At 41.3% G+C, this 133991-nt stretch overlaps 1 protein-coding gene and 3 pseudogenes across 5 annotated transcripts; 2 read left to right on the top strand and 2 right to left on the bottom strand.

Moving 5' to 3' along the window:
- Vmn1r-ps84 (vomeronasal 1 receptor, pseudogene 84) lies at positions 9251 to 10173 on the top strand (annotated as a pseudogene).
- On the top strand, positions 48392 to 48969 carry Gm18306 (predicted gene, 18306; annotated as a pseudogene).
- Positions 49453 to 50251, bottom strand: Gm18598 (predicted gene, 18598; annotated as a pseudogene).
- On the bottom strand, positions 54625 to 110659 carry Nlrp5 (NLR family, pyrin domain containing 5). Of its 5 annotated transcripts, NM_011860.3 has the most exons (16): positions 110593 to 110659; positions 92369 to 92446; positions 91685 to 91762; positions 89010 to 89087; positions 88338 to 88418; positions 86533 to 86610; positions 83196 to 83243; positions 77687 to 79262; positions 75006 to 75176; positions 72485 to 72652; positions 69849 to 70019; positions 66349 to 66519; positions 62756 to 62926; positions 60631 to 60801; positions 58489 to 58659; positions 54625 to 54867 (listed from the first exon to the last, which is right to left on the bottom strand). In NM_011860.3, exons 2-16 carry the CDS (start codon positions 92436 to 92438, stop codon positions 54735 to 54737), a joined length of 3336 nt encoding a protein of 1111 aa, NP_035990.1. In that variant the 5' UTR covers positions 92439 to 92446; positions 110593 to 110659; the 3' UTR covers positions 54625 to 54734. The 5 variants fall into 5 exon arrangements, 3 of the variants coding, with proteins under 3 accessions (NP_035990.1, NP_001034232.1, NP_001292786.1); NR_131241.1 differs by lacking the exon at positions 110593 to 110659 and having other exon boundaries at positions 60713 to 60801; NM_001039143.2 differs by lacking the exon at positions 83196 to 83243.
- Between the last annotated feature and the right edge of the window lie 23332 nt (positions 110660 to 133991).

Here is a 133991-nt window from a genome sequence, read left to right as displayed (position 1 = left end):
ACACCCATAGAAGGAGTTACAGAGACAAAATTTGGAGCTGTGACGAAAGGATGGACCATCTAGTGATTGCCATATGCAGGGATCCATCCCATAATCATCTTCCAAATGCTGACACCAATGCATACACTAGCAAGATTTTGCTGAAAGGACCCAGATATAGCTCTCTCTTGTGAGACTATGCCGGGGCCTAGCAAACACAGAAGTGGATGATCACAGTCAGCTATTGGATGGGTCACACGGCCCCTAATGGAGGAGCTAGAGAAATTACCCAAGGAGCTAAAGGGAACTGCAATCCTATAGGTGGAACAACAATATGAACTAACCAGTACCCGGGAGCTCTTGTCTTTAGCTGCATATGTATCAAAAGATGGCCTAGTCGGCCATCACTGCAAAGAGAGGCCCATTGGACATGCAAAATTTATATGCCCCAGTACAGGGGAACGCCAGGGCCAAAAAGGGGCAGTGGGTGGGTAGGAGATTGGGGGGTGGGTATGGGGGACCTTTGGGATAGCATTGAAAATGTAAATGAGGAAAATACCTAATTAAAAAAAAAAAGAAAAAAAATGGGGCTCAGAACTGAACAAAGAATTCTCACCTGAGGAATACCGAATGGCAGAGAAGCACCTGAAAAAATGTTCAACATCCTTAATCATCAGGGAAATGCAAATCAAAACAACCCTGAGATTCCACCTCACACCAGTCAGAATGGCTAAGATCAAAAATTCAGGTGACAGCAGATGCTGGCGTGGATGTGGAGAGAGAGGAACACTCCTCCATTGTTGGTGGGATTGCAGGCTTGTACAACCACTCTGGAAATCAGTCTGGCGGTTCCTCAGAAAACTGGACATAGTACTACCGGAGGATCCAGCAATACCTCTCCTGGGCATATATCCAGAAGATGCCCCAACTGGTAAGAAGGACACATGCTCCACTATGTTCATAGCAGCCTTATTTATAATAGCCAGAATCTGGAAAGAACCCAGATGCCCCTCAACAGAGGAATGGATACAGAAAATGTGGTACATCTACACAATGGAGTACTACTCAGCTATTAAAAAGAATGAATTTATGAAATTCCTAGCCAAATGGATGGACCTGGAGGGCATCATCCTGAGTGAGGTAACACATTCACAAAGAAACTCACACAATATGTACTCACTGATAAGTGGATATTAGCCCCAAATCTAGGATACCCAAGATATAAGATATAATTTGCTAAACACAGGAAACTCAAGAAGAATGAAGACTGAAGTGTGGACACTATGCCCCTCCTTAGATTTGGGAACAAAACACCCATGGAAGGAGTTACAGAGCCAAAGTTTGGAGCTGAGATGAAAGGATGGACCATGTAGAGACTGCCATATCCAGGGATCCACCCCATAATCAGCATCCAAACGCGGACACCATTGCATACACTAGCAAGATTTTATTGAAAGGACCCAGATGTAGCTGTCTTTTGTGAGACTATGCTGGGGCCTAGCAAACACAGAAGTGGATGCTCACAGTCAGCTAATGGATGGATCATAGGACTCCCAATGGAGGAGCTAGAGAAAGTAGCCAAGGAGCTAAAGGGATCTGCAACCCTATAGGTGGAACAACATTATGAACTAACCAGTACCCCGGAGCTCTTGACTCTAGCTGCATATATATCAAAAGATGGCCTAGTCGGCCATCACTGGAAAGAGAGGCCCATTGGACTTGCAAACTTTATATGCCCCAGTACAGGGGAACACCAGGGCCAAAAAGGGGGAGTGGGTGGGCAGGGGAGTGGGGGTGGGTGGATATGGGGGACTTTTGGTATAGCATTGGAAATGTAAATGAGCTAAATACCTAATAAAAAATGGAAAAAAATAATATATTATGCTGCATTTTGTGTCTTATTTACATATATTAATCCCAAATGTTGTCATGTTACTTAGGAAAAAAATACTATACAATGAAATTTGCCTCTCATGCATACAGGTTCATTTACTTTACCAAAGAAAGTCTTTTTTCTTTTCCCATGAAGGTTTGATTTTTATCACTGAAAATCAAAACTAAGTCCTAGTTTTCATTTTCTTTCTCCTTTTTTCTATTAACTAATATATTTACTCAGTTTGCATCACAATGCTGCCTCACCCTACCTAGTCTCCTCTCTTATAGTCCAACCCACTATCCCATTTCCCTTCTCCTTTGAGATGTTGAAGGCCTTTCCTCAGTATCTCCCAAACCAGGCATATTAAGTCTCTGATGGGCTTGGTGCATACTTTCCCAAAAATGTTATGTCCCAACTATGGAAACAGGATCCACTGGCAGGCAACATATTTGGGAACTGTTTCTGTTCCAGTTGTTGGGAGGATCTGTATGAAGGCCACGTTTTACATCTGCTATCTATGTGTGTGAGGGGCCTAGATTCAATCCCAATATCCTCTTTGGATAGTGTTTCATTCTTCAAGAAACCCCAACTATCCAAGTTATGTGACTGTGTCAGTGTTCCTGTTCCTGTGGAGTTCCTTTCCCTTTCAGGAGCCTCAATACTTTCCCCAACTCTTCCATGAGACTCCTCATGCTCAGAACAATCTTTGGCTGTGGGGCTCTGAATCTGTTTCAGTCAGCTGCTTGGAGGATCCTCTCAGAAGACAGTTATGTTAAACTCCTGTCTGTAAGCATAACAAAGAATCATCAATATTGTGAGATACTGGTACATGCCAATGGGATATGTCTCAAGTTGAGCCAGTTATTGGATGCCCAATCTCTTCATTTTTAGTCCATCTTTGTCCCTGCATTTCTCCTATACAGGAAAAATTTCATATACTAAGTTTTTGTGGGTACATCTGTGTCTGTATTTCTTCACTGTGTGTCTGACCTGGCTACAGGAAATGGCTATTTCAGAATCTATATCCCCACCACTAGGAGTACCAGCTAGAGATGAAAGGATGGACCATGTAGAGACTGCCATATCCAGGGATCCACCCCATAATCAGCATCCAAACGCGGACACCATTGCATACACTAGCAAGATTTTATCGAAAGGACCCAGATGTAGCTGTCTCTTGTGAGACTATGCCGGGGCCTAGCAAACACAGAAGTGGATGCTCACAGTCAGCTAATGGGATCACAGGGCTCCCAATGGAGGAGCTAGAGAAAGTACCCAAGGAGCTAAAGGGATCTGCAACCCTATAGGTGGAACAACATTATGAACTAACCAGTACCCCGGAGCTCTTGACTCTAGCTGCATATGTATCAAAAGATGGCCTAGTAGGCCATCACTGGAAAGAGAGGCCCATTGGACACGCAAACTTTACATGCCCCAGTACAGGGGAATACCAGGGCCAAAAAGGGGGAGTGGGTGGGTAGGGGAGTGGGGGTGGGTGGGTATGGGGGACTTTTGGTATAGCATTGGAAATGTAAATGAGCTAAATACCTAATAAAAAATGGAAAAAAAAAGGAGTACCAGCTAAAGTCAAACCCATAGACTCTTAGGAGCCTTCCTAAACCTAGGTCTCTGGAACCTACTAAAGATGTGCCCCAAGCCCTATCCCATTTCAAAAGCTGATTTCCATTCATTATCCCAGCCTTCTGGCCCTCATTTCTGTCACTTTCTGTGTGCCTAAGGACCAGAAGTTTTCCAGGGAGACCTCTATCCAGGAGTGGTGGGAAGGCCCCAGAAAGGGAAGTAAGTGCAGGCAGGGAGACAGAGGAAGCCTCTGCCATGCCTTCTGAGTCACTTGGTAATTCCAAACCTGGGTTGGGGAAAAGCCAGTGAGGAAGGCAGTGGGCATTCAAGAGTGATGTCTTCCCAAGTGTGACAGCTCTTGGAACAAAAGGGTCAGACAAAGGAATAGTTCTCCAATTCCTTTAATTCCCTGCATGGCTCTCCTATATAAAGTTCTGGCAGTGATTTAGAGTTTGACAGCAAACCCCTCTCATTGGCTTTGGCTGAGACTTTGGGGGAAACCTTATTTGCATGTGAGAGGGTTTAGTGCTGTTCCTAAGTGGCTGATATCCATGCCTCTCCTGTGGGGGTGGGAATTCCAACAGGAGCCAGGGTCCAGGAGACATGAGAGAATTCCTTCCATCCCATGTAAGTGAATTATCACTACCAGGTCCCGGGGGTCAAGATCTAGCCTCGACTGGAACCAAGGCTGTCTGCATGTAGCCCATTGCCCCACAACTTTCCATACCTAGTTCTGAACATCCCTAACTACCCACCCCCTTTTCCCTCCCATCATGTTCCCTTCCTCCACCTGCCTCATTTGTCTATTTTATTTCACCTTGTGAAAGAAATTCAAGCATCATCATTTGGGACTTATTTTAAAGCTCCTTTGGTTTTCTGGAAAAACCAAAACTTTATATATAATATCCACATATAAATGAGTACAAACCATGATTGTCAGATTGGAGTCTGAGTTACATCACATACATTATATATATATTCTTTATTTATATTTCAAGGGTTATTCCTTTCCTGGTTTCCCCTCTACAAACCCTCTATGTGTCCTTGTTATATAATGGAGTATCTTTTAGGTATATGCCCAGGAGTGGTATAGCTTCATCCTGAGGTAGTTCTATGTCCAATTTTCTGTGGATTCTGGAGACTGCATTCTAGAGTGGTTGTCAGCTTGAAATCCTGCCAACAATAGGGCTGTGTTCCTCTTTCTCCACATCCTCACCAGCACTTGCTGTTATCTGAGTTTTTTATCTTAGCCATTCTGACTGTTGTTAGGGAGAATCTCAAGGTTGTTTGATTTGCAGTTCCCTGATGACAAAAGATGTTGAACATTTCTTTAGGTGCTGCTTGGCCATCTGGGATTCCTCAGTTGAGAACTCTTTGCTTCGCTTTGTACCTCATTTTTAATAGGGATATTTGGTTCTTTGGAATCTAACTTCTTGAGTTCTTCATATATATTGGATATTAGCCCTCTATCAAGGTAGGTTTGGTAAAGATCTTTTTCCTATCTGTTAGTTGCCCTTTTGCCTTATTGACAGTGCTCCTTTCCTTATAAAAGTTTTGCAAGTTTATGAGGTCTCATTTGTCAATACTTGATCTTAGAGCATAAGTCATTAGTGTTCTGTTTAGGAAAATTTCCCCTGTACTCATGTGCTCAAGGCACCTCCCCACTTTCTCTTTTATTAGTTTCAATTTATCTGGTTTTATGCAGAGATCCTGATTCACTTGGACTTGAGCTTTTAATAAGGAGATAAGAATGGGACAATTTGCATTTTTCTATATGCTGACAACCAGTTGAACCAGCCACATTTGTTGACAATACTTCTTTCCATTGGATGGTTTTAGGTCCTTTGTCAAAGATCAAGTGACCATAGGTGTTTGGCTTAATTTCTGGATCTTCAATTTTGTTCCATTGGTTTAAAAGCCAGTCTCTGTACCAATACCATGACGTTTTTATCACTTTTGCTCTGTAATTCAGCTTGAGGTCAGGGATGAAGACTCCCCCCTAAGTTCTTTTATTGTTGAGAACAGTTTTCGCTATCCTGGATTTTTTTGTTTTTCAAAATGATTTTGCAAATTGCTCTTTCTAGTTCTATGAAGAATTGAGTTGGAATTTTGATTGGAATTGCATTGAATTTGTAGATTGCTTTTGGTCAGATGGCCATTTTTACTATATTAATCCTGCCAACCCATGACAATTATCCATCCTGTGGGATTCAGTTATTCGTGGGTTCGAGGGAGACCGCAAACCTGGAAGGAGATGGAAGGAAGAAAAAGAGGAATAGGAGACCAGGAAGGGTACCTATCGAGGTCTCATTTATTATGCTGAGCTGCCTTCTTTTTAAAGCATACATCTCCAGGAATATGGGAGGGAGAATTATACAAAGAACAAAGAAATGGCAACTGCTGACATGGGGGCAGAAGTCAGGCGCCAGGCAGTGGACACTCTGCATCCTATCTCCGGAACATAGATCCTCCTTGTCAGCCTTGGGTGTCAGGCTGGGCTCAGGTGTAACTCATGTCCTTGGATGTCATGGGAACTCAGGAAGAGATAGGGAAGAGGGGACTATAATTCAGCTTTTACAGCCTCAGTTGCCAGGAAGGGAATAGGGAGGAAAGGGGGTGATAACCAGCTCTTAGTACAAGGCCATTTGGCCTGTTAGGGAGATTGTGAAGAGCCTTTTGGGGCTTGGGTTACATCAATCAAGATACTTTCTATTTCCATTCATTCGCCAGCAAAATCCATGGATTTAATGGGTGAATAGTGTTCTTAGTATGAATGTACCACATTTTATTTATTCACTCTTCTGTTCGGGACACCTGTTTAGTTTAAGATTCTGGCTTTTATGAATAAGGTGCAGTGAACATAGCTGAGTAAGCATCATTCTGGTAGCACTGAGGGTCCTTTGTGAATACAACCAGGTGGAAGTGGGTTTTTAGGTAGATTGCTTTCAATTTTTCTGAGGAACCTTGCTAATGATATTCACAGTTACCCAAGTTTTCACACCCTCTAGCAGGAAAGGAGTGTTCTCTTTGCTCCTGAACCTCGCAGCACAAGCTGTTCCTTGAGCTTCTTAATGTAAGCCATTCTGACAAGCAGAGTATAGAATCTCAGAGTTATTTTGACTTGTATTTCCTTGATGACTAAGGATGTTGAACCCCTTAAGTGCTTCTTGGTCATTAGAGATTCCTCTGTTGAGAAATCTCTCTCTCTTTCTCTCTCTCTCTCTCTCTCTCTCTCTCTCTCTCTCTCTCTCTCTCTAATGTCTATTTTCTTAAATTATTTTATTTTCATTAATGTACTTACTTTACATCCTGATCATTGTCCTGCCTCCCAGTTACCTCTCTTAAGTCCCTTCCTACCCCTCTTACTAAGGCAGCCCATCTAGAACAATGTATTCCATAGACAGGCAGCAGCTTTACAGATAGCCTCTGCTCCAGTTGTTCAGGACCCAAGTGAAGACCAAGCTGCATATATGATACATATATGCGGTGATACTAGGTCATCCCATGAAGAAATACTCTTTTTCTTTTTGGTGGCTCAGCATCTCAGAGCCCCTAAGTGTCCAGGTTAATTGATACAGTTGGTCTTCCTGTGGACTTCCTATTCATTCTGTGTCCCTCAATCTCTTGTCAACTCCTCCATAAGCTCCACAAGCCTCATCCAATGTTTGGCTCCAGTTTCCTGATTCTGTTTCAATCACCTGCTGGGTGGAGTCTTTCAGAATACAGTTATGCAAGACTGCTTTCTACAAGCATAACAGAGTATCATTGATAGTGTCAGGGGTTGGTGCTTGCCCATGGGATAGATCTCAAGTTGGACCAGTTGTTGGTTGGCCTTTCCCTCAGCCACTGTTCCAACATTGTCTGTGCATTTCTTGTAGAGAGGGTAAATTTTTTGTCAAAATTTGCGGGTGGGTTGATGTCCTTATACCTTCCCTGGGAAAGATAATTGTCTTTCTGTTTCTGGAAAATCTCACACACTGGTTATTTCTTGCCCGACTATTTAGCTCCTGATTTTGTAAATTATTCTTAAGAGCTGAATACTATTCTGATCTGTAAGTGCACCACATTTCATTGATAGTTCATCAGTTGATAAGCACCTGGGCTATTTTTACTTCTTGTCTATTCTAACTATAGTTGCAATAAATATTGATGGTTATATTTATCTCTTAATGAATTGTTCTATCCATTGCCTGTCCTGTGTGACCAGAATTGCTTCTTACACTGCAGATTTTCTAGATATCTAGCAGCAGCTAGTAGGCTTTGCATGTACCCAAGGCTCTATAGTTTGGTTTATCAGAAAACAAGCCACAATCTACGTCCAGACAAAAGCACACTGCCATATCCCTAGGATTTATGAGGGAAACCTTGGTGCCAGGGGGTAATTTGACATATTAAACATTCTTGTGCAACATGAGGGAATAGGTGGAGTGAAATAACTCCATAGCAAACACCACACTCTAGATCACATGTTGATGGTCCTTATGAAATTTCTTGTTGTCAGGAGGATTTTAGAAGAGTGCCACAGTGCTGTAGAATGTACCCGATGAAAATGCAATAAACAAATACATTTCTTCACCCTGGAGTACATTCTTCAATTTCTGACTGCAACAGACTACAGAACTTCCAAAAGTTTTCCCCTAGGTAACTTAGAAAACTTTTCCTATCTTCTGCTCAACTACTCATTAGTATCTAGCCAACTGGCAAATATCATCATTAACCATTAGAAGGTAAAAGTGATGAATTATCTTGGGGATAAATGTTTATCCCTTCATCTTAGATATCCTAAAGTCTCCATGCAGACAATTCCAGTGCCACCACCAATGACAAAGTAATTGACTCTCTGTAGGCTGTTACATTCATCTATATTGTCATTTTATAAGGTCTGGCAACCTGGGCTCACCTGCATTAGCCTTCATAGCATTAAGAAGAAACTAAGAAACAGGTAAGCATTTCCTTGCATTATTTCATCAGACAAAGAGATGTATAGATAGGTGTTTAATGTATGCTTTTACCTAATAATCCATCGAGTGAATTATTGAAACTGATTCCTCCTATGGAAAACAAAACACAAGCTTTCAAATCCGAGTTTCAAAATAACCTGTGTGTACATGGGTTAAAGTGTGACAGTGTTGATGTATTTCAGAGTAGCTGAGGGAAGCTGAGTATGATTCACACATATCTCCAGCATCTGATTCCACAGTAAAAGAGGCAAGATGCATGAAGTTATGAATAAATAACATTATTTAGTCCCCAGAAAAGTTTCCAATATACAGACTCTATGTATAAATTTAGGTTTATGTACAGGATAAGAATACTAGTGACTCTTTTGAAATATTTTATATTTTCCCATTTTGGTTTTCTGAAAATTTGATACTTTGTTTTCTTGCTACTTCACTCATTTATGCATTTTGATTGGTAGCATATAAATATTATTTTCATATATAATCATATGAGGAATGATTGGATTCTAATGATTGAACAGTGTACTCTAATTTTTCACTTTTCACGAATTTACCTTTAAAGCCTGTATTGTGTCAAAATGTCATTATGTTGTTGATCAATAGAGAAATAGTTACAACATCTGTATAAGTTTCTTCTCAAAATAAGAGGAATTCAACGGCACAAAATCATATTCTGAGTTAATGTCCATGCAGTGTTCTCAGGCAAAGATTCTCTAATGGAATGTAGTAGTGTCTCCCTTCTGACTAGAAGAAATCATCCCAGATCAACTGATAAGTGTGGACAGTAGACCAGAGTCCTGAGGACAGCACTGTCCTTCGTGGTCACCCCTCCAGTTGGTACAGAAGCCTTTCAATGTCTTCTCAGAATGGAGCCATGAAAACCACTGAGGAAGTGGCACTTCAGATTGTGTTGCTTTGTCAGTTTGGGATAGGGACTATGGCTAACATTCTTCTGTTTGTCCATAATTTCTCTCCACTTTTGACTGGATGTCAGCTGAGACCCAAAGAAGTGATTTGTGCTAACATGGCTGTGTCCAGCATCTTAATTCTATTCATGACTGTGTTTCCAAACAATGTGTTTGTTGCTCAAAGGAATCCACTGAATGACCTTCAATGTAAACTTGAGTACTTTGTATACATGGTAGCAAGAAGCACAAACTTGTTTTCCACCTGTGTCTTGAGCACCTATCAGTTTGTCACTCTTGTTCCTGGTAATTTCAGTGAGCTGATGGTCAGGGGAAGAATCCCCAAGGTCATAACCTATTCCTGTTGTAGTTGTTGGTTGTTTGGTGTCTTATATAATGTCTACATTCCAATGAAAGTCAGTGGTCCACAGAACAGACATAATAAAACCAGCACTAAAAGTAAGTGGGTCTGTTTTACATCTGGCTTCAGTGTCGGCATTGTGTTCTTGTCATTTGCCCATGATGCCATATTTATCAGCATCATGGTCTGGGCCAGTGTCTCCATGGTACTTCTCCTGTATAGACACTACCAGAGACTGCAGTACATTTTCCCTCCCCATCAAGGCAACAGAGGCTATGCTGAGATCAGAGCAGCCCATAGCATTGTGATGCTTGTGGTCACATTTGTAAGCTTTCATCTTCTACACTGTATTTGCTTTATTCTGTTTTTGTAGACTCCCATCTGTGGTTCAGGCATATAGGTAAAGTTTTAACTTCAAGCTTCCCCACTATTTCTCCCTTGCTGTTGATCTTTAGGGATCCTAGTTATCATTGTTCTCTGATATTCAACTATAGAAAGCCAGTCATTTAAAATACCAAGCACTTAAGACAGCTTATTAACACTGTTGAAAATTTCTACTGAATAAATATATGTTTAACGTGTCTTTATGAACCAGGTATGGTGGCTATCTGCTATAATTCCAGCACTACATGAGCAGAGGTAGTGCAGTTGCTATGTAATCAATCGTACCACTGAGTAAAGAGGGAGTTCCTGTCCATCCCATGACACAGAGCCCTTGTCCTTGACCTCTCCTCTTACACGAGCCAAAGAATATTCACAATTGTAATGTCAATGTCTCACTTTTGATACATGACACAAATACACTGAATGTGTTCTACATTCCTAATAAACTCTGGCCAGTACCTCCTGAGCTGTCTTTACAAAACCATACTTGTTATTATTTGACTTGTTTCTACACATTTTATCTCTTCTGTGTGAGAATAACAATGCAGATGTATTAGCATATAATTGCCATATTTCTAATCTAAATTTTATTGAAGTAAAAAATGCTTTTATACTTGACATAGACCAATATGCAATACCAAAGTAAAAGAAAAAAAAGTATCTTTTTACCTCTTCTTTGGTCTAGTTTCATTCATCCTAAATCCTGCTATGATGAGCAAGAAAAAAATACTTTGCGATATATTATTTCTCACACATACTGAAAACATTATTTGAATCATCTTAAGAAATTTTTTCTGATGAATGGTTATTAAAATGGTTTATAGTACAGCAAAAAGAACGTGAAAGATTTCACCAATACCATATCAAATGAGGGATCATTTCCAAAATACATAAAGAAATTGAAAACTAGGTATTAAAACATACAACCCAATTACATATGGGAATATAAACTGAAAATTCTCAATAGCAGAATGTTAAATGACTGAGAAATACTTGAAGAAATGTTTGACATCTTTAGCCATCAAAAAATATAGAGAAGAAAAATTACTTTGATACTCCATATTGTATCTGTAAGAATGGTTAAGATCAATATCTAAAGAAGAGTTCATTGTGCAAGGGATGTAGAGCAGGTAAGTAGTCTATTGTTGGTGGCAGTTCAAGCTTGTACAGTCATAATGGAAACTAATGTGGTATTTCCAAAGAGAACTGGGAACAGATATATTATAACTTAGCTATACAACTCCTGTGAAAGTGCTATCCAGTCACCTGCTCACAGTGGCTTTAGTCACACTACCAGAAGCTGGAAACAATATCCCCCATATCGGTCATAAATTCCATAAAGTTTCCACTGCACCACATTTTCTTAGACCCCTCAGTTAAAGAATGGATAAAAAATATGGTACATATAAACAATTGATTATTTCACAGCTGTTACAAGAAGACATAATGAAATTTTCAATTTTCTGAGCAACCGCCAAACTGATTTCCAGAGTGGTTTTTACCAGCTTGCAATACCATCAGCAATGGAGGAGTGTTCCTCTTTCTGCACAACCTTGACAGCACCTGCTGTCACCTTAGTTTTTGATCATACCCATTCTGAATGGTGTGAGATGGAATTTCAGGATTGTTTTGATTTGCATTTCCCTGATGACTAAAGATGATGAACATTTCTTTAGGTGCTTCTCAGCCATTCATTATTCCTCAATTGAGAATTATTTGTTTATCTCTGTACCCCATTTTTATTAGAGTTATTTGGATCTCTGCATATTTGCCCTCTATCGGATGTCAGATTGGGAAAGATCTTTTCCAAATCTGTTGGTTGCCCATTTATCATATTGTCAGTGTCCTTTGCCTTACAGAAGCTTTGCAAAATTATGAGGTCCCTTTTGCCAATTATTCATCTTAGAGCATAAGCTATTGGTATTTCTGTTCAGGAAAATTTCCCCTGTACCTATGTGCTCAAGGATATTCCCCAATTTCTTTTCTATTAGTTTCAGTGTATCTGGTTTTATGGGAAACTTCTTGATCCACATGGACTTGAGCTTTGTAGAAGGAGATAAAAATGGATCAATTTGCATTCTTCTACATGTTAAACTCCAGTTCAACCAGCACAATTTGTTGAAAATGCTGTCTTTTTTCTACTGGATGGTTTTAGTTTCTTTGTCAAAGATCAAGTGACCACAGGTGTGTTGGTTCATTTCTGGGTCTTCAGTTCTATTCCATTGATCTACCTGCCTGTCACTGTACCAATACAATATAGTTTTTATCACAAATGCTCTGTAGGTTGGATTGCAAGCTTGTACAACCATTCTGGAAATCAGTTTGACAGTTCCTCAGAAAATTGGACATGGTACTATCTGAGAATCCAGCAATATGTGCATATACCAAAAGATGCTTCAACATGTAATAAGGACACATTCTCTACTCTGTTTATAGCAGCCTTATTTATAATAGTCAGAAGCTAGAAATAACCCAAATGTTCCTCAACAGAGGACTGGATATAGAAAATGTGGTACATTTATACAATGGAGTACTACTCACCTATTAAATATAATGAATTTATGAAATGCTTAGGCAAGTGGATGGATCTGGAGGATATCATCCTGAGTGATGTAACCCATTCACAAAAGAACACACATGATATGCACTCACTTATTGATAAGAGGATATTAGCCCAGAAGCTTGGAATACCCAAGATACAATTCACAAACCATATGAACTCAAGATGAAGGAAGACCAAAGTGTAGATATTTTGATCCTTCTTTGAAGGGAGAACATAATACCTGTGGAAGGAGTTACAGAGACAACGTGTGGAGCAGAGACTGAGGGAATGACCACCCAGAGATTGCTCCACTTCGGGATCCATCCCAAAAACAATCACCAAACCCAGACATTATTGTGGATGCCAACAAGTGCTTGCTGACAGGAGCCTGATATAGCTGTCTCCTGAGAGGTTTTGCAAGTTCCTGACTAATATAGAAGTGGATGCTCACAGCCACCCATTGGACAGAACACAGGGTCCCCAATGAAAGAGCTAGAGAAAGGGCATAAGAAGCTGAAGGGGTTTGCAGCCCAATAGGAGGAAAAACAATATGAACTAACCAGTACCACCAGAGCTCTCAGGGCCTAAACTACAAACCATAGAGTACTCATGGTGGGACTCATGGCTCCAGCTGCATATGAAGCAGGGGATGGCCTAGAAAGTCATCAACAGGAGGAGAGGCCCTTGGTCCTGTGAAGGCTCTATTTCCCAATGTAGGGGAATGCCAGGGCCAGGAAGTGGAAGTGGGTGGTTTGGTGATCAGGGGATGGGGAGGGTATAGGGGGGTTTCAGAGGGGAAACCAGGAATGGGGATAACATTTGAAATGTAAATAAAGAAAATATCTAATAAAAATTAAATTTTCAGAAAAAGGTTATAACTAGAAAAAAAATCTACCTGAAGGGGTTAACCCAGACCCAGAAAGAGAAGCATGGTATGTGTTCACTTATTAGCTGTTATTAGGTGTTTAGTAAAAGATAATCATGCTACAAAGCAGAAACACAAACAGGCTAAGTAACAAGAATGGTTTTACCAGGGATGCACAAATGTACCTTAGGGTACATGGGGACATGGAATAGATTTCAGATGTGAACTAGGAATTAGTAGGGAAGGAAAGAGTAAAGTATCAGGCAAGGTAGAGTGGGATGGAGAGAAAAAGAAAGTATGGAAGAGAGATGGCAGGAATTTGGGGACATTTGAAGTGTGAGGTGGAAATGTAGTGCAGTGGAAACTTTCTGAATTTGTGAGGGTGTCCCTAGTTAGGAATCCAGGTTATGAAGGATTCTCTCCTTCTTCTGTAACCAGGCAAGTCTTCAAGTAGTGAAACTGTATCACCAACCCAGCCCCAAAACTTTCCATCTACAATTTTCCTTGCTTCAAGGTGGGGGCAATGGTGGTTCACAGCTTACAGCAATCACAACCAATGACTGGCCTAATTTGGCACCAACACAAGAAGTGCATGTCTCACACTGCCTGTGTGACCATGAAAGGGATACCAGATAGCTCAAAGATATAGACACTACTAGCAAAACCTTAATGAAGTCATTCTTAATGATATTCTGCTATACTCATAGATTGGTCCCTAGCCCAGATATAAGATTAGCTTACTCCAGTTGATGATGGATGCAGAGGCACAGACACACACACAGCATTAGGTGATGATCAGAGAACCATGAAGAACGAGATTACCTTATCTAGCCTTGATATGAATATCTTGGAAAATATTTCATTAGTTAAGATCAGTTTTTGTTCATGCACAAGGACCAAGTTCCGTGGCCAATCTATAAGCTCCTTCTTGGCAGCTTACAAATATCTTTAACTGCAGATTTAGGGGATCTGATGCTCTCTTCTGGATTCCATGAGCACTGCACATGACGTGCTCTGACTCATGTAAAAATAGCAATACACATAAAATAAATAAGTCTCTTTTTCTTATCTTTATTTTTTACTTTTCAACATTAAAAAGAACGAAGGTTACCATGTTATATTTTACCCATTTGCCTTTTTGAATTTCTTCTGCCTGTTTTCATGATTGTTTTTATTGCTTTAGAATCTTTACTCTTTAATTTTTATGATTTAAGTTAACAATGTTAAACATGCAAAAATTAGTATATGTTTTAACAGTTTAATATGGGTTCAAAAGACTGATACCTTAGTTAGAGCTGCTGTTAGACAATTCATAGACTATTTACAAATGATATGATATTTCATGTGAACTATAGCAGGTATCACACTTTTGTATTATCTTAGTAGTTACCAACATGAGAAAGAGAAACAAAGGTAGAACGTGATGTGATAATAGGTAGCTCATACATTGAGTCACATTCTCTGTTGATAAAATGGAAGTTTTCTATTTGAAAACAATATTCCTGAAACAAAAGGAGCTTTGTAAACTCTGTTGCATGGTCAGAGTTCATTTATTTACTAGATCCATGGCAATACCTTGTGAATCCTGTGTTACCTTTGAAAAATATAATTCTCAGAATGCATTCATCTTTGTTGTCTTTCCCAAACACCTTGTTTTTACTCTTTGCTATGGTTGGAACAATATTATGTTGGCACCATACACAAATGAAACTGGTGATTTTTACTTCACATTCATAAAGCTTCCAAAATAATATTAGCAGTCCAAAACTATGGAAGATATAAAATGATCTCATATTCATTTAGGCTATGTCAAGTCCCCTATTTTATTTTGCTCTTGAAATTATGAATAGTCACTTGTCATTCTATCTTCTACCAGCTGTTATCCCATGTCCCTGGCTATATTCCCTAGAGCTTCCAGCAGACCCTGCATGCATATAATCTGCTGTTTGTGTAGTAAAGTCTCACTTCCCCATTTGGTTCTATCCACATGTTTGCCTACACTGCTAATTTTACACTTTCTCTCTCACAATTCACATATTCTTTCTTCAATTTTCTCTCCCCTCCTTCATTTCTCCTTCTCCTCCTTCCCTCCCTTCCTCTCTTCCACTTAAAAATTACACTCATTAATATGATGATGGTGCATGTGCCAGAACATTCATGTAAATGTTAGCGGATAATTCCAGTAGTGGAATCACACGTCTACCATGTAGATCCCCGGGGTTAAATTTATGTAGACAGGCTTAACTGCAATCACATCTATCCACTAATACCATCCCACCAGCATTTCAATGAAGTATTTTGTTGTTTTTGTTTTTTAAGTACATAAAATGTATCTGGGGTGATAGGGGTAGGTAAGACCTGAAATTTGGGATTGCTCTTTTTTTTTTTTTTTGATGATTCCCTTTGCATCCTGTTCACTTCCCTACCTCCCAGGCTTCCCCCACCATCCCTCCCACATTTGACTTCCTCTTCTACAGTGATGCTATCCCCCTGATACCTCCACCAGGGCACATCAAGTCTCTATGTGTTTAGGCAAATCCTCTTTCATGGAAACCAGACAAGACATCACAGATAGAACACATCCCACAGATAGGCAACATATTTTTGGATAGCCTGTGCTCCAGTTTAGGACCCAAATGAAGACCAAGTTGCCTATCTACTACATATGTGTGTAAAGGCCAAAGTTCAGCCTATGTATGATGTTTGGTTGGTGGGTCAGTCTCTGAGACTCCCAGGTTAGTTGACTTTCTGTGAAATTCATATGTAGGGCCTTTGATTCTTCCCCCAAGATTTCCATAAGACTCTCTAAGACCCATTTCGTGTTTGGCTGTGGGAGTCTTTATCTGTGTAAGTTAGCTGCTGGGTGGAGATTCTCAGAAGACAGCTATGATAGACTCCTGTCTGCAAGCATAACAGAGTATAATAATGTCATGAATAGGTGCTTACCTATGGGATAGGTCTCTAGTTGGCTAGTTTTAGTTTGGCCATTCCCTGAGTCTCTGCTCCATCTCCATCCCAGGATTTCTTGTAAACAGGATAAATTATAGGCTGAATGTTTGTGGATGGATTGGAGTTTCTGCCTGTCTATAGGTTTCAGATACCTGATATTATGAGTCTCTGCTAAGGTCATTCTCATTGATCTTGGGGCACCTCTCCTATACCAGGCCTCTGTTTGGCCTTGAGATGTTCTGCACCCACACACTCACCAGTTACAGGTTTCCATTATTTCACATTGTTTCTCATGGCCATCTAGCCATCGCTCCTATAACTCCATAACTCCCCCTCTCTCATCCTAAATACTCCAATTTCCAACTCCATTCACTCTCCCAACAGTTTGCTCCCTCTATCCTCCAATGGCTATTTTATTCCTTCTTTTAAATGAGATTCAAACACCCTAGTTTGAGTCTCTTTTCTTTTTTCTTTTTTTCTTCTTCTTTTTTTTTTTTTTTGTTTAAGGTGTTTATTGTGGAAAGGCAGGGAAGGGAGAGGGGAGGGGAGAAGGAGGAAAAGGAGAAGGAGAAGGAGAAGGAGAAGGAGAAGGAGAAGGAGAAGGAGAAGGAGAAGGAGAAGGAGAAGGAGAAGGAGAAGGAGAAGGAGAAGCCAGCTATGGCCATGTGGAGAGAGGGGGTAAGGGAGGGTGGAGAGAGGGTGAGCAAGGGAGCAAGAATAAGAGAAAGAGAATAAGAGTGAGTCTTTTTTCTTGTTTAGCTGTTTAGAGCACATCTCAGGTACAGTCAGCATCAACCTGCCTTTCTACTGCCTCAGTCAGATAGCAGAGGAAGTCTGTGAAGGACTTCTAAAACTGTTGGTCAAGGTTGTCAAAGTAAGAAGAGAAGTCTTGAGGGGTGCAGGCCTTAAGGGCCTAAAAGGTAAGATTGTCCACTCTAGTAAAGTAAGCATGAAGTCACATAGTGGCCTAAGTGACAAGTTTAATGTATTCCTCATGGCCAGTAAGCATGTCAAGAGTATTGTTAAGATTGTATTCCATATTAATTCTAACCTAATTTTCAGCTCAGTCATGGTATGAAGACCTTCAATTAAGAAATATAGCAGGGTCAAGCACCATCTTAAGGAGATTATATCCATTTTAATGTACCTATTCACAATGCTGTGGAAGCCATAAGGAATAAAGATATACAAAAATGAGTTGTTGCTACTCATCATTTGGACCCTGGTGTGGGCCCAATTACATTCCTAACAGCCTCCATTTAGGCTTTGATCATTGAGCTTGTACAGAGTATGTGCACTCCTCCACCATGTCCGCCTTATTGCACCGTTTATAGCTGTGGCAAGCCTTTTCACCTTAGACCAGATTGTCCCTCAGCTAGGTCACAGCATGTGACAAGTGTTTAAAAAGAACACATTTTCAATAAAAAGCACTAACTTTTGTTGTGTCTTGAGCTCTCAGGGTCAGAAGTTTATTGTATGTTTGTGTGTGTGTGTGTGTGTGTGTGTGTGTGTGTGTGAGTGTGTGTGTGTGTGTGTGTGTGTGTGTGTGTGTGTGTGTGATTTAATTGAATAAAATCTCCAGATTGAACAGTATTTTCCTCCTGATATATTTTCTGCATTAATTCCATTTCCTCATTGTATGGTTAAAACATTTGAACCCACTTCCAGGTTTGAAAACTCACCAGACTTCACTAATCTCCATGTTTGAAAATGCCCGAGTTTGCATTGAAATCCATCCAATCCCCACTTGAAAATCTCCACCCTGGAAAACTTCTCCTACAAGAAACTCAAGATAAGCCTGCCTCCTCAGTCCCCTGATTGTCACACCCTACCAGAGGCAGCCACCCTCTTGCTTCTCTCATAGTAAATCTTTTCTGTGAGGTTTGTTGTGTGTTTTGACTTCTATACTTTTTGTCTCTCAAATGATGGGATACATTTCTCCTTGGAACTGTTTCTTTCCATTGGAGAAAAACCTTCCCCCTCCAAGCTGCAACACCTCCATTGGGGAAACCTTTACATTCAAACCTGCAACACCTCCAATGGGGAAGCCTTTCCTTTCAGTTTTGTACCACCTGTATTGGGAAAGCCTTTCCGATCAGAGATGTAATATTTAACACTCATTCTTCAGAGTAAGTCATTGTATTGCCTGAATCAACTCCTTTGTCTCTAGGTCATGCTGCTTTGAAACTATATAACAATGAAATTATTTAGCTTATGATATTTGTGATAGTTTTCTTGAATATCCCAGCTCATAGGGAGCTGCACTATTTGGAGGACTTGTGGCCTTGTTGAAGAAACTATGTCATTGACAGTGAGATTTGAGGTTTCAGAAGTTCAAGTCCAGCCCGGTGGTTCTCTTTCATCCTTCTGCCCATTGATCCAGATGTAGCACTCTTAGCTTCTTCTCCAGCACCATGCCTACTTTTTTGCTGTCATGATCCCTACCATGATGATAATGGACTAAACCTCTGAAGCTTTAAAGCCCACAATGAAATGCTTCCATTTATAAGAGTTGTCATAGTCATGGTGTCTCTCCACAGCAACAGAAAATCTAATTAATATAATATTCTAAATCTCACAATCCCAATGTTTCACAGTACAAAATAGACATAAATGTCTTAACATATGCAATTCTTCACTTAGACATGAAAACCACACATTTGGGTTAAAGGTGGATCCCACCCTTCTAGGTGCTGCTCCCTTTCAATTTTAGCTTTGCACAGTGTCTCACTGAGCATCTTGCCAGAGGGAGTCATGGGATGTTCAAGTTTGTGATTATACGAGTGTGGATCATTCTTTGTGTTGTATTGTTTAATCCTTGTTTCAGTGATCAGTCCTTCATGAATGTTTTAACTTGTTGGGTTTCATTTTCCCTTCTGTGTTATTGTTCAAATTTCCTTTCTTTATTCAGTCTTACCAGTGGGGTCTTAATAGCGTTCTCACGCGACCGGCCAGGAAAGACGCAACAAACCAAAATCTTCTGCGGCAAAACTTTATTGCTTACATCTTTGGGAGCCAGGAGGGCAAGCGCCCAGCGCCCAGCCCCAAAAACGAAAGCCCCTTCAATAATGAAACCGAAACCCCTTCCCTATTTAGGAGAGTTATATTTCGCCTAGGACGCATCACTCCCTGATTGGCTGCAGCCCATGGCCGAGCTGACGTTCACGGGAAAGGCAGAGTACAAGTAGTCATAAAATACCCTTGGCACATGCGCAGATTATTTGTTTACCACTTAGAACACAGGATGTCAGCGCCATCTTGTGACGGCGAATGTGGGGGCGGCTCCCAACAGTGGGGAAAAAAGTATATAATTTGTATTGCAGCGTTAGTTTGACATTACATGTGTTGTCTGATATGATTATTAACTATTCCTCTCATAAGGGCTCCTTGGCTTGAATAATAAGTTTCATTATTTCCCAATCTGCAAACAGACTCCTTATTTTTCCTATGATTATAAAACAAACAACAATGAAATATTTCTGAATTTGCCAATGGTTACATTCCTGTAAGACCATCTAAAATACTTTGCTTCCTTGACAAACTGAACTTCATTATAGAAAAGAGTAAGATTATCATGTCTAGGTAGAAGTTAATAAATTGTTTAAATTGATGAACTGTTAACAACATATATGTATTTTCCTTCCTTATCTATAGTCTTAACATCTGCTCTCCCCACAACCAATTCCATCTTCTTTCATTAGAAAACCCGAAAATTTGTGCTTACTTTTTTCTTTTTTGAAATTCTAGTTCTGATATAGAATGGTGTGAGAGTCTCACCACTTATGCCAGTCGAATATAAAATGGTGTGAAAATATCAGGCATGTTGAATATAAAACAAACTTCTGTAGAAGAAATTAACATTTAAAAATAGGTTATTTCCAACTCAGGACTATACAAGTAAATAATCAAGTTTTAAAAATCTTGTCTGTGAGAACATGAAGAAGTGTTTTAAGCATCTTAAAACAAATTTAATCCTTATAGAAGATGGAAAATAGTCTTTTGCATTTTACCATGTGTACTATAAATGTTTTATATTACTTTCCTCTGGGCTTAAAACATGGAACTAATTAATGAATTTCAAGTTTTCCAGTGTTCTGTACAACATGTTTCTAGAAGTACTCTGTAAGTGTAGAAATATTGAACCTATGTTTCCCTGAATAGAAAATGGCTAAGTACTGGGAGAGGAAAAACCATGCTCAATGGTGGCTCATATTGTGAAATAAAAAGCAAGGTCTCTTATTTTGTCATATTCTTAGGCTTTGACAAAAATTTTCTCCAGTTTTTTCTTGATATGTAATAACATATTTTCTCCCAAATTTCATTTTCTCGGGATATTTCAATTGCCTTAAGGTGCCACAAAAATTTTAGCAGACTTAATATGTTGATATGAGTGACTGAATTTCAAGTTAGTCACATTAGTGACTAACTCTTAATTGGTGACTAAATTAATTAGTGACTAAATCTCGAGTTACTTTAAGATTTCTAACTCTCCAAACTTTAGCAAAGAGGTTGTGTTTTGAAATATGAAAGGTTGGGATCAAAAGAGATGGCTCAGTGTTAAGAGCTCTGACTCATTTTAGAGGACCCAGATTGGTTGTTTAGCAGCCACATGCTGTCCAACAACCAACTTCAACTCCAGTTTCAGGGAATCCAACACTTTTCTGGCCACTGTGGGCACTGAGTGCATATTAGATAATGACATATTAAGAGTCAAAATATCGGTACACATAAAATAACAATCTCCAAAAAATAAAAATAAAGTTCTGAAGATGTATCTTTAGATTACAAATGAATTAATTTATTATTATTTTATTTGTATGAGAGAGAATTATCACCATCCATTAACACCATTGATTTTCAGATTAAACTTTATAAAATGTGGCTCTTACAAATAACTGTATCAGATATGTGGCTATGGTAAGTAAAAAGTAGTGAAACACTCTCATGAATCTCAAGAATAAAAATTATATGCCTTGTAGTATATTCATGTATAAATTTAGGTTTAATAAATAAATAAATATATTTTAATATTCAAAAAATAACATATCTTAAAGGATTCCCCAAGCATATAAAATGTCCATTTTCAAGTGATTACCTAAGCATTGGGGACACTACCAGCCTTCACTGAGTGTAATATTTACAAGGGACTACTCAATATTGTCATCTCACCTCACACTTGACTTTTGGAAGTTCACCGCACACAATGCTTCCAATTTTACTTCCAATGTTAATAGGGATCCCATTCAATTATGATATGACCCCATTATGAGCAACCAGGGTATATGTGCCCCCTCTAATTGTCTTGATCTATCTCCTGTTACTTTCCTAAAAGGTGGAAGTCTCTTTAATGGGACATATTTACAAAAAAATCAGTTGGTAAAAATGTGCAATGGGGTGACCCCTGTCAATGCGGCCATTGGCAGCCACGTTGGCTGGAATGACACCACAATCTATGTCTGAGTCCACTTTTTTGTTCTGATTATCAGTACCTTCAGTCTCAGAGAAAGCCTTAACTGCTTTAAAGAAAATATCTCCTGACCACTCGCTGGATGTAGTATTCAACAATGGCCATTGTGATGAGGGAACCAGCTGCCATTTGGGTGCCTGAGGCAAATACTACTCACTTTCATGCCATCATTTTAATGGCCCAGACTCACACCCCCTACTCCAAGAAAAAGGGGATTTGGATATTATGGCTGCCATCATTGCAGGCATTGCTGGTGTAACAATGGTTGTCTTGACCCAGACAGCAGCTACAGTGGATACTGTCAATCTCTCTAAGTCAGCTGAGGTGCTGCAGGCACAGGAGGTATTAAATCAACATCTTTAACAAGCTATCCACATTTTACAACTACAGATTGACCTATGTGCCTATTATATCCCTGTTAACTGGCAGAAGAGATGGCTCTTGTGAGGAACATGTCTCTATTGGCTTGTGATGCCCGGTTTCATTCGTTCTGCCTAATCCCTTACCAGGTATATAACACCACTGAAGGTGAAGTACCTATTCAGATGAGATAGATGAGTACAGGGAACACATATTGGCTATACAGGTAATAATAAATAGATAAAAAAGAAAACAACACATTTTTTTTTTCTTTGCTAAAAGCCAGGAATGTTATTGGGACTCTGGCAGTAACCTCTACTTCAGAGATCAAAGATGCCAGACGTGGTTGGGTTTGTTAATACCTGATGTAGTTCTGAAATAATTCTGGGTTTCCACTTTAGAATGGAGAAGACTAGAGTAATGGTTATGTCCAAGAAAATAAAAAAAATATATACTGAAGAAAGTAGAATCTTTGATCTGCATGGAGACTCAAATTTAGAGTTTTAAGGGTCAATTCCCTGGCCAAGGAATTGTGTCTCAAAAGGAAGAGTTACCCCCTGGAATGTGGGCTCATCATAAGTCATGCTAAAGAGACGAGTAGAATAATTATCTGTTTATCCAAATACTATACTTACTTTCTGCATTCATACCTGCTAGCACAACCTTTTATAGAGGACAGCCAAGCTGTTCTGATATACTCTGTTTTCTATCTCTGCTCTAAGTATGCTTGCCCTAACACTTAGCATTGTTCAGGCTTTTTCCAAGCCATCACTCCATTCTGGGTGCTAACTGCCCCTCTGTGACTAAAGTGCACGTGGGCTAAACTCAGGATTCTAGCTTTTTTCAATTTCTTGTTCATTACTTTTCTTTCATTATCATTCTTCAACAGCTTGTCTAATTTGATGAGTTTTTTTTTTCCTTTTAAACTCTAAAAAATTATTTTTTCCATTTGATCCATACTTAAAAACTTTTATTAAGAAAACTAAAAATCTCAAGAAATAACACCCAATTTTAATTTCTTGTAGCTGCCTGCAGCCACGTAAACTGGGTTCCCCTGAAAGGAGGGCTGGGGATGAAAGAGATCAGATGGCGAGAAAAGAATGAGGCCAAGACAAACCTATCTATTCAAAGCCTCTGAAGTTTATTGAGAGTCTGTGCTTATAAAGAGGGTAGGCCCATCCCCCACCAGCCCATTCTTGGTGCCTGGAGCTAGCCCATAGGCAATCTACAGGGTGTGTCTCTGGAACATCTAAAGGACATTTCAGCAGGAAGCAGAGTCTTAGAGAAGAGCAAATAGAGCCATCAAGGTCAGAAGGCTCTACCCTATGTAATCTCCTTAGTGGCAGCAAGGTCAAAGTCTGGATCAGCCTGCTTCAAGGCTGAGGGAGGCTACAATTTATAATCTGATACCTTGAATAGACCATCCAAAATTTTAGTTAAAATGGAATAAGCACACATGAATGCAGTCAAATAAAAATAATAAATGTAATTTTAAGAATCAACCATTGCTGGAAGTACCCTACAGATTTCTGAGACTCTGTGTCTTTACATCTGGTTCTGATTGCAATATGGTTGTTTTTTTCCTCTCATAATATTGGAGAAAGGAGAATGTGTGACTTGCACAATCAATCCAGTCATTTCAGGACACACTGTGGACATTATATACAGCTAATAAAATTATAGATATTCGGGTCTAATGAGCCTACTATGCGAACTAGTTGGTCACAAATCCTCAGTACAATCCATAAAGATTCTAGAAGACAAAACCTTTGACAGCTACCATCTTAGGTTCTTTGGTGATTTTATCCTATAATCTAAGTTTATTACCATTAACCTCAACCACTCTTTTCATATAAGGTGATGGATTTTTTTCCCTGTTTTTTTGGATTTTCAAGACAGGACTTCTCTGTATAGCCCTAGCTGTCCTGGAACTCACTCTGTAGGCCAGGCTGGCCTTGAACTCAGAAATCTGCCTGCCTCTGCCTCCCAAGTGCAGGGATTAAAGGCATACACCACCACTGCCCGGCTAAGCTGATGTTTTTTGACTGTCTCCACTGCATACATTTTAAATATTACTCCTTTATAATAATTGAGTGTGTGCGTGTGTGTGTGTGTGCTTCCCTTAGTTTTGCTCTTATGAAATTACTTATTTCCTGTGTTTTCTTGGATGTAGTTATGATTCTTGATTTGCAATTTTACTTCTAGTATTTTCTGTAGGGCTGGATTAGTTTATATGTATTGTTTGAATTTGAATTGGGATTTTTCTTGAAATATCTTCTCCATCTGTGGTGATTGTTTATTGGGTATACAGTCAAGGTTGGCATTTCTGTTTTTTTTAAAGAGGGTGCAAGATATCTTTTGATGTTCTTCGGGCTTTTAGAGTCTTTATTTAGAAGTTGGGTATACAATCTTCTGACCCTCTGTATATCTACCCTATTTCTTCCCACACCTGATCCTGCTCCCCCTTTTCTCCCTTTCCTTCCTCCCCCCAAAGTCCTTTTCTCTCTCTAACCCCTGTAATTATTTTGTTCCCCCATTTTAGTAGGACTGAAGCACCCACATTTTGGTGCTTCTTCTTCTTGACCTTCATATAGTTTGTGAGGTGTATAATGGATATTGCAAGGTTTTTGCTTAATATCCAAAGACCAATACATATGAGGATGCTCACAGCCAACCATTAGACTGAGCAAGCTACTTTATTGGGATGAGATAAGCTACTTTATTGGGAAAGGGAAAAGCATAGGTTCTCTTCACAGAACTCTGCAGAAGCATGACGGCTAATTCGTGTGACAAGCTGACAGGTGAGTTCGCTGAGTGCCCTGACTGTAGTGACAAGAAAGCTGAATTGGGTACATGTTTTTGACCCACCTTTGTTTGCCATTTCCCCAGTTTGGACAAACTAAGCTGCCTTGCTTCAAGCTTTTTAAACCCTATGGGACATAGAACATTAGAGACTGTGTAATCTGACTTAGAAAGATTAGTCACAAGAAAGAGTTATAGTGATTCCATCTTTGTGACCAGTTATTCTAACCCAATCTTGGACTGGTCTAGTAATAATTCCAGTATTAGAGATTCCTAGGGAAGATAGTTAAAATCTTAATTACCTAGCAAAGTTAATTTGGAGCACAGCCTCCACTCCCAGAGAAGCTGCAGCCTTTCTGCAATTCTCAAAGCCACCTCCCAGACACCAGGAGCTCTAAGTCTAAGCTTGATCATTGCTAATTTGCAATTGAATGGAGTACCTGGACTTCCCCAAAGAAGCTATTTCACTGCCTCCACTTTGTTTTTAACACCCTCAGCCTGATTGCAGCAGGTGTGCAGCCTCGCCTCCAACAGCGCAGGTGGCAGTTATTAATCTTCATCAATAAGCATTCTAAGTACATATTGTGACTTTGGACTGAATTGGGAATAAGGTGTGCTAATGAGGGCCAGACAGTCAATGATGGGACCCAGATCTCGGAACCATACCAATCTAAGACAGAGGTACATGCCAAAAGGCTGTGGCTGTTGATAACACACCACAGAGCCATGTTTTTTGTGAAATATAACACAAACAAGCTGCACGTAGCCTCCAAGATGGAATTGGATGGTTCGGGAAGATCTAAGATTTCCTAAGACAGACACAGCCTCCAGCCACCATAATTCCCAGGCAGGACTATAGAGCATAAATTTTATGCCTCAGTCCAGCTTTTTTAAAAATATTAATAACAGGGAGGAAATTGCAACCTCCCCCCAGCCTGAAGCAGGCTGAGCCAGACCTTGACCTTGCTGCCACTAAGGAGATTACCTAGGGTGGAGCCTTCCTCCCTAGATCACTCTATTGTTCAGCCACTGCCTCTGTTCCCCTTCAAGATACTGCTACCTGCTGGGAGGCTGCTGAGCTATTCCAGAGACTACACCCTATTGTGCACACCATCACCTGCAGCTGGTTCCAGGCTCCAAGAATGAATTGGCGGGAATACCCCTCCCCCCCTTATAAGCACATTTGCCATTAAACATTTGAGCTTTGATCAGGAAACTTGACTTAGCTTCATTCTTTCTCTCGACCTCCTAGTTTCCCCTCTCTTTTCAGCCCCGGCTTACCTCCCAGGTGTCAGGCCTGCTTCCTACAGCAGTGTTAGGAAATTTTGTTTTGTTTTGTTTTGTTTTGTTTTGTTTTGTTTTTTGAGACAGGGTTTCTCTGTATAGCTCTGGCTGTCCTGGCACTCACTTTGTAGACCAGGCTGGCCTCAAACTCAGAAATCTACCTGCCTCTGCCTCCAGAGTGCTGGGATTAAAGGCGTGAGCCACCATGCTCAGCTAGGAGATTTTTATGTTTTAAATTTTCTTTGACAGTTGTGCCAATCTCTTCTATGGTAACTTCTACACCTAAGATTCTCTCTTCTATCTCTTGCACTCTGTTGGGGATACATCTGTATTTCTTGACCTCTTTCCTATGTTGTCCATTTCCAGGTTTGCCTCCATTTGTGTTTTCTTTATTGTTTCTACTTCCACATTTAGGTCTTGGATCACTTTATCCAATTACTTCACCTGTTTACCTGTGTTTTCTTGTATTTCTTTCAGTGAATTATTGATGTCCTCCTTATCAGACTCCATTATCTTCATGAGACAGGATTTTATGTCAGCTTCCTGATTTTCAGGTGTGTTGTATTCACGGTTTGCTGTGGTGGGAGAACTGAATTTGTGATGATACCCATGTATATTGGTTTCTGTTCCTTATGGCCTTTCACTTTCCTTTCGCCATCTGGATATCCCTGGTGTTTGTTGGTCTGGGTGACTATCTGGATTCTGCCTCTTTTGTCTCTGGGTTGCTTCAGGTCTCCTGGCAGGACTGCAGCTTGGCAGTATCAAACCACCTGTGGAGTCTTCCAACTGGGGTCTCTTCACAGGGGCAGAGAAGCTGTTGATCTGTTGACCTGGCTGCAGTAGATCTCCTGAGAGGCCTTTAGACTGCTGTGTCTTCAGTGCAGCAGTCAAGATGTTGTCCAACTGCTCTGAGTGCAACTGATCCTCAAATTCTCTGAATTTAGTAGATCCTCGACTGCCCTGAGCTTAGTGGGTCCTCATCTTCTCTGACTGCAGTGGGTTCTCAACTGCTCTGAGTGCAGCAGGTTTTCTAAGATGAAACAGAATATGGTGTCTTCACTGGAGCAGATCAGCCAAGAGTCTGCTCCAACAGAAATGACCGGGCAGAAGGGCTGTCTCTTATTTTCTATGTAGATCTGTGCAGATAACCCAGGTGAGCCCAGGTTTCCTGACGCCATACAAAAAAAAAAAAAAAAAAAAAAAAAAAAAAGTTTGTGAATGTGAAATCCTTCAGAGTCCATTACTGTGGTGGTTTGAATATGCTTGGCCTATGGTAAATGGAATGCTTGTAGGTGTGGCCTTGTTGGTATAGATGTGGCCTTGTTGGAGGAAATTGGACACTGTGTCAGTGGTCTTTGAGGGCCTATGCTCAGGTACCACCAAGTATAGAAGACAGTCTCTTGGCTAACTTTTTGTCAGGATGTAGAACTCTTGACTCCTTCATCACAAAGTCTCCCTCACAAAGCCATTGTCCGGTCATGATGGTAATGAACTGAACCTCTGAAATGTAAGCAAGCACCACTTCTATCTTAGCTGGGTTTCCATTGCTTTGAACAGACACAATGACCTGGCAACTCTTACAACAGCAAACATTTAATTAGGGCTAGCTTGCAGTTTCTGATGTTCAGTCTGTTATTGTGGTGGGAAACATGGGAAAATGCTTCTTGTACATTTTATTTTCATCTCCTTCTTTAGGTTAGCACATTTTTCCTCCATGATTTAGTTGAAAGTATATTCTGGGCTTTTGATCTGGGTTTATCATCCTTCTTATGTTTTTATTATTCATGTTTGGCCTTTTTATAGTATCCCAAGATTTCTTGAATTTTTTTTTTACCAGCAGCACAATTCTACTATCTCTTTGTCTTTTGATATCTGCTCTCTACTCTTCCAAACTCCCCTGCAAATAAAATAAAAAATGAAAATTAAATAAAATTTTAAAACGAATGAAAGAAAACATCTTTTTGTGGAAACTGTGGTATGTTATGGTGTGTCACACAGTATACACTTCTGTCCACACACCTTTACATGCAAATGTCCATTGAAACAATTCATTCGTCAAGTTCAAGGCCTTTTGTTTCTGCTATACAATCAATACTGGATCCTCATCAAGATTTCTACCAGTTATACTGTTTTTTCCCTTGTGTTGTGACATCCTGCAGCTTTGTTTCTTCATCACTAGCCTCTTCAGGAACTCCAGAAATTCACAGATTAGGTAGATATCGTGGTGGGTCAACTCAACACCTAGGATCTAGGACTGAGTGGTAGCAGAGTTAGTCAGGCTCTCAGGACTACTGCACACATACCAAAAGGGCAAGCTCTCCAGCACTGCCCTGGCTAGATCACCCAATGCAAAAGCTTTCAAAGGGCAGCACAGCTTTCTGCCACTCATGCACTTGGGGCTAGCAAACCAGCATCTTTGCCACCAGGGCCAGAGCTACCCAGAAGAAATTCAAACCATTCTCTTCTGAGTGCTGCAGCTGATTTGTAGTAGGGATAGCTCTCTTGAGCTCAAGTACCTGGGGTTTGGGCACTCATACACCAGCTACCGGGGGACAGATCTACTAGGCTGCCTAGATAGTATATGGACCACTTTCTTAAAAGTATGGCTGGCAAGGTGTGGGGCCAGGTCTCCAGAGTGCCACAGCCAGTTTGGGGGCTCTGAAGATCTCTTGGATATCAAAATAGTCCTAGACAACAGCCAAGACCTGGCATGACCACATGGCCTTTGGTGGTAATATGAGTCCTAAGCATCAACACATACCCTGACTGTTTCATGGCCATGGACTCATACATGACCCATAATGGGCTGGGACTTCACTATGGCCTCAGGTATCAGGGAAGGATACTTACATCACACTTTTTCTCTCCAGTTTTGCCTTTCTTCATAATGTTCAAACTTTTTGTTTCTCTTTTTATTCCATCTCTTTACCACATATTCCATATTGTAGTGTCTTCCAATGTAGGTGCAACTTGGCTATTGGGATGTCTTTTGTTCACCCATACACATGTCCTCTTTTTAAACTGAACCCTTTTATTCCAATGGTGCTGCACACAGAATTATGGGATTTGGGTCAGGCACTAGAGCACAGGCTGACTGCAAAGAGTCATAACACGAATAAAAGTGACTCCTTAACCACTACTTCACTATTTCCAGTAGTGTTGTGACACTCTTTGTTATCACCTTATCCATCCTTGTGTTTTAAGTTATATGATCATAAGCATGTCTTTTACTGATAACAGCAGAGCTATGAGTTCATTTTTGCATGAATACTTGCTTTTATATAAACAACATGCATGTTGGGTGCTCTGAAAGATCATAAGATGGCACTGTATCTCCTGAAACTGGATCAATACATGACTTTGAGATACTATTTTGATGGTGGGAGATAAATCTAGGTTCTCTGTTAGAGGACCTAGTGCTTTTAACAGCTGAGTTTCCTTTCTACCCAAAATCTAGTGTTTTTAACTACTCTGTAGTACTTATATAAAACTGTAACATAAGTTAAACTATAAACACTGATAAGACAGACATTTTGTTCTTTCAAGCCAGTCCTTGTAAATGTTACCAAGGGCAGATCAATATTTTGGGAGAAATCTATGTATTTCGGCTTACTGAATCTGATCTTGCAATTTCTCTTTTTTTATACCCCAAACTGTTTTCCCTACCTTCTCTTCTCCTTGCCTCTCACTTCCACATACTATTACCTCCCACATTCACTTTGTTTCTCTTCAGGAAAAGGTTACTTAGGGTTATATCACTATAAAGAGAATACATGAGCAGAGAAAAATCTTCTAAAGGAAACATTGAACTCTCTGTGATTGAACTATCTGTGGCTTAAAGTTTTGGAAGGTTGGTCCATTATCACCATGTTGGGAAATATGGCAGAGTTCTGGAAGACATGGTGTTGAAGAAGTAGCCTTGAGTCCTAACTTTTGATCCACAGGTAGAAGGAGTATGTGTGCCATATTGGGTGTAGCTTGAGCATAGATAACTTTAAAACCCTCACTCACAATGGAGCACTTTCTCTAATAAGGCCACATATTTACAAACAAGGCTATAACTCTGAACAAGGCCACTCTTTATGGGCCAAATATCCACACGCATGAGTCTCTGGGAGGAAAACCTATTGGATCCACCACAGTGAGCTTACCAATTTTAAGATCACAGACATCATATTGTCATCTCATCTTGTAAATTTATTTTATAACTTACTCAGGTATTCATAACTTGGTGAGCCTTGACATCTTTCTTTAAAGTCCGGGGTTTTAAGCCTGTATATAAAAATTATTGCTTTGCCAAAAATATTTTTATTCTTACGCTTTTAAAAACACATTTTCCTGCTTCTTTTTTTCCTTTTTCATTTTATTTCCTTTATTTATGTCTTGAGACACAGTGACATTAAAATTAAATTAAAGAAGAATGTCTATCCCAAACTACATACAGAGCATAATGTATTACACTAACATTTCCTGTGTAAATATTATTTAATATTAAGACTTTGTATATTCCTCAGAAAACTCCATAGAAATCACACACAGAATTACACACAGAATCACACAGAAGTCAAAAATCTTTTCTGCCTTACACATTCCAGAGAATGATCTATAATAACCATGATTTGATTTTCAGTGAGTGTGAATAGGAAAACATTATCAAATAAATGATTATGACATCCAACATAAATATCAAAGAAAAGCTCCTTGAAACACTCACCTTAGACCTGTCCATCCCTGACACTGTTAACGGAATTCTGCTATACTTGCAGACAGGAGCCTAGCATAACCATCATCACAGGAGCTTCACCCAGCAGTTGATGGGAGCAGATGCAAAGAACCACAGTCAAAAATTAGGTGAATCTTGAGTATCCTAAAGAAAGTGGAAGGAAGGATTGTGGGAGGCAGAATATCATCACATGTACACCTACCCAATAAACTAACAATGGCTCATACGGGCTCACAGAGTCTAAAATGACAATAAGGCAGCATGCATGGGACTGACCTAAGCACTCTGCACATATCTAACAGTTGTATAGCTTGGTTTTAATGTGGGACTCATAACAGCATGAGCAGAGGCTGCCTCTGACACTGTTACCTGATTTGGGGACCGTTTCCTTCATCTAGCCTCAGTAGGAAAGATGCACCTAGTATTACTATAACTTGATATGACAAGGCTAATTCACATCCATAGGATGTGTCCCCTTTTCTGAAGAGAATGAAAGGAATAATAAATGGGGCATGGGAGGGAAGAGTAGTGATGGGAGGAGAGGAAAGAAAAGAAACTGTGTTTGTAATGTAAATGAAATTAATTAATTTCATGTTCAAGTTAAAGGCTGACAATTTTATAAAGATTGACCCCTCTGTCCTCTGGAAGGATGGTCACTTATCACCAGTTTCTATTTTGGAAATTGATATATCTTAAGGTGAAGAACATTCACATAGGTTTGAAACACTTTAACCATGAGGTGTTCACCAGAGTAGGCTCTGGATTCTCTTTAAAAGTTAGATTGGAAAGGACGACTTTTCCTATATGAACAGTGTTTATAGAAGGAACTCAGTGATATGCTGGGAGGTAGACTTCATGTTCAGTTTTGTGATGAAAGGCTGAAGCAAAAGCACCTGATGATTACCTAATTTATACATTCATAGTCACTATGCGGCCACCAGAAGTGACCTCATACAGCATATATTAGGTCAAGGTTTTGTGAGATGTATACTTGTTTGTTTGTGCATAGTTGCTGCTGGTGAGAGAATCAAACAACAGTGTGTGGGACATTGTAAGTCATCTGGATTTATTGCATAATTCTTAAGCATTCTGTGAAGTGGTTCACAGTCCTTCTAATGAGAAAAATGTTTTTTTATCTCACAATAATTTTGATTTTGGTGATCAGAGATTCCTTGTGTTTTCTTGGATGTTAGCTCCTTTAGAATGAACTTTGTTTTTCAACACATTTAGGGCTGTATGTATGAGTAGATATTACCTAAATTTGTTTTTTCATGGAGTGCCTCACTTTCTACGTTATTGAGATTGAAAATTTTGCTGATATATTAATCTCTGCTTGCATCTTCTTTTTTCTAATTAGATAGTTTCTTCATTTACATTTCAAATGCTATCCCAAAAATTCCCTATACCCTCCCCCCACCTTGCCTCCCTACCCACCCACTCCCACTTCTTGGCCCTGGCGTTCCCCTGTACTGGAGCTTATAAAGTTTGCAATACCAAGGGGCCTCTCTTCCCAATGATGGCCGACTAGGCCATCTTCTGCTACATATGCAGCTAGAGAAACTAGCTCTGGGGGTACTGATTAGTTCATATTGTTGTTCCACCTATAGGGTTGCAGACCCCTTCAGCTCCTTGGGTACTTTCTCTAGCTTCTCCATTGGGGGCCCTGTGTTCCATCCTATAGATAACTGTGAGCATACACTTGTGTATTTCCCAGGATGCTTGCATCTTCAAATAGGAATGATTTCGTTTGGACCGACACATTGGTAAAAGAAAATGATTATTAAGAATGTCACTTTTTGGAGTGTATTTAATCCTCTAACAATCAAGAATGAAGCAATCACTTTCTAAAATGATTTGAATTTTTTGTGGTGAATAGCTTTTGTTCTTTTCTAAGGTACAGGGAGCTGTAGACTTGCATGGTAGTCTACCCACCTCAACTCCCAATATTGCTGAGATTAAAGTAGTTTGCCACTTTGCTTGTATCATAACAAAATGTTCAATGTATTTTTAAACAATAGAATATTGATGGCTTTTAGCAAAGTTATCATCTGTGTTTGACATTTGGATCGTGATTTGTAGCAGCTGAAGTGTTAGTCTGGGTTGGTTTCTGCCCTCAGCATATCCAAGCACCATTGGGCACTGGGCTGGATTTGAAGAAATGAATTTTATCTGGTTAGATGGGTTAGGAGAATCTGGTTAGGATTAGGGTTAGGGTTAGGGTTAGGGTTAGGGTGATGGAAGGGGTAGGACTCCAATGGACAATACAGAGCTGGTGGAAAGAGACCAAGGTACGAGAAGGTTTGAGTACCATGGAATAGGAGGTGTTAGGAGCATAGAATTCCTGGAGATCTTGCTGGAGATCTTTGAGCATTTGTATATTTTGCATTATCAGACAATATTCATTGATATCAAAACATATTCTTCTCCCAACGTAATGCAAGTTCCTCCAGTGCAAGTGGATTTGTAAACCAACCACTAATAGGACAGTGATTGGTCCAAAGAGGGACTCAAGACTTTCCATGGTGAAAGCTATGGCCTGGCAAGCTTGTTATAAAAGTCACCTGCCAGATGGTGTGTTTGGATCAGGGCTTATCTAGAGATTCCCATGGCACCCAATACGATGGTGAAATTCAATCTCATGAGCAGAGAGATAAATCTCTTTTTTTTTTTTTTTTGGTTTTTCGAGACAGGGTTTCTCTGTATAGCCCTGGCTGTCCTGGAACTCACTCTGTAGACCAGGCTGGCCTCGAACTCAGAAATCCACCTGCCTCTGCCTCCCAGGGTGCTGGGATTAAAGTCGTGCGCCACCACACCCGGCTGATAAATCTCTTTTTTGTTTTGGTCTTCTTCAACCTCTAACATTGTGCTCAAATCCTCTAGTAGCATGGCTTCTTCCCCTCTTTTACAATTGGAGCTCTAATCCTTTGGGCAACCTGCCTCACACAATTTCTGAAAAAGTAGGTAAGTAGTGAGAGTTCTTTAGGCTCATAGAAAAAAACCTGGAGATAATAATTTTGTGGATTTAAAAACCTTTAAAAGGAGGGTTAATTTACAAACTAAACTGGTAAAGTTATAGCAACAGAGAAGGTTGTAAGTGTGGTTTACACAGTGGCATGGTGACCATGGCATTATGGAACCATGTAGGATGAAATCTAAAAGAATGTCTTATGAGGCAAAGAACAAAGGGTAAATTGAAGAAAACATTATTTTATAACTCCCATGTGTTTAAGGACCCATGAGGTTCATGAAGCCAGATATTAATGCCAAAGCTTCCAATAGCAACCAGGAGAGGGAAACACAGAAAAAGTATTGAGAGGAGTGAATGGTTAGAGGAAGAGGGTTGGCTGGATGTATAGTCATAAGAAGAAAAGGGAACACATTGAAAAGTGATTTAAATCTTTAATTCTAAATTCTCTCTAAAAGTTTCCTATGATATTTGTCTGAGAAAAGAGGATTCTGCTTTGAAAAAGGGGAATAAGGTTTGTTTTTTTCTTTCTCTGTCCTTAGCACTTGTACATCTTTCAGAATAAATGATCACATGGTAAAAAGTTCATCACAAGTGAAGCTAGCAGAGAGTGGCTTGTATCTCCCTCTGGGTTTGACCTCCTGTTCAAAGATGTTAATGTTGGTAAAAAACCAACTTGGAAGCAAGTCCAGGCTGGCAGGAAAAATACAGGATATTTAGTGTAGCCATTCGGGTAGTGCTTACTCATCATTCCTATTCACCATTACTTCTCTCAGGTATCACTGATGGAATTTTGAAAATGAGTTTTAAGTTTCCGTGGCATGGTTCCATCACTTAATTTTTAATCCCTAATGTCTGCAACCTCTATGTATGAAGGCCTCCTGCATGCAGTCACCTGTGCTTTAGTAAGGAATGCAGAGGAAAGAGTTGGGGATAGAGGAGAAGAATTTGGGTTATACAGAGATCTCAATTCTGGTTTGACAGTCTTGTGTTCCTATGTTTTTTTTCATGTCCATTATAAGTCTTTGTAGCAAAGCATCTCCAGTGGTGTGTATAGGGAGGGATACAAGTAAGCTGGGAAGTAGCAGAGTTAGAATGACAAATAACAAAAACACCCACAAGTATAAAGGAAAGGGAAGCCAGTGAAGGGCACATGGCCTGGCAGTGGCCACAAATCATGGATGTCCTTCCAGGAGATCTTGTTCTTCCATTGTGGATAGCATCTCCTCTACCTTCTCAGAGAGGTGGGCTATTTTCTTGGTTGTTTTGATTATATTGGACATTTGTAGTAGGAACCTAAATAGATCTAGGCTGTTTCTGTGGAAAGACACAGCCAAAGTTGTTACACTTTTTTTTATAGACTGTATCTAGTACTTCCAAATCAATTCCAATGGATCTTGCCATTGTAGCATATGGGAGGAGTTATTCCTGGTGAATGCCAATGGAAGAAGATGGGAGGGTGTTTAGAGCTCTTGTAAATGTTAAATAGATTTAGGGTAGTAAGATCCATCTTGCTCAGTGTGTAGGCATTTTCTTTTTGTTTTATAAGTTGCATTTTAGGGTTTGCTGTGTTCTTTCTATTATCTGTTGCTTGACTGTGTTTTTTTTTTTTTTTTTTTTTTTTGGTTAGGAATCCCTGTGTGGTGGGCATTTTCTCATTGTGAGTAGGTTTTTAATTGTGCACTAGTAAAAACAGGGCCATTGACAGTTTTTATCTGTTGGAGAATGCCCATGGTGGCAAAGGTGGAGAACATACGGTGAATTGACCTTTTTGATTTTTCTTTCATTTGAGCAATAGCCCATATAGAATGCTAGTATGAATCAAAAATAAGAAATATATTTTTGTCCATGGAATTGGGAATGGGTACGACATCAAGTTGCCATGGAGCATACGGTTTGAGACCCCAGAGTTTGGTTCCCATAGCTTGGAAAATGTGGGTTGTAATAAATGATACAGATGAGGAAAATGTTTTTATTCTTCTTTGAGGCTGAACAAGAGGGACATAGTGAAAATAGGCTTGCAAGACCTTTATATTTGTTTTTGTACATGAATGGGATCTATCTGCTTGTTCAACAGAGGCAATGGACATTCATGTAGAGTAAGTCTGATCAGCAAGGATGTTTTAACCAGATATCAGACCTGGCAGGGGACTATGAGATCTGGCATGTTGCAGGTAAAGGGAAAATGGGTTTTTACTGTAAAAGGGTGGAGACTTATATGAGTATAGGGGAAAGTGGATTGTGTCTAATTTGATAGAAAATCTTGATAACCAGGGAATCTAATTAAGTGCATAGACATTGTACCTAAAAGATTAAAGGAACTAGTGATTTCTTTTAGAGCTAAAACAGATAGCATATAGTTCCTTATATTGGGAGAAATGATAGGGCAACACTTGAATGGGATAGCAGAGGTGTTCATTTTCCAGGGAGTGGCATTTTTGTTATGAAATATTGAGGAGACCCTGGTGATGGATTTCTTTGTAAAGAGCCTGGGGATGGAAAAATAACTACAAGAATGGAAAAATAGAAACCAATTTTTCATTAGGGTAATGGTTATCAATATGTCCTGGTAACCCTATTGAGTTATTAACAAAACAGGTATGGTTTATGAATAGCCATGGATATTGGAAATAGAAGAAGTGGTAACAAGGATATTAGGTTGTTTCCCTACATTTGACTCTATCCCCACCATTTCTAATCCTAACAACTACTATATCCACTGCAATTGGAATTCTAGGTATACTGCAAATAGGGTGTGGAGCCATCCCAGCATACTTTGGGGGCTGCTATAGGGATTCCCCAACTTTAGCAATGAGAACCTGGATTTGGAAGTCATATCCTCTCATCCCAGAGATGCAGGGATGGTTCAATATATGGACATCCATCAACTTAATCCACTACATAAACAAACTGTAAGAAAAAAAATCCCACATGTTCTTTTCATTAGATGCTGAAAAATCATTTGGCAAAATTCAACATCTCATCATGTTAAAAGTCTTAGAAAGATCAGGAATTCAAGGCCCATACATAAACATAGTAAAAACAATATGCAGCAAACAAGGTGCCAACATCACACTATTTGGAGAGAAACTTGAAGCAATCCCATTAAAATCAGGGACTAGACAAAGCTGCCAACTACCTCCCTATATATTCAATATAATACTTGAAATTCTAGCTAGAGCAATTTATCAACAAAAGGAGTTCAAAATGATACAAAGTGGAAAGGAAGAAGTCAAAATATCACAAAAATTCCACCAGACAACGCCTAGAGCTGATAACTTCAGCAAAGTGGCTGGATATAAAACTAAGTTAAACAAATCAGTAGCCTTCCTATACTCAAAGGATAAACAGGTTGAGAGAGAAATTAGGGAAATGACACCTTTTCCCTATAATAGTCACAAACAATATAAAATATCTTAGTGTGACTCTAACCAAGCAAGTGAAAGATCTGTATGACAAGAACTTCAAGTCTCTCTAAGAAAGCAATTGAAGATCTCAGAAGATGCAAAGATCTCCCTGCACATGGATTGGCAGGATTAATATAGCAGAAATGACCATCTTGCTGAAAGCAATCTACAGATTCAATGCAATCAAAATTCCAACTCATTTCTTCACAGAGTTAGAAAGAACATTCTCAAATTCATTTGGAATAACAAAAAAAAACCTGGATATTGCAAAATATTCTCAACAATAAAAATATCTGGGAGAATCATCAGCCCTGACCTCAAGCTGTACGACAGAGCAAAAGTGATGAAAACTGCATGGTATTGGTACACAGACAGGCAGGTAGATCAATGGAATAAAATTGTAGACCCAGAAATGAACCCACACACCTATGGTCACTTGATCTTTGACCAGGGAGCTAAACCATCCAGTGGAAAAAAGCATTTTCAACAAACGGTGCTGGTTCATCCAGTGGTAAACATATAGAATAGTGCAATTTGACCCTTTTTATTTCCCTGTAAAAAGCTCAATTTCAAGTATATCAAGGAGATATAAAACCAGATACACTGAATCTAATAGAAAAGAAAGTGGGGAAAAGCCTTGAACACATGGGCACAGGGAAAATTTTTCTGAAGAAAACACCAAAAGCTAATGTTCAAAGATCAAGAGTCAACAAATGATACCTCATAAAATTGCAAAGCTTCTGTAAGGCAAAGAACACTGTCAATAGAACAAATGGCAACCAACTGATTGAGAAAAGATCTTTACAAATCCTACATCTGATAGAAAGGTAATATCAAACATTTATGAAGAATTCAAGAATTTAGACTTCAGAGAACCAAATAACCCTATTAAAAATGGGGAACAGAACTAACCAAAGAATCCTCAACTGAAGAAACTCGAATGGCTGAAAAGCATCTAAAGAGTCTTGGAAATGGGATAACATTTGAAATGTAAATAAAGAAAATGCTCAATAAAAAAATAAAGAAATTTTCAACACCCTTAGTCATCAGGGAAATGCAAATCAAAACAACCCAAGATTCCACCTCATGCCATTCAGAATGGCTAAGATCAAAAACTCAAGTGACAGCAGATGCTGGTGAGGATGTGGAGAATGAGGAACGTTCCTCCATTGCTGATGGGATTGCAAGCTGGTACAACATCACTGGAAATAAGTCTGGTATTTCCTCAGAAAATAGAACATAGTACTACCTGAGAACCCTGCTACACCTCTCCTGGGTATATACCCAGAAGATGCTCCAAAATATAATAAGGACAATGCTCCTTTATGTTCATTGCAGCTATATTTATAACAGTCAGAAGCTGGAAAAAACACAGATATCCCTCAATAGAGGAATGGATACAGAAAATGTAGAACATTTACAAAATGGAATGCAACACAGCTATTAAAACTTATGACTTCATGAAATTCACAGGCAAATGAATGGATCTGGAAAATATCATCCTGAGTAAGGTAACTCAGTTATAAAAGAACACACATGGTATGTACTCACTGATAAGTAGATATTAGACAAAGAATGTGGAATACTCATTATACAACTCCCAGTTCACATGAACGTCAAGAGTAAGGAAGACCAAAAAGTGGATGCTTTAGTCCTACTTAGAAGGGGGAAAAGATAATCAAGGGAGGTAGAGGGTGGGTGGGGGGACCTGTTAGGAAGAGAAGGGGGAGGGGGAGAGGAGAAGAATCAAGTATGGGAGGAGATGGCCAAGATGTACAGAGGGTCAGAAAATTGAACTGAGGTGTGTGAAGCAATGGGGATGGGGAACTGGGGTTAGCAACCAGAAAGTCCCAGATACCAGGAAAGCAATAACCTCTCATGACCCTATGGGGGATGAAATTAGCTAAAATACCCCACAAAGGGGAGAAAGAACCTGTTGAGACCATATCCAAAGGTTAGGCATGGCCCCCCTAGTTGAGGCATGGGGTCATCCACCCATCTCCAAAAATTTAATCCAGAATTGCTTCGGTCTAAAGGAAATACAGAGACAAAGAATGGAGAAGGGACTAAAGGAAAGGATATACAGAGACTGCCCCACCTGGGGATCTATCCCACATGCAGACACTAAACCTAGACACTATTGTGGATGCCTAGAAGAGCTTGCTGACAGGAGCCTGGTACAGCTGTCTCCTGAGAGGCTTTGCCAGATCCTGACCAATACAAATGCAGAGGCTTACAGCCAACCATCAGATTGAGCACAGGGACCCCAGTGGAGGAGTTAGGGGAAGGACTGAAGGAGCAGAAGTGGCCTTATCTGTCATCAATGGGAGGGGAGGTCTTTGGTCCTGTGAAGGCTTTATGCCCCGGTCTTGAGGAATATTAGGGTGGTGAGTCAGGGGTGGGCAGGTGGGTGTAGGAGCACCCTCAATAGAAGCAGGGCAAGGGGGGATGGGGTGGGGGCTTGCATCGAAGAAACCTGGAAAGGGATAACATTTGAAGTGTAAACAAATATTATATCCAATTAAAAAAAAAAAAGAATCTCTGGATAGGGGGAAAAAAAAAGAAGTCAAGAAATCGTATCCTCCTCCCAGATGATGTTTTCAAGAGGGCAGTCTCTGGCTTCAAGGTCAGATTTTTTTCTCTAAGCTCATTTTACTTCTAAAAATAAAACCAGAGAGGACCTCCTCCAGTTTTTAAGGAAGAGAGAACAGGGAAGAGGTGGGGATATTGTCAGTAGAGGGCAAGTCATTCTATCCTGGGCCTGGACTGCTCAAAGATGGACCTGGTCAAAGTAATCAGCTGGCTATGCTGCTTGTTGAAATCTCATGGGAAAATATCCTTGGCCAAAAAGGTCATCGGATCCCCACAGGATGCTATTCTGGTCCCGATTTCACCTGGCTCTTTAGGGGCAGGCATTCCTGAAGGCTTCCCATTGTAAAAGGATGGAGCTGGGCAGGGACAACACAACAGATATTCTGCCAATCCTGGTGTGTTTAAAATGCTAGTTTGACTTCTTTAGAAGGATTTAATCCCAGGTGGAATGTGTGACTATTATCGTCTTTAACTGCCTTTCTGCATTCTTTTAAACCTGTGGCTTGGCTGTTGTACCAAATAACTCTCTTGGGGTGAATATTTTGAGTTAAGTTATTAGATTAACTCATGTAGGGAGTTACTGGGAATGCCTAGAATTCCAGGTCAATATCAGAGTCATGAATAGAGGAGGAGGCAGAATTAGCTGGAAGTGTAACCAGCATTATCATCATCATCACCATCATTTTACCTTCACAAAGGAATCACAGAGATTGCAAAACTGTTGCTTGATAGAGGGTTCAGGGTAAGAAGACTAGAGGTTACATGGCATTGTCTTTGTTGTTGTTGTTGTTGTTTAATTAATAAATATTGACAAAGAGTTCAATAAGTATCAGGCTCAACCTTAACATTGGGGCCTATAAAAGAATTTAATAAATAAAAATAAAAGTATACAATCCAGTGGAAAGAAAAAAAAATAACAAAATAAATACTCCACCCCACAGGCTAAGTAGCATTAAGGAAACATTTAAAGAGAGAATGTAGAGCATGCGTGTCAGGGGAGTAGGAAGGCCACTTTAGTTCATTAGGGAGGCTTTATGATAAACTACATTTGACCAAAGATGAAAGACGCAAGCCAAATATTATCAAAGGCATAGGACAGCACATGAAAAAATCCTTAAAGCAAAATTGTCCTTGGAGTGTCCAAGTTAGAACAAGTCAGTGTGGCTAATCAGAGCAGAGAGGAAAGAGGCAGGAGGGAAGTCTCAGATCTGCCTAAAATCATACTGTCATGTCTTTCATGACACTGGAAGGACAAGGCTTTTCTGAGAAAAATCCATAGACAAAGGAGAGTTTGTGTAGGAGTGGCATGGCAGGACGATCTTTCTAATTCTGAAGCAATGTAGGAGTTGCACATAAACAGAAGCAAGGAAAACAAATAGGAGGCTGCCTTAGTAACTCAGGGGAAACTCAATGGTGATGTGGACCAGCATTACAATAATGGGGCAAGCATTGTAAAAAACAGTTGAATTCTGAGTGTATTGTAAGGATAAAACCAATAAAACCTATGTGCATAAGAAAGAGTGTAGAGTGACTCCACAATTTTTGGTGAAAATAAATTAGATGGAAATAGCATTCACTGAGATGGATAGAAGTATAATAAGGAACATTGCTGTTAATTTACCTAAAGTGGACTAGGGTATGTATACACTGTGTTGTTAGGAGGTGGAGAGGGGAAGATTGGCTTTAGAAGAAGATGTGCTAAAGTTAGAGCTAAGTATAGTACTGCACACCTGTAATCCTAGCACTTGAGACATTGGATGCAGGAGGATGAGACATTCAAGGTCATTCTTGGCTATAAAGAGAGTTTAAGGCCAACATGGATTATGGAAGGGGGGAGGACAGGGGGAGGAGGGAAGAAAGAGGGGGAAGGAAAAGGAGGGGAGGGGAGGGGAGGGGAGAGGAGAGGAGAGGAGAGGAGAGGAGAGGAGAGAGAAAAATGAGGGAGTACAGTTAGGAAACTCACAAGTAATCCACAAGAAAGATGGTTTGGAACATGTCAAGCAGTGGAAATAGAAACTAGAGATAAAACTCTGAAGGTAGACACATGGCATCATTTGCTAATGGAATGACGAAGAATGAGAGAAAGAGAGGAGCCAATGATTTCTACAAGGTTTTGGGCAGAACTGTCATTAACTGAGAGTGGGTAAAGTGTGAAAAGCACAAAACTTTGGGAAACCAACCATACAGAAATGTTACTTATGCCAAGCTGGGTGTGGTGGTGCATACCTTTAATCCCAGCACTCAGGAGGCAGAGGCAGACAGATTTCTGAGTTTCAGGACAGCCTGGTCTACAAAGTGAGTTCCAGGACAGCCAGGGCTATACAGAGAAACCCTGTCTCGGAAAAAAAAAAAAATTGTTACCGATGCAGCCAAATGTATGAATCTGGAGAGAAGAGATGAAGTCAGGAGCCAGAGAAATAAATTTCAAAGTTATTCATATATAGTTGATACTTAAACCCACAGACCTAGAAAAAAGTTCAAAGGAACAAGGGGAAGGAAAGACAGAAGAGAAAAAATTTAGAACTTCAGTGGTGGAGAAGCCAGGTGATAGGGTGATTAAAATAAAAAAAAGATGGATCACTTATGTTTAATTCTGTTGATAATTAGGATGAAGTTTGAAAATGACCTGGTAGAAGCCACTGGTGACTTTGGCCTGGAGCACAGGGTCCACCTGCCTCAGCCTCTTTAGTGCATGCACCACCACACCCTATCTAAAGAATGTTTTCACTAGAGTGGTAAAGACAGACGGTATAAGGCAGAACATAAGAAGGAGCAGTGAGTACTGAGAACGCAGGAATGTTGTTTTAAAGGGAAGCAAAGTTGTTTAGCAGTAACTGAATGTATATCAGGTAAACCAAGTGAGTTTTTTCCCTTTTATTCTCTTCTACATTTTATTTTTAAGTTGGCTGGTTTTCTATATGGAAAAAAAATACAACAGTTCTGTGCACCTACAGGGATGTTTTAATAGTTAGGGACTTTCGTTTTGTTTTGAAACAGTGTCTCTGTGTAGATCTGAATGTCCTGGGACTTGCTCTATATACCAGGCTGGCCTTGAACTCTTGAGATCTGTCTGACTCCGTCTCCTGAGTGTTGGCATTAATGGCATGTGCCACCACCATGCCTGGTGTGGGAGAAATTAATGATGTGGTAAAGAGAAGTACTGAGGAGATGGGGGGACTCACTTCAGCCACAGGATGGGATAAGACAGGATGAGAGAGCCCCACAGTAGCAGGATTAAGTAGGGACAGGCAAGTGTGCCTGTGTAGATACAATGGTGGGAGCTGTGAAGGTTCCCTGTTGTCTATTTTTTTTCATGCCTAGAGAAAGCTGTGCCATCAAATAATAGTGAGGAGGAAACACATACAGAAAGTATGGACAGCTATCCAAGGACTATTCATTCTCTTACTTTAATGTTTATGTGTATGGGTGCTTAGCCTGTATGTATGTCTGTGCACCATGTGCATGCAGTGCCTGAGCCTGCAGAAGGCATCAGATTACTAGTCCTCGAGTTACAGTTGAGTATGAGCTGCCATGTGGGTACTGCGAATTGAACCCAGGCCCTCTGGAAGATCAGCCAGTGCTTTTAATCACGGAGGCATCTCTCTGGCCGCCAATATTCATTCTTATTCAGTCTCTTTTTTCCAACTGAAATGCCTACCTTCTACCCTGCTTACCTATCCATCTCCTCCCTCCCTCCCTCCCTCCTTCCCTCCCACACACTCATTAGTACTTGGTTCAAACTCCCAGCCTTACACATGCTAAGCAAACACTCTGAGTGACATTCCTCAGGCACACACTACTTTAAATCCTGGGTCTAAACCTAGCCGTTTTCCTTACCCACAAACTCTATTCCTGCTCCAAAAATCAAAATCCATCTCTTTAGGGTCAGTTTTTATCTTTAAGCCTTTTCTTCCTTAAAGTTCTCTGATAATCTAGGAAGGTGATTAACATTTACCCTGCAAATTTTGGTTCCCCATTGTCTTAGTTAGGATTTCTATTGCTGTGATAATGCACCATGACCAAAAGCAAGTTGGGAAGGAAAGGGTTTATTCTGCTTACAGTTCCACACCACAGTTTATCATCAAAGGAAGCCAGGGCAGGAACTCAAGCAGGGGAACAACCTGGAGGGGGGAGCTGATGCAGAGGCCATGGAGGGTGCTGCTTACTGGCTTGCTCCCCCTGGCTTGCTCAGCCTGCTCTTTTATAGAACCCAGGACCACCAGCTCAGGAGTGGCACCATGCACAATGGGCTGAGCCCTCCCACCTCAATCACCAGTGAATATAATGCCCTCCAGGTTTTCCTATAGCCAGATCTTATGGAGACATTTTGTTGATTGAGGCTCCCTTCTCTCTGGTGAGTCTAACTTGTGTCAAGTTGACATAAAACTAGCCAGGACAACAGTCTTGCAAATTTAGGAACAAAACAAGAAACTTGGATTCCAGATTTCCTTCCAAAGCACATTTATCACTTCAGACAGAATTCACCACACTACCATCATGTGTGACAGGTGGCTTGCTTCTTCTTGATCAATGCTATTACTCTGAGACTTCTATAAGTCACAGATGGCACCACAGGCCACTGTTAACATATGACCAGACTGCAGTTCAAGAACATTCACATCTGTGGGGGTTTGTGGAAGAATGGTCTCCATAGGCTCATAGATTTGAATGCTGGTTTCCAGAGAGTGGCACTAGCAGAAGGTGTGTTCTTGTTGGAGTAAATGTCAGTGGGGTAGGATTTGAGGTTTCAAATGCTTAAGGCAGGCCCAGTGTCAGTCTTCCTGCTGCTGCCTGTTGATCGAGATGTAGAACTCTCAACTCTCAACAATATCATGTTTGCCTGCTGCTATGCTTCCCACCAAGATGATAATGGACTAAACTTGTAAAACTGTAAGCTAGCCTCAATTAAATGTTTCTCTTTATGAGAGTTACTGTACTCATGGTGTCTCTTCACAGCAATACAACCCTAAGACATCAATCTTGAAACTTTTATATATAGACTGAAACTAAAAGACTTAAAGTTTTGTAATGATATTCAATGGCCCAGTTTTATCACCATTTTACTAACTTGAGTTCACACAAGTTCACCTGTTTCAGAAAACCAAACTTAGAACAAACAAACAAAAAACTGTGTGAGGCCTACAGAAACAAAAATCAATAAAAAGTATCTTAGGGAAGTAATGTTGTATTAACACAAGAAAACCAATTAAAAAAATTTAAGGCAAGAGCATAAGTTTGAAGCTGGCTTACTCTACATGGCAAGGCCCTGATTAAAAAAACAAAACAAAAACAAAAACAAAAACAAAAAACAAAAAACAAAAAACAAAAAACAAAAAACAAAAAACACACCTAAAAGAAAAACAAACCAAAACAAGAAAACCAAAAAAAGAAAAAAAAAACCCAAAGAATACATAATACTATTAGAAGCAGGAAGGAATCAGATAAAACCCAACAATTCCAGGATAACAACACCCAGTAAGCTAGTAATTTAAGGGAACATCGTCAAATCTGATAAATGCCATAAAGATTTAAAATTTCTTTGCTCTTAAAGTACTGTACAATTTTGTGCATGATGTTCTAGCCAGTAACAAGACTAGTAATTAGACAAGAAAAAGAAACAAAACGCTGAGCTGGAAGTAAGGTTCTATTTTAAGATCACACTATTCGAGATATAAAATATTCTTGGCTGGCACTGGAGAGATGGTTCAGTGGATAAAAGTATTGGTGAGCTACTCTGATAACCTGAGTTGTATCCTTGGATCTCAATGGAAGGAGAAAAACTAACTTTTGAAGTTGACCTCTGACCTCCATATTTAAGCAGTAGTACCCCCCCCATCCACACACACACAGACAATATTCCCCATAATTATAATTAAAAAACAAAATTCTGGGCCGAGGATGTAGTTCTTGCTCAGTACTCACAAAGTCCCAGGTTCAATCCTCAGCACTGCATCAAGTGGGTATGGTGGCACATGCCTATAATTTCAGCACTCAAAAAAAAGAAACAGGAGAGGCTCTTCCTGACTACATACTGAGTTTGAGGCCTGCCTATGTTACATAAGACCAGGCTCAAAGTGGGGGGAAAAAGGAAAAAAGGTAATTTCATTTACAATAACATCAATATAATAACATTAGGAACATGTTTAACCTACATACAATTTTTGTCCTCTGTAAATGTAAAACATAGCCAAGAAAAATTAAAGCCATACATATATGAGATCTCATTCCATGTTCATCGGTCAGATGCCAATTATTCCCAAGTCAATCAGGAATTCAGTATATTTCCTATCAGAATCCAGCTACTCTTTTGTGTGTGTGTTTGTTTGTTTTGCTGTTTTGCTTGTTACTGTTGTTTTGTTTTGGTTTTGGTAGAAAAGTGACCTTAAAACTCATATGAAAATGTATGGACTTAGAAAAGTAAAATTATCTTTTTAAAAAAGGACACAAAGGTAGGGCTCACACTTGTCAACTTCAAAATTATCACAAAGTTGTAATATTGTAGAAATATTCTATATAAGGACAGGCACAGGATGAATGGAACACAACAGAGATCTTACAAGGAGGCTCTGACATTTCCAGTCAATTCTATGTGGCAAATGGTCGTCTTTAGCAAGTGATAGTGGGATAGTAGGAATCCACATGTGAAAGAATGACCTTTGACACACATTAGTTCCAACTGAATAGTAACTCTAAATATAAAACCAACACTTTAAAAACTTGTAACAAAACATGTAAGATAAATGTTTGTGGCCCTGGATCAAGTAATGGCTTTTCAGACTATAGCAAAAACACAGGCCACAAATATATAAAAATTAGATTTCATCAAATCTACAAGCTGCAGAAACCACTAAGAACGTAAAAAGAAGTAGGTGTTACACTCTTTAATCCCAGTGTTTGGGAGGCAGAGCCAGGGAAATCTTTGTGATTTCAAAGCCAACATGGTCTGCAAAGTGACTTCCAGGACAGCCAGAACAACAGTGAGACACTGTCTCAAAAAAAAAAAAAAAATCAATCCCCAGAATGGGAGCAAATACAAATTATACAGCTCATAGAGGACTTGTGTGTAGACTACATTAGGAGATCTTCTAATTCTGTTGAGGTTTGGTTTTGCTATCTATTATAATGCTAAGTGGTGGACCCCAAGACCTGGAGTCCTCACAAAGACCTGTGACTCTGACCCCAAGCTATTTCTGGTTGGTAAATAAAAATGCCAACAGCCAATAGCTAGCCAGAAGAGACAAAGGTAAGTTTTAGGTTTCCAGGACTTGGGGTCTGAGGAAAACCAAGAGAGGAAGAAGTGTAGAAGGGAGAGTAGCAGCCATGGGTTAGGTGAGCCATAAAAACGTGGGCCTGAAGGCTGGCCAATTGGAGTTAAGAGCAGCCTAGATGAAACATTGTGAGTAATAACTTGGGATTATCATAAGAAAGTAGATTCTAATAGCATAAAGGGTAGGTATCTGCCCTGCTCTTGTGCTATTTAAGGCTTACTGTAAATATAAAGGTTGTATGTGTCTTTTGTCTGGGAACTAAAATGATCAAAGGCAGTGTAGAAACCCCAAGTTGGGATTAAAATTTTCTACAACATAATTCCATAATAAAAAGACAACCCAATTATGAAGCTGGAAAAGTATCTGGCAAACATCTTCAAAAGACAAACCCACTCAGCCAACAGGCACATGAAAAAAATAACCAACATCAACTGCTAGGAAGAACTTAAAATCACAATGAAACACCACATTGCAGCCACCTGTCTAAGACATGAATGTTGGTGAAGAACACTGAGTCTTTCCTTACATGTTCTGGAGAGTGAAAAATAGTACAGCTACTTTGGAAAACAGTTTATAGTTTGTCAAAAGTTAAACACAAAGCTACTAGGTGACTCCAGAATTTTACTCCCATACACCATGAAATGAAAACATGTATTCCAGAATCCTGAGAACAATTGTTCATAGCAGAATTCATAATAACTATGTAGAAAATTCCCCAAATATCTACTAGTGGATGAATGGATAAATAGTTTTATCATTACAATTACTATCAATACTATTCAACACATTAATGAATCTGACAACACAGATGAGTACTGACATCAGGCTAACTGAAAAAGTTCAGTAAAAAGAGCTCAAATTGTATATTTCATTTATAAGAGGAGTCACATAAAGACTTATTTATACATAAAAAAAATATATTAATGATTACCTAGGTTTAGAAAGGGATTTTTAGAGTGGAAAGATTCCAGAGAGACTGCCATTACTAGTTTCTTATGTTTTATTGTTAACATTGTTAATTAGTAACAATTATATAAAAGTTGGTTGTCATAGATAGAGCTAGTTTGAGGGCAGGGAACCTTGTGCTGTGCTGGCATTTCCTAGAGAACAATACATCAGGATGACTAAAAGTGACCCAAGAAAGCAAAAGCTTATGACTGCTTAAGCCTTCTTTATATAGACAGTCAGAGAAGACCACAAGAAGAAGAAGAGCCAATGTCCTTCCCAATATTCAGGATTTACTTAAGTGCTCTAAGAAATGGAGACAATGCCTCGGAAGGGAAATTTAAAACTATAAAATGATGAAGTTGGACAAAAGTCCCTTCATTTGGAAAATGAAGGACTGTAGGCCACCTTCCAGATGGCTTGCAAAAATGGGCACTGCAGCTGCCCACAGAGCACTGTCTGCATTCATCTTGCTTTGTTCAGAACTCTGGTCCAAGATCAAAGCCACAAATCCGGGGAATCTCTATTTGTAGATGTGTTCAAACAAACAAACAAACAAACAAACATAACAGTTGAGTGAGCGGCTGAACAGCTTAAGTAGCAGAGAAAAGCAGCCCTGGGTCATTGAGGTGGTGAAGTAGAGGGAGAAATAGAAGGATGTCACAAGTACAAATCAAGGGGAAAGTCTGACAGTAAAAAGGAGCCTATTGATTTGTTCACAAAAAGGAGGAAGAAGATGAGGAATAGCAACAGAAGCAGAAGGAAAAACAACTATTTTATTTGGCTTACAAAACTTTTTGAGACAGTTTCATGTAGCTCAGCTGTCCTCAAACTCCTGATCCTTCTGCATCAGCCTCCATAGTAATGGACATAGTAATGTACCACCATGCACAACTAGAAATGTTTATATATCCCCTTGCACATACCATCAAGAGGGAGTACCATGATCCACAAGTCTTATTTGAGTTGTGTCTATTGCCTTCATTGAATTTAACTTAGAATCTAACTACAGTCCCACTGCAGATTCTCAAAGCATCTGGCTTACATGATGAGGACATGGGTATCTCGAGCTTTGAAACTGTATCCAAGCTGTACATGTTTCCAAACACTTTAAATCTGCTTTTGGTATGACAAGGCATTTGAAGATGTTTCTAGCATTACGCTTTCAGCTTGTGAGATGATATTAACATCCATATTAGCTGTAAGGCCCAAATTGAAAACTGGACATAAAACATATCTATAGTTTGTAAAGTAAACAAGATTTCAGAAACAAACTCTTGATATTCCTTGCTTGGCATGGGGAAAATGCCTTTTGGAAGGGCTGTAGCTCAGGGGTGCACTGTGAGGCTGGAACTGTTGACACTGTGGTGGCTTCTACTAGATTCAGGTTGTCTTGTGGTTTTCTACATGACCTAGCATTTTGCTGACACTCTTCAGTGGAGACTTTGTTTTGGAGTCCGTCTATGTGCAGAAACAAAATTACGAATGGCATTTTGAAGAGTTGCATTCCCCTCAGAGATATCAGAAGAATTGATGACTGAATGCAATATGTTCTGTAGTTTCTATAGAAAATGCAATTGTTGGCACGGGTATCAGAATGAGCATCCCAAAAATCAGGACCACAACAGCATAATGAAGGTAAAGTAATATTATAAAGCTTCATTTTCTCCTGGACCTGGGCTCATAAAGCTTCTACTTATCTTATGTACTCTTTTTCTCTCTGTTGCAGTTTTTCTCTGGCTCCTTTTATTTCTTCCAGTTGTAACTGGGCTAAAACATCACTTATCTTCTCTTCTGAATAAGGTTCTTCATGACAGTTCATTCTTAGGAGTCTCTGCTGTTCAGCATAGTGTTGTTGTTCTTTCTTTTTTTAAATTTTTCAACCCTCCTCTTTTGTTCCCTTTGTCTGTTCTGTTCTTTCACCACGTGTTCTCTCTCAATATCCATGAAAAGCCTCCTGTGGCTCAGATATTGCTTTTGATGCTCTTTTTTATCTTCTTCTTGATCCACTCCAGACTGAAATGCCAGCAGAGCCATTCTCTGATATAACAGATGGGAAAGGGAGAGAAATATTTTCTCTGGACATATTTCCCAAGAAACCCTCAACTTTTATGAAAAGAGAGAGGGGGGATGAGGAGTTTCCTCTGGAGTCTCCTTAGTATGCTCCACCTCAGATCCAGGACCAAGTCTTCCTTAGAGAACAGCAGGTCTATGAGGAGTATCAGTCGAGACTGAGCACTTTGTTTTCTCCATCTATGGTAATTGAAAGTTTGGCTGGGTATAGTAGCCTGGGCTGGCATTTGTGTTCTCTTAGTGTCTGTATAACATCTGTCCAGGATCTTCTGGCTTTCATAGTCTCTTGTGAAAAGTCTGGTGTAATTCTGATAGGCCTGCCTTTATATGTTACTTGACCCTTTTCCCTTACTGCTTTTAATATTCTATCTTTATTTAGTGCATTTGTTGTTCTGATTATTATGTGTCAGGAGGAATTTCTTTTCTGGTCCAGTCTATTTGGAGTTCTGTAGGCTTCTTGTATGTTCATGGGCATCTCTTTAAGTTTGGGAAGTTTTCTTCTATAATTTTGTTGAAGATATTTGCTGGCCCTTTAAGTTGAAAATCTTCATTCTCATCTACTCCTGTTATCCGTAGGTTTGGTCTTCTCATTGTGTCCTGGATTTCCTGGATGTTTTGAGTTAGGGTCTTTTTGCATTTGGCATTTTTTTATTGTTGTGCCAATGTTCTCTATGGAATCTTCTACACCTGAGATTCTTCTTCCATCTCTTGTATTCTGTTGCTGATGCTTGCATCTATGGTTCCAGATTTCTTTCCTAGGGTTTCTATCTCCAGCGTTGCCTCAATTTGGGTTTTCTTTATTGTGTCTACTTCACTTTTTAGGTCTAGTACGGTTTTGTTCATTTCCATCACCTGTTTGGATGTGTTTTTCTGTTTCTCTTTAAGGACTTCTACCTGTTTGGTTGTGTTTTCCAGTTTTTCTTTAAGGACTTGTAACTCTTTAGCAGTGTTCTTCTGTATTTAAGTGATTTATTAAAGTCCTTCTTGATGTCCTCTACCATCACCATGAGAAATGCTTTTAAATCCAGGTCTAGCTTTTTGGGTGTGTTGGGGTGCCCAGGACTGGGTGAGGTGGGAGTGCTACGTTCTGATGATGGTGAGTGGTCTTGGTTTCTGTTATTAAGATTCTTTCATTTGCCTTTTCGCCATCTGATAATCTCTGGAGTTAGTTGTTATAGTTGTCTCTGGTTAGAGCTTGTTCCTCTCGTGATTCTGTTAGCCTCCATCAGCAGACCTGGGTGACTAGACCTCTCCTCTGAGTTTCAGTGATCAGAGCACTCTCTGCAGACAAGTTCTCCTCTTACAGGGAAGGTGCACAGATATCTGGCATTCAGACCTGCCTCCTGGCAGAAGATGAAGGCCTGAAACAGGGCCTGTCCCAGAATCTGTGATGCTTCGGTCTGTCCCAGATGCTGTTAGCTTTTGTAGTCCACACTCTCACCTGCACAGACTAGTCTCAGAGGGATCCGGGAACCAAGATGGCACCCCCGGTTCTCCAGCAAAGCCCTCCTGGGCAGGGCGGACACCTCTCCTCTGGCAGGGAAGGTGCCTGGATGTCTGGAGCCTGAAACAGGGTCTGCCTCAGAAGCTGTCCTCTAGGGACCTTGTGGGTGTTTGCCAACTCCACGCCCAAGGTGACCCAGTGCTGGAGCTGACCCGAAGGTATTTGTGACCCTGCTCAGACCAGCTCTCCTGCTTCCCTAATGCTGTCTCAGGTCCCTCACCATTGGATTGGAACAGAAGTTGTGTTCCACTCACCGGTAGTCCAAAGAACACATGGAGAGTCCTCTAGGGGACCTTGGAGGTGTTCGCGCCGACTCCGCGCCCAAGGTGACCCGGTGCTGAAGGGATTTGTGACCCTGGTCAGGCCAGTTTTTCTGCTTTCCTAATGCTGTCTCAGGTCCTGCCATGTAGACTGTTTTCATTGATACAATTATTATGGAAGCTGTGCTGAGAATTTGGGCAAAGAATTGGTGTTTGGTCACAGTATTTTCTTTAAGTTATGGAGGAAATGCTACCAACTCTTTCCAATAGTAGCTTACAGAATCCTTAACTCATCATCTTTTGACATACTCAGTACAATAACTAGGCTTAGTTTTTGTAAACAGAATTTTTTGAGACATGGTATCACATAGGTCAAGCTAACCTGAAACCTGCTGTGTGGTTGACAATGTCCTTCATCTGATCCTCCTCCCTCCCTTCTCAGTGCTGAGACTGCATAGTGTACCACCTCACTCAGCTGAAAACTGTGTTTCTGGGGCCAGAGAGATGTTTGTGTGGTTAAAATCACATCCTGCTCTTGCAAAGAACCTGGGCAGTTCCCAGCACCCACATGAATTGCTTCTAATTCCAACTCCAGTATATCTGATGCCCTATACGATCTCTGCAGGCACCTACACATGCATACACACATACACACACAGAGAGACAGACAGACAGACACAGAAACAGAGAGACAGAGAGACTTGTTTCAACATGACAAATATATTCATACTTTTTAAATATTTGTCCACCTTCATCAACCACCTTTCCTTCCACCTCTTAGTTTCTTTGCTTCTACAAATAGTTCCCCCTTCTGCTTTCATGCCATACAATTGCAGAAACACATCTGGTTTGTATGAGAAAACAGCACACTAGAGGGTTTATTGGGTGAAAGTCCTTGCCAAAGAAGCCTGGCAACTTGAGTTTACTCCCTGGAATTCACATGGTAGGAGGAGACAGCTACCTTCTAAAAGATATCATCTGACCTGCATGTGAGCTGTATCATACCCATGACTATGAGCATCCCTACACATTCACACACAGTAATGTTACTCTTTCAATGTAAGCATGCCCTACATAACCATCTTTCAATTACATAACTGTCATCTAGTAGCACCCACCATCTGTTACCTGGCATCCACATATGAACTATATGTCTCCAATTTACCCCACTTTATTGTCTCCATTACTGGGGATCCAATCCAGGACCTGAGGCAAGCACATTACCTCTGAGCCACATCCTCAAGTCTCCATGTACCATCATCTAAGTTTCCATAAACTGCATTTATCTGTGATTGTCTAGAGGGTACACATCTCTTAATCTCTCTTCCTCTCTATCCCCCTTCTCTCCTCTCCTTTCCCCTTCCCTATTCCAGCCCTCAAACTTGCTACATAGCAGTGGGTAACCTTGAACTTCTGATCATCTTGCCTCCACCTGCTGAGTGCTGGGATCACAAAATTTGCCACTATGCTGGGTTTTAAGTGATGTTAGGAATAATATCCACAGCTTTCCTCATGCTAGGCATGTACTCTACCAACTAAGCCACAAGCTCCACTCCCATCAGTTCCTTTTAATAGCACCCAAACATCTGTGTGGATTTAAGTGGTTCAGTTCTTATTCATTTCTGACACCCTGCTGCTTACCAATGCCACTGCAAGAACCCATCTCCATAAAAGGAGCATGTGCATGCATGTCTGCTCCTAGAAACAAGCTTTTCATTCTCGTTAGGAGACTTGGTAAGGGAGCCAGATCAGTCACCTGACTCTAAGGCTTCCTTCTTTTCAAAACAGGTTGTCATTATGTAGGCTCTGCTGTCCTGAAACCCACTTTATGTGCCACCAAGTTGTACTGCCACCCAAGTGCTTGGAATAAAGATGTGTTCCCTTACACATGGAAACTTTTGTGCTTTCACAAGTAACAAGCCTAGAACATTCTCTGGCTTCAGAAATGCTGTTTGCATTACGAGGCTAAAAAAAAAAAAAAAAAAAAAAAAAAAAAAAAGCGGTCTGAGGCCCACGGGAGCAGCTGAATGCTTCCCTGGTGCTCCAGGCATAACAATGGCATCCAGAGTAGATTTCCTGACTCTGAGTGATGGCTTTTCCATCTACTCTACAGGAATGCTCTGGTACCCCATGCCTCAAAATCCTTGTAAGATGGGCAGAAACTACCCACATCTTAGGTTTCGTGAAGGTCTGTACATGCATGCATCACAGGAGCACAGCAAGGAGATGGTCCAGAGGGGTGAAGAGTTCATTTTTCATGTGTGGTGTCTATGTGTGTATATGCATATTTTCGGACACGTGTATACATGTGTGTGGGTCCCCATGCTTCTGTGTGAATGTGCACATGGAACCATTTCTCCCTTCAGTTGATTTTGTGAGAATATTTTCTTTCTCAATCTCCCAGCACTGGAATTACAAGCATATACCCACACCTGGCTTTTTATATGGGTTGTGTGTATCAAGTTCAGACACTCAGGCTTGCATGATAAGCCCTTTACCAACTGAGTCATTGCCCCCCATCTCATCTCTGCCCTTACACCACACCCACATGGATTGATGAGGTGACCTCAATGCTTTTCTAAATGCTGTGTTTATTTCATTCTTGCTACATCCTCCAAGGTGAGACAAACATTTCACAGATACTGCAGTGCTAGGACGTGAAGGAGAGGGGGCTCATGTCTTCAGTTTTTCCACCAGTTTCGGTCATCTTCATCACTAGCATACCAATCACCATCAATCACCACGTGGGGCTTGACAAACTCAACTTCCTCCAGCTGTCTTCTCACTCGGGCATAGTACTCCTGCTTCCACAGGCTGGGAAGAAAGATTTCATGTTAGGACCTAATGTCCTGGAAGCCATATCAAAGCTACAACCCTTTTTGAGAACTCTCAATGAGCATAGTACATCACTCCACCCCCGTAGTTTAAAAAGGCTAGGGAAGGGACTTCCAAGGCCCCATCCCTAATGAAAGAGGGAGAATCACTTTCATTTCTTTGAAGATCTGGTAGGTTTCTCATGCTCCAGGGAATGACACCACACCCCTGTGCCTATGAACTTCAATAGTTGGAGGCAGTGGGTTATTAAACTAATTAAAAAAAAGTTGTGAGAGAGACATATTGGAGTACCATGGGAAGATCTGGAGGAAGTAGTGGCAGGTGTATATCATAAAAAGATGTGATATGGATGTATAAAACTTTCAAAGAGTAAGCACATTATCAAAATAAAAGGACTGGGGAGATAAACTCAGTATATGGAGTACTTGCCATGAAAGCATCAGAAACTGCTTTTAAACCACATTGAAAAGCCAGGCTTCCAGGCTGGAGAGACAGCACAGTCCGAGGTCAAGAGCACTGGCTGCCCTTCTGGAGGACATGGGTTCTATTCCCAGCACCTACATAGCAGCTCATAACCACCTGCAATTCTAGGCCCAGAAGATTTGCTGGCCTCCATGGGCTTTGCATACTAGTAGTATATAAACATGCATTCAGGCAAACATTCACACCCATAAATTGAAAATATCTAAAATATAAAAACAAAACATAACCCAAACTGGGCCAGGTGTGGTTGCATACAGGTTTAATCCCTCAGGTAGATCTCTGCAAGTCTGAGGCCAGGCTGATGCCAGGGCAGCCAGGACTATACAGTGAGATCCTGTCTTAGACAAAACAAAAAACAAACCCACCATGCAAAATCCAAGATGGATAGCTACTCTGAGACCTCTCAGGTTAACCCTTTGGCCTTCACATATACAGGCACACATATGCATGTGAGCCACAGAATCCACACATGTAATAAATAGTAAGTCCTAAATGCACAGGGATCTACTCTGTTGGGCCTTGTCCCAGATTTGAGGCACAGTGTTGGGCAATGGCAAGGACAAGGGTAAGGCAAAGTCCCACCCATTCCAGTCCAGGAAAAGGGTATGCAAGGATTTAAATTGCTGCAGAGAAATCCCATTTTGCCTGTAACAAATAAGTTGGTAAAAATCCAGGTCTGTAGCCGGGCGTGGTGGCGCACACCTTTAATTCCAGCACCCGGGAGGAAAAAAAAGTGTGTGTGTGTGTGTGTGGGGGGGGGGGGTGTATGGATGTGTTCCAGGTGAAAGTTGAGGGGGGGGTCAGTGGCCCAGAGAGGGAAGAAGGGGGGAAGGAGGAGTGAAGGGGGTACATGTGTGGGAGTGCAGAGTGGGGGGTGGAAGAAGGGAGAGAAAGGCAGAGAGAAGGAGAGAGAGGAGGAGAGAGAGAAGGAGAGAAAGAAGGAGAGGGAGAACACAAGCAAGCAGGCAGAGAACAGAGGCCAGCATTGGGTGCCTTTTCCCCATCGCTCTTCACTTTGACACAAACTCACCAAATCCAGGGCTTGCCGATAGGCTAGGCAGGCTGGTTAACCTACAAACTCCAGCATCTTCTGGTCTCCGCCTCCCTAGTGCTAGGACTGCAGGTATGTGCACCACCACAGCTGGCTTTTATATGGGTTCTAGAGACCAGCACTCAGGTCCTCAAGCTCGTGTGGGAAGCACTTTACAGGAGGAGCAATCCCCTCAAGACTGTACCAATTGCTAAGCCCATTCTCACCACTGTGCCTTGTAGCTCATTGTTACAGCTGGCTTTTTAAACAACATTCTGCCTTTTGGTCTTGTTTGTGCATGTACCTTGTAATGTACTTATGTAAAGATTGCCAACCTCACTCAGCCAGAACTCCCAACCCTCCATTCCCTTCTGTCTTCAATGACACTCCATCCCTATAAGTCACTCCTGGGCCATTTGCACTTATATCCATGTGCTGAAAATTCCACTTTGGATAAATCATGGCTATTATCTGGAGAACTAACTCACCAGAGTCATTTAACCTCAGCCTCACCTGGGCTGCTCGCCCAATCTTCTCCAGCCAAATTCTTTGTTTTTATTTTTGGAGCAGAGTCTTGTTACACAGGAATACCTGGCCCAGAATGTACTAGGTATGCCTGACCTCAAATTTGCAGCAATCTTCCTTGCCTCTGCTTCCTTAGAGGCAGGACTACAGACATGCACCACCTTGCTCAGCACTTCATCCAAATTACTTTCTTGGATTATAAGTATACTTGGGCATGTGGGATGGCTCAGTGGATAAAAATACTTGATGGCCAAGCCTGACAACCTGAGTTTTATCCCCAGAATCAACATGATAGAAAGAGAAAACTGACTTTTTCAAGTTGTTCTGACTCCACATATGCACATAAATGTTAGTATTTTTAAATGTGTATGTGTCTATATGTGCCTATTTCTACTATGCACTTGCCCAGAGGCCTGGGGAGGGTATTAAAACACGAAATAGGCTGTTATGAGCCACCAAGTGTGCTCTGGGAACTGAACTCAGTTCTCCTGCAAGATTAGCAAATCTTTAAAGTATCTAACATTTTTCCAACCCCATTTTAACCCACTCCATTTAATAATGAGTGGGAGGCACTGTTTATCAGGACACAGGAACTCACCAGTGGCTACTTTCAATATTTAACATGCATGACAAACTTATCTATTTTGATTGAGGTAGGGTCTGAGATTTATGCTGTCCTAGAACTCACTATATGTAGTCAAAAATGACCCCTTACTTGTGGCCTTCCTCTTGTCTTATGTCTGACAAGGACTACAGTTGTAGGTGTGAGTCACAACCCTTGGCAAAATTAACCATCTTAACTATTTGGATGTATTAGTGGCATTACACACATGTAGTGCTACCACCTTCTTCAAAACTCTCCCATCATATCAAACTGAAAAGCCTGTAGATGATAAGTATCAATTCTAATTTTTCCTTTCCCTTTTAAATTATTTTGGCAGTGCTACAGTTGGAACCCAGGACTTTATATATGTGAAAAAAGGGGCTCTTCTCTGGAGTTTTAAGCCTCTAACCTTCTTTGTTGTATCCTTTAGCAACTTCCAGTCTTTCTGTCATGATGAGTCTACTACCTAGGAATTTCATATGAATAGTATGACACAACATTTGCCTTTTGTGACTACTGACTTCACTTAAAGTCGTTGTGTCTTATTCATGTAGAAGCATGCTTTCTTGAAAACTGCCACTAAGAACATGGATGTACACATGTCTCTTTTTTTTTTTTTTTGAGACAGGGTCTCACTGTGTAACCTTGGCTGTCTTAGAACTTTCTCTGACAGTGGTTATCAACCTATGGATCCAGAGTGTCCCAACTTGGGGGCTCACATATCATAATAGTAGCAAAACAACAGTTATAAAGTAGCAACAAAATAATTTTATGGTTGGGGCCAACACAACACAAGAAGTGTATTAAAGGGTCACAGCATTAGGAAGGTTGAAAGGCACTGCTCTGGATAAAGACAGTTGCCAAGCCATGGTCTCAACTACTTTCAATTGCTTCTGTTTCTCCAATTAACTTGTCAGAATGTCTGGGTTTATGTCTCAGGAGACAATTTGGAACTTACCCAATTATCCCCAGGTTAGAGACAGGGCATTGGAACGCAGAGCACAGCTTCAACATCCCCGATGTACTGAAGTCATTCTTCACCAGGTTTAGGCTGTTCAGGTGAGGGTTGCAAGAGATGGCCAATGACAATGCCTCACAGCAATTGGAAGTCAACTTACATGCCCCCAACCTACCAGAAGACCAAGAAGGAACCCATTAATGATGGACCCTCCACTTGGCTGGCCTGTAAGAGTTCAATCGAGTGCTTAAAAGATGAGAGGGACTCCATGCAGAGCCTGACTTAATTGCTCTTGGAGAGAGCCCAACATTCTCATTTCTAAGTTCTGGTTCTGGCTCTGATTGCTGCTGTGTACCTCAAAGTGCCTTCGTGAAACAATCCAGCTACACTGAAATCGGGAATATGTCAAGAAATACAGAAATACTTGCTGATTAATAAATGATACTGCACAAATTAGTAGGGTGGGGAGCTGCATGAAGGAGGCAGGAAGTCTGGACATGCTCATGGTACAAAGTTGCATGGGTACTGCTCTTGTTGAGGGCACTCTTAAGAGATTATCACGTCTAGGAGGTCAGAGCTTAGAGACCATGACATAGGAGATAAAGCTAAAGACTTTAAAGGTTTAGGGTTTTAGGAAAATGGATGAAACTGGAAGTTAGCATAGGAAGTGAGGTCAGTCAGATCTGGAAAGTCAAATATTGCATTGTTTTCTCTTGTTTGTAGAACCCAAATTGTAAGTAAATACATAAAGTCATATGTAGATGTGATATACTAGATACATAAATATACGCCACTAAAGAAGATGTGAAGCTGATTCTAGGGGAATGAAAGCAAACTAATAGGGTGGGAGGGGTGGTGTGTGTGTGTGTGTGTGTGTGTGTGTGAGAGAGAGAGAGAGAGAGAGAGAGAGAGAGAGAAACTTGTCAGTGTATATTATATACTTGTGTGAAAGTGTACCTGTGAAACCCAATACTATATAGGATGAATGTATGTAGTAAAAATTTAGGACTTTATCCTAAGAGCAGCATGCCAGAGAGAATATCATTAACAAGGGGCACCAGAACAATTAATCAGGGACTAAAAGCATCTTCTGCTCTTGCACAGGACTTGGTTTGGCTCTCAGCCCCACACCAGATGGCTTACAGTCACCCGTAACTCTGGCTCCAGGAGATCTGATGTCTTCTCCTGACCTCTCCTGTGGATACAAGCATGCATGTGATGCAACTAGAGATGCAGGCATGCATGCACACACACACACTTATACAATAAACTTTAAATGAAAAGATTAAGTGACCATGGAGCTGGGCACGGCAGCACACTCCCATAATCCTTACACTGAAGAGGCTGGGACACAAGGATTGTAAGCTTGGCCTGCATGGAGAGACTCCACCTCAAAGGGGTGAGGGAGAATCAGTTGATAATGGTATATCAGATACTTTAAAAGTTATGATTATTTGTTCTGTGTATGTATGCGTGCGGGGGGGTCAGATGAGAACTTCTTATAGCTTGTTCTCTCCTTCATCCATTTGTATCCTCGTGATAGAATTCACATTGTTGGATGCCTGCTGAGCCATCTCACTGGCCCATAATCTAGTAATTAGATAAGTTAGTTTTATTTCTGCTTATGTCTGTTGTGTGTATGTGTGGGAGTGTATGAGTACATGTGTGATTGTGCACGCATGCACACTCACAAATTAGATCTCACAGAACTCAATGTAAATCAGGCATCAGACCCAAGATGATCCTCCTTCATCCTCTTGTGTGCTGGAATGACAGGTGTGAGCCACCATACCTGGGTAGGACTCTGGTCTAACAGACTCCCAGGTGGATGACATGATGACTAAAGTCTTAAGAAACACCACTGTTCCTAGTTGTTCTGTATTCATTCTTCCTGCTCAATTAAATGTGCTGGACCACCAAAGTATTAGTTTCTGTATTTCCAGCACCAAGGGGGAAGTTCAATGAGCATCTATCTGAAGGTTCTCCACTTGAAGATCCGGGACACCCAGACCCATGACTCCGAGGTAAATACTGTATGACTTTATGGAGTCATTAACATGACAGCAGCACCCTGGTTTCATGTTCAGGTCCTCTCACCTCCACTGAACTCAGCCCCTCAAAGAGGTTACCCCAGGAAGTTACCCAAGTCTCCTCAGGGAGCTGCTACTTTGCTTCAGTCCCTCACACAGGGTTATGACTCCTTTGTCACCCAGGGCGTTGTTACCAAGATCCAAACTTTTTAAGTGCTTGGTTGTTGTGATCATACAGGCCAGGTCCTCGCAGCAGTTCTGTGTGAGTTGGCAGTCCACTAGTCTGCAAGAGACACAGAAGACCCACATCTTCAGTGGGGAACAAATACAGCAAGAGTAACATTCGCAAACACTCAGCACATATGCCTTTATTTCCTTTTAATAGAATGTCTTGGGGTCAGTGAGATGGCTCAGTGGATAGAGATACTTGCCACCAATACTGCTGACTCTAGTTTGATACCCTAGATTCACATGTGGTCGAAGGGGAGAACTGTTTCCTGCAAATTGTCCTCTGACCCTGTTGCAATAAAGGCTCTCACCCAAAATTAAATAAATATAACTTAAATAGAGATGGTCTTTATTCTCTGTGGTGTACACATGGGTACATGTGTGTATGGGAGTGTAGGGGTAGTCACATCTGTGCACATGTGTTTGGAGGCCAGAGATTGGCATCAATACAATCAACAGAAACACTTCATTTCCGTGTACCTTAAACTTGCCATTTTAGAGAGACTTGCTGGCCAGTGAGCCACTGGGATCTTTTTGGCCCTCCTTCCCTAATGCTGGGTTTACAGGCACATGTTGGAGGCTTTTACAGGGATTCTGTGAGTCTGAATGCAGGTCTTCATGCTTACTCAGCAAGTTCTGTATCCATGAAGGTATCTCTGCAGCCCCAAGAGGCAGTCTTTCTAACCTATTCTCATGGATGGTACAGAGTAGACGGTATCCTGGGAGAGGGATAGCAGTGGGGAAGAAAATGCAGTGGTTGAACGGAGGCATCTCTGGAAAAATAACTTGTATACCAATTGAGTCTCGGCTACAGAAGGGGCCAAAGTTGTCCACAGGCTGAGAGACAGGCAAGGACTGAGGAAGTTATTAACAGAATGCCAGGACAGAGAGGAAAGGACACAGAAACTCATTTTATTATACCAACAGAAGCTGGGATTTCCCAAAGGAGTGGAACCTTGTGCTTCTGTTGCAGAGTGGGGTGAATGGGGAGTGACCCCACAAGAACAGCTGGATGGTTGGAGTCTATTTTATATAGCTCTGCCTGTCCTGGAACTCACCATGTAGAAATCATGCTGGCCTCTCAACTCAGAGGTCCTCCTGCCTCTGCCTCCTGAGTGCTGGGATTAAAGGCATGTATGTGCAACCATGCCTGGCTGCTTACTTGAGTTTGATAATTCAAAGATTCTCAAAAATTTTGTACTAAACCCAGACACACCTGAATATGAAATTTAGTATCACAATGATGCCCACAAGGGAAAAGTGTCACATCTAACTTCATGTGACAGCTCATGGCTATAACATATCTGCACTTAAAGCTCTGTGTGAAACCACTTTTACACTCTATGTTTAAGTAATGTATGAAATATAAATCCTCTTTACATTTAGATATGGGCCCTAGCCCCTAGGGTTGGGGTGTGACTCAGTAATAGAGCCCCTGCCTAGAATCCCCCAGTGAGGGGCTGGGGGCGTGGCTCAGTGGGAGAGCCCCTGCCTAGAATCCCCCAGGGAGGGCCTGGGGGCGTGGCTCAGTGGGAGAGCCCCTGCCTAGAATCCCCCAGGGAGGGGCTGGGGGCGTGGCTCAGTGGGAGAGCCCCTGCCTAGAATCCCCCAGGGAGGGGCTGGGGGCGTGGCTCAGTGGGAGAGCCCCTGCCTAGAATCCCCCAGGGAGGGGCTGGGGGCGTGGCTCAGTGATAGTGTATATGCATCGATCTTGGTTCCACTCCTGGAGTACCTCAAACAGCACCCCACTCAAAAAAAAAAAAATCTCTGAAGACATGAACAGATTTTAGGGATCAAGGATGACTAAGAACTATAATTTTGCCTTGGGGTTCCTGTTCAGAGTAATTCCTTCCTTCAACTCTGAACTCAGCTCCTCACTTTACTGTGATTGCCAGGAAGATGAGCACTTGACCCTAGAGTTGGTTTTTGATTCTCACATCTCCTTATCCATCTCTTGCTCTCCAAAAACCTGGCAGCAGAGATGACCCTTAACCCCACTGTTCACTCACTCCAGTTCTTGAAGGTAACAAGTAGGTTCCTTTAAAGCTTCACACAGTAGCTTCATTGCACCATCCCCTACGGGGTTCATGGTCAGGCTCAGGTGGGTCAGCTTTGTGTTGTTTGCAAGTCTCATTGCCAGGAAGCCATAAGCATCATCTACAATGTTGCAGTGATTCAGTCTGTGGAGACAAATGGAAGAGAAAGGTGACCACTGTTCTTTCCCATGCTCTTGGATAAGAGACTCCTCTTGACCTCAGTTTACCCTTCTGTAGGATGGGACTCCTATTTATATTGCCCACTGCTGCCAACCTCAAGTGGAGGGTGATTAAAGAAGTTGGTAGTTACTGTGATAGTTACTAGCCTTAGGTCATACTGGAAGAGTCTCAAACTGACCAGGCTGGCAAGATGGCTTAGCAGGTAAGAATGCTTGCTGTCAAGCCTGAGAATGTCAGCCCACGTTTGTTCTCTGGGAACTACATGATGGAAGAAAATAACTAACTCCTGCTGTCTTTGCCACCCATATGCATGCTGTGCAGGCACACGCACAGGCACATGCATGTACACACCCTCTGACCCTCTAGTCCTCCTGTATTTTTAATAGGATGAAAATATTATTTTATTGTATATATGTGGGATGTCAGAGGATAATTGGTTCGAGTTGGTTCTCTCCGTCCACTGTGCAGTCACAGGGATCACATTCAGACTGTCAACCTTGGCAGCAATTGCCTTTACCTACTGACCCATCTAGCCAGACCCTATTTTATATATATATATATATATATATATATATATATATATATAAATTTTTTTGAGACAGGATCTTCAGTAGGCTAGGCTGCCTGGGAACTCATTTTGTTAATGAGGATAACCTAGAATTCCTACCTCCTCATCCTGAATATTATCATTACAAGTAAGCGTGACCCCATGCAGCTAAGCTTATATCCTTTAACAGACTTCCTGGATTACTCCAACATGCCAAACACCTATCCGTGTTTTCAAATGGAGGTATGTGCATCAGCAAGGATGTGCCACAGGACCACTTGTGAGACCCAGCTCTCCTTCCATCATATGGGTCCTGGGGATTGAACTCAGGTCATCAAGCTTGGCTGCCATGCTCTTTACCAGCTGCCTCATAGCATATGTTTTATTCACAAGAAATTATTAGTGGGATAATTGGTCAAAGGGAATGATCAAGAAGAAGCACCCCACGCCCCCAACCAGAATAAGCAGCTTGCGCTAATCAGAGTTAACAAGAATTTCATTCTTTGTCAGACTTAAGATTTATGGTTGAAGGTAACTTAGTTTTTAAAACATTTACATGGGACAACTGTTACACAGCAGCTGAGGAGAATGTCTTCCCACTGTGGCCAGCACGAGTGGTGCTTCTAGGAGCCTCCACCACCATGTATCTGTGGTCTTAGCCCTGAGCCAACTGCTGCTTCCTAAAAAAATATTTTCCTAGGTACATGTCCATGTGTGCATGTGTGCATGTGTGTGTAGGCCTCTGACAGTTGTTCCTCGAATGAGATCACAAGTCTCATGAGGCTACATAAGATCCTGCTCTCAGAAATCTCAGGCTGGAAGGTTGGCTCAGTGGGTAGACTGCCTCTTAGACAAAATGTCTAACCTGTGTCTGGATCCCTAGAGTCCAGCACACATCTGCATCCCTGTACCACTAATGGCAGATGGGAGTGCCTTAAAGCAAGAAGGTTAGCTGCTGGTGTCTTCCTTGATGGATCTCCACCACCTGATTACACTGAGGCAGAGTATCTTCCTTGAACCTAGCTAGCTTGCCGATTTGGCTAGTCTGGCATATGCAGTGGCTAACAGAGAGCCCCAGCTCAAGAAGGTGGAAGGCGAGACTCAGTGGCCGAGGCTGTCCTCAGTGTGACATGCACATGTCTGTACTCACATGGATGGGTGTCCCACATGTGAATGTTCACCCCCTCCTTGATACACCAACACCCCAACTAGAAAGTGACTACAGTATTGCTAAGCACCAGGAGGCTAGGACATCTCTTGTGATGTTCTAGATAACACTTGTCAGGCACAAGCCACTGTAGCTGGATCCACAGTAGACATGAAAGAAAGCATTGTTTCATGGAAAATACAAAGTCAGAGTTGAGTGGCTGATGAAAGAACAATCAAAGATCCCAGGAAGAAAAGCCTGTGTCACCAGGAATAACAGCTTCGGACTGGGCAGTCAAGGATACTTAGGGAATACAGCTCCACTATATTTGAAGGAAATCTTTTCTGCTACAAGAAAACAAAGACAGATAGGATTTACAAGGACAAAGCAAAGCACAAAAAAAGAGAGAGGGACAGGACTCAGACCAGATGGCTACCCACAGGCACAGGCTATACGCCCATGCATTCAACAATATCTGTATCAAACATTACAAAAAATGCTGTGCCTGAAATGAACATATAAAGCAGTTTTTTGGTCCATATTCAGTAATATGACTACATACCATATATACTTCACTATGTCATTAGAAGAGAAATGTGTGTGCAGAGAAAGGTGTACAGGATATTGCAAATACACTGTCTTATATTTTTGAAAAACACCATAGAACTTGAGATCACCGGGTAAAGTTGTTTGCAGGAGGACCTGAGTTCGCATCCTAGGAATCCATAGACATGCAGGTCAGACTTAGTGACCTCCTATAATCTCAGTGGTTCTGAGGCAGAGATAGGAGGCCTCTCCCCATAAACATACACAAGCAAATTATAAAACAAAGGTTGTGTTTGGAAAGAATCTTGAGGGCTGGAAAAAAAACAAAACAAACAAAAGAAAACCCGGCATAGTGGGTAAAGGGGCTTGCAGCCAAGCCCAATGATTTGAGTTTGACCCCAGAGACCCACATGGTAGGAAGGAGAGAACCAACTCCTGCAAGTTGTCCTCCCAACCTACATGTGAGTGCTGTGGCATTTGTACTCATCCCCGTATATAATCATGTAATAAAAGCACAGAATCATCTTCAAAACATATACACAAGTAGCAATATCAAAAAGGTTTCCTACTAATGAGGGTCAAAGAACCGGAGCCCTAAACATACTGGGAGTGCTGAGAGGAATATGAGCCTACGAACTGCCCCCAAGGCTCACATACTTGAACAATTGGTTCCCTGTTAGTAGTGCCCCCTAGAGAGACTGTGGAACCATTAAGAGGTGGAGCCTTACTGAAGGAAGCACACAGCTGGAGGTGGGCTGTGAGGGTTACAGCCTCATCTCACTTCCTGTTCTGCTTCCTACCATGTGTTAAAGAAACAAAATGTGCTCAGCAGCTTCCTGCTCCTGCCATTTTGTTTTTCCTGACTGTCGCCAAGCCATCCCCATGGAGCTGGAATCACTCTCTCTGGAACCACGACCTAAAACAAACCACAACCCCCTTTCTTCTTTAACTTACTTTTTGTCAGGGTGTTGCATCACAGCAATAGAAAAGTATCCGATACACTGGGGGAAGCTGCTCCCACTGCACCGCATACCTCACTCTAACTCCCACACACCAACCTCCCACGCACAGCTTTCCCTTATAGAACACACACACCTATTAGTCTGAAAGCTGTGATGGCCTCCCAAAGAAACTAAGCAGACTCACATCAGCCGCTGGAGAGCACATTCTGGATTCCTCAGGAACTGACACAGCTGTTGCACTCCTTCAGTCCCCAGGCTGTTGTTTGACAGGCACAGGTGTGTCAAGTTCTGGTTGCTGAAAAGGGCTGAGACCAGAAGGTGGCAGCTGGCAGGTGTGAGGCCACAGTTGTCCAGTCTGCAAAGAGAACCCCATGTCCCCATCAGAGAAAAAAATGAGGTCCATTCTTAAGTTTCCTTCCTCCAAACTCGCATTCCAACATTTATTATGGTACTATTCACAACAGCTAAACTATGGAACCAACCAAAGTGTCCAGCAACAGAAGAATTTATATGGACAATGTATATACAGTTAATGGAATATTAATGGAATATTTTTTCCAGCCATCGCGAGTATGATACTTGCCATTTTTAGGGAAATGGAGGCAACAAGAGACAAGCATATTAAGAGAATCAAGCCAATTTCATTTGTGGTTCCTAGACTTAATTATTATTTAAAAATGTTTATGTGTATTTATGCATGTCTGTAATGTATCTATCTGCATGTTATGTGGGTGGCCAAAGGAGGCACTAAAATTCTCTGGAGGTGGAGTTACAGGTGATTGTGAGATGACCGATGTGAGTATTCAGAACTCTGGAAGAGCACCAAGTGTTCATAACTGCTGAGCCATCTCTCCAGCCTCACACTTTTTAAAAGTGCATTTATTATATGCCTGCAGGGGCACAGTGTGAGGATGAGTGCAGGAGTACATAAGCATGTACACACACACATGTGCATGTAGAGAACTGAAATGAGTCACTTCACTATGTGGGTTCAAGTACTAGGCTAAGATTGCCAAGGCCTGGTACTGATCCTGCCAGCCAGTCCATGATTTTACATGCACATACAATTGTATATGTATAAACATCAGGAAAATAGAGAAGAATGTGTCCAGAGAATAAAAGGAGATAGTGGGTGGGCATATGGGTGAGAGAAAGGAGAATATCTGTGCATGAGTGTTATGTTAACACACAGGATGTGCATGTATAGGGGCTGGATGGATAGCTCAATGGTGAAGAGAGCTTGCTGTTCTTCCAAAGGGCTTGAGAGTTCAGTCCCCATGACCTACACTGAGTGGCTCACAACTACCTATAACTTCAGCTCATAAGGATCTTATGTCCTCTTCTGTCCTCCCCAAGTACTGCACTAACACACAGAAAACCCACAAAATAGAGTAGATCTTAGTAAGCACACACAAAAACATTCATTGAAACTTTCCCTCGGCAGCAGGCATCTTTACCTGCTGAGCCATTTCACTGGCCTAGGATTTCTTTGTTCCTGTCCATCTTGCTGAACACCACTATCAATCTACATAGTTGATGTAATTGACATATTTGCCAATGTGAAATCAATTTGATTACCTCATACTTAGCCATTCATAGGAAAGCTGCCAGACTAGAAAACAAAGCTTTATAGACCCCTTCTCATAGAGTTGTGGCCAAACTAACCACTCCAACAAACCTGAATTCTTAAGATGGCCTGTTGCGTGTACCTGTTATTCAGTATCACTAATAATAGTGAATAAAGAAATCAGCTGGATGTGTCCAATGTCCAGAAACCACATTGACATTGTCATTTCTTCTGTTTCTGGCCTGTAAGATTTTTATTTATGTGTGTATGTGTATGCAGGCGCGGTGCCTACAGAGGCCAGAGGAGGGCACTGGAGCCCCTTAAAGCTGGAGTGACAGGTAGTTGTGAGCCATCTAATATGGGTGCTTGGAATCCAATCCAGTGGTGAGTGCCATTAAGCCAGAGCTATCTTTCCAGCCTTGCCTCTGGCCTCTAAAGGGCAACTTGTACTGTGTGTTTTCAGTGACTTTAATTAGAGCTATGACAGGTGCCAGCACACAGCCCTGAATGGTAACTGTGGATCAGAGTTTCTGTTTTGCCTATTGATAATAGTTCATCCATGAATGAGTGATTTAGCCTAATCCTGCCTCCTTGCTTACCAGTGAGACTAAAGATGGTGGCCACTCTGTAGCTGTTTGGAGAAAGAAGGCAGGCAGGCATGGATGAGAGCTGGTAAATCCCATTTCAATTTAAATAGTGGTTTCTACAATTATTACCTCTTCACTCTCCTCTCTGCACACAGGACAAATGGACAGTAACAACTGCCCCAAGTTTCCATGTAGAAGCATGTCTATAAAACAACATTCTTAGACTTGTCTCTTCTCTGTTGGCTCCTTTGTCTCCCCAGGTCAGAATTATCTGGCATTCAAGATGATCCCTCTGTTAAGACCCCTCCTCCTCTTTTGGGCATGTGTAGTGTGTGCATGTGTGTATATTTGTGTGTCTGTGATTGCACATGTACGAGCAGGTGCAAATGTCTCTGCACACATGCTTGAAGCCCAAGGTTGACATTGGGTATATTCCTTGCTCAATCTCCATCTTTTTATCGAGGCAGGGTCTGACTGAACCCAAGGCTCATCAGTTTGTCTAGTCTGATAAGCTAGATTGCGCTGAAGATCCCCTCTTCCTCATCAGTGCTGTATGTAACCCACCAAGCCCATCGAGCATTTACAGGGCTTTTGGTGATCTGAACTCTGGGCCTCATGCTTGTATAGGTGTTGTTCAACAGTCACCTCTCCAACACTTCCTTCTGGTTTGTGTTATGTGGGAGAGCGAGGGAGAGCGAGGGAGAGCGAGGGAGAGCGAGGGAGAGCGAGGGAGAGCGAGGGAGAGCGAGGGAGAGCGAGGGAGAGCGAGGGAGAGCGAGGGAGAGCGAGGGAGAGCGAGGGAGAGCGAGGGAGAGCGAGGGAGAGCGAGGGAGAGCGAGGGAGAGCGAGGGAGAGCGAGGGAGAGCGAGGGAGAGCGAGGGAGAGCGAGGGAGAGCGAGGGAGAGCGAGGGAGAGCGAGGGAGAGCGAGGGAGAGCGAGGGAGAGCGAGGGAGAGCGAGGGACAGCGAGGGACAGCGAGGGACAGCGAGGGACAGCGAGGGACAGCGAGGGACAGCGAGGGACAGCGAGGGACAGCGAGGGACAGCGAGGGCAAGATCTCATTGTGTAGCCCAGGCTGGCCTCAGACTTGCTATCATCCTTTTTTAGCCTCCTGGGTTCTAGTCATATACAACTATACCCTGTTGGGTATTCTAACTATATAACTGTGCCAACTATGTACATGCTCTGCTTTGGGCTTGAGCAACCAAGAAGAAAGTCATTGGTTACTGAACAAGTAGGTAACTATAACTGTGGAGTCAAGTGTGAACTAACCCACTTGGCTCACATAGGTGTCACACTCTAAAAGAGCTTTGTTAAGACATAGGTCTTTGACTGAAACCCACTAGGCTCCCTTTCAACAGAAGGGCTGCCATGATTGAGTGAATGGGGTTTCTTGTAAGTCCCAACACCAGGGCATTCCCATGAGGCCATAGCTGCCATCCTCATTCTGGAGAGCACTCCCCAGTCCCATCCACCTCTGGGGCATCTCAGATGCAATAGAGTCATGGGATGAGAGGAAGGGAGACTCACATCAACTTTTGCAGTAGACACATTGAGCTACTCAAGGCATTCCCAAGGGATATCATGCTTTTTACTCCCACTCTATTTTTGGCCAGGCTGAGACACTTTAGCCTGGTGGTTGAAATAAGAAGCGTGGAGATCATCTCATAACCAATGATGGTTAACTCACAGGAATCCAACCTGTAGAGAGAGGCAGCACAAGATTACTTTCTTGTCCCTCTTTGGTAACCCTCTCTCTACTTAGCTCCTTAGGAACTGGAAGAGACTGCTCACACAAATAGTTTTACTTCTTTCTCTCTTCCTTATAGCAGCCCGTCAACACTGTCAACCAGCACACCACACCACCATAGGTGCAATACGCCATCTATATTTGCCAAATGGAAAAGAAAAGCATGGGCTGGCAAGTTCTCAGTGGATAAAGGGGTCTCATCACACATACTGAAAACCTAAGTATGAACCATGACCCATGTGGTACAAGGAGAGAACACATTGCTCCGAGTTGTTCTCTAACCACACATGCTGCATGCATACGCGTGCGTGCACACGTGCATACACACACACACAAATCTAATTTAAAAAAATAAGCAAACCAAAGTGTCAGCTCCTTAACGTGTCTTGATAGGAAACACTTCACAAGATGGCCTGTGTCGGCTCTCATTGAGAAAGTTTGCCGTAGTTACGTAACCATTCAAAAAATAAAATGCCTGAGGTTACCTGTGACGACCTTTTTGAGACAAGGCCTTGTGTTAGCCCAGGTTAGCCTTCATATTACTAAAAAGCTGAGGCGGATCCACTCCTTTTGCCCTTACCTCTGGAGCACTGGGATCATAGGTTTAAGCACTATGCTTGGGTTTGTGCACCTATGGGGATTGAATCCTGTGCTTCTTGTATGCTCTATGAGCCTGTTACCAGCTGAGCCTTTCTACCCCCTACCACTTTACCACCCTCCACCACTTTTTCTAAAAACAGGCTATCTAGCTAGACAAAGCAGGTTGGCTTCAAACTTGCCATCCCCATGACTCAGCAACAACAGTGTTAGGTTACAGGTATATACTCGTTTTATATTCCTTAATGTGTATGTGTGCACACACGTGCCATAAAGGGCATGTGGTCAAAGGACAACTTTTAGGAGTTCATTTTTTTTCTTCTCTCCCCCTCCCCCCTCCCCCTCCCCCTCATGGGGGAGGGGTCTGGGAATTAAAGCCCAGGTCATCAGGCTTGGTGGCAAAATCCTTTATCCCCTGGTCCTGTTTTAAATGCTTATAAAACACTGAATTTTTATAAACATAGATTCAATATTTATACCTTAAAATCTGTTTGAAATGTTCAATTTGTTGGCATGTAGCACATTCTTTTGTCCTGTCTCCCATCCCTACTATAGCATTGCCAAATCACTATTGCCCCCACCTCCAGAACTTCTCCATTTTTAACTCCCTAGAGCAGTGATTTTCAACCTTCCTAATGCTATGACCCTTTAATACAGTTCATGTTGTGATGATCCCCAACCATAGTTATTTTGTCACTACTTCATAACTGTAAATTTTCTACTGTTATGAACCATGATGTAAGTATCTGATACACAGTATATCTGATAAATGAGCCCCAAAGGGTTCACTGTGGGACCATGAAAGGCAGTCTGGGTTTCTGGTTGAGCAAGGTTTGAAACCCCAGTGACCCCACAGGTGACCCCTCAGGGGATAACCATGAAAGGGACAGTAGGCATTTTGGCAGGCTCCTGAACACCAGGACCCTGGCATGAGGCTGCAGCTCTCTGTAATAATTCTGTGGCCGTCGGTCACATAAGTTCAACACCCCAAGCCACTCCACAGGTAGAGGACATGACCACAGACCACCTAGCCTCCAGACAGATCTCCATTTTGATGAGGCACCTAAAGGTCTGAAGGGCTTAGCTAATAAATTCCCCTTCCCAGACACTCCTCCCTGCAAAACATATTCAACCTCAGGCTTGCCCTGAGAAAGTAGGGTACAGTTTTTATTCATTGCCACTCTCCACCATGACAATAAGTGTCTTTAAAACATGGACTGTCTCTTTTCATTGGGATCCACTGTGAGAAGCAATGAAGCAGACCTTTGTCTAAAGAGCCAACCACCTAGTCTCTTGCACAAAGCCTCTCAGTGCTCCCAGCCATGACTTCCACCAAGCCAAGCCCCCATTGAGCAAGCCAAGGACTCCCCTCCCCACAGGACTCAGCCAAAGCTCTCCCCTTGTTTCCTCTTTGGCCCGGGGCTAGGTCCAGCCCATGGGTCCCCCAACTCTGTTCTCAATTCTCCTGCAGCTCCCAGCGGTGTCTGGGTGCCCCAGAGTCTGAGAACCTAATAGCTCCAGCCTCTGTGCAGGCCTGGGGACCCCCGAGCCAGCTCCCGAAGCTCCCGAGACTTCAGACTGCGCTCCCCCACCTTTGGAGCAGTGTCCAGCGTCTTCACATAGCCAACACCAGCCCAGCACCAGCAAGGGGTAGGTGTAGCTAAAAAGTCTTGCCTCCCACTTCCACTAGTAGCCAGAGCCCTGGGGCAGAGTGGATGCAGGCCACCTTTTAACCCACAGTTCACCACCCACAAGTTGCTGTATTTTTCAACTTCCTGGAAGTCATTCCAAATTTCAAAGTAAAAAGTCACACCCTCACCTCAGAGTCTCCACGGAGCACTTTGGATGTTTCAGCGCTTCGCAGGCTAACTTCATGTCATCATCCTTCATGGGAGTGTTCCCTAGATTGAGGTACTTTAAGTTTTGATTGCTAAAAAGGAGCTTCCAGAGATGTTTCAGGCCAGACACTACCTCTGCACTCTTAAACCTACAGAAGTGGGAGGGGGTGAGAGAGAGAGAATGGTCATATTTAATTGTTCATTTAGTTATTAATCACATTTAATCAATAACACTCTTCTGTTTACCCATCTTGCCAGCTCTCAAAGCTGTAGCTCTTTGCATACAGTTTGTTTCTGAGACAGAGTTTCTGAGACGTAGCCTATACTGTGTGAAACTGTTACTCAAGTGCTGGGACTGCGTTCCTGTGTGAACTCTCCTGTCAGTTAAGTTTCCCTTTTCTGAGATGGGCTCTAATTTATCCTAAGCTGGTCTCATACTCACTGTGTAGCTGTGGGTGATGCTGAGCAGCTTTTTAACAATCTTAAAGGTTTTTGTGCGCATGTGCATCCGGTGCCCATGGAGGCCAGCAGAGGGCGCTAGCTCACCAGAGCTGGATTTACAGGATAGGAACCCAACTCTGGTCTTCTGCAAGATGCTACTGACCTTGGACTTCAGGTCCACCTTCCAGCACTGCCCAAGTGCTAGGATTATAGGCTTGTGCCCTCATGTATAGTTTACGTGATTCTGGTGGTTGAAGTCTGCCTTATTGCATGCCACACAAGAATTCTACTTACTAAGCCAATCCCCTCAGCTCTATTTGCCTGTAATTGTACAGCACCCCACAATGTGCCAGAGGCCCCAGGAATGGGACATTAAGCAATCCTGTTTTGGAGAGCTCTCTCCAGAGTGGTGGTTCTCACCTTTCCTAGTGCTGTGATCCTTTTATAATTCCTCAATGTTGTAGTAACCTCCAACCATAAAATTATTTTCATTGTTACTCATAGCTGCAATGTTACTATTGTTATGGACTATCTGATATGCAGGGTACCTGAATGTGACCCCCCATGAATGGGCCATTTGACCCCCAAAGGGTCACAACCCACAGGTCAAGACTTACTTCAAAGATGCAGTACAACCTGAGAGTTATGGAAGAAAACTTTCTCCCCATGTAGCTTTTAGTCATTGTCTCAGATGGGGTTTCTATTGCTGTGATAAAACTCCATCCCTGCAGCTTGTAGTCTATCATCTAGGGAAGTCAGGGCAGGAACCCAGTGTGTATTAGCATCCAGCCTCAAGCTGGATGCCATGTGAATTTTCCCTGGCTTGGGAGGGCTTGTCTAAAATAGAGCTCGGGATTTATCCTCCTTCCCCAAGATACCTGGCATCTGTAGCAGGCTTAGATCTGTATTAGTGTTACAGTGTGAGGCTGCCTCTCAAGGGTAGTGTTTCTTACAACAGGTCAGATCCCATAGTCTGAGGCAAACAGGCCATGCACCTTCCTGCAGCTCTCGCTGGGACAGAGGTAAGTGGTCTATGCTGTGACTTGACAGCTCTCAATTGGGTCCTTCATGCTCCTTGTCACATATGCTAACTGAACTAAATCACGTGATGGGAAACTTCTTACTACTCCTAAAAGCCAAACTTTTCCTTTCTTTGGGGGATTTGGTCCAAAGGGACTCCTCTGTGCGATTTGCTGAGATGTGTTAATGAAGGGATGCCTCTGGAGAGGCTCCTTTGACTCAAGCCCAACATCCTTCTTGTGATGACTTGAGCATGCTCTCTCATTAATGTGTATGTGTGTGCATGACTGTACATGCATCACATACGTGCCAGGGCCCATGGAGGTGGCAAGAGGAAACTGGATTCCCTGGAGCTGGAGTTAGAGAGGCTGTGAGCTACCATGTGGGTGCTGGGAAGAGTGTCTGAGTCCTCTGCAAAAGCAGCTGATGTGCTAACCACCGGGCCATCCCCTTCCCACACCTCTGCCTGGTTCTCTCTTAATAAAGCTGCTCTCCAGTGTTTAAAGGGAAACCTTTCCATTTTAAAGGCCTCATCATGTTTGGCTCTCTCCATTGTACTGTTCCTGTAAACTCTGCTCTTCCTTCCATCAAGCCGCCTCTTCTGAAGGGAATCACGTCAGCTTCTTCCCAGACTGACTGCTGTCACCCTTGTTGTATTTAACCGTTAGCTGGGCACATATTTGTACAGTTTTAGAGTTATTAAAGAGTGATCAAAAACACTATAAATCATATACCTTGACCAATTACCTCATGTTATATTATTGGCCCCAAAGTCCTCCTCTCCTGTTCTTCCTTACTAACCAATTCCTACTTATATTTCAAAATCCACAGTAATTAAGCTCGCCTCAAATCCATGTACCGCTTTTTATAAGGTCTTTTGCTCAGCTCCCATTTCATGCTTCTGGAGACTTGGTTCATGCAAGAGATCTTTTATAGCATTTATCCTCTCAGAATAGATCTCCTCAGGGTTTATAGAAGAACCTTGTCTTGGCAGGATAAGCCCCGGCAAAGACTGCTTACCCCAGGCTGGGTGGCACTTACGTCAGCTTCTGTATTCTGCAGGACTGATTCCGCAGCTCGAGGCACAGTATCTTCATGGCCCGTTGACTCAGGATGCTGTCGCCCAAGTCCAGCTCCTTCAAGTTCCGGAGGCTGCCAAGCACAGAGCAGAAGTTTCCCCACCACTCCATGAGGAGGGGCTTACATTGTGTCCTGTGTCAGTGAGGGGAAGAAGTGAGAGAGAATATGATTGAACAGGTAGATTTGAACATGAGTAATTGCCACAGCAAGGCCAGCCACAGGAGGGAGACTAGACTGTAAGGGAGCATGGGACAGCTGAGGATATAAAGCCAGCTCAGTGGAAACTACCTGGTACATGATCTACAGGACCAGCCCTACAGTCAGACTCCTTTGATACTTCGATATTCCCTGGGGATATGCTAGACCAATCAGAGGAGCCTTCAGTCCTCCCAGTCACCTGTTGACTTAAATTCTAGCTCACTAATGGTGAAATGGTACGGCTGTGTTGTATGGCACTAAAAAAATGATTATATTTTTTAAATTGTGTAACCGTGTGCATCTGTGCATGAGTCTGTGCATGTATGTGTGTTTGTCTGTGTGTTGTCTTCATGTCTCTGTATCTGTATATATGTGTTCATGGAGGCCAGAGAAAGGCATCAAATCTCCCTGGAGCTGGAGTTATTTGCTACTATGAGCCACCCAAAGTGATGCTAGGAACCAAATCCACATCCTCTGGAAGAACAGTAAATGCTCTTAACTACTGAGCCACCTCTTTAGCTTGGATTTTATTTTTACTCTGGAGATATGATCATTCCATTTCCATCTCGGAGTAGAGATTACCACTTCCTGTTAGTTATGGCAACTACCTGGACAAAAACAGTACAGGAAGAGCCAAGTATATGGTAAGGGAAGTGTGTCTAATTTCTAGTAGTGGCAAGAGGAAGGTTACAGGACCCCTTACAGGACCCCTGACATGAGATTCCAACTCTGACTCCTTGTCCTCCCTCAGCTGCAAGAGATCTTGGGAGTATGCTAGAATATATATGGAAGTGGATAATTGAAAACACGTCTCCATGACAGCTCCCATGAAGACATTATCTATGTGAGGTGAGACTTTGCTGTGAGGCCTGAGTACCTGAGATCAAACCCAGAGAACTCTGCGGTGGAAAGATCTATTACTGCTAGTTATTCTCTGATCTCCACACATGTCATGGCATGCACACACACAGAATAGACAGCAGACACACACAAACACTAAATGGAACATTGTTTAAAAACAAAATTCTCCAGAAGTAATAGTGGAATGGTCATGCCACCTGAGACTGGGAGGAGGAGAAAGGAAAGTTAGTCAAAGACTACAAAATCAATCAAAAGGAACAACTTAGATCTGCACATTGTGTTTTAATTATTATATTGTGATTAATGATGATATAGCATGTTACATATATACTTAAAAATTGCTAAGTGGTCTTAAAACTTGAACATCGATCCTTTCTCTGTAACCAGCTTACAGAGGTGAAGGTATTTTATTATATATAAAAAATTAAATATTGGGCTGGAGAGATGACTCAGCAATTAAGAGCACTGACTGCTCTTCCAGAGGTCCTGAATTCAGATCCCAGCAACCACATGGTAGCTCACGACCATCTGTAATGGGATCTGATGCCCTCTCTTTTGGTGTGTCTGAAGACAGCTAACAGTGTACTTGTGTATAATGAATACATCCTAAAATATTTAATATTAATTTTTATTTATGTGTATTGCAAGTCATGTGCCTAGGACTATGTGCACAAAATGCAAGTGCCTGTGGAGGCCAGAAGAGGGCACTGGAGCTCCTAGGCATGGAGTTGTAGGTGGTGAGACACTCCACTGGGTGCTGAGAACCAAAATCTGGATCTCTGGAACAGCAGTACATGCTCATAATCACCGAGTCCTCTTCTGCCTACTTTTGTCTGTTAATCTGTCCATCATTCTGACTATCAGATTTTGGAAATGATGGGTGCCAAAACTGCTGCCAATCTCCAGAAATTGCCTTTTAGAAGAAGGGAAAGGCTGGAGCCTGGTGTCAGCCAGAGGAGAATTTGTCCCCCCAGAAAGCAATTCCACACAGAGCAGACCACCTTGCTGGAGAGACTGGAGTCCAGATGATATGGCAATGATGGGTAGGGCTCATGCACTTTGCTCAGAACTACTTAAGACATGCAAGTCCCTGAACTTTTAACTTCACTTCAGGATCCAAAAGATAGGCTATGGGGAGGGGAGTCAAGGTAGACCTATTGACCTTTGATCTCTGTCCCTCTTTCTACTGTGGCCTCATTGAATGATTCTATTTCTGCATTGTTAATTTGGCTGTTCTAATAGGCTTAGTGATGGAACCTAGGTTGACACCTCTGTCACCTGGAGTTCTGGGATTGCAGGTATATACCCAGTCTATGTGGTGCTAGGATTGAACCCCAGGCTTCATTCATGCTAGGCAACCACTCAACTGGCTGAAATATATCTACCATCTGAGCTATGTCCCCAGCATGGTACTCTGTTTTAAAAGGGCTTTTCCTCAAGATAATGGGCAAACTGGACTCAGGTCAAGTCCCATTAGTAAGCGAGTCATCTTTTAAGTACCATCTAGTATCCCAAATATTTCCAAAGGTCATGTCTAAGCATAGTTACGAACTGGCTTTGGATAAGAATTATCTGATACTCACTCCTGGACAGTAACAACAGGGCACAGCTCGAGAGTATTATCTACCGAGAGGAGGTCTCTGATATCCACCCGGATTGCCTTCAAGTTCTGACAGTGCTTGAGACAGTAGGAAGAGACCTTCAAGTCCATCTTCTGGTTAATCAGCAGCCACACTTCTTGGAAGCGTTTGAGAGCCCCGCCAACAAACTCTTCATCCTGAGACTCAAATAGACAATAGAAGGCATCCAGGGTGTCCATTGGGCTGGTGCCATTGACCTGCTGAGCTATCAGAGAGACCCAGTGTTGGAGCTTCTGCTCAACAGTTGGAATCACGGGATATTCAAACAGAACCTCCAGAGTCTTCAAGATATCCTTGTTCATGAGGCCAAATAAGAAACGCTTCATCCCGAGGAGGCGAGTGTCGTCAGTTCTCTTCACCTCCATGATGCTCCTTTGGTTTTCAATGAAGCAAAAATGCTGATTCCATTCCTCCAGCCCTTCTAAAACATAATATAAGGCAGCAAAGAAATCCTGCAGGCTGAGGTGGGAGAAAACATAACACTGCTCACTGTTGTGGCCAACCTGGAGAAGGATGTTCATGTGAAAGAGGGCCAAGATCTCAGACTCCTTTAGGCTATAGTTCTTCAGGTCATCATCATAGAACACCGACCTCATGGTCCACACTCCTTCAGCTGCCATCATGCACAAACCCACTAGAGTAATCTGTTCTTCCTGACTGAGAGCGCTCTGGGAAGGCCTTTTCAAGGTGAGCTGGTGAAACACCAACGTGGCATACAAACCGGTGAGAGTCTGGCAGGGTAGGGTGCATCTCTTTCCCAGTTTCTTCTGTAGCTGTAGAGCCTCACAGACCAGGGAGCACACAGAGGGGGCCTGGCATTGGTCAAACAGCTGGTGATTTTCTATCAGAGAATGGAAGACTTGTATTCTATCAGACTCATTGGAGATGTTCTCGAGGACCAGCTGAGATCTCCTTGATGCAGACAGTCCTTCAACCAGTATATAGAGGGGGGACACAACCATTGACTTGAGTTTTTCTAAGCCTGTGTTTCTGGTGGTAATGATGAGAAAGGACTGAGGTAGGAGAGCCTTCCTCAGGAGGCTGTACATCAGGATGTATATGGGCTGTTCATCCTTCCAGTCTCTGGATAGTGTCATATCATCATGTTGGAGGACAGAGTCCATATCATCCAAGCCATCTATGACAAACAAGAGTCTTTCTGGTTGGGACATGATCTTTGTCACTAGATCCCAGGAGTCTGGACACTCCTTAGCAATCAGCTGTGCCAAACTGCTCTTCTCTGTCCACTTTATTTCTCTAACAGAGAAGAAGATGACAAAGGACATTTTTTGGAAGAGTTTACCCTGTGCCCAGCCAAGAACAATACTTCTGGCCAAAGCTGACTTCCCAACTCCTGGTCTTCCATGTAGGATAATGGTGTGAGGCTGGAAGGTTTTCTGGTATGGTTTAAAAGCATCAGACAATAATTTCATCTCTGGGCTGTCATAGTGTAGATCCACACTTGTGTCGAACTTAGCAATCACATGGGCCTTGTAGTCTTGTAAGTCACCTCCATTATCTGAAATCAGATAAGAGGACAGAAGAAAAACTGTGAACAAAGTCTTATTTTTAGTGAAACTGACATGTATATCTGCATCATGAGTATAAATAACAATGGCTTAAAACATCTCAAAACAGATGGGAGGAAATCTGAATGGATTTATCATAAAGAGATGGTGGAAGTTTAAGGTGATTAATATGCTAATTGCCTTTAATTGACCACTACCTTATTTATAATTATTCAAAATATGTTGTACTGAATACATACAAGTGTGAGTTGACACACACATACTCTCCTTGGTTTTAAGTCAGATAGCTATATATAATGTTCTTGCTACTTCATTACCTGTTTTGAAAGAGGCTCATAACTCAAGCTGGCCTCAACTTTGCTATGTAGACAACAATGGCTTTGAACTTCTGATCCTCCTGTCTATGTCCCAACTCCCAGGATTACAGGTGTGAACCACCATGCTTAGCTTTATGTTGCACTGAGGACTGAACCCCATGGCTTTATGCATGTTAGAAGACACTCCACCAACTTAGTTATATCCATAATTCAGTCTAGCTTCTTCTGAGCCACATTTTCCTTTTGAGATCCATGTAGACTGGGCTATCTTTGGCTAGTGAGCTGTAGAGACTTGCCTTTCTCTCCATCCCATCTGCAACTATAAGTACACTGCCATCATACCCAACTTTTTATGTTACTCTGGGGTCCTAAACTCAGTCCCTCATGCATACAAGATCTTAATCTCTATTTGCTGAATTAGACCAATGCATTATCTTTATATTGAGCGTTAGCCATGCTAACAGGTTTAGATTTGCATGGAGTGTCAGAAGGCAGCCTGCAGTTGAACCTAAGACTACCTGGCTTTGCCCCCACCCCACCTACAGACTTAACTATTACACCTATGCTCCAGACTGCCAAATAAATCCTTTCCTCCCCAACTTACTTTTTAGTTATGGTGTTTTGTTGTAGCAATAAAAACCCTGATGACGACAGATATAAATTTGTTTAACAAGGTAGTTATTGAACAAATGACATGACAATGATACTATGTGGACCACAGTGCCTGGCCCATAATGAATGGCTCAAGATGCCATCAATGTTTATATTTAATAGTATGGATTCCAGTCAGGCAGAGGTGGTGCACAACTGTAATCCTAGCACTCAGGAGGTAGAGGCAGGTGGATCTCTGCAAGTTTCAGGTCAGCTTGGTCTACAAAACTGGTTCCAGGACAGAAACCCTGGTCTTGAAGCCTTACTCCTACAAAATAGCATGGATTCAAATTTAGAGGGCACTTCAAAATATCAGGTTTTCAACATGGCTAAATACAGGCCCCATCTGCAGTCTAGACCAGTGGTTCTCGACCTTTCCAAAGCTGTGATTCTTTAATCATGTTGTAGTAGCCCCCAACAAGTTATTGCTACCTCATAACTATACTTTTACTACTCTTGTAGGGCACAATATAAACATCTGATATCTGATATGTGATATCTGATATGCTATCCCCAAAGCCCCCTATACCCTCCCCCTGCCATGCTCCCCAACCCACCCACTCCTGCTTCCTGGCCCTGACATTCCCCTGTACTGGGGCATATGATCTTCACAAGACCTAGAAGCCCTAATGCATTGCATGAGCAAGCTGCTCTCTATTTCCCCACTGGTGGGATTTTTCCTTTGTTCTTTCTTCATTAGTGGTAAATGTGAAAGGGTTGTCTGGCCCCCAAAGGGGTCGTGACCTACAGGCCTAGAGTCATGGCTCCCAGCACTGCCTCCCATCAGGCTCTTGAAGCAAAGTGGGATGCAGCTTGGACTCTTGTCCAAGGTGGTCAGATCCTCAGTTCTACTAAGCAAGCGTACAGTGTAACTATCTCATCCAAGTCCCATCACTGCTTTTGATCACTGCCTCAGTGGACATCATATGCTTAGAGCTGGATTTACCACTAATGAAGAAAGAACAAAGGAAAAATCCCACCAGTGGGGAAATAGAGAGCAGCTTGCTCATGCAATGCATTAGGGCTTCTAGGTCTTGTGAAAATCATATGCCCCAGTACAGGGGAATGTCAGGGCCAGGAAGCAGGAGTGGGTGGGTTGGGGAGCATGGCAGGGGGAGGGTAGAGGGGGCTTTGGGGATAGCATTTGAAATGTAAATGAAGAAAATAATAAAAAATAAATTGAAAAAAATTTTAGTGTAGGGAGCATTTTCTACGTATGTATGTATGTATGCATATGATATGCATGTCTGGTGTCTGAAAAGGTCAGAGGTAGCCTCAAATTTCTAGGAACTGGAGTTATAGATGGCTGAAAGCTGCCCAATGAGTGCTATGAATTGCACCCCAGACCTCTACAAGAGCAGCAAGTACTCTAACCATTGTACTATCTCTCCAGCTCTACAATGCAATATATTTACTTATTTTTTCACTATGTAGACTTGAATGGCCTGGGACTTACATAGATCCACTTTCCTTTGCCTCGAGTGCTGTGATTTACAATAGAATGTTGCAAGGCAACACAAGGAATGAAAAAATAATGATATTTACAATGGATTTTGGTTTTTTTCTGAGACAGGGTTTCTCCGTGTAGCTCTGGCTGTCCTAGAAGTTGCTCTGTAGACCAGGCTGGCCTCAAACTCAGAGATCAACCTGTCTCTGCCTCCTGAGTGCAGAATTTGAAGGAGTGAGCCATTACCATCTGTCTATACTAATGGAATTCTATTTATTCAGTAAAATGAATGGAATTGACAACTGCCATTAGGTAAAATGTGCCAGACTCAGAAAGACAAATAATGCTTATTTTCTCCTCAATTTTGTTTATCAACACACACAAACATACACACCATATAAAAGTAGAAAGAGACCTTGGAGAAGGGGAGAAGAGATCTTAAGGAGTGGAGAAGAAAAGGAAAAAGAGGGTGACAATGCATGTGACATGAGAGCAGAAGGTGAGCTATGGGGTGGAGGGCAGAGGCTGGAAGTGGAAGATGACAAATTAGAAGAAACTACATGATCAATGACACAGTGGGTCTGGGAGGTGGCTCAGTGGATAGAGTCACTTGCCTTGGTGTTAAACCCCTAGCACCATATAATCTGGATGTGTTCACATACACACACACACACAACCTGTAATTCTACCACTCAGGAGGTTTAATTGTTCAAGATCATCCTCAACTACATAAAGAGTTTGAGACCAGCCTGGAATACATGAGGTCCTGCCACTGCCTGAGTATCTATCATCAGTTACTGGTTGCTGGGGAAATGAGACTTTCTTCTGAGGTGTATCCACTGGTAAGGTGCCCATGCCTCTGTAATTAACCTTTCTCCCAGGCTCGTGTAAGCAACCCACTTAACACATTGGGTGACCACAAATCAAAGCGGAGGTAGGAATGGCTGTACAAAAATATCAAAGGGAGGCTGGGCATGGTGGCGCACGCCTTTAATCCCAGAACTTGGGAGGCAGAGGCAGGCGAATTTCTGAGTTCGAGGCCAGCCTGGTCTACAGAGTGAGTTCCAGGACTATACAGAGAAACCCTGTCTCAAAACAGCAACAACAAAAAAATACCAAAGGAAAACTCATTATATATAATCTATGATAGTAAAACCACTAAGAAAAAGAACCAAATTCTCATTGTATGCTAATTTGAAACCTAATAAAATCTCTAAATTTTATCAGTGTGTTTAATTACTCTCAGCTGTGTTAATAACTAGTCAACCTTGGGCTTGTGTTGTCAGTTTGCTGGATTTATGGGTTATTTGAAATTTCCATAAGCTGAAACCCAACAGAAATTGCAGTGAGCCACATGGCTCTGTCTGTGATGTTCATCCCCATGACTCACAGGGAAGGTTCAGGCAGAGACACTAGTGAAACCAGGACCCTACACTCGTATCTAAATTCCATACATTGCTTTCACTGAGCCTCCCCATAGACCGACCACAAAGAAGAATTTTAATCACCTTTATCTGCCTCTGTCACTTCATCTTCTTCCTTAGATTGTAAGGTTTCTGGAAAAGGGAAGAAAAAACCCAACTAACATGATTTTGCTTCCTGTACAAAGCAAGGATACAATATTGTGAACTACTCCCATTCTTAGGGAACAGGGGATAGGGAGAGAGCTAGGAATTGCTCTCCTCTGTACATGATACAGCTGTTGGACACATGAAAGCATGCAGCTAAAGCTATCTGTGCAAGATCAGGACACTTAAAAGTTGCATCAGAGAGGAAGTGTCAGAATTTAGAGTCACTTCTCTGTAGAAGCATGTCCTCTGCTTGGCTGTCAAGGCCCTCTGTGTACATGCCAGTAGACAGGTCCATGTGCATATTTCTGTGCACATGTATGGGCCAGAGTTTGACATTTCATGTCTTTCCCAGTCACTCTCAAATCTTAATGTTTAAAGATGTCTTGAATCACCATGCTTGGCCTCAAGCTGTACTACAGAGCAATTGTGATAAAAACTGCATGGTACTGGTACAGCAACAAACAGGTAGACCAATGGAATAGAATTGAAGACCCAGAAATGAACCCATACACCTATGGTCCCTTGATCTTCGACAAGGGAGCTAAAACCATCCAGTGGAAAAAAGACAGCATTTTCAACAAATGGTGCTGGCACAAATGGTGGTTATCATGTAGAAGAATGCGAATTGATCCATTCTTATCTCCTTGTACAAAGCTCAAGTCTAACTGGATCAAAGACCTGCACATAAAACCAGAGACACTGAAACTTATAGAGGAGAAAGTGGGGAAAAGCCTCGAAGATATGGGCACAGGGGAAAAAATTCCTGAACAGAACAGCAAATGGCTTGTGCTGTACAATCAAGGATCTACAAATGGGACCTCACTGTCAATAAGACAAAAAGGCCACCAACAGATTGGAAAAGGATTTTTACCAATCCTAAATCTGAAAGGGGCTAATATCCAATATATACAAATAAATCAAGAAGCTTGACTCCAAAAATTTAAATAACCCCATTAAAAATGGGGTACAGAGCTAAACAAAGAATTCTCAACTGAAGAATACTGAAGGACTAAGGCACTTGAAAAAAATGTTCCACATCCTTAATAATCAGGGAAATGCAAATCAAAACAACCCTGATATTCCAACTCACACCTGTCAGAATGGCTAAGATCAAAAATTCAGGTGACAGCAGATGCTGGCAAGGATGTGGAGAAAGAGGAACACTCCTCCATTGCTGGTGGGATTGCAAGCTGGTACAACCACTCTGGAAATCAGTCTGGCAGTTCCTCAGAAAATTGGACATAGTACTACTAGAAGATCCAGCAATTCCTCTCTTGGGCATATATTCAGAAGATGTCCCAACCAGTAATAAGGACACATGCTCCACTATGTTCATAGCAGCCTTATTTTTAATAGCCAGAAGCTGGGAAGAACTCAGATGTCCCTCAACAGAGGAATGTATACAGAAAATGTGGTACATCTACACAATGGAGTACTACTCAGCTATTAAAAACAATGAATTTATGAAATTCTTAGGCAAATAGATGTATCTGGAGGATATCATCCTGAGTAAGGTAACCCAATCACAAAAGAAGTCACTTGATATGCACTCACTGATAAGTGGATATTAGCCCAGAAACTTAGAATACCCAAGATACAATTTGCAAAACACATGAAACTCAAGAAGACCAAAGTGTGGGTACTTTGTCCCTCCTTAGAATGGGGAACATAATACCCATGGAAAGAGTTACAGAGACAAAGTTTGGGGCTGAGATGAAAGGATGGACCATCCAGAGACTATCCCATCTATCCCATAATCAGGCACCAAACACAGATACTATTACATATGCCAGCAAGATTTTGCTGAAAGGACTCGGAAATAGCTGTCTCTTGTGAGGCTATGCCAGTGCCTGGCAAACACAGAAGTGGATGCTCACAGTCAGCTATTGGATGGAACACAGGGCCCCCAATGGAGGAGCTAGATAAAGTACCCAAGGAGCTGAAGGGGTCTGCAACTCTATAGGTGGAGCAACAATATGAACTAACCATTACCTACAGAGCTCATGACTCTAGCTGCATATGGAGCAGAAGACGGCCTAGTTGGCCATCATTGGGAAAAGAGGCTCCTTGGTCTTGCAAACTCTATACGCCCCAGTACAGGGCCAAGAAGTGGGAGTGGGTGGGTAGGGGAGCAGGGTGGAGGGAGGGTATCGGGGACTTTCAGATAGCATTTGAAACGTAAAGAGAATATCTATTAAAAAATTGAAAAAAAAAAAAAAGAATGCTTTGCCTGTATGTATGTCCTTGTAACCTGTGTAGGCTGTGCGAGCTGAGACCACAAGAGGGCAGGATCCCCTGGAACTAGACTTACAGATATCAGTTGCCATGTGGAAGCTGAAAACTGAACCTGGATTCTCTAGAAAAGTGACCAAGTGATCTTACCCTCTGAGCTACCTCTCTGGCCTCCAATCTTAGTTTTTGAGAGACTCACTAAACCTGGATCTCACCATGGTTTAATGGGCCGACCAGACATCACCAGGGATCACCCTGTCTCTGCCTCCTTGGTAGTGGTATTATAGGCACATTCTCCTCCCACCAGAATATTTAGAGGATTGAACTTTTGTTCTAGTGCAGGAAACCTTTAACTATTTTATTGTCTTTTCAAGATTCAACCTTAGTAACAACGGCAATGTACCCAAACACAGATGCAATTTAATGCAGTCAATATCAAGAGCCTCGCTGATCATTCCTCAATAAGAAGTTGTCAAGGTGCTATTAAATTCATGATAGAATCATTGGAACCAAGAAATCCCTCACCCCCAACCTTGTAGACAAATATAAAGTCATATACCCTGAAAGAAACAACATTAAAGCCAGTGGGGATAGTGGTAAGAGGATAGACACAGATAACAACTGGGGCTGAAGTACTCAACATTACTATCTAGTAAATTTGAAAGGATTGTTTGTGTATATACAATATATATGTCATAGGTGTCAGGCTTGTGTGCGCATATTGATATGGATATGAGAGATAAACCTTAGGTTTCCCTCCTCAAAAAAAAAAAACATTCACTATTAAAGACTTATTCTTAACTTGTAATTACATGTCTGTGTGTGGGTATGTATGAGCCTTGTGCCAGCAGAGGACAGGAGTGTTGGATTTCTTGGATCCAGAGTTACACATAGTTCTGAGAATCCAATGGGGATGTTGGTAACCAAACTCCAAAACTGCATGCACATACATTAGAATTCAAAGGTCTAATCTTCAGATAAAAACCTACAGAGCATGTGGCTTTAAGTGTGCCCATCTTTACACCCAACCCTGCTGGCAAACCTGATGTCTGCTCCTGCTCTGGTCCTTGGTCTTTCTGGATTGATTTACTGTCGTTTTCTGGAGAAGTCATTTTTCTTTCTGCAAGAGGGAGGAAGAGTTAATAAGTCACTCTCATTGTCCTCTGCTTGTTATGAGAATGCTTCATGTCCAAACTACATAAAGGTTTAAGACAAGTGCCTGCTCAGATTATGTTCCATGTAGTCTGTGATGTGGGGTCCTTTGCCTCACAAGTTCAGTAAAACCACCAACATAGGCAGGCAAAGATGCTCCCATTTGCAACCTATAACATGCATTCTACACTAGTTCTTCTGAGTGCCTTCGGATGGGTGTGACTATGAGGTGCTGGGTTATAGGCAGTAAGGGTTCTCCTTGGTTAGTCATCTCAATGCCTTCAAATTTCAGACCTGTGCTAGCAGCTTGCTATTAGAATATAATGAGCTTGTAAGTAAAACTTGTAATTACAGGTGTCTTCGGTTTTTGTCTTCGGTTTTGTGTGTGCCAGGGGAGGACAGATGTGTGGGATTTCTTGGAGGCTGAATTACATGTAGCTCTGACACACTGATGTGGGTAACCAAACTCAAATCCTGCATGCACACATATTAAAATTCTGGGGTCTTCTCCTGAGGCTATGCCAGTGCCTGGCAAACACAGAAGTAGATGCTCACAGTCATCTATTGGATGGAACACAGGGCCCCCAATGGGGGAGCTAGAGAAGGTACCCAAGGAACTGAAGGTGTCTGTAACCCTATAAGAGGAACAATATGAACTAATCAGTACCCCCCGAGATCGTGTCTCTAGCTGCATATGTAGCAGAAGATAGCCTAGTCGGCCATCATTGGAGGAGAGGCCCCTTGGTCTTGCAAATATTATATACCCCAGTACAGGGGAATGCCAGGAAGCAGGAGTGGGTGGGTTGGGGAGGGTATAGGGGACTTTGATAGCCTTTGAAAAGTAAAGGAAGAAAATATCTAATAAAAATTGTTTTTTATATTTTTGGTTGTGAGCCTAGCCTTTAACGGCTGAGCCAAGATATAAGATACAATTTCCTAAACACATGAAACTCAAGAAAAATGAAGACTGAAGTGTGAACACTATGCCCCTCCTTAGAAGTGGGAACAAAACACCCTTGGAAGGAGTTACAGAGACAAAGTTTGGAGTGGAGATGAAAGGATGGACCATGTAGAGACTGCCATATCCAGGGATCCACCCCATAATCAGCATCCAAACGCGGACACCATTGCATACACTAGCAAGATTTTATCGAAAGGACCCAGATGTAGCTGTCTCTTGTGAGACTATGCCAGGGCCTAGCAAACACAGAAGTGGATGCTCACAGTCAGCTAATGGATGGATCACAGGGCTCCCAATGGAGGAGCTAGAGAAAGTACCCAAGGAGCTAAAGGGATCTGCAACCCTATAGGTGGAACAACATTATGAACTAACCAGTACCCCGGAGCTCTTGACTCTAGCTGCATATGTATCAAAAGATGGCCTAGTTGGCCATCACTGGAAAGAGAGGCCCATTGGACACGCAAACTTTATATGCCCCAGTACAGGGGAACGTCAGGGCCAAAAAGGGGGAGTGGGTGGGTAGAGGAGTGGGGGTGAGTGGCTATGGGGGAATTTTGGTATAGCATTGGAAATGTAAATGAGCTAAATACCTAATAAAAAATGGAAAAGAAAAAAAAAAGACTTGAAAAAATTGTTTTTTAAAAAAAGAATTCTGGGGTCTAATTCCTCAGATCAAAACCAATACAATGTGTATTTAAGTATACCCATCTGTACACCCAACCCAGCCTGCAAACCTGACGCCTGTTCCACTTCTTCTGATCCACTGTCTTTCAGGATTGCTCTACTGACATTTTCTGAAGGAGACATTGTGCTTTCTGCAACAGAGAAGGAGAGTGAATAAGTCAGTCCAATTGTCACAGCTTGGTATGAAAATACTTCATGTCCAAATACATAAAGGTTTAAGACAAGTAAGTGCCTGCTCAGATTATGTTCCATGTAGTCTGTGATGTTGGGTCCTTTGCCTCACAAGTTCAGTAAAACAGCCGACAAAGGCAAAGATGCTCCCATTTGCAACCTATAACATGCATTTTACACTAGTTCTTCTGAGTGCCTTAGGATGGGTGTGACTATGAGGGGCTGGGTTATAGGCATTAAGGGTTCTCCTTGGTTAGTCATCTCAATGCTTTCAAATTTAAGACCTGTGCTAGCAGTTTGCTATTAGAATGCAATGAGTTTGTAAATAAAACTTGTAATTACAGGTATCTTCAGTTTTGTGTGCTCCAGCAGAAAACAGATATGTGGGATTTTGTGGAGCCTGAATTACATGTAGCTCTGAGAACCTGATGTGGGTAACCAAACTCCATAGACACCCATTAGGATTCAGGGTTATAATTCCTCAGATCAAAGCCTATAAAACATGTGGCTTTAAGTGTACACATCTTTATACCCTCACCCAGCCTGCAAACCTGACTTCTGTTCCTCTTCCAATCCACGTGCTTTCAAGATTGCTTTACTGTCTTTTTCTGGAGGACCCATTGTGCTTTCTGCAATGGAGAGGAAGAGTTATTAAGTCAGTCGATCTAATTACTCGAGCTGTCTAATCTACAGAGGGGTTTAAGGAAAGCCTCTACTTAGTTCATGCCCCTAGTTGTCTGTGATGTCAAGCCCTTTCCCTCAGAAGTACAAAAGCAGCATTGTCAGAGGCCATCCTGTGAGAAAGCGAGCCCTTCACAATCTCCCTAATAGGCCAAATGGCCTCGTCCTAGGAGCTGGTTATCACTCCCTCCTCCTTATTCCCTTCCTGGCACCTGAGGCTGTAAAAGCTGAATTATAGTCCCCTCTTCCCTATCTCTTCCTGAACTCCCATGCCATCCAAGGACATGAGTTACACCTGAGCCCAGCCTGACACCCAAGGCTGTCAAGGAGGATCTATGTTCCGAAGATAAGATGCAAAGTGCCCGCCGCCTGGCCCCTGACTTCGGCCCTCTTGTCAGCAGATGCCCACTTCTTTGTTCTTTGTAAAATTCCCCCTCAACCCCTCCCTATTCCCCTCGATGTATGCTTTAAAACAAGGCACCTCAGCCTAATAAACGAGACCTTGATAGGTACCCTTCTTGGTCTCCTGCCTCTCCTTACTTTCCTCCCATTTCCTTCCAGGTTTGTGGTCCCCCTCGCACCCATGAATAACTGAATCTCGCGGGACAGGATACAGCATCAGAGATAGGCAAAGATACCCACCATTTGGAACAAAACACGTGCACCCTGCACTAGTTTTCTGTGTGGCATAGCTTAGGTGACACAATGAGTTACTGGTCAGAGGATTTAAGGGTTAGTTCATCTTCATTAGTCTACCTCAATGCCATCAAATTTCAGAACTGTGCACATATCTATTCGCTTAATACTTGTAATTAGAGCTGTCTTCAACTTTGTGTCTCTTTCCTCGGTAGGCACCTACTTGTTTTGGTTTTAATTTGTACATGTCTATGTGTGTATGCATGTGCCCTTTAAGATCAGAAGAGGACAGCAAACTATTTGGAACCATTTTTAGGTGAAGCTCTGAGCCACGTGAATATGGGTTCCTTGAAGGAACATGACTTTGCTTTTTGTTCAAAGCTGAGATGCCATTTTATCAACTCCCCCACCCTTAGGGAACAGAGGATGGGAAGAAGAGCTGTGAACTGCTGTTCCCTGGACATAATACAGCTGTTGGGCACATGAAGACACTCAGCTATGGCTACCTGTGCAATATCAAGACACTAAAAATTGAATCAGAAATTGGGTAGCGGCTCCTGAGGGAGTGTTAGCATTTGGAGTCACTTTTCTGTTGGAGCTTGTCCTCTGCTTGGTTATCAGTGCTCTCTCTGTGTGGACAAGCAAGTCCATGTGCTCATTTGTGTGCACACATATGAACCAGAGTTTGATTTTCCATGTCTTTCTTGCTCACTCACAATCTTAATGTTTAAAGATGTCTATATCTTTAAGAATGCCTTGCCTGCCCTTGGTATTGCAAATTTTATATGCCCCAGTACAGAGGAATGCCAGGGCTAAGAATTGGGAGTGGGTGGGTGGGGGAGCAGGGCAGAGAGAGGGTATAGGGAACTTTTGGTATAGCATTTCAAATGTATAAAAAGAAAATAGCTAATAAAATTTTTTTAAAAAAAATACCTTGCATGTATGCATGTTCCTGTAACCTGTGTAGGCTATGCTTGCTGAGACCACAAGAGGGCAGATTCACTGAAACTAGATTTAAAGATATATACTGGCAAGTGGTAGCTTAAACCTGAACCTGGGTTCTTCAGAAAGGTGGCCAAGTGATCTTCTTCCTGTCTCTGCTTTCTCAGTGGTGGTATTATTGGCACAACCTCTTTAGCAGGCATATTTAGATAGCCTTGCAATTGAACTCTGTTCCTAGAGTGCAGGACACCTTTCTATGACTGGACAAGACAAGCCTCAAGACACAACCTTATTAATAACAGCTTTATACACAAACACAGATGCAACTTCATGCAGTCAATATAAAGAGCATCGCTGATCATTACCTCCAAGAAATTTATAAGGTTATTTTAAAATTCACGACAGAATGATTTGAACCAAGAACCCCCATTCCCCAAAACTTGCTGACAAATACAGTAATATACCCCGAAAGACAACATTTAAGCAAGTAGGGAATAGCTGTATGAGGACAGGCACAAAGAACAGTCCACTAGAGCTCAGAAAGCCAGGTAACCCTTCCAGACCTCTACCTCGACCCTGTAAAAGTATTCGTGTACATATTTGTGTGGTATGCAATCAGTCTTAAATGTGTGTGTGCGTGTAAATGTGGGTGCCAGAGGTCAACCTTAGGTTTCTTTCCTCAGGAAATATCGACTATTAAAACAAAGACTTATTTTTAACTTGTAATTACATGTCTATGTGTGGGTATGCATGAGCCATGAGCCATGTGCCAGCAGAGGACAGGGGTGTTGGATTTCTTGGGTCCACACTTACATGTAGCTCTTAGAACTTGTTGTGGGTGCTGGTAACCAAACTCCAAAACTGCATGCACATACTTAGAATTCAAAGGTCTAATTCTTCAGATAAAAACCTATAGAGCATGTGGCTTCATGTGTACCCATCTTTCCACCCGACCCTGCCAGCAAACCTGATGTCTGCTCCTGCTCTGGTCCTTGGTCTTTCTGGATTGATTTACTGTCGTTTTCTGGAGAAGTCATTTTTCTTTCTGCAAGAGGGAAGAAGAGTTAATAAGACACTCTCATTGTCCTCTGCTTGTTATGAGAATGCTTCATGTCCAAACTACATAAAGGATTAAGACAAGCAAGTGCCTGCTCAGATTATGTTCCATGTAGTCTGTGATGTTAGGGTCCTTTGCCTCACAAGTTCAGTAAAACAGCCGAAATAGGCAGGCAAAGATGCTCCCATTTGCAACCTATAACATGCATTCTACACTAGTTCTTCTGAGTGCCTTAGGATGGGTGTGACTATGAGGTGCTGGGTTATAGGCAGTAAGGGTTCTCCTTGGTTAGTCATCTCAATGCCTTCAAATTTCAGACCTGTGCTAGCAGCTTGCTATTAGAATATAATGAGCTTGTAAGTAAAATGTATAATTGCAGGTGTCTTCGGTTTTGTGTGTGCCAGGGGAGGACAGATGTGTGGGATTTTGTGGAGCCTGAATTACATGTAGCTCTGAGAACCTGATGTGGGTAACCAAACTCCAATCCTGCATGGACACCCATTAGGATTCAGGGTTATAATTCCTCAGATCAAAGCCTATAAAACATGTGGCTTTAAGTGTACACATCTTTACACCCTCACCCAGCCTGCAAACCTGACTTCTGTTCCTCTTCCAATCCACGTGCTTTCAAGATTGCTTTACTTTCTTTTTCTGGAGGACCCATTGTGCTTTCTGCAACAGAAGAAGAGTTATGTTAGTCTTATTACTCGAGCTGTCTAAACTATAAAGGGGTTTAAGGCAAGCCTCTGCTTATTTTATGCTCCTAGTTGCCTGTGATGTCAAGCCCTTTGCCTCTGAAGTATAAAACCATTAGAGATAGGCAGTCAAAGATGTCTACCATTTGGAACCTAACAAGTGCATCCTTCACTAGCTTTCTGTGTGGCTTAGTAAGTGACACAATGAGGTGCTGAGTCACAGGCAGGAAGGGTTAATTCATCATTAGTCTCTTTCAATGCTTTCAGATTTCATACCGGTGTACACAGCTATTCCCTTGATACTTGTGATTAGAGCGGTCTTCAACTTTGTGTGTGTTCATGTGGGTGCACAGGTGTCAACCATGTTCTCCTATATGCACCTACTTGGTTTTTTGATGAAAAAATACGGTTTTTGTACATGTCTATGTATGTATGCATGTGCCCTTGCAGGCCAGAAGAAGACATCAAACTCTGTGGAACCGTTTTTAAGCTCTGAGCCACGTGAATGTGGGTTCCTTGAAGGAACATGACTGCTTTTTGTCCAAAGATGAGATACCATTTTGTATCAAATCCCCCAACCTTTAAGGAACAGAGGATTGGAAGGAGATCTGAACTGTTGTTCTTTGGACAGGATACAGCTGTTGGGCAAATGACGTCATGCAGCTTTGGCTACCTATGCAACATCAAGCCACTTAAAACTGCATCAGAGATTGGGTAGGGCTTCCTGAGGATCTGTTAGCAGTTAGAGTCACTTTTCTGTTGGAGCTCATCATCTCCTTGGTTGTCAGAGCTCTCTCTTTTGAGACATACAAGTGTGCAAGTCCATATGCACATTTGTGTGCGCATATATGGACCAGAGTTTGACTTTTCACGGCTTTCTCAGTCACTCTCAATCTTTATGTTTAAAGGTTTATCTTTACCTAACAATGCTTTGCCTACCTACAGAGTGGGAAAATTCTTCACAAACCCCACATCTGATAGAAGGCTAATATCCAAAATATATTTAAAAAAAAAACACTCAAGAAGCTAACCACCAAAAAAACTAATCAACCCAATCAAAAAATGGATTGCAGAACTCAGAATTCACAGCAGATGAATCTTGAATGGCTGAGAATCACCTAAAGAAGTGTTCAAAGTCCTTAGTTATTAGGTACTTGCAAATCAAAATGACCCTGAGATTCCACCTTACACCAATCAGAATGGCTAAGATCAATATGTGACAGCCATGAGAAAGAGGAACACTCCTCCACTGCTACAATCCTTCTGGAAATCATTCTGGAGGTTCCTCAGATAATTGATCTACCTGAAGGCCAGCTATACCACTCTTGAGAATATACCAAAAGATACCCCACCAGGCCACAGGGGCATGTGTTCCACTATGTTCATAGTGGCCTTATCTCTAATAGCCAGAAGCTGGAAACAACTCAGATGTCCCACAACAGAAGAATGGATACAGAAAATGTGATTCATTTACACAATGAAATACTACGCAGCTATTAAGAACCATGACATCCTGGGTTTCCCAGGGAAATGGATGGAACTAGAAAATATCATCCTGGGGGAGGTAATTCAGATCCAAAAGGACATGCGTGGTATGTACTCACTAGTAAGTGGATTATTAACCAAAAAAAAAAAAAAAAAGTACAGAATATCTAATCCACAGAACTCAAGAATGTTAACAAGCTGAAGGGCCCAAGTAAGGATGCCTCAATCCCAGTTGGGAGGGAGAAGAAAGCAATCACAGTAGAGGGGAGAGATGGAGGAAACTGGGTGGGAAAGGGAACTGAGAGCAGAAGAGGGGAACATGATCAGGTACTGGATCAGGGAAAAGGACTGAAGCCCTGAGGGCCAACAGAAAGAATGGAACAGGCAACCTTGGCAGGTAGAAGGTAGAGGGACCCTCCAGAATGTACTAGAGACCTGGGAGGTAAGAGACTCTCAGGTATCAAAGGGAGGGAATCTTAGATGAAATGCCCTACAGTGGAGAAGGGGAACTTGTAAAGCCCACCTCCAGCACAAAGACAGGGCATCAAGTGAGAGACGGGGTTGCCATCCCATAGTCAAAAACTCTGACCCATAATTGTTCCTATCTGAAAGAACTGCAGGGATAAAATGGAGAAGAGCCAGAGGAAAAGAAGGTCCAGTGACAGGCACAAAGTGGGATCTAGCTCAAAGGGAGGCTCCAAAGCCTGACAATATTACTAAGGCTATAGAGCGCTCACAAAGAGAGACTTATCATGACTGCACTCCAAAAGACCCAACAAGCAGCTGAGAGAGTCAGATGTAGATATTTATATCTAACCCATGGACAGAAGCTGCTGATTCCTGGTTGAATTAGGGAAAAACTGGAAGAAGCTGAGGAGGAAGAGGGGGAGGGGGAGGGGGAGGGGGGACCCTGTAGAAGAACCAACAGTCTCAACTAACCTGGACCCCTGAGATCTCTCAACACTGGACCACCAGCCAGCAGCATACATCAGCTGATATGAGGCCCCTAACACATACATATACAGCAGAGGACTGCTGGGTCTGGGTTCAGCCAGAGAAGATGCACCTAACCCTTAGGAACCTGGAGGCCCCAGAGAGTGGGAAGGCATGGTGGGGTCAGGGATAGGGAAGTGGAGCCATTCGAGTGAAGACAAAGCAGGGAGGAGGTATGAGATGTGAAACAGTCAGACAGAGGACTCGGAGGGGGATAAAATCTGGAGTGTAAAAAAAGATTAAATAATATTTTTTAAAAAGTTATGCTTTGCCTGTATGCATGTCTCATAACCTGTGTAGGCTGTGCCTGCTGAGACCACAAGAGGGCAGATTCCCTGAAACTAGACTTACAGATGAGTTGCCATATGGAAACTGAAAACCGAACCTGGATTCTCCAGAAAAGTGACCAAGTGATCTTACACTCTGAGCTATCTCTCTGGTCTCCAATCTTAGTTTTGGAGAGTCTCACTAAACCTGGATCTCACAATGGTTGACTGGGCTGGCCAGCAAGCACCAGGGGTCCTCCTGTCTCTGCCTCCTTGGTGGTAGAATTATAGGCAGATGCCCCTCCCACCTGGCTTATTTAGATAGGTTCTAGAAATTGAACTCTGGTCCTAGTGCAGGAAGCTTTTCTTTGACTGGACAAGACAAGCCTCAAGATTCAACCTTATGAATAACAGCTATATACCCAAGTGCAGATGCAATTTAATGCACTCAGTATAAAGAGCCTAGCTGATCATTTCCCTCCAAGAAATTGACAAGGCAACTTTAAAATTAATGATACGATCAATGGAACCAAGGACTTAGCATCCCCCAAATCTTGCATATGAATAGGCATATACCCTGAAAGAAACAAAATTTAAGCCAGGGGTAGCTATAAAATGACAGGCACAGAGACAAGTCAACTAGGGCTCAGAAACCCAAAGTTTCCCTCCCACACCTCTAACTTGACAATGTAGAAGAATTATTTGAATACATTTATGTGTGATATACAGTAAGGGTTAAATATGTGTATGCATGTGAATGTGGGTGCCAGGATCAACCTTAGGTTTCTCTCCTCAGGAAACATCCACTGTTAAAACAAAGACTTATTTTTAACTTGTAACTTTGTCTATGTGTGGGTATGTATGTTCTTTACGTCAACAGAGGACAGAGGTGCTGGAGTTACATGTAGCTCTGAGAACCTGATATGGGTGCTGATAACTAAACTCCAAACCTGCATGCACATACATAAGAAGTCAGGGGTCTAGTTCTTCAGATAAAAACCTATAAGCATGTGACTTTAAGCATACCCATCTTTACACCCCACTGCGCCTGCAAACCTGATGTCTGCTCCTGCTCTGATCCTTCATCTTTTGGGTTTGCGTTATTGTATTTTCTTGTGCGACTCATTGTGCTTTCTGCAACAAAGAGGAAGAGTTAATAATTCAGTCTAATTGCCCCAGCTGGGAATGAGAACACTCCTGTCCAAGCTACATAGAGGATTAAAGGCAAGCCTCTCCGCTTATGCACCATGTAGTCTGTGATGTCAGGGCCTTTACCTCAGAAATACAGTAAAGCAGCAGATAGGCAAAGATGCTCCCATTTGGACCCTAACACGTGCATTCTACACTAGCTTTTCTGTGTGGCTTAGGTTAGGTGTCACAATGAGGAGCTGGTTCATAGGCATTAAGTGTTCATCTTTGTTAGTTAACCTCAATGCCTTTAAATTTCAGACCTGTGTAAGCAGCTATTCATTTGATACTTGTAGCTAGAGGTGTCTTCAACTTTGTGTGTGTTCATATGTGTGCACATGTGTCAACCATAGTTTCTTTCCTTGGTAGGCACCTCTCTGGTTTTTTGAAAAAAAAAAAAAAAGATACATTTCATTTTTTCTTTACGTGTCTGTGTGTGCACACTGGTGTTCTTGAAGGCCAGAGGAAGAATTAGGACTTTGTGGAACTGGAGTTACAGGTACCCGAGAGCCACTTGAATGTGGGTGTTTTGAGTGGAACACTGGGCCTCTTACAAAAGCAGCAGGCTCTATTAACCACTGAGCCATTTCTCTACCCCCAACTGTGGTAATCTGAATGAAAATGGTCCCCATTAGCTCATATATTAGAAGGTCCTGACCAGAGTTTGAGAGGGATTAGGAGGGGTCACTTTGGAGGAGATTTCAAAAGCCCACACCACATCCAGTCTCTGTCTCTGCAGTGTGCTACTGCATTTGATGGCTGTCAGGTGTGACGTCCAGTGCGATGACTGCCTTCTGCCACCATCCTTCCTGCCATGATCATCATGGATTAACTGTAAGCAATACTGTAAACTAGCCCCCAATTAAATGCTGTTATAAGTCGCCTTATTCTTAACATCTCTTTACAGCCATAGAGAATTAACAAGATACCTACCACCTATCGTTTTTCCCCCAGATGAGATCTCTCCTAAACCTGGGACTTGCCTGATTGAAGTCACAGGTTATCTTGAACTACTGCTCCTCCTGTTTCTGTTCGAAGTACTAGGATTAGAGGTCTATGCCCTATCTCCTGTTTATATAGGGTTGAGGACTGAATCCAGTTGGGGCTAGGTGAGCATGCTGCAGATGAGCTATATCCCTACCTCATTCACATTTTCCATTTTAACTTACAATAATTTTCTTCATTCATTCATTAAACATAGCCCCAAATAATCTATTGCATGGTTGGAAAAAATACATTTTCTCTTTATATAAAACTGTAATTCCCAACCTGTTGGGTTGCAACCTCTTTGGGGTTAAAAAACCCTTTTCACAGGGGTCATATATCAAATATCCTGCATATCAGATAGTTGACATTACAATTCAAAACAGTAGTAAAATTACAGTTATGAAGTAGACACAAAAATAATGTTATGATTGGGGAAGTCACCATGAGGAACTATATTAAAGAGTCCCAGCATTAGGAGGGTTAAGAACCACTAATATAAAGACAGTATGTGTATTACTGTGTGTAGTAATATATATATGCACAGTATGTATATGAAAAAGACTTATTCATATGTATATTCCAAAATGTATTATAATAATAATGCTTTATCATAATAGTGTAGCAGGTATCTTCAAGTAACTTGGATACTGTTTACCTAACCATAATTTTATAAATGGTTATTATGTTCTGTCTTCTGAAACAGTTGCAGGTTTGAGCCAGAAAGATATTTCACTTCCCCAAACACCACCCAACACAGGCTTCAATTCAATGTGTTGCCCTCTGAACACTTTTGGTTAGATCACTACAATAAAGTATGAAATAGGTTCCTACTAGTTACTAACAGCACAGTAAAATTTGTAGATCTGCTTTGCTTGGTGCCAGTTATGGGAAGTTTTGGCATTAAAAGTACCTCAAGCCCAGGCATGGTGGTGCACAACTTTAATCTCAGCAGAGGCAGGCAGAGCTCTGTAAATTCAAGTCCAGTCTAGTCTACATAGAGAATTCCAGGCCAATCAGGGCTGCATAGTGAGACCCTATCTTAAAAAGAAAATACTCAAATTTAATATAAGAACACATAACCAAAAAAAAAAAAAATCACCCATCATGACGTGAGGTCCAGGGATGGTTCAATATACAAAAATTTATTAGTGTGATCTACCAGATAAATGAATTGGGGGAAAAACATGATTACCTCATTATATGCTGAAAAGTTTTTTTAACAAAAAGCCAACACACCCTTCATGATAAAAAAAAATTAAAGATGACAGTCCCCCAGAGGACTCTCCACTCACCAGGTGCCCTAGCATGCCCAGGATCTTAGGATCACTGATGACTGGAACATAACATCTGTTCCAACACAACTGGGAGTGTCTGGGACCAGCAGGAGCAGGGACACAGGAGCCCTGACTGACCAGTGGCTTGGGTTCCTTCCAGTAGGTGCTGATCTACTTTGGTTTCGAATTCAGCAGACAGCCCCATGACCCCCAGAGGTGGTACCACTGCCAGGCACTCTAACATGCCCAGGATCCCAGGAGTTTGGTCACACAAGTATGTCCGGGTCTAAGAGGAAGCTTGACTGCCAAGAACTCTGACACACCCAGAATCTCAGGATCACAGGAACCTGGAATCACAGGATCACAGAGAAAGCTGGACTCTGAGGAGTTCTGTCTCAACCAGGATTACAGAAGGACAGGTTCCAATCAGATATAGCAAGGGCAGGGAGTACTCAGATAATCAGATTGTGGGAGGCAAGCATAAGAACAGAAGCAACAGAAACCAAAATTACTTGGCATCATCATCAGAACACAACTCTCCCACCATAGCTACTCCTGGATATATCATCACACTAGAAAATAAACATATGGATCTAAAGTCACTTTTCATGATGATGATAGAGGACTATAAGGACATAAATAACTCTTAAAGAAATAAAGGAGAACACAGGTAAACAAGTAGAACCCCTTAAAGAAGAAACACAAAAATCCCTTAAAGAGTTACAGGAAAACACATCTAAACAAGAGAAAGAATTGAATAAAACCATCCAGGATCTAAAAATGGAAGTAGAAACAATAAAGAAATCACAAAGGGAGACAACTCTAGAAATAGAAAACCTAGGAAAGAAGTCAGAAGCCATGGATGCAAGCATCACCAACAGAATAAAAAAGATAAAGAGACTCTCAGGTGCACAAGATACCATAGAAAACATTGACACAACAATCAAAGAAAATGCAAAAATATCCAAACCCAAAACATCCAGGAAATCCAGGATACAATGAGAAGAAAAAATCTAAGGATAATAGGTATAGACAAGAAGGAAGATTCCTAACTTAAAGGGCCAGTAAATATCTTCAAAACTGTAGAAGAAAACTTCCCCAACCTAAAGAAAGAGATGCCTATGAACATACAACAAGAAGTCTACAAAACTCCAAATAGTTTGGACAAGAAAAGAAATTCCTCCTGTCACATAATAATCAAAACACCAAATGCACAAAACAATGAAAGAATATTAAAAGCAGTAAGGGAAAAAGGTTAAGTAACATATAAAGGCAGACCTATCAGAATTACACCTGACTTCTCCCCAGAGACTATGAAAGCCAGAAGATCCTAGGCATATATCATACAGACCCAAGAGAACACAAATGCCAGCCCAGGCTACTATAACCCAGCAAAACACTCAATTACCATAGATGGAGAAAACAAGGAATTCCACGACAAAAACCAAATTTACACAATACCTTTCCACAAATCAAGCTATTCAAAGGATAATAAAGGGAAAACTCCAACACAAGGAGGAAAACTATGCCCTAGAAAAACCAAGAAAGTAATCTTTCAACAAATCTAAAGAAGATAGCCACATGAACAGAATTCCAACTCTAACAACAAAAATAACAGGAAGCAACAATGACTTGGCCTTGGTATCTCTTAATATCAATGGACTCAATTCAACAATAAAAAAGCATAGACTAACAGACTGGTTACATAAACAGGACCCAACATGTTGCTGCATATAGGAAAGCCACCTCAGTGACAAAGACAGACACTACCTCAGAGTAAAAGGCTGGAAAACAATTCTCTGAGCAAATGGTCCCAAGAAACAAGATGGGATAGCCATTCTAATATGGAATAAAATCAACTTTCAACCGAAAATTATCAAAAAAGGACACATACTTAATACTCAAAGGTAAAATTTACCAAGATGAACTCTCAATTATGAACATCTATGCTCCCAATGGAAGGGAATCCATATTCATTTAAGAAACTTTACCAGAGCTCAAAGCACACATAGCACCACACACACAATAATAGTGGGAGATGTCAACATCTTACTCTCAGTGGGCAGATAATGGAAACAGAAACTGAAAAAGAGACTGTGAAACTAACAGAAATTATAAAACAAAAGTATTTAATAGATATCTATAGAACAGTTTATCCTAAAAGAAAAGGATATACCTTCTTCTCAGCACCTCATGGTACCTTCACCAAAACTGATCATATAATCAGTCACAAAACAGGCATCAACAGACACAAGAAAATTGAAATAATCCCATGCATCCTATCAGATCACCATGAACTAAGGCTGATCTTCAATAACATAAAAAAAAAATAGCCCACATATGACTGCAAGCTTATACAACCACTCTGGAAATCAGTCTAGTGGTTCCTCAGATAATTGGACATAGTACTACTGGAGGATCCCGCAATACCTCTCCTGGGCATATATCCAGAAGATGTTCCAACGGGTAAGAAGGACACATGCTCCACTATGTTCATAGCAGCCTTATTTATAATAGCCAGAAGCTGGAAAGAACCCAGATGCCCCTCAACAGAGGAATTAATACAGAAAATGTGGTACATTTACACAATGGAGTACTACTCAGCTATTAAAAAGAATGAATTTATGAAATTCATAGGCAAATGGATGGACCTGGATGGCATCATCCTGAGTGAGGTAACACAATCACAAAAAAATCACTTGATATGCACTCATTGATAAGTGGATAGTAGCCCAGAGACTTAGAATACCCAAGATACACGATACAATTTGCAAAACACATGAAACTCAAGGAGGAGGAAGACCAAAGTGTGGACACTTTGCCCCTTGTTAGAATTGGGAACAAAACACCCATGGAAGGAGTTAGAGACAAAGTTTGGAGCTGAGACAAAAGGATGGACCATCTAGAGACTGCCACACCTGGGGATCCATCCCATAGTCAGCCTCCAAACAATGACACCATTGCATACACTAGCAAGAGTTTGCTGAAAGGACCCTGATATAGCTGTCTCTTGTGAGACTATGCTGGGGCCTAGCAAACACAGAAGTGGATGCTCACAGTCAGCTATTGGATGGAACACAGAACCCCCAGTGGAGGAGCTAGAGAAAGTACCCAAGGAGCTAAAGGAGTCTGCAACCCTATAGGTGGAACAACAATATGAACTAACCAGTACCCCCGGAGCTCGTGTCTCTTAGCTGCATATGTATCAGAAGATGGCCTAGTCGGCCATCATTGGGAAGAGAGGCCCCTTGGTCTTGCAAACTTTATATGCCCCAGTACGGGGAAACACCAGGGCCAAGAAGTGGGAGTGGGTGTGTGGGGCTGGGGGTATGGGAGACTTTTTGGATAGCATTTGAAATGTAAATGAAGAAAATACCTAATTAAAAAATAAAAAATAAATAAATTTTTTAAAAAATAGCCCACATACACATGGAAGCTGTACAGCACTCTACTCAATGATAACTTGGTCAAGGAAGAAATAAATTAAATAATTTCTAGAGTTTAATGACAATGAAGCCACAAAATACCCTAACTTATGGAACACAATTAAAGCAGTCCTAAGAGGAAAACTCATAGCTCTGAGTGCCTCCAAAAAAAATGGAGAGAGCATACAATAGCAGCTTGACAGCACACCTAAAAGATCTAGAACAAAGGGAAGCAAACTCACCCAAGAGGAGTACACATCAGGAAATAATCAAACTCAGGGCTGAAATCAACCAAGTAGAAACAAAAAGAACTATTCAAAGAATCAACCAAATCAGGAGCTGGTTCACCAAGAAAAATCACCAAAATGAATAAATCCTTAGCCCGACTAACGAGAGGGCACAAAGACAGCATTCCAATTAAGAAAATCAGAAATGAAAAGAGAATTTGAGGAAATTAACAAGTTAACAAGAGAATTTGAGGAAATCCCAAGAAATCGTCAGATCCTACTACAAAAGCCTATACTCAACAAAACTGGAAAACCTAGATGAAATGGACAATTTTCTAGACAGACTCCAGGTACCAAAATTAAATCAGGATCAGATTAATGATCTAAACAGTGCCATATCCCCTAAAGAAATAGATACTGTCATTAATAGTCTCCCAATCAAAAAGTGTCCAGGACCAGATTGGTTTTGTGCACAGTTCTATCAAACAAGACTTTCAAAGAAGACCTAATTCCAATTCCCCTCAAACTATTCCACGAAATGGAAACAGAAGGTTCTCTACGCAATTCGTTCTATGAAACCATTATTACTCTGATACCTAAACCACACAAAGACCCAACAAAGAAAGAGAACTTCAGACCAATTTCCCTCATAAATATCAATGCGAAATTACTCACTAAAATTCTCCCAAGCTGAATCTAAGAACATATCAAAGCAATCATCCTTTATGATCAAGTAGGCTTCATCCCAGTGATGCAGGGATGGCCTAAAATACAGAAATCCATCAATGTAATCCACTATATAAACAAACTCAAAGACAAAAACCACATGATCATCTCATTAGATGCTGAGAAAGCATTTGACAAGATCCAACACCCCTTCATGATAAAAGACTTGAAAAGATCAGGAATTCAAGGCCCATACCTAAGCTTAATAAAAGCAATCTACAGCAAACCAGTAGCCAGAGGGCACAAGAGAATTTGAGGAATTCTCAATGGAGAGAAACTTGAAGTAATCTCACTAAAATCAGGGACTAGACAAGGCTGACCACTTTCTCCCTACCTATTCAATATAGTACTTGAAGTCCTAGCCAGAGCAATTAGATAACAAAAGGAGATCAAGGGGATACAAATTGGAAAGGAAGAAGTCAAAATATCACTATTTGGAGATGATATGATAGTATATATAAGTGACCCTAAAAATTCCACCAGAGAACTCCTAAACCTGATAAACAGCTTCAATGCAGTAGCTGGATATAAAATTAACTCAAACAAATCAATGGCCTTTCTCTACACAAAGGATAAACAGGATGAGGAAAAAAATTTGGGAAACACCACCCTTCATAATAGTCACAATATAAAATACCTTGGTGTGAATCTAACTAAGCAATTGAAAGATGTGTATAATAAAAACTTCAAATCTCTGATGAAAGAAATCAAAGAAGATTTCAGAAGATGTCAAGATCTCCCATGCTTATGGATTGGCAGGATTAAGATAGTAAAAATGGCCCATCTTGCCAAAAGCTATCTACCTTTTCAATGCAATCCCCAAATTTCCAACTCAATTCTTCAAGAGTTAGAAAAAGTAATTTCCAAACTCATCTGCAATAACAAAAAAACCAGGATAGCAAAAACTATTCTCAACAATAAAAGAACTTCTGGGGGAATCACCATACCTGACCTCAAGCTGTACTAGAGAGCAATTGTAATAAAAACTGCATGGTATTGGTACAGTGGCAGGCAGGTAGATCAATGGAATAGAATTTAAGACCCAGAAATGTTCTCACACACCTATGGTTACTTGATCATTGACAAAGGTGCTAAAACCATGCAGTGGGGAAAAGGCAGCATTTTCAGCAAATGGTACTGGCTCAAATGGCAGTTAGCATGTAGAAAAATGTATATCGACCCATTCTTATCTCCTTGTCCAAAGCTCAAGTCCAAGTGGATCAAGGACCTTCACATATACACTGAAACTTATAGAAAAACTTAAAGAGAAAGTGGGGAACTTATGGGCTCAGGGGAAATTTCCCTTAATAGAGTACCAATGGTTTGTAATGTAAGATCAAGAATCGACAAATGGGACCTCATAAAATTGCAAAGGTTCTGTAATGCAAAGGACAAAAAGGCCACCAACAGATGCAAATGGATGGATCTTGAGTATATCATTCTGAGTGAGGTAACCCAATCATAAAAGAACACACATGTTATTCACTCACTGATCTGTGGATATTAGTCCAGAAGCCTGGAATACCCACAATACAATTCACAAACTATATGAAACTCAAGAATAAGGAAGACCAAAGTGTGGACACTTCAATCCATCTTAGAAGGGGGGAACAAACTGAAGAAATAACCACCTAGAGACTGACTCACCTGGGGATCCATCCTATTTACAATCACCAAACCCAGACACTGTTATGGATGCCAACAAGTGCTTGCTGACAGGAGCCTGATATAGCTCTCTGAGAGGCTCTGCCAGTGCCTCACAAATACAGACGTGGAAGCTCACAGCTGTCCATTGGACTGAGCACAGGGTCCTCAATTAAGGAGCTAGAGAAAGAACCCAAGGAGCTGAAGGGGTTTGTAGCCCTATAGGAGGAACAAGATGAACTAGCCAGTACTCCCAGTGCTCCCAGGGACTGAACTACCAACCAAAGAGCACACATGGTGAAGACTCATGGCTCCCTCTGCATATGCAGCAGAGGATGGCCTAGTCAGACATCAATGGTAGGAGAGACCCTTTGTCCTATGAAGGCTATATGCCCCAGTGTGGGGGAATGCCAGGGCCAGAAAGTGGAAGTGGGTAGGCTGGTGAGCTGGAGGAGGGGGGGAGCAGATGGGGGGGGGGGTTCGGAGGGGAAACTAGGGAAGGGATAACATTTGAAATGAAAATAAAGAAAATATCCAATTTAAAAAAAAAAAAAAGACTTGAAGATAAGGGATACAAGGGACATACCTAAATACCATGAAGGTAATATACAGTAACCCGACAACAAATTAAATGGAGAGAAACTCAAAACAATTTTACCAAACTCAAGGACAAGAAGAGTTTCTACTTTCTTCATATCTATTCATTATTTTCCTTGAAGTTCTAGCTAAAGCAACAAGAAGTTGGAAAGGAAGAAGCTAAAATATCATTATTTGCAAATGATATGATAGTATACATAAGCAACCCCAAAATCAGGGAACTCCTACAGCTGATAAATGCTTCCAGCACAGTGGCTGGATACAAGATTAACTGGAAGGATCAGTAGCCCTCTTATATACAAACAACATATGGATTGAGAAAGATCATGGAAACGCCACCTTTCACAATAGCCACAAGAAATATAAAATATCCTGGTGTAGTTCTAACCAAGCAAGTGAAAAACCTGTATGACAAGAACTTCAAGTCTTTGAAGAAAAAAACTAAAGATATAAGAAGATGGAAAGATCTCCCCTGCTCATGAATTAGTAGGATTTATATAGTAATAATGGCCATCTTACCAAAAGCAATCTACAGATTCAATGCAATACTCAAACATTCCAACACTTCTTTACAGACCTTGAAAGAATAGTATTCCATTTCATATGGAAAAACAAACCTAGGATAGCTATAACAATACAATAAATGTAACAATTACAATAAATGTAATTCTGGAGGTGTCATCCTTTCCTCATTTCAAGCTTTACTACAGAGCTATAGTAATAAAAGGCACATGGTATTGGCATAAAAACTGATAGGTTGATCAATGGGATCAAACTGAAGACCCAGACGTAAAAATGCAAATAAGAATGCAGATCCATATTTACTACCTTGCACAAAACTCAAGTCTGAGTGGATCAAAGTTCTCAACACAATATGCTGAACCAGATAACGTGGGGAATAGCCCCAAACACATTGGCACAGGAGACAACTTCCTGAACAGAACACTAATAAATAGCACAGGCAATAAAATTAACAATAAATGGAACCTCATGAAACTGAAAACCTTTGGTAAGGCCTAGGACACTATCAATAGAACAAAATGGCAATCTGTAGAATGGCAAGTTTTACCAACTCCCCATCTGAAAGAGGGCTAATTTCCAAAATATATAAATAACTCAAGAACTAGACATTAACAAACCAAATAATTCAATTAAAAATGAGGTAAAGATCTAAACAGAATTCACAACAGAGGAATCTCACATGGCCCAGAAAGTCTTAAAGAAATGTTCATCATCTTAAGTCATAAGGGAAATGCAAATCAAAATGACTGACATTCCATCTTACACCTGTCAGAATAGCAAAGATAAACACTAGTGATAGCTCATGCTGGTGAGATGTGGAACGAGGAGGACACACTTCCATTGCTGGTGGATTGTAAACTGGTACAGCTACTATGGAAATCAATATGGCCATTTCTCAGAAAATTGGAATCAACCAACCTCAAGGCCCAGATATACCATTCCTGGGCAGAGAGAGGAAAAACAAGGTCAGCCAAGGAGCAGGTGTCACTTTTGAGTAGCAGGAGTCAAGGGTGTGATGGGCCAGGTGTGATGCTGCATACCTTTCAATCCCAGCACTCAGGGGGCAGAGGCAGGTGGACTGCCTCTGAGAGTTTGAAGTCAGCTGGACTACACAACTAGTTTCAGAACAACCAGAGATACACAGCCCTATCTTAAAAATCAAAACAAAACTAGCTGTTTAAGAAAATAAAAAAGAGGATATCAAGTTGAAAGGGAGACAGATTGCAGAGCCTTGAAGAGACACGGAGAGAGGTAGTAGGGGGTAAACATGCTCAAAAAACATAGCAGACATATGTAAAATATTCAAAGAATAAAATCATTAAAAAGAAAGAGTGGCTGTACTTTTAAAGATGAAGACAGCAGATGAACTAAAGCAGCAGCCCTCAACCTTCCTATTGCTGAGACCCTTTAACAGAGCTCATGTTATGGTGGCCCCCAACCATAAAATTTTTGTTTGTTCTGAATCCTAATATCTGTGTTTTCCAATGGCCTTAGGTGACCTCTGTGAAAGGGTTGGCCTCCAAAGGGATCACAACCCACAGTTTGAGAACGGCTGCACTAGAGTTTAATTGTTTGCATGCACAAATATCTTTATATCTAAACCCAAAATTACTCAGATGAAATACAACATCAGAAATTTTCTTTCTCTAAACGGGACCTCATGTATCGAAAGCTGGGCTTGCACATGGTATGGAGCTAAGATTATATTTGACCTTCTGATCCTACTGCTTAATTACAAGCTAGAGGCTCAAGACAAACTCTTTTAATTGTATCACCAGTCCAACATCTCCATCTAATAGTTCGAAGACAACTAAAAGGACTCCCTCCATTCTAAAAATATGAATTAGAGGTCACTGAACTTTAAAAGCTCCCTCGGGGGAATAAACAGAAGTGTGCAGGCTGGTGAGATGGCGCAGCATCCCCCCAATACCCCCCCCAACAAAAACAAACTTTTTAAAACAATGAATTGGAGCTAGTAAATTTGAGACATAGGATAAAGAATACCTTCACGCTTTAAACTAATCCATAAAAATGACCAACAGTTCAGCTTCTTAAAATAAGCAGAGGATTGAGACGCCTGATCTGTGGCTTCCAACTGAATTTGACATCATTATTAAGGATCCTGGGGATATTTTTTGACATACCAAGCTGAGAGTGTCTTTGATGCTGCTTTAGACAAGGCTGTTGCGGCCCCCTGTGAAGAGGAGCCACTATTTCACTGGAAAGGGAAACAGTATCACTCCCTTAGGGAGCCAGGCAATACTGAAGTCTTATAAATGCAAATATGACCACCAGCCTTGCTGAAAACAGCAAACACTATTTAGGACTTAATCAGTGACACCTGAGTTCATTCAACCCTGAAGAGGCTCTGCACCCTTGCAACACACAGCAATTAACAGAAATAAGAACCTCTGGTGTCAGAAGCTAAATACCAAATGCAGGTGAGCAGAGCACACCTGGGCTACATACACCTGATAGAGGGCATGGGGAAAAACAGGCCAAAGATAGGATGTGTACCGAAAAGTAATCTTAACCACCATTTTAGTAGATACTACTAGAAATAAACACTTTTCACCAAGACGGTTTATCCATGCTTTGATGTGAAGGAGCAATCCACTGATCATCTTGACCATCCAACACTGATGCTGGCTGGTCAGAACTGAAGGTCAGATGAGGGCAGTAGCTCACACCTGTAATCCCCTGACCCAGGGAGGGGGCAGGGTGGGTTCTGTGTTTCACACACCACCTTGTCTGTGAAAGCCAAACAGGTGAGACCAAACAAGAACCAAAGTGAAACCTAACGACCCCCTGGAAGGCTAGGAAGAAGTAAACTTTTTTCCCATGCATCGCTCTGTAGAAAGAATTTAACTACGGAGGGAAAAATAAATATATGTGTGTGTGTGTATATATATATATATATATATATATATAGCTGGATTTCTGGATATGGTGGCCGCAAGCCTTTAATCTCAGCACCTGGGAGGCAGAGGCCGGTGGATCTCAGTGGGGCTAGAGAGACCAGAAAAAAAAAAAAGAGAGATGAGCACAATTTAAAGGGTTAGAATTCTCTAGAAAGTAAATATGGAGCTGGAAAAAGCTTAACAGGAAAACAAATCTCCCAACCACGTGGTGAAAGGACAAAATTCTTACTGTGAAATCAAAACGTTGCTATATTCCCAGGACTTGAGTTAGAGATGTTTGCATCTTGCCCTAGGCAATTCCTCTGAAGGGCTGAAGAAACGAGATCCTCTTGACTAAGCCCTTGGGTAAATACATTATCAGTGTGGAAGGCAAGTTGTTTTTTGTTTGTTTGTTTCTTTTTTTAAGAATAAATGATCACAAAGTCTCCCAGAGAAGAGACTGCTGGGGTTTTGTTTTGGGGGAGTGTTTACAGCATCTCATTTAATTTCACATTAACCACTTGAAAAAATAGAATTGGTCCTTTTATTCAGGCCCCAAAGTTGATGTTCAGGGAAGTCAAAAACTATGTCTTGGGCTAAAGCACTTTAGAACAGTCCCGACTCTCTAATATATCAGAATGGAAGCATCAACTCCCCCAAACCAAGAGTCAAGATGGATTCAGCTGAGAGCTGTTGAGTAAATCTGAGCATGGGAGGGGGTTGGGGAAGTGCAAGCAGCTGAGGACTGATTTTTGAAAATCAGTGTATATAAAAAAAAAACAAACCCCCCAGCACTTTCGCCTATATTTCACCATCATTCCTGCTCCCCACCAGCCCCGTCTCACACACCGGTTATCCTCAAGTTTCATATTCCCAAGCATATGATTTTTTCCATTATTTATTTACTTTACATCCCCATCTGAGCGTGCTTTCCCTTCTCTTCTCCCAGTCCCCATCCCTATGTCCCTCTGCTTTTCTCCTTAGAGAAGGGGAAGCCTCCCATGGATACTAACCTGCCCTAGCATATCAAGTTAAAGTAGGACTAGATGCATCTCCTACGGAAGCTAGACAAAGCTGTCCAGTTAGGGGAAAGGAATCCCGAAGGCAGGCAACAGAGATAGCCTTGCTCATAGAAGCAGAATGATTTGATAGAAACAGCGAAGACTGCAAGGCCTAAAGGGTAAAAAGACCTGCCACCAAGCCCGAGGACCCAAGTTTGATCCCCAGAACCCACTTTGTGGAAGGGGAGAAGCACCTCTTGCATGCTGTCCCCTCACCTCCCCAAGGTGCCATACCGGAACCTGCACACAGAGAAAAAAAAATAATAAACGAGTGCAGAGCTTCAAATCTAACCCTCTTTCAAACTGGTAGAAGCAATCTGCCACTTGCTTCTGTAGGTAAATAAATGACCCCTGACTCAGTTTCCTCATTTGGCAACTGCAACTCACAATCTCGCAGCTCATATAGCATCTCACCGACCACAGTCACAGTAATTTATGAGCCACCCAAGTAACACAGCAATATCCACACTCCCACAAAATGTGGCCCAGACATCGGCGCACCCTAGGTTTCTATCATTGTGTCCTCTGCTCCCTGTCTAACGCTAACATCCAAATCTGGGAAAGGTGAGGGACCTTCCTAAATGACCCCGAATACATACTCTCTCAGATTCGCTTATTTCAAAAATAAAATAGGGGTGACTATTTTTTTTTCCATGAGAATCTCTGCCTCCTTAGCTCTCACTGGTCTAAAGAAAAAGGGGTTGGGGAGGGAAGGGTGGTGGAATTGTCGTGCGCATTAACTGGCCTGAAAAAGAGGTTGTAGCTAGTGAAGAGAAGGCAACCAAGAAATCCAGGTGGGAATAAGACAGAAATTACCCAGGAGCTCACCTCTAAGTGCAGATCCTACTTTCTGCAAACCGGTAACCACCGCAAAAAGAAAGCCAATTCTGTCTCTACTCCACACGCGGCTGATAGCTTTTGAGGACTCTCAGCTAGCACGAGCTTAATGCCCATTGGCTGCAAGTTCTGAGTAGCCCTTCCCGGGTAGACTGGGAACAGCTGCGCCCAGTACTGGCAACCAGCCACTCGACCTGCAGCTGCACAGGGGAGGTTCATCCTCTCTTCCCGCCCCTCCCCTTAATTAGATTGTATTCTTAATATATTTTAGATTAGAAAAATTAAAATTATGTGTGTATGTAAGCCAGGAGAGGGCATGGGATCGCTTGAAGTTGCATCAGGCTCTTGTGAGCTACCTAATACGGGTGCTTAGTCCTCTGCTAGACTCTGTGCTCATAACCAGTGAGCCGTCTTTCTAGCTAAAGACCCTACTTCCTGTCAGGTGTAGTAGGACCTAGCACAACTCCCACCTGGTGTTCCTGAGCTGTATAGATTCAGGGTCCTTACATTTTAAAAGTTTAGCCAGGAAGTTGTAGTTGGCATTTAATTTTTAAAAGAAATTTTACTACAAACTGACCCATTATAATTCTATGTATGTATGGCTTCCAAAAACGAAATTAAATATATTCACTGTGGAATGACTATGTTAAGCTACATATCAATTTAAATGTTTTGGGGGAGAATTTGGTATTTAGAAAATTTTAAAATCTTTTGGGGGTTGGGAGTTGGGAAGGTAGCCCTGGCTGTCCTGGAACTAACTCCTTAGACCTGGGTGGTCTTGAACTCAGAGATCTGCCAGCCTCTGGAGTACTGAGTAGAAATATAATGTGTGTGTGTGTGTGTGTGTGTGTGTGTGTGTATTCACCTTATTGTATTTGTTCATTTGTTTTTTGAGACAGGGTTTCTCTGTGTAGCCCTGGCTGTTGTAGAACTCACTCTGTAGACCAGGTTTTCCTGGAACTCAGAGATCAGCCTGCCTGTGCCCTTCTGAATGCTGGAACTAAAGGCAGGGTCCACCATGCCCATTTCTTATTTATTTTTTAAAAGAATTTATTTGTTTTTATTTTATATGTATGAACATACTCTGCCTGCATGTGTGTCTGTGTACCATGTGTGTGCATGGTACCCATGGAAGCCAGAAGACTTTAAAATCCCCTGGGACTGCAGCCATAGATGGTTGTGTGAGTTGCCACGTGGGTGATGGGAACCGAACCCAGGTCCTCTGCAAGAGCAGTGAGTACTCTTAACCACTGAGCCATCTTTACAGCATATTATATATACACATATACATAATATTTTATTATTTTATAATCCAGTCATTCTGCCCTCCCATAGTTCCTCATCCTATTCCTCTGCCCTCATGTCTCCAAGAGGACACCCCTCCCCCCAGCCAGGCCTTCCCATCCCCTGGGCCCTCAAGTCTCTTGAGGGTTAGGTGCCTGTGTCTTCCCTCACTGAGGCTAGGCCAGGCAGTCCTCTGCTTTATATGTGTAGGGGGCCTCAGACCAGCTAGTGTATGCTGGTTGATGGCTCAGTATCTGAGAGATCTCAGGGGTCTGTTTTAGTTGAGACTGCTGGTCCTCCTATGGGGTTACCCTCCTCCTCAGTTTCTTCCAGCCTTTATCTGATTCAACCATAGGGGTCCCCAGCTTCTGTCCATTGGCTGGGTGTAAGTATCTGCCTCTGTCTCAGTCAGCTGCTTGTTGTCCTCTCAGAGGACAGCCATGCTAGGCTCCTGTCTATAAGCACACCACAGTATCAGTAATAGTGTCAGGCCTTGGAGCCTCCCCTTGAGATGGATCCCAAGTTGGGCCTGTCACTAAACCTCCTTTCCCTCCATCTCTTCTCCATTTTTGAACCTGCAGTTCTTTTAGACAGAAACAATTCTGGGTCAGAGTTTTTGACTGTGAGACGGCAACCCCATCCCTCCACTTGATGCCCTATCTTTCTATTGAAGGTGGACTCTACAATTTCCCTCTCCCCACTGTTGCACATTTCGCCTAAGGTCCCTCCCTTTGAGTCCTGAGAGTCTCTCACCTCCCAGATCTCTGATACATTCTAGAGGGTCCTTCTACCTCCCACCTCCCACTTCCCACCTCCCACCTCCCACCCCCAGAGGTTGCATATCTCCATTCATTGGGCAGAACTTCAGGACTTCTCCCCCTCCAATACCTGATCATGTTCCCCTATTCTCCTCTCTCCTCTCCCACCCAGGTCTTTCCTTCCCTCTGCTTGCTATGATTACCTTCTTCTTCCCAAGTGGGAGTGAAGCATCCTCACTTGGGCCCTTTGGCTGGTTAACCTTCTTGAGTTCTGTGGATGGTATCCTGGGTATTCTGTACTTTTTAAGCTAATCTCCACTTATTGGTGAGTATATGCCATGCATGTCTTTTGGGGTCTGAGTTACTTCACTCAGGATGATATTTTCTAGTTCCATCCATTGGCCTGCAAAATTCATGATATCCTGGTTTTTAATAAGTTACTTCACTCAGGATGATATTTTCTAGTTCCATCCATTGGCCTGCAAAATTCATGATATCCTGGTTTTTAATAAATGAATAGTATTCATTGTGTAAATTTTCTGTATCCATTCTTCGATTGAGGGTTATCTGGGTTGTTTTCAGCTTCTGGCTATTAGAAATTAGGCTGCTATGAACATAGTCGATCACATATACCTGTGATATGTTGAGGCATCTTTTGAGTATATGTCTAGGAGTGATATAGCTGGCTCATCAGGTAGAAATGTTTGCAATTTTCTGAGGAACTACAAGATTGATTTCCAGAGTGGTTACACCAGTTTGCAATCCCACCAGCAATGGAGGAGTTTTCCTCTTTCTCCACATCCTCACCAACATGTCCTGTCACCTGAGGTTTTGATCTTAGCCATTCTGATTGGTGTAAGGTAAAATATCAGGGTCATTTTGATTTGTATTTCCCTAATCACTAAGGACTTGGAATATGGATTGGATGGTTGCTTTGTTTGTTTGTTTTGTTTTGTTTTGGAGGTTAGCTTCTTGAGTTCTTTATAAATTTGGGTATTAGCCCTATATTGGATGTGGGATTAGTGAAGTTTTTTTTTTTTCTCCAATCTGTAAGTTGGTTTATTTGTTCTACTATGTCCTTTGCCTTTCAGAAGCTTTTCAGTTTCATGAGGTGCCATTTATCAATTCTTAATCTTACAGCCTGAGTCATTTGAGTTTTATTTAGGAAACTGCCCCACCACCACGTGCCCATAAGTTTGAAGATCTTTCCCAATTTCTCTTCTGTTAGACTCAATGTATCTGGTTTTAAGTGGAGGCCCTTGATCCACTTGAACTTGAACTTTGTGCATAGTAACAAATATAAATCAATTTTCATTTTTCTACATACCAATTAGACCAATTAGATTGCCAATTAGACCAGCACCATTTATTAAAGATGCCTGTTTTTTTCCAATTTATATGTTTTGCTTCTTCATCAAAGATTAAGCGTCCATAAGTGTGTGGGTTAATTTCTCGTCTAAAATTCTATTCCATTGAAACACCTGTCTGTCTCTGTACAAATATCATATGGTGTTTTGTTGTTTGTTTGTGTTTTTTTAATCACTATTGCATTGTAGTACACCTTGAGGTCAGGAGTGGTGATTCTCCCAGAAGTTCTTTTATTGTTAAGAATAGTTTTCAATATCCTGTTTTTTTTTGTTTGTTTTTCCATATGAAATTGAGAATTGCTCTTTTCATGTCTTTGAAAAATTGTGTTGGAGTTTTGGTGGGGATTGCATTGAATCTGTAGATTGCTTTTTGTAGGATGGCCATTCTTACTATGTTAATCCTACCAATACATGAGCATGGGAGATTTCTCCATTTTCTGAGGTCTTTAATTTATTTCTTGAGAGACTTGATGTTCTTGTCATATAGATCTTTCACTTGTTTGATTAGAGTTACCCCAATATATTATATATTATTTGTGACTATTGTGAAGAGTATTATTTCCCTAATTTCTTTCTCAGCCTGCTTATCATTTATATAAAGGAATGCTACGGATTTATTTGAGTTAATTTTATATCCAGCCACTTTGCTGAAGTTCTCTGGTAAAATATTTGAGGCTGCTTATGTATACTATCATAGCATCTGAAAATACTAATACCTTGACTTCTTCTTTGCCAATCTTCATCTCCTGGACCTCCTTTTGTTGTCTTATTGTTCAAGCTAAGACGTTGAGTACTATATTGAATAGATAGGGAGAGAGTGGGCAACCTTGGCTTATCCCTGATTTTAGTGGGATTGTTTTAAGTATCTCTCCATTTAGTTCGATATTGCCTTTTGGTTTCCTATATACTGCTTTTACTATATTTAGGTACGGGCCTTGAATTCCTGATCTGTTCATTACTTTTAACATGAAGGTGTGCTGTATTTTGTCAAAGGCTTGTTCAGCACCCGAGATAATTGTGTGATTTTTTTTTCTTTGAGATTGTTTATATAGAGCATATGAGATAATCATGTGATTTTTGTCTTTGAGTTTGTTTATATAGAGGATTGCGTTGATGGATTTCCATATGTTAAACCATCCCTGCATCCCTGGGATGAAGCCTACTTGGTCATGATGGATGATCATTTTGATGTGTTCTTGGATTTGGTTTGTGAGGATTTTATTGAGTATTTTTGCATCAATATTCATAAGGGAAATTGGTCTGAAGTTCTCTTTCTTTGTTGGATCTTTGTGTGGTTTAGGTATCAGAGTAATTGTGGCTTCATAGAATGAATTGGGTAGAGTACCTTCTGTTTCTATTTTGTGGAATAGTTTGAGAAGAGTTGGAATTAGGTCTTCTTTGAAGGTCTGATATAACTCTGCACTAAACCCATCTGGTCCTGGGCTTTTTTTGGTTGAGACTATTAATGACTGCTTCTATTTCTTTAGGGGAAATGGGACTGTTTAGATCATTAATCTGATCCTGATTTAACTTTGGTACCTGTTATCTGTCTGGAAATTTGTCCATTTCAACCAGGTTTTCTAGTTTTGTTGAGTATAGCCTTTTGTAGTAGGATCTGATGATGTTTTGGATTTCCTCAGGTTCTGTTGTTATATCTCTTTTTTTCATTTTTGATTTTGTTAATTAGGATACTGTCCCTGTGCCCTCTAGTGAGTCTGGCTAAGGGTTTATCTATCTTGTTGATTTTCTCAAAGAACCAGCTCCTGGTTTGGTTGATTCTTTGAATAGTTCTTTTTGTTTCCATTTGGTTGATTTCAGCCCTGAGTTTGATTATTTCCTGAAGTCTACTCCTCTTGGATGAATTTGCTTCCTTTACTTCTAGAGCTTCTAGGTGTGCTGTCAGGCTGCTAGTGTGTGCTCTCTCTAGTTTCTTTTTGGAGGCACTCAGGGCTATGATTTTTCCTCTTAGGACTGCCTTCATTGTGTCCCATAAGTTTGGGTATGTTGTGGCTTCATTTTCATTGAACTCTAAAAAGTCTTTAATTTCTTTCTTTATTTCATCCTTGACCAAGGAATCATTGAGTGCTGTTCAGTTTCCACGTGAATGTTGGCTTTCTAATATTTATGTTGTTATTGAAGATCAGCCTTAGTCCATGGTGATCAGATAGGATACATGGGATAATTTCAATATTTTTGTATCTGTTGAGGCCTGTTTTGTGACCAATTACATGGTCAATTTTGGAGGAGGTACCATGTGGCACTGAGAAGAAGGTATATCCTTTTCTTTTAGGATAAAATGTTCTGTAGATATCAATTAAATCCATTTGTTTCATAACCTCTGTTAGTGTCCATGTGTCTCTTCTGTTTCCAGGATCTGTCCATTGATGAAAGTGGTGTGTTGAAGTCTCCAACTATTATTGTGTGAGGTGCAATGTGTGCTTTGAGCTTTATTAAAGTTTCTTTAATGAATGTGACTGCCCTTTTATTTGGAGCATAGATATTCAGAATTGAGAGTTCATCTTGGTAGATTTTACCTTTGATGAGTATGAAGTGCCCCTCCTTGTCTTTTTTGATAACTTTGGGTTGGAAGTCAATTTTATTCGATATTAGAATGGCTACTCCAGCTTGTTTCTTCGGACCGTTTGCTTGGAAATTGTTTTCCAGCCTTTCACTCTGAGGTAGTGTCTGTCCTTTTCCCTGAGGTGTGTTTCCTGTAAGCAACAAAATGTTGAGTCCTGTTTGTGTAGCCAGTCTGTTAGTCTATATCTTTTTATTGGGGAATTGAGTCCATTGATGTTAAGAGAAATTAAAGAAAAGTAATTGTTGCTTCCTGTTATTTTTGTTGTTAAAGTTGGGATTCTGTTATTGTGGCTGTCTTCTTTTGGGTTTGTTGAAGGATTACTTTTTTGCTTTTTCTAGGGTATAGTTTCCATCCTTGTGTTGGTGTTTTCCCTTTATTATCCTTTGAAGGGTTGGATTTGTAGAAAGATATTGTGTGAATTTGGTTTTATCATGGAAAACTTTGGTTTCTCCATCTATGGTAATTGAGAGTTTTGCTGGGTATAGTAGCCTTGGCTGGCATTTGTGTTCTCTTAGGGTCTGCATAACATCTGTCCAGGATCTTCTGGCTTTCATATTCTCTGGTGAGAAGTCTGGTGTAATTCTAATAGGCCTGCCTTTATATGTTACTTGACCTTTTTCCCTTACTGCTTTTAATAGTCTATCTTTATTTAGTGCATTTGTTGTTCTGATTATTATGTGTCGGGAGGAATTTCTCTTCTGTTCCAGTCTATTTGACGTTCTGTAGGCTTCTTGTATGTTCGTGGGCATCTCTTTCTTTAGGTTTGGGAAGTTTTCTTCTACAATTTTGTTGAAGATATTAGCTGGCCCTTTAAATTGAAAATCTTCATTCTCATCTATTCCTATTTTCTGTAGGTTTGGTCTTATCATTTGGTGTCCTGGATTTCCTGGATGTTTTGAGTTAGGATCTTTTTGCATTTTGCATTTTCTTTGATTGTTGTGCCCATGTTCTCTATGGAATCTTCTGCACCTGAGATTCTCTCTTCCATCTCTTGTATTCTGTTGCTGATGCTCACATCTATGGTTCCAGATTTCTTTCCTAGGGTTTCTATCTCCAGCATTGTCTCACTTTAGGTTTTCTTTATTGTTTCTACTGCCCTTTTTAGGTCTTGGATGGTTTTGTTCAATTCCATCACCTGTTTGGTTGTGTTTTCCTGTATTTCTTTAAGGACCTCTACCTCTTTAGCAGTGTTCTCCTGTATTTCTTTGAGTTATTAAAGTCCTTCTTAATGTCCTCTACCAGCATCATGAGATATGATTTTAAATCCGAGTCTTGCTTTTCGGGTGTGTTGGGGTATCCAGGACTGACTGAGGTAGGAGTGCTGGGCTCTGATGATGGTGAGTGGTCTTGATTTCTGTTAGTAAGATTCTTATGTTTGCCTTTCACCATCTGGTAATCTCTGGAGTTAGTTGTTATAGTTGTCTCTGGTTGGAGCTTGTTCCTCCTTTGATTCTGTTAGCCTCTGTCAGCAGACCTGGGAATCTAGCTCTCTCCTGAGTCTCAGTGGTCAGAATACTCTCTGCAAGCAAGCTCTCCTCTTGCAGGGAAGGTGCACAGATATTTGGCGTTCAGACCTGCTTCCTGGCTGAAGGTGAAGGCCTGAAACAGGGCCTGTCCCAGAAGCTGTGTAGCTTCTGTAGTCCACACTCTCACCTGTGCAGACTAGTTTCTGAGGGATCCGGGATCTGGGACCCAAGATTGGCCCTGGACTTTTTGGTTGGGATGTTTTTAATGATTCTTCTATTTCTTTTGGAGGATATTGGCCTGTTTAGGTGATTTATCTGATCTTGATTTAACTTTGGTACCTGGTACCTGTCTAGAAAATTGTCCATTTCGTCCAGATTTTCTAGTCTTGTTGAGTATAGGCCTTTGCAGTAGAATCTGTTTTTTTTTTTTTAATTTCCTTCATTTCTGTTGTTATGTCTCCATTTTCATTTAATATTTTTTTATTTCGATACTGTCTCTGGGCCATTTAGTTAGTTTGGCTAGGGGTTTGTCTACCTTATAGATTTTCTTAAAAACCAGCTTTTGGTTTTGTTGATTCTTTGTATGGTTCTCTTTGTTTTTATTTGGTAGATTTCAACCCTGAGTTTGACTATTTCCTGCTGTCTATTCCACTTGGTTGTGTTTGCTTCTTTTTGTTTCTAGGGCTTTTATGTGTGCTGTCAAGTTGCTAGTGTAGGGTCTCTTCAATTTCTTTATGAGGGCCCTTAGTGCTATGAATTTTTCTCTGAGCACTGCTTTCATTGTATGCCATAGGTTTGGGTATGCTGTGTCATTCATCATTTTCAGTGAATTCCAGGAATCTTTTTTCTTTATTTCTTTCCTGACCAAGTTATCATTGAGCTGAGCATTGTTCAGCTTCCATGTGTCCATGGGCTTTCAGTTGTTTTTTTGTTATTGAAGACCAGCCTTAGTCTCTGGCGATTTGATAGGATGCATGGGATTGTTTCAATACACACACACACACACACACACACACACACACACACACACACATATATATATATATATATATATATACACATACATATACACATACATATATGTTAGATCTATTTGGTTCATAACTTGTGTTAGTTTCACTATGTCTCTGTTTAGTTTCTGTTTCAACGACCTGTACATTGGTGACAGTGGGGTATTGAAATCTCCCATTATTGTTGTGTAGGATTCAGTGTGTGTTTTGGGCTTTAGTAAAGATTCTTTTATGAATGTGGGTGCTCTTGCATTTGGGGCATAGATGTTCCGAATTGAGACTTTCTCTTGGTGGATTTTTTCCTTTGATGAATATGAAGTGTCCTTCCTCATCTTGCTTGATTATTTTTGGTTGAAAGTCTATTTTATTGGATATTAGAATGGCAAGTCCTGCTTGTTTCCTGGGACCATTTGCTTAGAAGACATTTTCCAGCCTTTTACTCTGAGATGGTGTCTGTCTTTGTATGCAACAAAATGCAAAATGCTGGATCCTGCTTGCATATCTAGTTTGTTAGCTTATGTCTCTTTATTGGTGAATTGAGTCCATTGATATTGAGAAATATTACAGATGATTGTTAGTTCCTGCTATGTTTGTTGTTGTCGGTGATATTATGTGTATGTGATTCTCTCCTTTTGGCTTTGTTGTGAGATGATTAATTTCTTGTTTTTTTCTTTGGTGTAGATACTCTCCTTGTTTTGGAGTTTTCTTTTAGAATCCTCTGTAGAACTCGACTGGTAGATAGATATTGTTTAAATTTGGTTTAGTAATGGAATACCTTGGTTTCTCCATCTGTAGTAATTGAGAGTTTTGCTGAGTATATCAGCCTGGGCTGGCATTTTTGTTCTCTTAGGGTCTGTATCACATGTGCCCAAGGTTTTCTGGCTTTTAGAGTCTCTGTTGAGATGTCTGGTGTGATTCTGATAGGTCTGCCTTTATATATTATAGACCGTTTTTCCTTACAGCTTTCAATATTCTTTCCTTGTTCTCTGTATTTGGTGTTTTGATTATTATGTGACAGGAAGAATTTCTTTTCTGGTCCAATCTGTTTGGTGTCTGTTGGCTTCTTGTATGTTCATAGGCTTTTCTTTCTTTAGGTTAGAGTGGTTTTCTTCTATAATTATGTTGAAGATGTTCACTGGTCCTTTGAGTTGGGAATCTTCACTCTCTTCTATTCCTATTCTTTTTTTTTTTTTAGATGACTCCTTTCTTTTCTAGATAGCAGTGTGTCGTCTAAACATACTACAATTCTGCATCATTTCACGTCTTAATGAACTTTTAGCCTGTTCAAATTTTGAGCTATTTTGGGATTCAAACTTCTAAAACATTCCTATACAAGTTTTTGTAGATATGTTTTTGTATATTTATGTAAATATCTAGGAGAAGAACTGCTAAGGCATGGGATTAAAATATTTTAATCCCATGTAAGAAGTTGCCAGAGGTTAGAAAAAAGAGGAGGAGGAGGAGGAAGAGGAGGAGGAGGGGAGAAAAAGAGAGAGAGAGAGAGAAATAGCCTTGTCCTTCACTACAGAGATTATTCCTATTATTCTTAGGCTTGGTCTTTTCATTGTATCCTGGATTTCATGGATGGTTTGGGTTAGGAGTTTTTATGTTTTGAATTTTCTTTGACAATCCCTTCTAAGATATCTTCCAGGCCCGAAATTCTTTCTTCTCCCTTGTAGTCTGTTTTACATGCTTGCATCTGTAACTCCTGATTTCTTTCCTAGGTTTTCCATTTCCAGGGTTGCCTCCATTTGTGTTTTCTTTATTCTTTCTCCTTCCATTTTTAGGTCTTGGATCACTTTGTTCAATTCCTTCACCTGTTTGATTGTGTTTTCTTTAAGGGATGTATTTGTTTCCTCTTTAAGGGTTTCTACCTGTTTATCTGTGTTTTTACGTATTTCTTTCAGTAAGTTATTTATATCCTCCTTAAAGGACTCTATTATCTTCATGAGATAGGATTTTAGGTCAGCATCCTGGTTTTCAGGTGTGTTGGGGTATCCAGGGCTTGCTGTGGTGGGAGAAATGGGTTCTGATGGTGCCAAAGTATATTGGCTTCTGTTGCTTATGGTTTTGCACTTGCCTCTCACCACCTGGTTATCTCTGGTGTTGCCTGGCCTGGGTGTCTTTTTCTGGAGCCTGCCTCCTGTGTCTATCAGTTGCTGCAGGTCTCCTGGAAGGCCTGTGTGCCTCGCTGTAGCAGATCTCCTGGGAGGCCTTCAGACTGTGGTGTCTGTTGCCCTGGCTGAAACAGATCTCAGAGAGGCCTTCAAAAAGTGGAGTATGTTGCCCTGGGCGCAGCAGATCTCTTGGGAGGCCTTCAGACTGTGGGTTCTGTTGCCCTGGGAGACCTACATACATACAGTGGTGCCTGTTGCCCTGGAAGCAGCAGATCTCCTGGGAAGCCTTTAGATGATGGGGTCTTCAGAGGAGCAGAGAAGCTGATGATCTGCCCTTGTGCGAGGCACAGGCTGAAAAACCTATTTTTTTACTCTTAATTATACAAAGGAATGCTGTTAAATTCTTTCAGAAAATACTTTTCTTTTTATTTACTTTTTATATACAATACTCATTATATAAAATAATCAATTTCATTATGACTTTTCAGATGCTTGTATCAAATACACTGATTTTTTAAAAAAATATTTATTTTATGTATATGTGTACACTGTAGCTGTCTTCAGACACACCACAAGAGGGCATCCGATCCCACTACACATGGTTGAGAGCCACCATGTGGTTGATGGGAACTGAATTCAAGATGTTTGGAAGAGCAGTCAATGCTCTTAACCCCTGAGCTATCCCTCCTGCCCCTACACTGATCTTATTAGGCCCCTCATTATTTTCTCTCATCTACATTCTTCCAAGTATTCTCCTTTCTGCCTTCATGTATATTTTAAATTTTCATTATTAATTTTTATTTGGCACACAAAAGACTGGGCTTCATAATGATGTTTGCATATATGTCTATCATCGTTCTTAGCTTCTATGAGGCCAATCTCCTGCTCTTGCCCTCCACCTTTTTTCTGACCATACACTTCCTCCCTTCCAATAACCCTCTTCCTGTTTTAGTGCCACATGCTTATCTTTTTTTCTTGAGGCTTTTTACATGGAACTTTGGATTGCCTTGAACTCACAGCAGTCCTTGTGTCTCAGTCTTCAGAGTGCTGGGATTATAGTGACATACCATCATGCCTGGCTTCATGCATATCTTTAAATCTAGGTCCACATATGAAAGGAAATGTGTGCTGTTTGTGGAGTTTTTATCTCTTCCATTGCCCTCTCCTGTTACACCCTGCTCCCTAACAGTCCCCCTTCTCCAGTCATATTATCTATAGCTCTACATGCCTCTATCATCTATCTACCTAACTAACTGCTTATCCATCACTTATCATCCACAATCGATCATATACTTATCTATAATCTATTATTTTATCTATCCATCTGTCATTTATCTATCAATTATCCACCTTCTGACTATTGTCTACCAATTAGCATCTAGCATTCATCTGTCAAACATACATATATATATATATATATATATATATATATATATATACACATATATAATGTTTTATATATATATAAACATTACATATAATCGATCTATCATCAATCAATCATATTTATCTACATATCATCTACCTACCCATCATTATCATTTATTTATCTACTTATCATTGACTCATTAACTATATATCTACTTATCTAATTATTGATCATCTGTATCTGTCATCTATTTCTATCATTTGTTTATCTGCCATCTATCTGTATCTACTTATCATCTATGACCTATTTATTACATCTATAAATGATCTATCTATATCATCTATCCAGCTGTCTTTCTACTCATCATCTATTGATCTATCCATTCATCCTTTTTTATCTATCTGTTGATCTACCTACTTTCCTACCTACGTGTAGTGGTGTGTTTAGCTACACTAGGCCTATGACATCTCCCGCTCTCACTGGCTGGGGCTGGCTCATGATACTCTTTCTGGTAGCAGCACTGATTTGAAAGCACTTAGCATATTTCAATGCCAGCCCCATACCCCAAGTTAATGGTCTTCAAGGCTTGCTCTTACAGGTGTGGCCCTAACCACTTGCACACTAAAACAGGCTGCACAAAGTGACCTACTTGGAGAACTCAATCTACTCCAGATGCACCACTTACCCTTGCAACTGTCTTAAGGCAATTTCAAGGCGATCTTTCTTGCTCACTTGTCCTGCCTTTACACAAAATATAATTGTACTGAAAGGAGGATTTGTCAGTTTTTTACAAGGCTGGGAAGATGGATCAGTGGGTGAGGGCGCTTGCTACCAACCCAGATGACTTGAGTTTGATCCCTGAAATCCATATGGTGGGAGAACACTGACTCCCAAGTGCTGCCCTCTGACCTCCCTCCACATGAACACTGAAGCATTCTGTGCCACCAACAAACAAGTAAGAGGACATAAAGTTTATACTTTATAATGCTGCTTCTTTTTCTAACATTTTCTGATTTACTTTATATATATAAGGTTCATTTGTGTGAGTGTGGATAGATGTGCTAGTCATTTGGGTAAAGACACCTTTGCTCCCAAGTTCTCAGAGTGATTGACTTTGAGGGTAAAAGAGAAAATATATAATTTTCATCTGTGCCAGGAGCTGATCCTGTGCCACAGCACTCCATACCTAAATACAGCTTGGAGAGAGCTGGTCTTCCAGGAGTGCTGACACACCTGTAAGCACAGGTAAAACCATCTCTTCTCAAATTCCTAGCCTAAAAGGGGCCTGCCCAGAGCCATCAGGACACAGGAACCAAGGAAAAACCGAGGACAGGATCCTTCCTGTTGCTGTCTGAACCCTAGAGCTGAACCTGTGCCACAGCTCTCCATACCCAAATTCCTCCTGGAAAGAACTGGTTCCCAGGAGTAGTGATACACAGGAATACAGGAGGGACAAGCCACAGTCAGAGACAGCAAGACCAGCTAACACCAGAGATAACCAGATGATGAGAGGCAAGGGCAAGAACATAAGCAACAGAAACCAAGGCTACTTGGCATCATGAGAACCCAGTGCTCCCACCATAGTGAGCCCTGGATACCCTAACACACCAAAAAAGCAAGAATCTGATTTAAAATCACATATCATGATGATGATAGAGGACTTTAAGAAGGACATAAATAAGTCCCTTAAAGAAATACAGGAGAATACAGGAAAACAGCTAGAAGCTCTTAAAAAGGAAACACAAAAATCCCTTAAAGAATTACAGGAAAACACAACCAAACAGGTGAAGGAATTAAACAAAACCACCCAGAAGCTAAAAATGGAAATACAAATAATAAAGAAATCACAAAGGGAGACAACTCTGGAGTTAAAAAATCTAGCAAAGAGATCAGGAGTCATAGATGCAAGCATCACCAACAGAATACAAGAGATAGAAGAGAGAATCTCAGGTGCAGAAGATATCATAGAAAACATTGACACAACAGTCAGAGAAAATGCAAAATTCTCCTAACCCAAAACATCCAGGAAATCCAGCACACAATGAGAAGACCAAACCTAAGGATTATTAGGTATACAGGAGAGTGAAGATTCCCAACTTAAAGGATCAGTAAATATTTCCAATAAAATTATAAAAGAAAACCTTCCTAACTTAAAGAAAGAGATGTCCATGAACATACAAGAACCCTACAGAACCCCAAATAGATTGGACCAGGAAAGATATTCCTCCCATCATATAAGACTCAAAACACCAAATGCACAAAACAAAGGAAAATATTAAAAGCAGTAAGGAAAAAAGCTCAAGTAATATATAAGGGCAGACCTATCAGAAATACATCAGACTTCTCACAAGAGACTATGAAAGCTGGAAGATCCTGGACAGATCTCATACAGACCCTAAGAGAATACAAATGCCAGCCCAGGTAAATACCCAGCAAAACTCTAAATTACAATAAATGGACAAACCAAGATATTCCATGACAAAAAAAATTAACACAATGTCTTTCCACAAATCCAGTCCTACAAAGAATAATAGATGAAAGATGCCATCACAAGGAGGGAAACTACACCCTAGGAAAGCAAGAAAATAATCTTCCTTCAACAAACCCCCTTCTTCTCACAGTGGCTGAGTCATTTCTCCAGCCACGTTTGGTTGTTTCTGTAACTGAATTAACTCTACTTAAATCTTTAGTTATGTTAAGAAGACTCATGTATCAGAACTTTGTAGGACTGTAAACTGCAGTGATATGTGGAATGCCAAATATTAGAAAAAAAATCTAGCCAAGCATAGTGGTGCATGTATTTGATCCCAGCACTTGGGAGGCAGAAACAGGCAGATGTCTTGTGAGTTGTAGGCCAGCCTTGTTTACAAAGTAAGCTCCAGGACAGACAGGGTTGTTACACAGAGAAATCCTGTCTTGAAAAACAAAACAAAACAAAACATCCCAACAACAACAAGAAAAACCCTTAACCACTTTGAAAAACATATCAAGTATCTATATCCACCTGCATTCTGTATGTCTGGTGTTAGGATCAGTATTGGCTCAGGACCCCCAAGACCAAATTCTCAGAACAAAGGAGCTTTATCTGGCCCAGAGGAACAGGGAGCAGGGAATAAGAGACAGAGATAGTGGACAAAGGACAAGGGAGGAAGGGTATTTGTCCCAGAAGGGGACAAAGGACTCCCTCTGGGTAGAAAGTACAACCACACAGCACATCAGAAAATGGAGCTTTATAAAGGTAAATGGGAAATCCCAAGTTAGGATGAGGTGTTTAATTTTAATTGGGCATGCTAATTAGGTGAACCAAAGGGGGCTTTTGATTGCTGGAAGTCTACACTTTGATAGCTGGACCTTGGTAGTCAGCCTCAAGAGGAATGGCTCGCTTTAGGAATGAATTCTAAGGGGGTTTAGCAAGGACAAAGGAATTGGGAAGAAGGGCAAGGCCTCTGCCAGAGCCATGCTCACCATGCTCCAGCTGGCCAGAATCGTTTCATCAGTTAAAAAAAAATAAAGTTGATTAAAAATCTGCCACCTTGGAGAGAAACTCCATAAAACACAGGATGTGAAAGTGATCTGAAAACAAGAGGATCTTTTAGGACAGGATTTTTTACAAGGACGTGACACAAGAGAGTGTAAGAGAGTGTTTTGTGGGGGAGCTGAAACATTCCACCCAGTCAGAGCTCCTTAAGACAGAAAGCATCTCACTCAACATAGCTCCAGAAGGACCAGATACAATAGTGTTCCCTGCACCCACTGAAGAATAACAGTAAAGACTATGCAGAGTACATCCCCTGCCTCCCAACCCCCAAGCTTCAGAGACCATGCCAGCAGCTTGGAGGTAGACACCAGCATGACTGCCTAGAAGAAACAGAGACCAGCTGCCTGTTTGGAAAGGACACTCTAACCTGTAGAGCTGCCTGCAGAAGGGGCGATGTGATCCAGGTCCCTAGCTTTGTGATGTAAGCTCTCACCCATGCTTCAGTAGGCTTTGAGGTGGAGCAGACTTTGCATCAGTTCTGCTCCTCTGAGTAACTCAATAAAACTCACTGGCTCACCCGTGTTGGCCTCAGGTGGCACATTCTTTGTTCTGTCATTGGTTCCTATCTGGGGTGAATAGAACTAGTTCATGTCTCTATATGAATAGTGCCACCTAACACTTTGCCACTAAACTGTATCCAGGTTTTGAATAGCCTTAAGTACAATTCTTCTGTCTCTCCTCTACTTTTGGATGTTTGGCCTTCCACTGGAGTATGATCATCTTTAAAGAACTTCAACTCTCTCTCAGGAGGTATCAGTTGCCAGTTGGGATTTCATGCCTCCCTCCTCTATGTTGGAATGTTGCTTGAGATAGGGTCTCATGTAGTCCAGGCTAGCCTTAAACTCCTTATGTGGTCAACAATAATCTTGAACTCCTGAGCTGTGTGCCTCTTTCTCCAGAGTACTGGAATCACAGATGTGTGACACCATATCTGGTAACATGAACTTATTTTTGTAAATTTATTCTGTGTGCGTATTTGTGTGTAGTCAGAGGCCTACTTTTGGGGGTCAATTTTCACCTTCTACCATGAGAATTCAAGAGATGAAGCTGAGGCTATCAATCTTGGTAGCAAGACCACTGAGCAATCTCACCAAGCCCACTTAAACATTTTAAAACATCACTGAAAAACGATATTATTCATGCATATGCATTTTGTATTTACTTTTGCTTTTAGTCTGGAAATACAGGGATATATACATGACATGACACATTTAAGCATGCTGTCTACAGTTTTTTCCCACTCACTATCTGTGCTGATAGGCACAAGTAGCTATAGGGCCAGACTAACAATATTGACAACTTGAAGATGTGGTTTCTTCTACATAACTGAAAAAAAATATTTTATGTCATTGAAAGACTTTCTTAAATATATATGAGTGATGATGTAAGATCATTCATTTGATTTATGACAGGGTTAACAGGCTTATTCTTATCTTATTCAGATACAGGCCAGATCAGACCATATTAAAAGTAGATAAAGGCAGGTTCATTAGGAGGCAGCTCTCAGGTGGGTTCCCAGACCTCATAACCAGGCTAAAGCAGGGAGGGTGGGGCAGGGTGGGAGGGTGTTTAGAGCTTAGGTGAGGAGTGATGACGTGCCAGCAAAAAGCTGGTACTGTGTCCATACATGGTCAGAACCTGAGCCCCTTGGAGGGCACTCTTGGGTTGGTTCCTGGAAAGGCAGAGACAAGGACCGATGACAGATTAGCATAAAGTTTTCTCTGAGCATGAGGGTTTGTGGAAGGAGGGGAAGTTGGAGTTTCCCAGCTTGTATGGGGCAAGCAGGGGTTCTAGCCAAACAAGGGTTACTTTTGGGATTTAGGGAGAGGAGAATAAGATTAAAATGGGTATTTGCCCCTATTTGTAGGGCTAAGTATAGGCAGAAGGAGTGAATGATTTCTGTAAGCATGTAGTTTTCACAGGCACAAGGCCTAGGTAAGCCCAAATAAAGACCAAACGTCAGCATGCAGAGTGGAGTTGGGCATGAAGTTCCACCCCTAGCTGAGGAGCTGTAACTATTAGCTGCTGGAAGAAAGGGTCACTTTTCTTTAAGTGCAGTTCCTGGCCACACTCCAGTAAAAGACCACATATCCAAGAAAGCTTGGAGAACACATACTGGCATTGATGGGAGAGTGAAGGAAGACACAAAGTTGGGTGGAAAGAGAAGGAGGATGGATCTGGGAAGAGTTAAGAGGGGAGGTGGGAAACTATGCTAAAAACATATTGTATAAAATTCTCATAGATCTAATAAAATTATTTAAAAAGTTTGCTTTTAAAACTCCTTCATCCAGAAAGAGAAGAGAAAAAATTCTAATTAGATTGCTAAAAGGAGTAAGAATCAAGTCAGATCAGCCTTTCTCAGGACCTCGGTATTGCCATTATCTTCCTAATTCCAAATAGATCAGAGATTAAGAGATGGCCGAGCAGTTAAGCTCACATACTGCTCTTGCAGGACATAAGTTAGTTCGCAATACCTGTGACAAACAGCTCATAACTGCCTGTAATTCCAGCTCCAAGAGACCTGATACACACACACACACACACACACACACACACACACACACACACACACACACAAATGCACTCATGCAATCATGTATGACTATGTATGCATTAACAATTGAAATTAGAAGTCAGTAGATTTAGGACATGCCTAAATTATTATTTAATTTAAAAAAAAAACACAAAACAGCAACAGTTTCCATTATCATTTCCCCAACCACTATCCATTTTCCCAAAAACTTTCTAGGGCACCATTATTGCCTGGACCAACACTATAGGTCCGGTAATCCACCAACAGACAAATCTCATCTTAAGAGATTTCCAGAGGTTCCTACCCATCTGTGCCAGTTTGCCTTGGGCACAAACTCTACAGCCAGTCCCACAGCACCCAGAGGAGGCACCACTCCCAGGCACTCTAACACAGCCAGGATCACAGGATCTCAGGATCCCTGAAACACCAGGATCTCCGGGTCCCAGAGGCATCTTGACTCCCAGGAACTCTGACACATCCAGAATCTCGGGATCAAAGGATCACAGAATCACAGGATCACAGAGAGAATCGAACTATGAGGAGTTCTGATACAACCAGGATTACAGGAAGGACAGGCTCCAGTCAGATAGCAAGGGCAGGTAGCACTAGAGATATTCAGATGGAGGGAAGCAAGTGTTAAGAGCATAACCAAGAGAAACCAAGATTACTTGTCATAATCAGAACCCAATTCTCCCATAGCAAGATGGATACACCATCACACCAGAAAAGCAAGATTCAGATCTAAAGTCACTTCTCTTGATGGTGATAGAGGACTTTAAAAAGGACATAAATAACTCCTTTAAAGAAATACAGGAGAACACAGATAAACAGCTAGAAGCTCTTAAAGTAGAAATACAAAAATCCCTTAAAGAATTACAGGAAGCCGGGCATGGTGGTGCACGTCTTTAATTCCAGCACTCAGGAAGCAGAGGCAGGTGGATTTCTGAGTTCAAGGTCAGCCTGTTCTACAAAGTGAGTTCCAGGACAGCCAGGGCTATACAGAAAAAAAAAAAAAAAAAAAGAATTACAGGAAAACACAAACAGGCAAAGGAAATGAACAAAACCACCAAGAAGCTAAAAATGAAAATAGAAACAATAAAGAAATCACAAAGGGAGACAACCCTGGAGTTAGAAAATCTAGGAAAGAGATCAGAAGTCATACATGCGAGCATTACCAACAGAATACAAGAGATACATGAGAGAATCTCTGGGGAAGAAAATACCATAGAAAACATTGACACAACAGTCAGAGAAAATGCAAAATGCAAAAAGCTCCTAACCCAAACATCCAGGAAATCCAAGACACAATGAGAAGACCAAACCTAAGGATAACAGGTATACAAGGGAGCGAAGATTCCCAACTTAAAGGGCCAATAAATATCTTCAACAAAATTATAGAAGAAAACTTCCCTAACTTAAAGAGATGCCTATGAACATACACAAAGCCTACAATACTACAAATAGACTGAATCAGAAAAGAAATTCGTACCATCACATAAAAATCATAACACCAAATGTATTAAACAAAGAAAGAATACTAAAAACAGTAACGGGAAAAGGTCAAGTAACATATAAAGGCAGACCTATCAGAATTACACCAGACTTCTCACCAGAGACTATGAAAGCTAGAAGATCCTGGGTAGATGTCATCCAGACCCTAAGAGAACATAAATACCAGCCCAGGCTACTATACCCAGCAAGACTCTCAATTACCATAGACGGAGAAACCAAGATAGTCCATGACAAAACCAAATTTCCACAATTCCAGCCCTACAAAGGATAATATATAACACTAACACAAGGAGGAAAAATTACACCCTAGAAAAAGCAAGAAAATAATCTCCTTTTAACAACATAGAAAAATGATAGCCATATAAACATAATTCAACCTCTAAAAACAAAAATAACAGGAATTAACGATCACTTTTCTTAATATTTCTTAACATCAATGGACTCAATTTCCCAATAAAAAGACTCATACTAACAGGCTGGATACTTAAGCAGGACCCAACATTTTGCTGCATAGAGAAAACCCACCTCAGTGACAAAGGCAGACACTACCTCAGAGTAAAAGGTTGAAAAATTTTTTTCCAAGCAAATGGTACCAAGAAAAAAGCTGAAGTAGCCATTCTAATATCAAATAAAATTGACATTCAACCAAAAGTTATCAGAAAAAATAAGGAAGGACACTGCATACTGGTCAAAGGAAAAATATACCAAAATGAACTCTCAATTCTGAACATCTACACTCCAAATGCAAGGGCACCCACATTCACAAAAGAAACTTTACAAAAGCTCAAAACCCACATTGTACCCCACACAATAGTGGGAGACCTCAACACCCCACTCTCAGCAATGGACAGAACATTGAAACAGAAACTAAAGAGAGACACAGTGAAACTAGCAGAAGTTATGAACCAAATGGATCTAACAGATATTTGTAGAACATTTCATCCTAAAGCAAAAGAATATACCTTCTTCTCAGCACTTCATGGTACCTTCTCCAAAATTGATTAAATAATTAGTCACAAGACAGGACTCAAGAGATACAAGAAGATTGAAATAATCCCATGTACCCTATCAGATCACCACAGACTAAGGCTGGACTTAAATTCCAACAAAAACAACAGAAGACATACATACACATGGAAGCTGAACAATGCTCTACTCAGTGATAACTTGGTCAAAGAAAAATAAGGAAGAAATTAAAGACTTTTTAAAATTTAATGAAAATGAAGACACCAAAACCTATGGGACACAATGAAAGCAGTAGTAAAAGGAAAACTCATAGCTTTAAGTGCCTCCAAAAAGAAATTGGAGAGAGCTTAGACTAGCAGCTTAACAGCACACCTAAAAGCTCTAGAACAAAAGGAAGCAAATACACCCAAGAGGAGTAGATGGCAGGAAATAGTCAAACTCAGGGCTGAAATCAACCAAATAGAAACAAAAAGAACTATATAAAGAATCAAAAAAAAACCAGGAGCTGGCTCTTTGAGAAAATCAACAAGATAAATAAACTCATAGCCAGACTAACCAGAGGGAACAGAGACAGTATCCAAATTAATAAAATCAGAAATGAAAAGGGAGACATAACAACAGAAACTATGGAAATCCAAAAAGAAAAATCATCAGATCCTATTACAAAAGTTTATACTCAACTAAATTGGAAAATCTGGATGAAATAGACAATTTTCTAGACATATACCAGGTGCCAAAGTTAAAGCAGGATCAGATAAAACCATCTAAGCAGACCCATAACCCCTAAAGAAATAGAAGCAGTCATTAATAGTCTCCCAACCAAAAAAAAGCCCAGGACCAGATGGGTTTGTATCAGACTTTTAAAGAAGACCTAATTCCAATACTCTTCAAACTATTTCATAAAATAGAAACAGAAGGAACACTACCCAATTCATTCTATGAAGCCACAACTACACCTATACCTAAACCATACAAAGACCCAACAAAGAAAGAACTTCAGAGCAATATTCCTTATGAACATTAATGCAAATATACTCAATAAAATTCTTGCCAACTGAATCCAAGAACACATCAAAACAATCATTCACCATGATCAAGTTGCTTCATCCCAGGGATACTGGGATGGTTCAGTATATGGAAATCCATCAACATAATCCACTACATGAACAACCTCAAAGAAAAAAACCCACATGATCATTTCATTAGAATCTGAAAGGGCATTTGACAAAATTCAGCATCCCTTCATGTTAATTCACTGAAAGATCAGGAATTTAAGGCCCATATATAAACATAGTAAAAGCAATATACAGTAAAACAGTAGCCAACATCAAACTAAATGGAGAGAAATTTGAAGCAATCCCACTAAAATCAGGGACTAGACAGGGCTGCCCACTCTCACCCTATGTATTCTATATAGTACTCAAAGTTCTAGCTAGAGCAATTAGACCACAAAGGGAGGTCAAAGGGATACCTATTGGAAAGGAAGAAGTAAAAATATCACTATTTGCAGATGATATGATAGTATACTTAAGTGACCCCTAAAATTTCACCAGAGAACTCCTAAACCTGATAAACAACTTCAGCAAAGTGGCTGGATATAAAATTAATTCAAACAAATCAGTATCCTTCCTCTACACAAAGGATAAACAGGCTGAGAAAGAAATTAGGGAAACAACACCCTTCACAATAGTCACAAATAATATTACATACCTTGGTGTGACTCTAACTAAGAAAGTGAAAAATCTATATGTTAAGAACTTCAAGTCTCTGAAGAAAGAAATTAAAGAAAATCTCAGAAGATGGAAAGATCTCCTATGCTCATGGATTGTCAGGATCAATATAGTAAATATGGACATTCTGCTGAAAGCAAAGTACAGAGTCAATGCAATCCCCATCAAAATTCCAACTCAATTCTTCACAGAGCTAGAAAGAGCAATTTGCAAATTCATTTGGAATAACAAAAACAAAAACAACAACAACAACAACAACAACAACAACAAAAAACAGGATATCGAAAACTATCTCTACAATAAAAGAACTTCTGGGGAATCACTATCCCTGAACTCAAGCTGTATTACAGTGCAGTTGTCATTAAAAACTATATGGTATTGGTACAGAAATAGGCAGGAAGATCAATGGAATTAAAGACCCAGAAATGAACCAACACATATATGGTCACTTGATCTTTGACAAAGGAGCTAAAACCAACCAGTGGAAAGAAGACAGCATTTTAAAGACATGGTGGTACAATTACACAATGGAGTACTACTCAGCTATTAAAAACAATGAATTCATGGAATTCCAAGGCAAATGGACAGAACTAGAAAATATCATCCTGAGTGAGGTAACCCAATGGCAAAAGAACACACATCTTATGCACTCACTGATAAATGGATATTAGCCCAAAAGCTCCAAATAACCAAGATAGAATTCACAGACCACATGGAGCTAAAGACCAAAGTGTGGGTGCTTTGGTCCTTCTTAGAAGGAGAACAAAATACTCACAGGAGCAAATATGGAGTTAATGTATAGAGCAGAAACTAAAGGAAAGGCCATCCAGAGACTCTCCCATCTAAGGATTCATCCCATATACAGTTACCAAACTCAGGCACTATTGTGGATGCCAAGAAGTGCCTGCTAAAAGGAGCTTGATATGGCTGTCTCCTAAGAGGTCCTGCCAGAGCCTTACAAATACAGAGATGGATGCTTGCAGCCAACCATTGGACTGAATGTGGGGTCCCCATTAGGGGAGTTAGAGAAAGGACTAAAGGAGTTGAAGGGGATTGCAACCCCACAGGAGAACAACAGTATCAACCAACCAGTCCCCTAAGAGCTTACAGTAAGTAAGCCATCAACCAAGGAGTACAAATGGCTCCAGCTGCATATGTA

Source organism: Mus musculus, chromosome 7 (assembly GCF_000001635.26).
Source record: "Mus musculus strain C57BL/6J chromosome 7, GRCm38.p6 C57BL/6J".
In the NCBI taxonomy this organism is placed as follows: Eukaryota; Metazoa; Chordata; class Mammalia; order Rodentia; family Muridae; genus Mus; species Mus musculus.
Note: the sequence above shows the minus strand (reverse complement) of the source record. Positions and strands in the feature narration are given on the sequence as shown.

What these genes read in the sequence shown, in the direction of transcription:
- Nlrp5 (NM_011860.3), bottom strand. Translation starts at nt 92,438, where the DNA reads ATGGGTCCTCCAGAAAAAGAAAGTAAAGCAATCTTGAAAGCACGTGGA. An exon ending in AGAGCAGGAGCAGACATCAG is followed by an intron (nt 83,244 to 86,532) that starts GTTTGCCAGCAG and finishes TCCCTTTTCCAG; the next exon opens with AAACCTTACAATCTAAGGAA. An exon ending in TGCAGAATACAGAAGCTGAC is followed by an intron (nt 72,653 to 75,005) that starts GTAAGTGCCACC and finishes CCACTTCTGTAG; the next exon opens with GTTTAAGAGTGCAGAGGTAG.